The sequence below is a fragment of the Lucilia sericata genome, unplaced genomic scaffold (genome assembly GCF_015586225.1).
Source record: "Lucilia sericata isolate MDLA Ls3-8-SP2 unplaced genomic scaffold, ASM1558622v1 Contig000489F_arrow, whole genome shotgun sequence".
In the NCBI taxonomy this organism is placed as follows: domain Eukaryota; kingdom Metazoa; phylum Arthropoda; class Insecta; order Diptera; family Calliphoridae; genus Lucilia; species Lucilia sericata.
The window spans coordinates 23696-167874 of NW_023994503.1; the positions used below are offsets into that span (position 1 = coordinate 23696).

General features: G+C 30.4%; 13 protein-coding genes across 27 annotated transcripts; 6 read left to right on the forward strand and 7 right to left on the reverse strand.

The window, feature by feature from the left end:
• Positions 1-11603: 11603 nt before the first annotated feature.
• On the reverse strand, positions 11604-74328 carry LOC119605466 (probable aminopeptidase NPEPL1). Of its 4 annotated transcripts, none has more exons than XM_037958593.1 (7): positions 74053-74328; positions 73708-73867; positions 69242-70284; positions 68552-68708; positions 57543-57719; positions 12812-12922; positions 11604-11910 (listed from the first exon to the last, which is right to left on the reverse strand). In XM_037958593.1, the coding sequence occupies exons 3-7, from the start codon at positions 70282-70284 to the stop codon at positions 11779-11781; spliced, it is 1620 nt and encodes a 539-aa protein (XP_037814521.1). In that variant the 5' UTR covers positions 73708-73867; positions 74053-74328; the 3' UTR covers positions 11604-11778. The 4 variants fall into 4 exon arrangements, with proteins under 4 accessions (XP_037814521.1, XP_037814522.1, XP_037814519.1 ...); XM_037958594.1 differs by having other exon boundaries at positions 73708-73864; positions 74053-74323; XM_037958591.1 differs by having other exon boundaries at positions 73708-74001; positions 74094-74288.
• Positions 74329-78869: 4541 nt separating this feature from the next.
• On the forward strand, positions 78870-91579 carry LOC119605474 (glutamate dehydrogenase, mitochondrial). 2 transcript variants are annotated; one of them, XM_037958604.1, is made up of 6 exons: positions 78886-79562; positions 88379-88971; positions 89049-89210; positions 89278-89482; positions 89954-89992; positions 90878-91579. In XM_037958604.1, exons 1-6 carry the CDS (start codon positions 79154-79156, stop codon positions 91147-91149), a joined length of 1680 nt encoding a protein of 559 aa, XP_037814532.1. In that variant the 5' UTR covers positions 78886-79153; the 3' UTR covers positions 91150-91579. The 2 variants fall into 2 exon arrangements, with proteins under 2 accessions (XP_037814533.1, XP_037814532.1); XM_037958605.1 differs by lacking the exon at positions 89954-89992 and having other exon boundaries at positions 78870-79562.
• A 516-nt stretch (positions 91580-92095) lies between these two features.
• Positions 92096-94190, reverse strand: LOC119605473 (ATP-dependent DNA helicase 2 subunit 1). The gene has a single exon (XM_037958603.1). The coding sequence runs from the start codon at positions 94075-94077 to the stop codon at positions 92200-92202; it is 1878 nt and encodes a 625-aa protein (XP_037814531.1). The 5' UTR covers positions 94078-94190; the 3' UTR covers positions 92096-92199.
• A 468-nt stretch (positions 94191-94658) lies between these two features.
• LOC119605470 lies at positions 94659-97455 on the reverse strand. The gene is made up of 5 exons (XM_037958598.1): positions 97219-97455; positions 96722-96895; positions 96193-96561; positions 95533-95801; positions 94659-95471 (listed from the first exon to the last, which is right to left on the reverse strand). The coding sequence occupies exons 1-5, from the start codon at positions 97250-97252 to the stop codon at positions 95202-95204; spliced, it is 1116 nt and encodes a 371-aa protein (XP_037814526.1). The 5' UTR covers positions 97253-97455; the 3' UTR covers positions 94659-95201.
• Positions 97456-99500: 2045 nt separating this feature from the next.
• On the forward strand, positions 99501-100835 carry LOC119605459. Its single transcript, XM_037958575.1, has 3 exons — positions 99501-99968; positions 100037-100212; positions 100281-100835. Exons 1-3 carry the CDS (start codon positions 99687-99689, stop codon positions 100711-100713), a joined length of 891 nt encoding a protein of 296 aa, XP_037814503.1. The 5' UTR covers positions 99501-99686; the 3' UTR covers positions 100714-100835.
• A 92-nt stretch (positions 100836-100927) lies between these two features.
• On the reverse strand, positions 100928-101580 carry LOC119605461. Its single transcript, XM_037958576.1, has one exon. The coding sequence runs from the start codon at positions 101359-101361 to the stop codon at positions 100957-100959; it is 405 nt and encodes a 134-aa protein (XP_037814504.1). The 5' UTR covers positions 101362-101580; the 3' UTR covers positions 100928-100956.
• A 190-nt stretch (positions 101581-101770) lies between these two features.
• LOC119605458 (contactin) lies at positions 101771-110803 on the reverse strand. The gene is made up of 9 exons (XM_037958574.1): positions 110679-110803; positions 106496-107489; positions 105522-106399; positions 104653-105457; positions 104418-104584; positions 103312-104184; positions 103082-103250; positions 102696-103013; positions 101771-102479 (listed from the first exon to the last, which is right to left on the reverse strand). Exons 2-9 carry the CDS (start codon positions 107370-107372, stop codon positions 102373-102375), a joined length of 4194 nt encoding a protein of 1397 aa, XP_037814502.1. The 5' UTR covers positions 107373-107489; positions 110679-110803; the 3' UTR covers positions 101771-102372.
• A 783-nt stretch (positions 110804-111586) lies between these two features.
• LOC119605467 (protein Tube) lies at positions 111587-115871 on the forward strand. The gene is made up of 2 exons (XM_037958595.1): positions 111587-112299; positions 113591-115871. Exons 1-2 carry the CDS (start codon positions 111900-111902, stop codon positions 114898-114900), a joined length of 1710 nt encoding a protein of 569 aa, XP_037814523.1. The 5' UTR covers positions 111587-111899; the 3' UTR covers positions 114901-115871.
• Positions 115872-116552: 681 nt separating this feature from the next.
• Positions 116553-120672, reverse strand: LOC119605471 (probable E3 ubiquitin-protein ligase HERC3). 2 transcript variants are annotated; one of them, XM_037958600.1, is made up of 5 exons: positions 120557-120672; positions 120013-120346; positions 117226-117748; positions 117090-117165; positions 116555-117031 (listed from the first exon to the last, which is right to left on the reverse strand). In XM_037958600.1, exons 2-5 carry the CDS (start codon positions 120194-120196, stop codon positions 116597-116599), a joined length of 1218 nt encoding a protein of 405 aa, XP_037814528.1. In that variant the 5' UTR covers positions 120197-120346; positions 120557-120672; the 3' UTR covers positions 116555-116596. The 2 variants fall into 2 exon arrangements, with proteins under 2 accessions (XP_037814529.1, XP_037814528.1); XM_037958601.1 differs by lacking the exon at positions 120013-120346 and having other exon boundaries at positions 116553-117031; positions 120557-120601.
• LOC119605472 (ADP-ribosylation factor-like protein 3) lies at positions 120288-122756 on the forward strand. The gene is made up of 5 exons (XM_037958602.1): positions 120288-120466; positions 121779-121907; positions 121987-122118; positions 122280-122516; positions 122617-122756. Exons 1-5 carry the CDS (start codon positions 120464-120466, stop codon positions 122653-122655), a joined length of 540 nt encoding a protein of 179 aa, XP_037814530.1. The 5' UTR covers positions 120288-120463; the 3' UTR covers positions 122656-122756.
• A 2595-nt stretch (positions 122757-125351) lies between these two features.
• LOC119605463 lies at positions 125352-132624 on the reverse strand. Of its 8 annotated transcripts, none has more exons than XM_037958578.1 (5): positions 131270-132624; positions 130920-131068; positions 126798-127077; positions 125871-126125; positions 125352-125542 (listed from the first exon to the last, which is right to left on the reverse strand). In XM_037958578.1, exons 1-5 carry the CDS (start codon positions 132095-132097, stop codon positions 125462-125464), a joined length of 1593 nt encoding a protein of 530 aa, XP_037814506.1. In that variant the 5' UTR covers positions 132098-132624; the 3' UTR covers positions 125352-125461. The 8 variants fall into 8 exon arrangements, with proteins under 8 accessions (XP_037814506.1, XP_037814509.1, XP_037814510.1 ...); XM_037958581.1 differs by lacking the exons at positions 130920-131068; positions 131270-132624 and adding exons at positions 128022-128335; positions 128646-128825; XM_037958582.1 differs by lacking the exons at positions 130920-131068; positions 131270-132624 and adding exons at positions 128022-128335; positions 128474-128618.
• A 3615-nt stretch (positions 132625-136239) lies between these two features.
• Positions 136240-139516, forward strand: LOC119605464 (luciferin sulfotransferase). Of its 3 annotated transcripts, none has more exons than XM_037958587.1 (4): positions 136240-136380; positions 136585-137351; positions 138656-138770; positions 138839-139516. In XM_037958587.1, the coding sequence occupies exons 2-4, from the start codon at positions 137017-137019 to the stop codon at positions 139376-139378; spliced, it is 990 nt and encodes a 329-aa protein (XP_037814515.1). In that variant the 5' UTR covers positions 136240-136380; positions 136585-137016; the 3' UTR covers positions 139379-139516. The 3 variants fall into 3 exon arrangements, with proteins under 3 accessions (XP_037814515.1, XP_037814517.1, XP_037814516.1); XM_037958589.1 differs by having other exon boundaries at positions 136254-136328; XM_037958588.1 differs by having other exon boundaries at positions 136272-136418.
• A 2007-nt stretch (positions 139517-141523) lies between these two features.
• On the forward strand, positions 141524-143648 carry LOC119605468 (caspase). Its single transcript, XM_037958596.1, has 2 exons — positions 141524-142900; positions 142963-143648. The coding sequence occupies exon 1, from the start codon at positions 141722-141724 to the stop codon at positions 142733-142735; it is 1014 nt and encodes a 337-aa protein (XP_037814524.1). The 5' UTR covers positions 141524-141721; the 3' UTR covers positions 142736-142900; positions 142963-143648.
• The last annotated feature ends 531 nt before the right edge of the window (positions 143649-144179 follow it).

The window sequence follows — 144179 nt, forward strand, 5'->3', positions numbered from 1 at the left end:
CGGAGGGACGGATAGACGAACGGACATGACTAGATCGTAATAAGAATCTATATACATTTGTGGATCTTCGACCAATATGATTGTGAGTATGAAAATCGGTACAAAATTAAGTTCGATATTTTAAAAAAGTGCCCCAATCCAATTTTTATTAATAAAATTACATATCAATGGTGTCCTATTTGTACTCCCATAACTCCGCCCCTGAAGAATTTGTCCATTTTCAAAACATTTAATGGAATACTTCTTGATTTTGGATGCTTGGATGTTGTGGTCTCAAAAGTCTTGTTGTGGTTTTTCATTTTTACTTCTTGTTAATTGCGCATGAAAAATAAAGATCCTCTACTCATCTAAAATTATTTTAATCGGCCTAAACTAATTTCGATTAAGTCTTGTCCGTCCGTCTGTCTGTCAATATAAATATTGTAATCAAACCATTATTTCAAATAGTCTCCAAATAAATATACTATACTCTACAAAAATCGGCATAATCAGTTTGTCTTTATCAGTTTGTCTCAGTCTTTCTCTTAAATCTCTAAGCTGCTTTTTCCTACCAGGAACACCAACTTTAGCATCATCTTTTCAATCTTCTTGATCAAGTAAAAAAAAAGCCAAAAGATATAAATTAAATTTTGTTCTTTACCATATTATCCATTTTCTATGTATTACTGCAACTACTCACACATACATGCATACTTCTACTACAACATTATACTAAACTATAGTATAGGTAAGCTTACAAGGATTTCATGTTTCTTTCGTTTCCTAGTTTCTTGTTCATTTTACCTTTAACCTCATGTTGTAGGTATGTTTTTCACTTGTATGACGATGTATTGTTGAACACTGTGGTATTTTTTCAATATTTACATGTGTTTGTATAAGAAGACTCCCTAAAATCTTCTCTCCAAAAAAAAAAACCCTGGTTATTTTACATTAACATGATTTTAGCATTCTTGTGCATATTACTTTGAATTTACATTAAACCACCAGTGAAAATATATTAGGAATATAATTGGTTTATCATACAATTTGTTAATGTAAACATATAACAGTAATATTAAGTGCATGTAATACAATAAACAAATTTAAAATAACGAATTAGTAAAAGTACATTGAACTTACTGTTTCATATAAAGTAAACTGCATCAGTAGAAAATCTGTTTGTAATTTGGTATAACACAAACAAATTCAGTCTGTAAGCGGACTTATTGGCTTTACTATATGTTAAGTGGCAAATTCAATTCGCCTTAAATCTTCTTACATTATACTCAAAATATGTAAGTATTTTATTTATCACAATTTGTATATTTCTTATTATAGTATGTGAGCTGTCTTGGTTTATTTATCTTGTAAAATTTTTCATAGGAAAGTAATTTTTTATATTTTTACATACATGTACTTCGATATTTCTTAAAACGCATTTCAATTTGAAAACAAGTAATTTATGTATTTTATATGGAAATCCTTTTTATGGGGAAACGAAGTCATGAAGATTTTATGGAAATTTTTTAGAGCTTTTTAAATTAAATGCATTTAAATTTAAAACTGATCCGTAGATAACGTAATAGGGATTTTATTATTAATTTTGGAGGTATTTTATTACAAAGCTAAATACATTTTGAAAGATAGCAAACTTTTTATATGCACCATGTTAAATATCATAAGCTCTGCATCATATAGGTATCAGGCTACTCGAGAATAATCGACAATGAAAGAAGGGAAGGGATCTAAAGGCAGCTAATCTCAAATAACCCATTTCGAAAAAATTTCATATTTTTTCACAAATTATACTGAAGACAGGATTTTCAGGAAACAGGTAGGGAACTGACAAAAAATTTGTTCAGTACTTTAACGATTGAGAGATATATATACATGAGATTCTTAAAAAAACTGTTCCTCTGAACTCTATCGTATCTAATCACGTTCATTTATCTGTCTTTTGAAACTACGATAGGGTCCTAACTGAAAAAGGTAGGGGGCTGAAATATTACACTCTATTGATTTCGTAGTATTGATCCAAGATTTCACATTAGCCCGATACAAGTGACCACAGGAATAATATTCGCATTGATCTTATTTGTTCCTATTCCCTTATATAAGGTTAAATGTCCTTAAGAATATTTTATCAAATGATACTGTACCAAACTGAGGGTCAAATTTTATCATAGATCCCATATAAGCATTCATAACTAACTTAAAAATACTAGTGTAGCGATAAAATTCGACACAAACAATTTTTATAATTTATCTGTCTTCAAAATTTAAGGATGATAGGATTCTAAATCCTCTTCACAAAATTACTTTACCGTTTATAACTTATCTAAAATTCTTCATTAAAATCGTCAAATTGATTTGTAGAAAAACAGTCCACTTATAGAAGCGTAGATGCATAAAGTTTGCACTAATCTGCAGGGGACAGTTCTCTATCATCCCGCAGAAAATTTGATTCTAAAGCAATGTTTTGTAAATATTTTTCTGAGCACTTTAAATACATAAAAATCTTTTGCAGTTATATGCACGTTATCACCTAAAGTACATATGTATTTCAAATAAGATTAAGGATATTTGTTTCTCTGAGAGCATGTGTCAAATATTTACATTAATTATTTAACATGTGTAAGGGTGTATTTGTTTATTAAATTTAAGTGTAACACTCACTTAACATGTGTGTATATTTGTTTGTCAAAGTACACGTGTGCATACCCAGCTGTTCTGAATAACTAGTAAATTATGCACCGTTAAATGTATGTGGACCCTTAACAGATTATAATTGTATTATTTTACGCTTACAAATGAGCAATTAACTCTAACTCTGAATAGAATAACGACATTCGTATGTATAAAGGACTGTACCGTAATTACTAAAAAACACTTAGGTAACTTTTGATTACCTGGAATGAATGAGTTATCAATTAGCTTAACTTGGCATTACTATCTCGAGTCGGTAATGTTGAAGTTCACAAAGTAATTAGTGACTACTTTTCAAACTGCTAGGTATTTTACATTATTATTATTTATTTGTATTGATTATTTACAACATTTTGTGCAATTGTTATTGTATTTATAAATTAAAGTGTTTTGCATGCAAATTAATTCACTTATCATTCCTCTCCTATATACAAATGCAACATAATTTCATTATCGTTACATGTGCAAATAATTGTAATGACATATATTCCTACTTACAAATGCATGAATGGGTATGGTAATCAATCGTTAGTAACTAGTGCTCGTTAGTAACTTGTTGCTGTGGTATACATATATCCTAAGTCAATAAAACCATAAAACTGTAATAGGGATTTTTACGCTGAAAACGCAGAAACTAACTAACTAACTAACTAACTAACTAACTAACTAACTAACTAACTAACTAACTAACTAACTAACTAACTAACTAACTAACTAACTAACTAACTAACTAACTAACTACTAACTAACTAACTAACTAACTAACTAACTAACTAACTAACTAACTAACTAACTAACTAACTAACTAACTAACTAACTAACTACTAACTAACTAACTAACTAACTAACTAACTAACTAACTAACTAACTAACTAACTAACTAACTAACTAACTAACTAACTAACTAACTAACTAACTAACTAACTAACTAACTAACTAACTAACTAACTAACTAACTAACTAACTAACTAACTAACTAACTAACTAACTAACTAACTACTAACTAACTAACTAACTAACTAACTAACTAACTAACTAACTAACTAACTAACTAACTAACTAACTAACTAACTAACTAACTAACTAACTAACTAACTAACTAACTAACTAACTACTAACTAACTAACTAACTAACTAACTAACTAACTAACTAACTAACTAACTAACTAACTAACTAACTAACTAACTAACTAACTAACTAACTAACTAACTAACTAACTAACTAACTAACTAACTAACTAACTAACTAACTAACTAACTAACTAACTAACTAACTAACTAACTAACTAACTAACTAACTAACTAACTAACTAACTAACTAACTAACTAACTAACTAACTAACTAACTAACTACTAACTAACTAACTAACTACTAACTAACTACTAACTAACTAACTAACTAACTAACTAACTAACTAACTAACTAACTAACTACTAACTAACTAACTAACTAACTAACTAACTAACTAACTAACTAACTAACTAACTAACTAACTAACTAACTAACTAACTAACTAACTAACTAACTAACTAACTAACTAACTAACTAACTAACTAACTAACTAACTAACTAACTAACTAACTAACTACTAACTAACTAACTAACTAACTAACTAACTAACTAACTAACTAACTAACTAACTAACTAACTAACTAACTAACTAACTAACTAACTAACTAACTAACTAACTAACTAACTAACTAACTAACTAACTAACTAACTAACTAACTAACTAACTAACTAACTAACTACTAACTAACTAACTAACTAACTAACTAACTAACTAACTAACTAACTAACTACTAACTAACTACTAACTAACTAACTAACTAACTACTAACTACTAACTAACTAACTAACTAACTAACTAACTAACTAACTAACTAACTAACTAACTAACTAACTAACTAACTAACTAACTAACTAACTAACTAACTAACTAACTAACTAACTAACTAACTAACTAACTAACTAACTAACTAACTAACTAACTAACTAACTAACTAACTACTAACTAACTAACTAACTAACTAACTAACTAACTAACTAACTAACTAACTAACTAACTACTAACTAACTAACTAACTAACTAACTAACTAACTAACTAACTAACTAACTAACTAACTAACTAACTAACTAACTAACTAACTAACTAACTAACTAACTAACTAACTAACTAACTAACTAACTAACTAACTAACTAACTAACTAACTAACTAACTAACTAACTACACACTAACTAACTAACTAACTAACTAACTAACTAACTAACTAACTAACTAACTAACTACTAACTAACTAACTAACTAACTAACTAACTAACTAACTAACTAACTAACTAACTAACTAACTAACTAACTAACTAACTAACTACTAACTACTAACTAACTAACTAACTAACTAACTAACTAACTAACTACTAACTAACTAACTAACTAACTAACTACTACTAACTAACTAACAAACTAACTAACTAACTAACTAACTAACTAACTAACTAACTAACTGTACTGTACAAATTAAAGTTCAATTTAATAAATTTTTTAAAACTCCCATCTTGGATTTTGATGAATTACGCTGATGTGCTGCCTACCTTTAGGCTAGCATGAAATTAAACTTACAAACTTTGGTAAACTTGTGTCGTTGTTAAACAGATCTGTTCAATAAGGTTGGCAGCTCCATAAATTAATTTGCTCCTTAAGTTATACTTTTATTTATACGTTACTCAAATTAATATATTTTTTATAAAAAAACTGTTGCATATGAATAGTATATCGATCGATTTCTGTTTGTAACTAGTAGGGGTTAGTTTAATTATTTTATTTTTTAATACATATTTATATTTAAAATTTAAATATCGTTAATATTTTGGAAATTATAATGGAATTATAAACTAATTGCCCAGTTAAGAAAAGCTTTGTTTTTTTAAATTCGTCAACAACAAAAAACTTTAACCAGCCATTTTTATAATAAAGATTACAAAAAAACTCAATCCACAATGATTTGTAAATTTTAACAATAGAAAAAGTACAACAATGAAATGCATAAAAGCAAAAACAACAATAGCAATATAATTGAAATCATTAAACTTTGAAAAAAGAAATATTTAGTATAAAAACTATGATAAAAACTAAATAAATCCTGAAGTTTAGTACAAAAATCACCCTAAAACAAAAAATTAAAATAAACTACAGACGAAAAACACAAGAAAAAAACATAATTACAATTGTATCTACATTCTAACAAAAAGTAAATGCTTCAAATGCTACAACCAGAGATAGATAAGAAAGGACACTGTATCCAAAATTGCTCTCTGTATATTGCCACCATAACAGATTTTCTTTTATTAAAGAAATTACTACAATTCAAATTGAAATCAATGCACAAATTAAAAACGCAAAACATCAATTTATCGGGAGGAAAAAAAGAAAAATATTGAAAATTGAACAAAAACTCAAATAAGAGAAAAAAAAGATTACAATAAAGAAAAATATTAAAAAAAAACTTTAAATACAAATCAAAACAAAAATAATAATTTAATAATAGCACAAAAAATATCAATATTGTTTACTATCATTATGATTCCGCAAAAAAATGGGGGGAAATAATAAAAAAATATAAATACAATATTGGATTGGAAAAAATAAATACTAAATAGCTAACAAAAAAGATTATTTACTATACTAGGTCGAGTCGAATATTAAATACCCTTAATATTCAAATCTTTTTAATTGACAAACAGTCGAAACTGGTTTTCTAACTAAATATATTATTTATAAAATTGGGGACTATAGATCAGTCGATAGTCTTTTCTATAGATCAGTCTATAGAGCATAGTATGGTCTATTTATCTGTCCATAGTCTTGTCTATAGTCTTGGTCTACAGCCTGGCCTATAGATCAGTCTATAGTCTGGTCTATTGATTAGTCTATAGTGTGGTCTATAGATCAGTCTATAATCTGGCTATAGATCATTCTATTTTCTGGTCTATAGATCAGTCTACAGTCTGATCTTTATATCAGTCTATAGTCTGGTCTATTGATTAGTCTATAGTGTGGTCTATAGATCAGTTTATAGTCTGATCCATCAGTTTATAGTCTGATCCATCAGTTTTGTCTGAACTGATCTATAGTCCAGACTATAGACTGATGTATAATCAGTCAGATCAGTCTATAATCTGGCTATAGATTAGTCATCACCCATTCCCAGACGGACGTGGCCCTAATCCAAGAACCATGGCTAAATAACAATAGGGTTTGTGGATTAGCGATCACGGGATATACTTTGTTCGTCCCGTCCACTGAGGATAAGGTTAGAACTTGTATATTGGCAAAGAATGAACTTAATTTTCTAATATCTCATTCTTTTAGGAGCGGTGATCTAACCGTTATAAACAGAGAGGTCAAGGGTGAGCGGTTGCTCTCGGTGGCCTCAGTGTACATGCCGTATGAAGCTATAGAGCCGCCTGGTGTAGAGGTGCTGGAGCTGACGGCGTATGCAAAGCGGAAGGGCGCTATCCTGATACTAGGCTGTGATGCAAACGCACATCACAGTCAATGGGGCAGTGCTGACATTAATAAAAGAGGTGAGTTAGTGTTTAATTTCATTACTGCATGGAATCTTATTATCTGTAACAGGGGCAATATGCCAACGTTTAGGAATAAAGATAGGGAAACAGTTATTGATATTACCCTTACTAACCAAAATGAGGATCTTATTAGGGATTGGAAAGTACATACCGACTATTCGTTCTCTGACCATAGCCGGATTACCTTCACAGTGAATTTGAGTAAATCCAAGCAGGAACCCTTTAGGGACCGTAGGAAAACCGACTGGTTAAAATTCTACAACAGGGTCCGGTCAGGATTTTCGCAGATGGATATAAATGTTCTGCGGTCCCTCGAATTGGATAAGGTTGTAGACAAATTTACCAGTGTGTTAACGGAGAGCTATGAGCTATCCTGCCCGTTGAGATTTCCGGGTAGGCATAAGCAACCTAAGTGGTGGACCAGGGAACTACGTGATCAAAGGTCGACGGTTAGAAGGTTGTTTAATAAGGCAAAGCTTACTAGACTTCCAAAAGATTGGAACAACTACAAAGTGAGTTTCAATAAGTATAAGGGAGAGATCAAAAGAGCAAAACAGATATCATGGAGGAACTACTGTGAATCTGTTGGCAACGTAAATGAGATGTCTAGATTCCGTAGAATTTTAGCCAAAGACCCCAAGGCCTTAGGTTACATTCAGCGTGAAGACAACTCGTGGACGGAGTCCAGCTCAGAGACACTCTCTTTGCTTATGGAAACTCACTTCCCAGGTTGTGCTGATATAGATGATAGGGACTTAAGTCAGGGGGTCCAAGGACCTGGGGCTTCTAGTTATTCATCTGGTCATATTGATGAAATAGTCACTAGGGACAAATTGGGCTGGGCGGTGAACACTTTTGACCCATATAAATCACCGGGTCCGGATGGTGTTTTTCCGGCCATGCTCTGTAATATTCCTGAAGACGCATTGGCACTTCTAGCTGATATTTTCAAGAGGTGTCTCCTCACGGGATACCTTCCAAGAAGGTGGAGAGAGGTTAGGGTAATCTTTATTCCTAAGGCCGGTAGGGCATGCCACTCGAAACCTAAGGATTTCAGGCCTATCAGCCTATCGTCTTTTATACTGAAGACTTTAGAACGTCTGATAGATCTTTATCTCAGGAGCAATATAGATACCCGTCTTATTAGCAACGCTCAACATGCCTACCTAAAGGGTAAGTCGGTTGAGAGTGCGTTACATGAGGTGGTTGGTTGTATTGAGCACGGTTTAGAGCATAGGGAATATACTCTAGCCGCGTTTTTGGACATAGAGGGCGCCTTTAACAACATTAGAATAGAGGCCATCAGAGAGTCGTTAGTCGTACTCGGAGTTCAGGATTTCTTAGTGAGTTGGATAGTATCGATGCTTGATAGCAAAATTATCAACTCAACCTTAGGGGATTATAGGATTCGCAAACGAGTTACCAGGGGTACACCACAAGGAGGAGTGTTATCTCCCCTACTATGGTTACTGGCGGTCAACTCTATCCTAAGGATCTTTGAATCTAAAGGTAGGAAGATAGTCGCTTATGCGGATGACGTGGTGCTACTGGTCAAAGGTAAATTTCTCCCGACAATCAGTGAGGTCATGCAGTCAGCACTAAGTGATCTATCAACCTGGGCAAACAGGAATGGGTTGGGTGTGAATCCATCTAAGACGGAGCTAGTACTTTTCACTAGGAAATATAAAGTTGAGAGTTTTAGCTTGCCGAGATTAGACGGCGTTGAACTGAAATTATCGGAAGGAGCCAAGTATCTAGGGACCTTCCTCGACCAAAAATAGTCTTGGAAGAAGAATATACAGGAACGGCTTAAAAAGGGGCTCAATGCCTATTACACGTGCAGAAACTCTATTGGTAAGAATTGGGGTTTGCGACCAGACATGGTAAATTGGATTTACACGTCGGTAGTAAGGCCCATCATTACCTATGGTTGTACTGTGTGGTGGGTAGGAATGAGGAAATGCAGCTATAGATTAATACTCAGTAAGGCTCAAAGGTGTGCTTCTATCGGCATAACAGGTGCCAGGGGCAGTACACCGCAAGCAGCATTGGATATTATTCTGAATCTGCTCCCAATTGAGAAATATGTTGAGAGTGTAGCGGCTAGGAACTTATTCAGACTGTTTGAATCAGCTCTAGTAAGACCAAAGCGGGTAGGCCACACTAGAATACTGTACGAGGTAGGTCTAACAGGAATTGAGGGAAGTACGGAGGGTATTTCTGATCATTTGGTTACGACCCTGGACTTCGGAGTAACACCCTCAATAGTGATTCCTAGTAGGGATGAGTGGGAAGGATCCGAAGTACTGTTTGAGGGGTGTGCAGTTTTCACTGACGGATCCAAGATGGACTCTGGCACAGGTGCCGGGGTTTATTTGGTAGACAACAATATAAGAGTGTCCTACAGACTTCCGGACGAATGTAGCGTTTTTCAAGCGGAAATCCTGGCTATATGGAAATCCGTGGATATTATTAAGACACACATTACTAGGGGGTCGGAAGTGACGATTTATGTTGATAGTCAGGCAGCTCTTAAAGCTTTGCAGTGTAAAACGTTACATTCTAGCTTGGTAAACAGCTGCAAAAGAGACCTGGAAGGGTTAGTCAGGTTATACACACTCAGGCTGTGTTGGGTACCGGGACACTGTGACATACAGGGTAATGAGATTGCAGATGAATTGGCCCGACAGGGCTCGGATCTGGAGCTCGATAGAAGGGTCAGTTCGGTAAAACCCCCCATTTGTCATTACTATAGGCTAATTTCCGAATATTTCAGAAAAACCACCAACCAATCCTGGTACAGTAGACTGGATTGTAGGGTTTCTAGGACACTATGGCCGAAGTTAAATCCAAAAGCAACCAGAATGCTATTAGGATTGGACAGGAAGAGTACAAGGATTTTAGTAGGGGTAATAACCGGACACTGCTCAATTGGAGCCTTTAGGGGTAATGGGGTCGGTAACACACAGGATTTTTGCAGGTTGTGTGAGGACGAAGAAGAACTGGAGACAGTAGAGCATATTTTATGCCACTGTCCCAGATTACAGAGTCTGAGACTGAAATGGCTAGGTAAAGGATTCCACGATGAACTAGGAGATGTAGCAGGGTGTAACCTAGGCGACATTATGGGCTTCATTAGGGGAACTTTTTGGATTTTCAGTTAATAGACAATTAAGGATTTCCCTTCCATGACCACTTCTTTTTTTTTCTGTTCTCTTTTTGGAGGGAAAATCTCACTCTTCTCATCTCTCCTTTCTTCTGTTTTCTTCTGTTTTCTCCTTGTTCTTTATTAAAGGGATTCACAATGGACCATTGGGTCTCCGAGTGGATGTATACATTGATATACAACCCTTTTAAACTAAACTAAACTAAACTTAGTCTATATTCTGGTCCACAGATCAGCCTATAATTTGGACTATAGATCAGCCTATAGTTTGGACTATAGATCAGCAAATAATCTGGCTATAGATCAGTCTATATTTTGGTCTATAGATCAGTCTATATTCTGGTCTATAGATCCATAGTCTGCTCTATAGATCAGTCTATAGTCTATTCTATAGATCAGTCTACAGTCTGCTCTATAGATCTGCTCTATAAATCAGTCTTTAATCTGCTCTATATGTCAGTCTATAGTCTGCTCTATAGGTCAGTCTATAGTCTGCTCTATTGATTAGTCTATAGTCTGGTCTATAGATCAGTCTATAGTCTGCTTTATAGATCAGTCTATAGTCTGCTCTATAGATCAGTCTATAGTATGCTCTATAGATCAGTCTATATGCTCTATAGATCAATCTATAGATCTGTCTATAATCTGCTCTATAGATCAGTCTATAGTCTGTTCTATAGATCAGTCTATAGTCTGCTCTATAGATCTGTCTATAATCTGCTCTATAGATCAGTCCATAGTCTGTCCTATAGATCAGTTTATACTCTGGTATATAGATCAGTCTGTAGTCTGCTCTATGGATCAGTCTATAGTCTGCTCTATAGGTCAGTCTATAGTCTGGTCTATAGATCAGTCTATAGTCTGGTCTATAGATCTGTCTATAGTCTGATCTATATATCAGTCTATAGTCTGATCTATATATCAGTCTGTTCTTTAGATTACTCTAGAGTCTGTTCTATAGATCAGCCTATAGTTTGTTTTATAGAACAGTCTATAGACTGATATAAACTATAGTCTCGTCGATAATCTGGACTAAAGTCCAGTATATTTTTTGCTTAATTCTGCCCACGGAGTGAGCAACGTTACTACTCATGGTAATGAAGGGTATAAAAATCTGTATATAAACTAATTGAAAATCTAAAAGAAATAAAGCACAATGAAGTGTAGTAGTAGTAAAAAGTACAGTTTATTTTATATTGTTGTAATTATTGTTCAATATTTATTTTTAGTTTTATATATTGTTAAAGCTGTTCCACCATTCCTGCAAGCAGGAGATTGCAGTTGCTGCTCTTGACGGAGGATACTACTAAAGATTTGCTGCAGCATTCTTCTTCAACTCAATCACGACAAATGCGCTTCGTTGGTGGTTCTATATCATTGTTGGCCATCGATTGCAACATGTTACAGTTGGTATGGTTACCAAACAAGGTGAGCAATAATGCCACACCATAACCAGTAGCACGTTCGCCCTGTAAAGATAAATAAGCAAAGAAAGCAAATTGAAAATGTATATTGAAAAGAACATGAAAAATACTAGATGATACAAAATAAATTAGAATATAATACACGTAGGAAAAAGGGAAAAGAATGTATGGGGTTGCTGTTGCTCTATATCTACAGTTTTAATTTAGTCCATTAAATAAGCAAAACAATTATGGTGGATCGATTAATACAAGCTACATAGATGAAGCAAGTTGGTGTTTATTCAAATGAATATTGCTTTTTTAATTTGATTAATTCGGATACATTTTAAACTTTACTTCTATGCATTTAACATATTTCCTCTGATCTATACTTGACTTAGAAAGATTTTTCCCTTATCTTACAAAAATCAATATTTTTAAAAGAGGACGAGAAATTTATTTCAACTTTCAACGATGAAATCGCAAAATCATGTAAGTAACTCATCAGTTTCAAAATGTTTGCAACATTCAATTAATAGCGAAATTTTAAAATTTAAATAAAATTTCTAATTATGAAAATTTTTTACAAAATTTTACAGTTATATAGAATTTTCCATTAACAATATAAAATCTAAAAGAAATTTTGAAAATTGTTATCACGAATCCCTCAATTACCAAAAAAAGTTTGGAAAAATCCCCAATTGATTAACATTGTGATATTTTAAATGGGAATCATTTTGTAAACAAGAAATTTATTAGTCAATTTTAGATCATCCAAACTAGTCGAAATAGTGTCAGTTTGATCTTCCAAATGCTGACTGGGATAATAACAATTCCTTTAATTGATCGCAAAATAAATGTTTTTCCACCAAAGTGTAGCATAAATAGAAACACACAACAGTCCCGATAGGTCTCCGATCTGACCTAAAATATATAATAAAATATTTTTATTTTTTTTACTACTTACACAATGAACTGGTGTTGCCATATCGACATGCATCCAAACTCCGGGATAATCAAAGCCTAGATGAGCACCCACAAACAGACCAGCACAGGAAGACTGAGCGTTGCTGCGATCCTGAAATGAAATCAACGAAAATTTTACATTAAAAAATATATTTGAATTAGATTTAAATAAGATTTTATAAACTTAAATTATGTATGTGTGAACTGGAAGATGTGAATATGTTGTACAAAATTTCCACTTAATTACAAGCTTAAGTACTTCAAGTTAAATTTTTAAAAAACCTGTTAATATTCCGAATTGCTGAAATTTTTATATATTTCATGAATACGATGATTAAACAGGGTTATTACTAATTTAAAATACCAACAACATTTAAATAGTTTTATAATTATTGTAGGTATGAAACAAATGACTGCAAATTCTTGTCTCCAATAAATCCCCCTTTTTATACCCTACACCACTTTAGTGGGGAGGGTATATTGGGTTTGTGCTGATGTTTGTAAGGCACAATAATATTGGTCCTATACCCACCTTAAAGTATACCAATTGGCTCAGAATCATTTTCTGAGTCGATTTAGCTATGTCCGTCAGTCTGTCCGTCCGTCCATGTAAACCTTGTAATCAAACTACAGGTCGCAATTTTGAAGATAATTCAATGAAATTTGGTACATGATCTTCTATTGTCCCAGGGACGAAGCCTACTGAAAATGGTTAAGATCAGTCCATTATTTAACCTAGCCCCCATACAACTGAACCCCCCAATAGGGCTTGTAATCCTTGTAATCAAACTACAGGTCGCAATTTTGGAGATAATTCAATGAAATTTGGCACATGATCTTTTATGGTATCGTAGACGAAGCCTATTGAAAATGGTTAACATCGGTCCATTATTTCCCCTAGCCCCCATACAACAGAACCCGCCGAATAGGACTTTTAAGTTCATAATTATGTTTAATATACTCATATCTCGACAAAAAGCTGCAAAAACCAAGTTGTATACAAGACTTGATGACCCTCACGAATTCCATAATAATAGGTTCTCATATGACCCTAGCCCCTATGAAAAGCCTCCATCAAAATTTCACTTAAATGTCCACAATTTTATTCAACAATAAACGGCTTAAGTATGTATATCAAAGGCATGGTACAATTCAACTTAAATGCTTTATTATGGCAACTAAATCACATTATATTTTTGTCAAAGGTGTAGGGTATTATATGGTCGGCCTCGCCCGACTATAATTTCTTACTTGTTAGCAATTAAGTTAGTTTGTTTTACCGCATGTTGGTACGTTTGAACTTGTTATTATTCACATATGATGTTAATAATCAGCATTAACTATTCGTATACACATATTTTATCCAACATATGTATGTATTTGTGAGGTAGTTAAGAAATTATGGCGATATGTGCTTAAATTCTAATTAAAATTATCATATTTAGAGTTGAAAGTAGATAATTTAAGACCACAATTAATTAGTGTAACGAACAAATTGCGTGGGTATTTAATTATAGAATGTTTGCTAAAGTGTATATCATGTTTAAAAAGTAGATACACATTGGTATTTAACAGCGGGAAACCAACTTTTCCCGAGATATGTATCTTAACAACTATATCAGTGGGATAGTGGTAAAGGTTCTAGTCTGTTAGATCTAACTAACTAACTAACTAACTAACTAACTAACTAACTAACTAACTAACTAACTAACTAACTAACTAACTAACTAACTAACTAACTAACTAACTAACTAACTAACTAACTAACTAACTAACTAACTAACTAACTAACTAACTAACTAACTAACTAACTAACTAACTAACTAACTAACTAACTAACTAACTAACTAACTAACTAACTAACTAACTAACTAACTAACTAACTAACTAACTAACTAACTAACTAACTAACTAACTAACTAACTAACTAACTAACTAACTAACTAACTAACTAACTAACTAACTAACTAACTAACTAACTAACTAACTAACTAACTAACTAACTAATTAACTAACTAACTAACTAACTAACTAGCTAAGACAATTATTGCGGAAATTTGGGTATTTTCAAACTTTAGGATACATATCTCAAAAATCTGAGGTAAAGTTCAAATTAGGATTTAGCGTAGGATTTAAAAAGTTTAAAGTTATTTGGAACTGAATCCTTTTTTTTACATTTTACCTATTTCTTATTACTTGAGTTAAATTAAATGCTTTATTATTAAAAAATTTAGATTTTTAAGATAATGAATGATAAAGGGTATTAATATCGTCGGCCATGCCCGACTATATATTCTTACTTATTTAAATTTAAATACATTTTCATTTCATTACATTTATATAATCCTTTAAATTCTAATATTTTTTTTTAGATTAAATATTAAACGTAATTTTATTTAAAGCAAATCTAATTCATGCTTTAAAAAAATTTAACTTTCATTTATATTTTAAAATTCTTTTCTCAATTACAAAATTACATTAATGTTAATGTATTTATGACTATTTTTATAAATATAAACTTTTAACTCTTCTTAAATCGCATATTAATATAATAATAATGTTTACAATAATCTTATGCAAATTGAGTTTTTGTTGTTATTGCTCTGTTATCGTTATTGTTATTGTATTATCTCAGTTTGAGTACGACGAACAAAGTATGAGTGGCCGTATGTTTGACAATTAAGTTACAATATTGAATTGATTTTAGACACTCGAAGGCAAATGAAACATCGAATACACATTAAGTTAAAGTACTCTCAGACTCTGATGATGGGTTAGTTGTTTACAGTGCCACCCCTCAGCCCACGCACAATTGTCTATACTTTGGTCTGCCTGCCTATATACATATGTATGTATCTAGTCTATTTATCGTTGATGATGCTCTATGGTTTTCAAAATGCTATTGTTGTTGTTATTGTTTGTTTAGTTGTTATTGTTGTATGTGATGATATAAATGCTAATAAGCCAGATAGATAGATTTATTTACGAGACATCAAAACATTGTTTATTTGACAATCAATTTATGATTTTAATTGTCAATATGTCAACAAAAATTTAGCATTATTGATGAGTAGAAGGGAAAGAGAGAGGAAACAAAACGAAAAAACATATAAAAGTGTGTTTAAGCGAGAGTGCAAAATAGGCATACAGTCATAAGTGATAAAACAATAACAATTTAAATAAATGTCCAATTCTTAATCGATGAATCGTAGCGTTAGAACCGCGTAGATCGAAATACACGTTATTTAATCACTTTCTCTGTAAATCCATCCACAATTGACAAAATCTACCATTAAAAGTTCCTAAAATCACCTTCGTGTTTATATTAAGATCGGTTGTAAAAAAGGATCGAAGGGTTCCGTCCGCAAAGATCTAAGTCCATACATCAGATTCGACATAGCCAAATGTTGTACTCTTACTTGGTTTTTATAACATTTCCAAAATCATATTTATACGATGTAAGTTCATTCAAATCGTTGTGAATATACATTTCCGAACGAAAAATAAAGAGAGTAATTTAATGTTGCAATAGTAATATATAAATGAATGTTTAGGTGATACCAAACAATTTTTAAACAAAACACTACTAAAGCATCCAATTTATCCATAACTATTGAACAAAAAAAAAATGAAAATTGCAACAACTAAATATGAATCTCAAACTAACATTTGGTCATCAATTTATTTGCACAATAATTGAATGGATTTGATGAGCTTGACATACATACAAACAAACAAACAATCAAACACAAACACACACATTCATATAAAATTCAATTGCAATAAAATGTTTGCAATTTCATTGAAACTCTGTAGAAATGTCGTCTATAATGTGTATGAGTGTGTACAAGTATGGGTATTTATTAATGTAAGAGGAATGTTTATTTTATTATAGATATGCACACATACACATGGTTGCATGTGTATAAAAAGTCCTTGTTGAGTGTGAGTGCGTAAATGCAGAGATATTTTTAATAGGATTTATATGAAATATTCTATGATAGATATATGTATTTATATATATGTATGTAGTTAAGTTTATATGAAATGTATTGGACCGTATTGGAAGTATTTGTTTAAATAATGAAACCCAATAGTTCTTTTCCTTGTAAATAGATATAGAGAAAGGACTTAGACTCAGAGGATGTCGTAATACTTCTAAGGAAAAAGGATCCATATTACTTGTGTAGAAGAGATGTGTAGGCTCTCAATATGGCATTGAGCTGGGCTCAACCTAGACCCACAATGTTAAACTACAGGTAGTTCAGCGTACATGCAGTTTAGGTATAAGTGGTACCATGAGTACTACGTCAACCAAGGCTCTGGAAACGTTGCTAGATCTTCCACCCATTGAAACATATTTAAGATATGAAGCGGCACTTACAGCCATAACTTTAAAAGCGGTTATAGCGGTTAAAGGACACGTCATCAATGTACACTGGACAAATTTGAAAGGCTATACACAATCATCGGACGTGTCCGATCGCATACCAGACGCAGAGGTAGTAGAACCAGGTAGTAGAACCACCCTAAAGAAACCAGGAAGACTCCTCAAAATGATTACGGGCACAGCTATACAAGATTAGACGTGTGGATTCAGAAGAAAGTAGAGCAAATAACTAACTAACTAACTAACTAACTAACTAACTAACTAACTAACTAACTAACTAACTAACTAACTAACTAACTAACTAACTAACTAACTAACTAACTAACTAACTAACTAACTAACTAACTAACTAACTAACTAACTAACTAACTAACTAACTAACTAACTAACTAACTAACTAACTAACTAACTAACTAACTAACTAACTAACTAACTAACTAACTAACTAACTAACTAACTAACTAACTAACTAACTAACTAACTAACTAACTAACTAACTAACTAACTAACTAACTAACTAACTAACTAACTAACTAACTAACTACTAACTAACTAACTAACTAACTAACTAACTAACTAACTACTAACTAACTAACTAACTAACTACTAACTAACTAACTAACTAACTAACTAACTAACTAACTAACTAACTAACTAACTAACTACTAACTACTAACTAACTACTAACTAACTAACTAACTAACTAACTAACTAACTAACTAACTAACTAACTAACTAACTAACTAACTAACTAACTAACTAACTACTAACTAACTAACTACTAACTACTAACTAACTAACTAACTAACTAACTACTAACTAACTAACTAACTAACTACTAACTAACTAACTAACTAACTAACTAACTAACTAACTAACTAACTACTAACTAACTAACTAACTAACTAACTAACTAACTAACTAACTAACTAACTAACTAACTAACTAACTAACTAACTAACTACTAACTAACTAACTAACTAACTAACTAACTAACTAACTAACTAACTAACTAACTACTAACTAACTAACTAACTAATTAACTAACTAACTAACTAACTAACTAGCTAAGACAATTATTGCGGAAATTTGGGTATTTTCAAACTTTAGGATACATATCTCAAAAATCTGAGGTAAAGTTCAAATTAGGATTTAGCGTAGGATTTAAAAAGTTTAAAGTTATTTGGAACTGAATCCTTTTTTTTACATTTTACCTATTTCTTATTACTTGAGTTAAATTAAATGCTTTATTATTAAAAAATTTAGATTTTTAAGATAATGAATGATAAAGGGTATTAATATCGTCGGCCATGCCCGACTATATATTCTTACTTATTTAAATTTAAATACATTTTCATTTCATTACATTTATATAATCCTTTAAATTCTAATATTTTTTTTTAGATTAAATATTAAACGTAATTTTATTTAAAGCAAATCTAATTCATGCTTTAAAAAAATTTAACTTTCATTTATATTTTAAAATTCTTTTCTCAATTACAAAATTACATTAATGTTAATGTATTTATGACTATTTTTATAAATATAAACTTTTAACTCTTCTTAAATCGCATATTAATATAATAATAATGTTTACAATAATCTTATGCAAATTGAGTTTTTGTTGTTATTGCTCTGTTATCGTTATTGTTATTGTATTATCTCAGTTTGAGTACGACGAACAAAGTATGAGTGGCCGTATGTTTGACAATTAAGTTACAATATTGAATTGATTTTAGACACTCGAAGGCAAATGAAACATCGAATACACATTAAGTTAAAGTACTCTCAGACTCTGATGATGGGTTAGTTGTTTACAGTGCCACCCCTCAGCCCACGCACAATTGTCTATACTTTGGTCTGCCTGCCTATATACATATGTATGTATCTAGTCTATTTATCGTTGATGATGCTCTATGGTTTTCAAAATGCTATTGTTGTTGTTATTGTTTGTTTAGTTGTTATTGTTGTATGTGATGATATAAATGCTAATAAGCCAGATAGATAGATTTATTTACGAGACATCAAAACATTGTTTATTTGACAATCAATTTATGATTTTAATTGTCAATATGTCAACAAAAATTTAGCATTATTGATGAGTAGAAGGGAAAGAGAGAGGAAACAAAACGAAAAAACATATAAAAGTGTGTTTAAGCGAGAGTGCAAAATAGGCATACAGTCATAAGTGATAAAACAATAACAATTTAAATAAATGTCCAATTCTTAATCGATGAATCGTAGCGTTAGAACCGCGTAGATCGAAATACACGTTATTTAATCACTTTCTCTGTAAATCCATCCACAATTGACAAAATCTACCATTAAAAGTTCCTAAAATCACCTTCGTGTTTATATTAAGATCGGTTGTAAAAAAGGATCGAAGGGTTCCGTCCGCAAAGATCTAAGTCCATACATCAGATTCGACATAGCCAAATGTTGTACTCTTACTTGGTTTTTATAACATTTCCAAAATCATATTTATACGATGTAAGTTCATTCAAATCGTTGTGAATATACATTTCCGAACGAAAAATAAAGAGAGTAATTTAATGTTGCAATAGTAATATATAAATGAATGTTTAGGTGATACCAAACAATTTTTAAACAAAACACTACTAAAGCATCCAATTTATCCATAACTATTGAACAAAAAAAAAATGAAAATTGCAACAACTAAATATGAATCTCAAACTAACATTTGGTCATCAATTTATTTGCACAATAATTGAATGGATTTGATGAGCTTGACATACATACAAACAAACAATCAAACACAAACACACACATTCATATAAAATTCAATTGCAATAAAATGTTTGCAATTTCATTGAAACTCTGTAGAAATGTCGTCTATAATGTGTATGAGTGTGTACAAGTATGGGTATTTATTAATGTAAGAGGAATGTTTATTTTATTATAGATATGCACACATACACATGGTTGCATGTGTATAAAAAGTCCTTGTTGAGTGTGAGTGCGTAAATGCAGAGATATTTTTAATAGGATTTATATGAAATATTCTATGATAGATATATGTATTTATATATATGTATGTAGTTAAGTTTATATGAAATGTATTGGACCGTATTGGAAGTATTTGTTTAAATAATGAAACCCAATAGTTCTTTTCCTTGTAAATAGATATAGAGAAAGGACTTAGACTCAGAGGATGTCGTAATACTTCTAAGGAAAAAGGATCCATATTACTTGTGTAGAAGAGATGTGTAGGCTCTCAATATGGCATTGAGCTGGGCTCAACCTAGACCCACAATGTTAAACTACAGGTAGTTCAGCGTACATGCAGTTTAGGTATAAGTGGTACCATGAGTACTACGTCAACCAAGGCTCTGGAAACGTTGCTAGATCTTCCACCCATTGAAACATATTTAAGATATGAAGCGGCACTTACAGCCATAACTTTAAAAGCGGTTATAGCGGTTAAAGGACACGTCATCAATGTACACTGGACAAATTTGAAAGGCTATACACAATCATCGGACGTGTCCGATCGCATACCAGACGCAGAGGTAGTAGAACCAGGTAGTAGAACCACCCTAAAGAAACCAGGAAGACTCCTCAAAATGATTACGGGCACAGCTATACAAGATTAGACGTGTGGATTCAGAAGAAAGTAGAGCAAATAACTAACTAACTAACTAACTACTAACTAACTAACTAACTACTAACTAACTACTAACTAACTAACTAACTAACTAACTAACTAACTAACTAACTACTAACTAACTAACTAACTAACTAACTAACTAACTAACTACTAACTAACTAACTAACTAACTAACTAACTAACTAACTAACTAACTAACTAACTAACTAACTAACTAACTAACTAACTAACTAACTAACTAACTAACTAACTAACTAACTAACTAACTAACTAACTAACTAACTAACTAACTAACTAACTAACTAACTAACTAACTAACTAACTAACTAACTAACTAACTAACTAACTAACTAACTAACTAACTAACTAACTAACTAACTAACTAACTACTAACTAACTAACTAACTAACTAACTAACTAACTACTAACTAACTAACTACTAACTAACTAACTAACTAACTAACTAACTAACTAACTAACTAACTAACTAACTAACTAACTAACTAACTAACTAACTAACTAACTAACTAACTAACTAACTAACTAACTAACTACTAACTAACTAACTAACTAACTACTAACTAACTAACTAACTAACTAACTAACTAACTAACTAACTAACTAACTAACTAACTAACTAACTAACTAACTAACTAACTAACTAACTAACTAACTAACTAACTAACTAACTAACTAACTAACTAACTAACTAACTAACTAACTAACTAACTAACTAACTAACTAACTAACTAACTAACTAACTAACTAACTAACTAACTAACTAACTAACTACTAACTAACTAACTAACTAACTAACTAACTAACTAACTAACTAACTAACTAACTAACTAACTAACTAACTAACTAACTAACTAACTAACTAACTAACTAACTACTAACTAACTAACTAACTAACTAACTAACTAACTAACTAACTAACTAACTAACTAACTAACTAACTAACTAACTAACTAACTAACTAACTAACTAACTAACTAACTAACTAACTAACTAACTAACTAACTAACTAACTACTAACTAACTAACTAACTAACTAACTAACTAACTAACTAACTAACTAACTAACTAACTAACTAACTAACTAACTAACTAACTAACTAACTAACTAACTAACTAACTAACTAACTAACTAACTAACTACTAACTATAACTACTAACTAACTAACTAAGCTAACTAACTAACTAACAACTAACTAACTAACTAACTACTAACTAACTAACTAACTAACTAACTACCTAACTAACTAACTAACTAACTAACTAACTAATAACTAACTAACTAACTAACTAACTAACTAACAAACTAACTAACTAACTAACTAACTAGCTAACTACCTAACAATAGTGTCAACTTACAAATTTGGTATTGCAACATTGTCAGTAATGCCTTTTCTGACAATGTTCAAAAGAAAAACTGTAAGTGCTCACGATATTTCTATCTGCTCATTTTGACAACCGCTTAAAGTGATGTATCGATTTCAAAGATTTTGATCTGGAAAAAATGCAAATTGGGTTGCTAAAAAGGATATATTGTTACATTAAGTTTTTACCGTATGTCATTGAATTCATTACAATTGTAATTGTATGTCTATAATTTTATTTTTTTTTTTGTGATTGTGTTTATTTATTTGTATGGTCAATATGCTCAAAAGCATCCAAGTACACATAGACATAAAAACATGTGATCAAATATGAATGAAAGGACTGGAATGAGTCCGAAATTAAATCCAACAAGTAAGACTGTTATATTCGGCTGTGCCGAATCTCATATACCCACCATCAAACCGTATGCCGTAAAAGGAATGCTCCCCTATAAACATCAGCGTGATATTTGGAATATGGCTTAAGTCAATTAGGGCCCGAGCTCTTTTGAACTAACAAAATATTAATTTAAAAAAAAAACAAATATTTTATTTCAATTCTTCAACCGTGAGCGTCAATTATGAACCGATACTCATAAAATTTTGTACATAGATTATGTATAGAACTTGTTTATGCAAAATTTCAGCGCTATACTCGTATTTTAAATAAGGAACACTCGTAGTTATTAACCAAAACTCTCTTCTGAAGGGAACCTTTTGTGTATTACCAACACATTCCCAACACCATCAACACATTCATAACCGTATTTCATAACTCATATTTTTAAGCCAGTAATGATCGTTTAAGTAATTTTGTGAAGGGGACCTTATATAGGCGGTAGGGTAAATTATGGACCGATCATCCCTAAATTTGGTGGAGAGATTTTGGCACGCATTAAACTTATGTGCGTCAATTTTCGTCACATTCATATTTTTAAGGCAGTAATGAGCATTGTAGTTATTTGCAGAGGGGGACCTTATATGGGGGAAGGGTCATTTATGGGCCGATCCAAAAAAATTGGTACAGAGGTTTTGGCTCGTAAGAAACTTACGTGTGTAGCATTTCATCGCTTTACTCGTAATTTTAAGACAGTAATGAGCGTTTAAGCTATTTCCTGAAGTGGACCCAATAGGGGGAGTAGGGCCAATTATGGACCTATCCACATAAAAGTTATTAAAAAGATTTTGGCTCGCGAGGAACTTAATTGTGTAAAATTGTATTGAAATATTCATATTTTTTAGCCAGTAATGAGCGTTAAAGTCATTTTCAGAAGGGGACCTTATATGGGGGATAGGGTCATTTATGGGCCGATCTTAAAAAAAAATTCGTAGAGCGATTTTAGTTCATAAGAAACTTACTTATACCGAATTTCATCGCTATACTCGCATTTTTGGACCAGTAATGAGTGTTAAAGTAAGTTTCTAAAGGGGACCTTATTTGGGGGGTAGGGTCAATTATGGACCGATCCTCAAAAAATTTGGTAGAAAAATTTTGGCTCACATGGAACTTATTTATGTCGAATTTCATCGCTATACTTGCATTTTAGGGCCAGTAATGAGTGTTAAAGTCATTTTCAGGAGGGGACCTTATATGGGTGGTAAGGTCATTTATGGGCCGATCCTAAAAAAAATTGGTTAAAAGGTTTTGGTTCGTAAGAAACTTACTTATACTGAATTTCATCGCTATACTCGAATTTTTAGGCTAGTAATGAGTGTTAAAGTCATTTTCTAAAGGGGACCTTATATAGGGGGTAGGGTCATTTATCGGCCGATCCTAAAAAAATTGGTAGAGAGATTTTGCTTCGTAAGAAACATACTTATACCAAATTTCATCGCTATACTTGCATTTTGGGACCAGTAATGAGTGTTAAAGTAATTTTCAGAAGGGGAGCTTATATGGGGCGTAGGGTCTTTTATGGGCCGATCCTCAAAAAATTTGGTAGAAAGATTTTGGCTCACATTAAACTTATTTATGTCGAATTTCATCGCTATACTCCTACTTATAAAACAGTTATGCCCGTTAAAGCTGTTTTTTGGAGGTCCACTTGTATGGGGGCTATCCGAAAAAGTGGACCGATATTGCCCATTTTCAATACCAAACAAACCTTAACAATAGAGAATATTTGTGCAAAATTTCAACTGTCTAGCTCCTCTCGTGTGGTCCCTATCGTGATTTCAACAGACAGACGGACGGACGGACGGACGGACGGACGGACGGACGGACGGACAGACGGACAGTCGGACGGACATGGCTAGATCGTCTTAGAATTTAATAAGGACCCGGAATATATATACTTTTATGGGTCTATGACCAATATTTCGATGTGTTACAAACGGAATGACAAAATCAATATACCCCCCATCTTTTTTGATGGTGGGTATAAAAATCTGTTCAACATGAAAACTATGTTATCTAATAAATATTTCTTCATGATCAAATAAATAATTACAATAATCCCAATTAAATATTCTGTTAAAAGAGTATACTTGTTCTAATTGGTATTAAAACCCTTTTATGACTAATCTCAGTCCTTGCAATTCATCCATCAATTTACAACTATGCAATCATCCATATCGATTGTTTACTACAATTTTCTACTATTTACCGTACAATTCATGAACATTTGATTTAATTTTTTTTGTCTATCACATCTATCTATCTACGTAACTGCCAAACTATGAATGAGTTCTCATATATTGTACTCATGTGTATAAATTTTTATTGTTTTTACAACATTTAAGTTGGGCATTTATTTTTATTGCTAATTATCAATTTATATTTCAAAATTAAGTCAATGTTGCATCAGAAATAATAAAATATTATTGTTGTTGGTATATCATAATTTTGCCTTAATTCCATGGTGACTAGTTTGAGTTTGTGTTTAAATTTAGCATAAAAAATATTATATTTAAGCCTATTATTTATGCATTTCAGTTTTAAAATTTGTTGGTTTCAAATACTGGATTTATTGAATATTTTCTAAAATTAGAACATAGATCGTAATTTTTTTAAAAGATTTAAGAAGAAATTGTTTTCAATTTTTATTTATTTATTGAAGTTGGTTTGCAGTTGTTCTATTGAAAAAAAAAACTGATCGCAATTATTAACATTTTCTATATAAAAAAATTTATTTAAATTTTTCTTTAAATTTAAAAATTATTTAGAAATTTTCTTTTAATAAAAAATTTTAGTTTTATCATAAAACAATTTATCGATTTTCTATTAAAAGAATAGATAAGAGAAGAGTGTGTGCCAAATTCCATAAAATTATGTTGAAAATTGCGTTTACCAGTAGCGTGTGCACAAAGTTTACATGGACACGAGAACGGAAATAGCTTAATCGGCTCAGAAAGTGATTTTGAGCCGATTGGTTTACTTTAATGTGGGCGTATGAACAACTTTGACGTTCATATGACATCTTGGAGACAATGTGGGAGGCCTAGGTATAGTGGGCGTGGCACTCTCTCCCTTATAAAGAAAATGCGCCTATCTGAGAAAATATAACACCTAGAATTCTCTAATATGATATCCATATGAACATTTGGGGAAAATGGGCGGACTTTCAATTGTTGACGACTATCTGGAAAACTACTAGAGTTAAAATCCTCAAAAAGTGTAAAAACCCAGACAAAAGCACACTGGGTATAGCTATTTTTCTATAAATCCCAAATTTATCGAAGTATTGAGCATTATTGCCTTTTTGTGATCTTATTCCATCTTTCTATTTTTTTTTTCAGGCCATGATCGAATCAATCCATATTCTGGAAAGAAGCATGTCTCAGATATAGAGTTCTGTATCAATCGAAAAAATATAAGACATTCTAGTTAGGGTCTGGACCTAAAGGCATTCATGTCTGTCAGTATGTTCTGATCGTTTTTCGGCTAATGATCGCATTAAACGAATCAATTCGGTGCAGGTTCTCTGTGATGGTCTCAGCAGATTTAAGCAGCTCATAATTGAATTGCAATCCCGAGGTAAAGAGGCGCTACCAGTACCTCTAGTCTGCCGGGACTGTAAACTGGTGATGTAACTTCACTCCTCGGCTAGTCCTTGGTATAATTTGACATGGGGTCTAACCAGAGAATCACATAATCTGGTACTACGGGTGGGCAGTTGCCTGCAGGACTTGTCCTGGCTGGTCGGTTGGTTGAGGTTCCTTCGGGATCCACGTAGTGACTGTGGTTTAAACCTAAATTCGCGTGAAGAGCAAGCCGCCCATTAGTTTGCATCATGGAGTATAATGCCTACAATTCTTGGTCTTAAAGCACGTGTGGCTGACCCGAAATGAACTTTGTATTCCGTGTCAAAATCACCACTTCTTAAGGTATTTTCAGACTACAATACTGAGTATTAACACACTTCAAATTAAAAATATTATGAAAATAATTCGCATTTTCAAAAAATCAATCTGAAAAATACATTTTATGTTTACACTATAACATTTGTAATATTTTTTATCCAATTTTCAATTATTTATGCACTTTTCGTTATTATTTTTAATGTATTTTACACTTTTTGTTTGTTTTTTATTGTATTTATAAAATACATACCGAATACGTTTGAAAATAAAAAGTTTTTGAATTGTTTTAAAAAATTTATGAATACCGACCGTATGCCAAAAAAATCAGTAATATTTTTGAAAATCAAATTACAAATTATATTTAGACTAGTAAATTGTATTATGATACAAATATTTTTGACAAGTATTAATACTCAGTATTGTAGTCTGAAAATACCTTTAATCGCACAAACAAACCGCATTTTTAAGTTATATACCCAATAAAATTAAATAGAAAACATACAAATAATTTGCACTTTAAATCTAAACAAAATGTTTATGTTAAACATTTATATTTAATCAATAAAATTGATTATAATAATGTGAAATTAAATATTAAAAAAACGACGACAACAACTCAACATCCTGAAAAAAAAATTAACATGACGGGGTTTTGTTCAACGCCTCTTCTCTCAGCTTAGAGGAAGAAATATTAAATAACTGAGAAAGTACTTACAACAAAATACAAATTTTTATTAAATATTTATCCAAACAACTTACTGAAAAGTAACGGTAAGGTAACAATGCCGAACAATACAATTTCCGTTTCCCTTGTCATGTTATTTTTTTTTTTCATTCGTTTGCACTTTTTTTTAAATGTAGAAAAAAAGGGAAAAAGGTACTTGTTACATTTCCGTTTTTTATAAGAAAAATGGCATGTTCAGTTATAAAGAATTACTTCAATATATTACATACATACCCTGTAAAAAAAGATACATGTTTAGTTACATGTGTGGAAAGAAAATGTATTCAAACATACACTTAAATCGTTAAATAAAATGTAAATGTATGTGAATAAAGAAACAAGGTTTTGTTGCCATGAATGTAAATGTTTCTTCCTTCAGCTTATTTTATTATCAATTTATGTCGGAAGTAAAGGTAAAATTCTGTGGCAGAATATGATGTTGTTGTAAAGTAAAACTAAGGTGTGATTATGGTAATATCTCCCCATTCAGAGTATCCTTGTGTGTCTGAGAACGCAGTCTCCTGCAACAGTTACTTGCGATTCCTTGTTGGCAGTGCCTCTGTTTGTTTCTTTTTTTCTGCGGTTTTATTTTTATACGTATGTATTTGTATTTACACATACACGGATAATTGTGTATATGTTATGTTATTTGTTGCGTCTATAGCAAAATAGTATAGTGCAACATACCATTTAAAGAATATGAAAACAGCTACTTGTTTTTGTATTAAGACTAAGGACTGCGTTCAATTAATGTTTAAATTTTATGATTTTATCATTTGAAAGTTTGTATAACTTTTCTTTTAAATTTCTAGATTTTGTAAAAAAAATATATAAATTCAAACCTTATTTTAACTCCTCTTAGTCCTTAAAATACCTCTTATTGTTGTTGTGTTTGTCTGTTGCTTGAGCGTATAATATTTACAATAATTTATATAATGGCTTATAACGTTTCCGTTTCCTTTAACACGTAAGAGGAGTTTGTTTGTGTAAATACGAGTGTGTGTGATAAAGATAACAAAGGTATTTAATATCATGTTGTTCATTTAAAGGTAGCAACAATAACAACACAATTTTTTTATAAGAAATGAATCCTTACATTAGAAAATCGACATAAATGAAGAAAAGCAGATTAAAGTGAGAGGAAGTAAAGAAATATAAAGAGTTATTATAAAAAATATGTGTGATTAAATTATTTTTCATTAAAACTATACTGCAGACGATGTTTAAGGTGATATTGTTTAATATCATTTTTTCTCTGATCACCATAGTTTAGGTTGATATGTTAAAAAAGAACTGTATCAAGAAAAGCATATACTTTTATTAAGTTTAATAAAACTTAAACCGTTGAGTCCTGGGACACTTTTCCTGTGTTTAATTCTATTTTTAAAATTGAATCGGATACACTATGGGACAATTCATCACGGTATATTCAAACCAAGGCTCATTGAATGAACATTGAAAAAATTTCTGGAAAAACACTGGACATAATAAGCCTAAATATTTCCTTAAGAAAATTAAGAACGGCTCATAACTTTAGGCGAAGTATAGGACACGTCATCAATGTATACTGGACACATTGAAAGGCTATACACAATCATCGGAGGTGCCAGATCGCATACAAGAGACAAAATATGCCGGAAACTTTGATACGCTGATCCCAGATAGAATGTCTTGGTCAAGCGGAACATTAGAGCAAAAAACCAATAGGAATCCGTTGCTACACGGATGGCTCTAAATTAGGAGACAAAGTGGGCTTGGGTTTTCATATTGAAGACCCAGAAACAGAAATATACCACCGTTTACCAAAGCTTCCAGGCAGAAGTACGAGCAATAACGGTATGCGTAAATTGGATTAGAATAAATATGGCGCCCACAGCGCTTAATATATTTACCGATAGCTAGAAGGCAATTAGGGCGATATTAGGCGATAGAACTAAATCTAAGACCGTATTGGATTGTAAGAAAGCTTTAACTGAATACTCTTCCAGAGGTAAGGTTCACATCATATGGGTACCAGGCCACTCGGGAGTAGTCGGCAATGAAAGAGCGAATTAAACAGATTTAAAAGGAAGGGAACTCGAGGTAGTAAACCTGACGAACGCAAAACCATTTGACGCAACGCGGGCAGAATTAAAATGATGGTTCAGAGAAACCCATAAGGCCTCTTGGAATAATGAAACCGTGGGTAGAACCACAAAGATCCTATGGGGTGACCCTAACGAGAGCAGGACGAGAAGCCTCCTTAAAATGAACAAGTGTGAGGTTAGTATGATGGTACGCATTCTGAGTGGACACACAGGATAACGGGCACACCTATACAAAATTTAACGTGCGGATTCAGACGAATGTAGACCATGTAGAGAGGACAGTGAAACTCTGGAGCACTTTCTTTGCTATTGTCAGGCTTTCGCCGAAATAAGATCCAAATATCTTGAAAGTGATATTATTCCGGATATAATATCTCTCACGAACACTGATTGGAAAATTCTTAGGAATTACGTCCAGGAAACTAAGTTTTTGAATATCGGACGATAATACATTTAGTGACCCAGCAAAAAAAGACGTGCAAAAAAAGTAGTAAATGCATGGGTTGAACTGATAATGAACTGGTTCATATTTAGGGGAAACATGCATGATTTTAACATTAGCGTGTCATTGGAATGCATGTGTTCGTATTTGGAAAAATAGTTCGTCATTTAAATGAGTTCTTATAACCAATGAATATTCGATGATTCTCAAGCGAATTTTCATTGTTGCACTATATTTATTTAAAAATGCATTAATAATGGTATTTCGATTTAGTTATCAATATTTAAATATTTTTTTGCGTGATATTGATAAAAATAAAATAAGATAAAACATAACTAACTGATTTTTATTGGATTTAAATTCATGCAGAGGAAAAATACCCATTGTGTTTTTTTCCTTCTCTTATTAATGTTAAAATGGACTTAATATTACTAGGAAGGTAGGTACCTACAAAAACAAAAATCTAATAAAAAAATTAATGTCATTTTTAATATTTATTGTATGAAATGCACGTTTTCGTTAAATCTCCTAAGAGAATACCAAATTATAGTAAAATATTACAATTCCTATAGTGGAGTTACATGACTGAATTTGGGTGCATTTTTCATGCCTTCACTGATGACAAATTTATTAGAATTTAGGCATGTATTTAAAACGCATTAAATAGAATACGTACAAAAGAAATCATGAAAATATCCCTTCTTCTTTAACAACTTCAATTTTTTTTTGCTGGGGAATACTATATAAGGTTTTTGTTTTTACCAACAAACATTTTCCATGATAAGGAGCGCACAACAGGCCCGATAGTGACCTAGGTGTATTTCTTCGGATTTGATGTAGATACATCCTCCTATCAACCTAACCCAAACCTAACCTTCCGAACTTTATACGACTTCAACCCATCATTAGCTTTAGCTCTATGCATAAACGAATAAGAGCATTTACGTTACGATTGCTTTTCTCTTTCGGACCTATTTGGGAGTCGATTATGCCATGTCCGTCTGTCTATCCTTCTGTCTGTCCATCAATCTGCGTATCTTTATGTCTGTCTCTCTGTCTGCATATTTGTTGAAATCTATATTCCAGTTCCCACAATTTACCAAATAAGGCACAATCAATATTTAGATTTCCTACTCTTTTATTTTACTCTACTTTTCCTCTCATAATCAACTTTAAGACGATGCTTTAAGTAGTCAATTTCTTAAAGCACAACAGCAATGTAATATGATCAAAAACACACGCCTTATATCTTAATTCAAAATATGTACATTTACCACTTCGCTTCCATAGTTTATGCACGTTTTTAACACACCTACCACAATGCGTTACTACCATCATATTTACCACTATAACACAAACAACCAAGGATAAACGCAGTTATATTTACACACACACACACAGACAATGTTGTACCACAAACTTATGACGATGATTCCAAACAGCGGATATTGCATCATTTAAATGTCAGACATAAAGTACATTTTCTACACAAGAAAATATTATAATGTAACAGATTAAAATGAAAGGAGGATGTACAAGTAATAGCAACGGATTTAGCCTTGTAACTGAGATGCTTTAGTTACAATTCGGGTCTTAAATAATTCCTACAAGGATATAATAAGAAGCAACAACAAACGACTACTCCTCCCTCGTTTCTTTTAGGAAAAACATAGATGTTATTCCTTTTTTCCATTTTGCAATCATTATATTTTATGTTCAAAAAAAACAAAGAAAATGAAATTGAAATAATGGGAGGAGATCCATTGCTGTACCTTAATAACGAGGAGTTGGTTGATTGTATGTTATATTTATAAACATATAAATATTTTGTACGAAATACAATCAGGGAACATTAAAATATAAAGCGAGAAAAAAACGCATAATTGAAAATGAAAGTAAACAGTAGAACATAAAATGTTTGCAACAAGGTAGCCATACCATTATCGTTACATATAGCGTAGGAATTATTTTGTCTCCCACTGTCTATATGGTTTGCTTTGCAGCCCGTTTAATAGTAAACGGGCGCCAAAAGTTTTTAATACTGCAGTATTAAAGATAAAAATAAAATACAATAATTTATTTTTTTATAACGTACGTTGAAGTTTAAATATAGTCTAGCCTACTTTCAGGTTAATATACATACTATTTATTCAGTCAAACATTTCATTTTGGGGTCAGGTCATGTGGTACAAGGTATTGATTACAAGCTAATAAGAAAACAAGTAAGAAATTATAGTTTGACGATATAATACCCAACACCAGTTATAAAAATAAAATGTAATTAGTTTTCATAATAAAGCATTAAGTTGAATCGTACCTTGCCTCAGATATGGTTACGTTGATAGGAGGGTGTACATATCTACATCAATTCCTAAGAATTTTCCAATTGGTGTTCGTGAGGGATATTATATCCGGAATAATATTACTCCCAAGACATTTGGATCTAATTTCGGCGAAAGGCTGACAATGGCAAAGAAAGTCTGAATCCGTACGTCCAAATGCCCGTAATCCTGTGTGTCCAGTCACAATACGTACCATCATACTAACCTCAGACTTGTTCATTTTGAGGAGGCTTCTCGTCCTGCTCTCGTTAGGGTCACCCCATAGGATCTTTGTGGTTCTACCCACGGTTTTCTTATTCCAATAGGCCTTATGGGTTTCTCTCACCCATAATTTTACTTCCGCCCCCAATGCGTTTTGCGTTCATCAGGTTAACTACCTTGAGCTCCCTTCCCTTTAAAGCTATTACATTCGCTCTTTCATTGGCGACTACTCCCGAGTGGACTGGTACCCACGTGATGTTAACCTTACCCCTGGGAGAGTATTCGGTTAGAGCTTTTTTACAATCCAATACGGTTTTAGATTTAACTTAATCACCTGATATCGCCCTAATTGCTTTCTGGCTGTCGGTAAATATGTTAAGCCCTGTGGGCGCCATATTTATTCTAATCCAATTTACGCATTCCGTTATTGCTCGGACTTCTACCTGTTGTGATTAGGTAAACGGTGGTATATTGCCTCAGATATACTTAAGCCATAAATTTAAATAAATGTGTGGATATTTAAGTCATATTTTGAAGGGGGCTTTGTATAGGGGCTAGGGTCAAACGAGGCCCTATCATTATAAAATTCATTAGGGTCATCAAGGTCAGTATAGAACTTGGTATTGCAGCTTTTTCGTATCTCGAGTATATTAAACATAATTATTAACTTAAAGGCTCTATTCGGGCGGTTCAGTTGTATGGGGGCTATTTGAAATAATGGACCTTTATAACGTCGAAAAATTACAAACGCAATGAAAAACTTATATATACCTTTCTCTCGAAGGATTTACATTTTCAACGCTTTAATACAAACAAATACCTATAACTACAACTGTTAACAAATTGTGAGAGTATTGCATAAAGCACACAATTCATTGATATTTTTTTCTACTGGGCGCCAGTAACAGTTTGTTTTACACCGTTTATAATACTCCTCTACAATAAAGAGAAGAAAAAAAAGGAAACGCCACTAGAAGGGAATTGCACATAAAGTCAAGAACCGTCCAAGCATAAGACCGACCAACTAACCATCCATTGAACGTCGTCATCAATGATATTGCAAACCAATATTGTACGTGTTCATATACCGTTAATGTCTCCACCTCAACCAACTAACTACATGTAGTAAATGTACTCTCAATGTCAAAGAACTACAATATTTAAGGTTTATATTGAAAAGGGTATTGTGGGTGAATGGATGAATGACTGGAAGTAAAACTATTCTCAAGCTTTTCCATTTCTACCCGCACTACCTTCACACTAGTTACTTTTTTATTGAGCCATTTCTAGGAATCGTTGTTGCTTGGGTTTTGCTGAAACCAACCCAATCCTAGTAGAAGTTTTGGTTGAAGGATTTTTTTTCTACTTCAACAAACTTAAATACTGTGATTATTGCAACAATTTCATCCGGTCTAAAAGTGCGAACAATGATGCTGTTTTCATTTCATATTGCAACTGTTGCATATGCTTGGACCAACTTAATACGGTTTTATAAATTGTAGTTATAAATGAAAAATGTTCACTTTTAAATATTGATTATTTTTTATATGTTTCTACTTTGGTAGTTTAATGCGTATTTGCATTTCTTTTAACCGCCATATTTCACTTATGAATCGGAAATAAATACCAAACAGTGGATGAATATTGTGGGAGAAACTTAATGAAAATTTCTTAAAATTGAAATCACTGTTTCTTTTCGAATTTACCAAAGCCATATATCAACTTGATGGAAAATTTTCTATAAAAAGAAAATTGATGGAAATTTTTCTATAAATAGAAAATTGATAGCAATTTTCCTATTTAAAGAAATATGATCGTATTTTTCTATAAAGAGAATTTATCGAAAATTTTCGATAAATAGAAAATTTATCGCATATTTTTTATAAATAGAAAATTGATCACGAATATTCTATAAATAGAAAATTGATCGCAAATTTTATATAAAAATAAAATTAATTAAAAATTTTCTATAAAAAGAAAATTTATGAAAAATGTTATATAAAAAGAAAATTGACCGCAAATTTTCTATTAAAAGAAATATGATCGAAATTTTTCTATAGAGAATTTATAGAAATTTTTCGTTAAAAAGAAAATTGATCGCAATTGATTTTTGTATAAAAAGAAAATTTATCAAAATTTTTCTATAAAAAGAAAATTATCGAAAATTTTTTATAAAACGAAAATTTATCAAAAAATTTTCTATAAAAAGAAAATTGATGAACATTTTCTATAAAAAGAAAATTGATGAAAATTTTCTATAAAAAATAAAATTGATGAAAATTTTCTATAAAAAAAGTTCCTAAAAATTTTCTATAAAAATGAAATTGATCAAACATTTTCTATAAAAATAGAGAACAATTTTTCGAATTTTCTATAAAAATAAAATGAATCGAATTATAATAATCATTAGTTGAATACAAAAAAACAGTTTTTATACCCTCAATCAAAAAAGATGTCATTCCGTTTGATACACATCGAAATAATGGTGTAAGACCCATAAAAGTATATATATTCTGGGTTCTTATTAGATTCTAAGACGAGCTAACCATGTCTGTCCGCCTGTCTGTCTATTGAAAAGACGATAGAGACCAAACGGTACGATATAGGGAGCTGAAATTTTGTACAGATATTTTTAGTTCATGCAGGTTGTTTGGTATTGAAAATGGGCAATATCGGCTCCCGAATTCACCTGGCCCACACATAAGGTCCTCTTCAGAAAATGACTATAACGGTCATAACTTGCTTCAAAATTCCAGTTTAGAAACGAAACTCTATATAAACAAGTTTTTATAAGGATCGGTCTATAGTTGGCCCTACACCATTTTTTTGTGCGTTGCCTGTTTCATTCCCTACTGTTTAATCTTTAACCACTCATTTATTCCAAAAGTGTTCTAACTCAAAGTTTGTTTTTTTAGCTAAGTGCTGCAGAATAATTTCCTTAGTAAACAAACAAGTAAGAAACTATAGTCCTACACCAATTGCGAATATTAGATGCGATTCATTTTTAATAATAAAGCATTTGTGTTGTTGAATCTTACATAGGTTCCAAATAAAGCTTAATCGAATCAGAAAATGATTCTGAACCGACTGGTATACTTAAGGACAAATATTTTTGAGTGTTACAAATATTTGCACATTGTGCCGATTTTTGGATAGGGCCAAATCGGATGGTCCGGTTGGATGCGGGCTAAATCGTGATACTAGTGTTTGTAGGAGAATTTTGGACATTCAAGTCATTTTCTAAAGGGGACCTTGTTAGGGGCTATATCCCTAGCCCGATAATTACGAAAATCGACAGTGTTTTTTATAATTATCTCAGACTTAGTGGTATATTTGACGTAGTTATGAGCTAAAAGTCCCAAATTGGTAGGTCCGGTTGTATGGGGGCTAGAGCAAAAATTGATCCGATCCTTATAAAATTTAATGTCGGGATTTAAGTTTATATAAAACTTATTTGTGCCAACACATTCAACTCATTTTCTGAAGGGGACTTTGTATGGGGGCTAGGTTCAAATGAAGCCCGATCATGACGAAAATTAACAGTGTTATATTAAATTTAGTTGTGCCAATTTTTGGAAAGACTAATATACTACTAGTATATTACTTAGACGTAGTTATGAGGTAAAAGGCCCAAATCGGTAGGTCCTGTTGTATGGGGCAAGAGCAACAATTGAGCCGATCCTTAATGTCGGGATTTATGTTTATATAAAACTTATTTGTGCCAAATTTCATCGTGATACTGGTCATTCAACTCATTTTCTGAAGGGGACTTTGTATGGAGGCTATGTTCAAATATGCCCGATCATTATGAAAATCGACATTGTAATTTATAATTATATCAAATTTAGTTGTGGTGATTTTGGAAATATAGCAGTATATTTGCCATAATTATGAGCTTAAAGGCCTATATCGGAAGGTACGTTTATATGGGGGCTAGGGCAAAACTTGGTCCGATCCTTATAAAATTCACTGTTAGGATTAATGTTAATATAAAACTTGTTTGTGCCAAATTTTATCGTGATACTAGCGTTTATAAGTGAATTGTGGACATTCAAGCCATTTTCTGAAGGGGACTTTGTATGGGTCTAGGGTCAAATAATGCCCGATCTTTACGAAAATCGCTAGAATTGTAGAGATAGTAGATCATATAACATAATTATGAGGTCAAAAGCCCTATTCTTTAGGTCCGGTTGTATGGGGGCTAGGTGAAATAAGGGACCGATTTCAACCATTTTCAATAGCGTTCGTCCATGGACCAAAAGAAGCGCACGTTCCAAATTTCATCATTAATTATCTCAAAAATTGCGGCCTGTAGAGTGCGCACAAGGTTTACATTGACACACAGTTAGACGGACGGACATAGCTTAATCGACTCAGGAAGTGATTCTGATCCGATTGGTATACTTTAAGATGGGTATAGACCAATATTTTTGGGTGTTACAAACATCAGCACAAACCCATAATACCCTCCCCACTATAGTGGTGTAGGGTATAAATACTTATATGTAGTTGTTTTTCTCAAAATTATGCATTTTGCGTTAAAACACTTTTGGACTAAATGAACAAAATGTATTTGTAGAAATGGTAAAAAAAAAAGAATAAAAAGTTAAATGAGATTCAGATGGTATTATGTAAATACACTTTATTTAAATAATAATTTATACTTTTATTTAAATAATAACTTTCCAGTAATGCCAAGTTATGGTTATGATACTCGTATCAATATTGTGTGTAAGTGCAATGGAAATTGTCAATCAGCAAAAAAGTAGCGCGGAAAATAATAAGATTTGCAAATTGCACGTATTAAGTATAAAACAAAAAAGTATAAGCTAGTAAAATTATTTAAAAAAATGTGTTGAAAGTTATGAATATCACTTGTAAAGTAATTGTGGGCGTGGCGCCTCCCATTTCAATAAAATACTAAAATTGGTATATAAGAGTATCTATCTAAGTTAGATTACTTAAATTTTGTACGATTAAATGTACGACCAATAGAAATAAGTATGTAGGACAAAAGTGGTAGGTTGACCAATGAGTGGACTGGTACCGTCCTCATAAAGTAAATACTTAAAAACGTATATATAGGACGCGTCATCAACACAGGACATAATATATTAACATAAATACTAGTCGTGGAAAATAGATATTGTCGGGAACTGTGAGACATTGTTCTCAGGTAGGAGATCGTGGTCGATTGGGATTACGGCCTTCGATATCAGATGATAAGGTTAAATCTAGGAACGTATTGAACTAGAACCTTAATTGAATACTCTCCCAGAAGTAAACTCTGCTAGTGCACCAAAAAGATAGTATAGAAAAAAACTAAAAGATTTCAATTGGATTTAAATAAATTTTATTCTATTACAATTTCAATAAAATGTATTTCAAGTACACACTCACCCATTAAAGAGTGTTAAAGTGGAGTACAAGAGAAGTGCATCTACAATGGCCATGGTGATGATGATGATTTTTCTAAAACATTTATTTGCTACAAAAACTAAAAGGAACATAAGAAGGTGGAGTGAGCACGGTGTAGATAAAAATATACACTGCAAATGTGTCCATGAACTGGTATAATGATGACTGGAAAAACACTTTCTCCAAGCAGCACGAATAAAAATAGAACAAACAAAAAACACAAGAAGAGGGAGAGAAACAAACCAGAAAAATGGTTTTTAAATGAATGAATTTAAACGCCCTACAATAAAGACTGTTTTATAAGTTTTTCCTTAACTTTATAAAAAAAAATTATTTAATAAAAAATTTTAATTAAGGTATAATATAGGAAAATAAGACAGAAATTAAGACTTCAAATTAGAATTTTCCGTAGAATATTGACCAGATATACACAGATGAGTCAAAATCACGATAAAAGTTTTGGACTAGGAATGAAATTTATTAAAGATCAGTGCAACTTACAACTGATATAAACTTAAATTTGTTAACGAAACATGATTTTGTGGCATATTTGCTTTGGTGCCACATCAATGACAATTTTAAATTTATTTTGTTATTTCTTACATTTCTTTCTATTTTTCTTGTGTTACAGTTGTAACAAGTTAACAGAGAATTGAATTTTAAATGTGTTTAAGCATTATTTAGCACAACGAAAATAAATCTCTCTCTCCCTGACACAATGTTAAAAGAAATATGTTCTTAGATTTTACAAAAAAAAAAATACATATTAAATATTTAATAATGCAACCATTTGTAATAAAATTATTTAAAATTTCTCCCCACAACTAACATGACTTGCCATGACAACTAAGGGACCAAAAAAAATAGTGCAATTCAAATGAAAATTTTCTTACTCACCCAGGACCAGTGATGCCAGGAGATTTTTTTCAGAAATCCCTACGCTTATGAGAAAAAATCCCTTTTTTCCCTACACCCACTTTTTATTTTCCCTACATTTTTCCCTACACTACTTTTTTCCATTTTTTTCAAAGTTTATCTTAAAAAAATACAAAAATAACATCAAAAACTAAAATATTAGCTCCGTTTTATAATATACATATATGTATGTATTTTTTTTTAATTTTTAGGAATGAAATTTCTATAATTTATATTTTAAATTTTTTTTCTTTCAATTTTACATCATACAAATCTTCCAACCCTGACTCTTCAGTTAAGATTAAAAAAAAACAATTGAAAGATTTATGGCAGTATATCGAATCGTGATAAAAATTTATTTTATGTGACTCCAACAAAAAAATTTTCATAAAATAATTATTTAAAATAAGGTTTACTTTTGCGTTTACTTTTTGCGGTTTACTTTTATAAATTTTCAGAACATTAAATTAATTTTTTCAATCCTGAGTTACAGCATTAAGCCCCCGACTACTCTATCTATAAGGAGTCAGAATATATCGCCCTACAGGATTGGCATAATCCAAAAAGTCGTTTCAAGAAAAATGGATATGAATATTTAATGACATTTAACTATTTTTTTTAATAACTTTTAAACAAATTATATGTTAATATGTTTCTCATCTAAATTGAAATTAAATTTTTAGTTGTCTAATATTCACAAAAACGTGGGTTTTAGTTTTTACGTTTACAAAAAATCGATTTCACATCGAAAATAATAGACATATTTGAAATTTCATAAATCTATATGAAAGATTTTAGTATGTCGCAGGTTTTGAAGACCATAGTTCAAGAAAGGCGAATTTTGGATTATGCCAGTCTTGTAGCGATATGTAGGTACATATATTGTAGATATTACAAGCGGAATTTTTACTAACGATACACTTAAAACTGATTTCATTTTTAATTTAAAAGTTTAATACATGAAAGAGTATATTTTTAGTTGTTAAAAACTATGAAATTGAAAAATCCCTACAATTTGACAATAGTAAGAAATCTTTCCCTTTTTCCCTACACGTGAAATTTTTGAAAAAAATCCCTACAAAAAGGGAAAAATCCCTACACTTGGCATCACTGCCCAGGACTGATAAGAATATAAAATGAAATTTGTAGATAATTTAAATTTTTAATTCAAATATAAATTTGTTAAAATTTAATTTCACAAAAAAAAGAGAAAAAAATAAAACAAAAAAATGAAATTACCCTTGATAAAACGTCGTTAAAATTGCTTCTTTTTTTATTATTATCAGCCAAACAAGGAAAATGAAAGGAATTCCATATAAATGGCCATAGAATTACACAATTATTTGAATTTACTGCAAGAAAAAGAGTATTAAGAGCAGAACAACAATAACAGCAAATCTATATATATAAAATTCTAACGTTACTGACTGACTGACTGACTGACTGATTCATCATCGCACAGCCTAAACGGTTGAAGCTAAAGAGCTGAAATTTGGACAGGAGGTTGGTCTCCCGCCAAATAGATCCACTAAGACGGGATTTTTGGAAATTCGAATGTTTAGGGGGTAAAAAAGGGTAAAAACGGGTAAATTCGGTAACCTTATATCTCCTAAACTAGAAAAGATACAAAAACAGTTTAAAGCTTATCGCCGTTCATTTAAAAAATAAACGGACAGGTGTCTGGTACTTTTTTAAAATTCGGCCCCTTTAGGGAATAAACGGGTAAAAACTGTATTTTGGTACTTTTTTCGCACCCCATGTATCTTTTAAACCAGTGCACATTCAAAAAATATTTTTGACTCCTTCATAACTTAACGAAAAAATAAAAATATGAATTTAGTACTTTTTGGATATTCGGACGTTTAAGGGGTTAAAATTGTACCTATTTTTGGTACTTTTTTCATAAAACATTGTTTTTGGTTTATTAACTTATACATATGAATACATAATAACGGGCTCCCACTACGATGTTGCAACTTTTTGGAATAGAATTTTTATTTCGTTAATGGGGAGGAAAAAAGTACCAAAAGGGGTAAAAACGGGAAATTTGATGTTATTCAACCACAATGATCCAATTTAGATAAAATTTTTAAATTTAGAAACACTAAATATCCTAATGGGGTGTTATTTGGAACCCCGGTACCAAGTGATATTTTTTGGTACTTTTCATTCTCCAACTGGTCCTTTTTGAGTTTTCTATGATATTGAAATAGAAACATGAAATTAATAATAAAGGGACTTTTCGCTACTTTTTCGTTCTACACAGGTACTTTTTTGAGTTTTCTTTAAAATTAAACCTAGAAACATGAAATTAAACATGTAGAGACCGGAGTAAATGAGAATCTATAAAAGGGGACTTTTTGGTACTTTTTCGTTTTTCAAAAGGTACTTTTTGAATTTTCTATAATATTGAACCTAGAAACATGAAATTAAACATGTAGAGACCGGAGTAAATGAGAATCTATAAAAGGGGACTTTTTGGTACTTTTTCGTCCTTCGACTGGTACTTTTTGAGTTTTCTATAAAATTTAACCTAGAAACATGAAATTAAGCATGTAGAGCCCGGAGTAAATGAGAATCTATAAAAGGGGACTTTTTGGTACTTTTTCGTCCTTCCACTGGTACTTTTTGTGTTTTCTATAAAATTTAACCTAGAAACATAAAATTAAGCATGTAGAGCCCTTAGTAAATGAGAATCTATAAAAGGGGACTATTTGGTACTTTTTCGTCTTTCGACTGGTACCTTTTGAGTTTTCTATAAAATTTAACCTAGAAACATGAAATTAAGCATGTAGAGCCCTTAGTAAATGAGAATCTATAAAAGGGGACTTTTTGGTACTTTTTCGTCCTTCGACTGGTACTTTTTGAGTTTTCTATAAAATTTAACCTAGAAACATGAAATTAAGCATGTAGAGCCCTTAGTAAATGAGAATCTATAAAAGGGTACTTTTTCGTCTTTCGACTGATACTTTTTGAGTTTTCTATAAAATTTAACCTAGAAACATGAAATTAAGCATGTAGAGCCTGGAGTAAATGAGAATCTATAAAAGGGGACTTTTTGGAACTTTTTCGTCTTTCGACTGGTACTTTTTGAGTTTTCTATAAAATTTAACCTAGAAACATGAATTTAAGCATGTAGAGCCCAGAGTAAATGAGAATCTATAATAGGGGACTTTTTGGTACTTTTTCGTCCTTCGACTGGTACTTTTTGAGTTTTCTATAAAATTTAACCTAGAAACATGAAATTGAGCATGTAGAGCCCTTATTAAATGAGAATCTATAAAAGGGGACTTTTTGGTACTTTTTCGTCCTTCGACTGGTACTTTTTGAGTTTTCTATAAAATTTAACCTAGAAACATGAAATTAAGCATGTAGAGCCCGGAGTAAATGAGAATCTATGAAAGCGAACTTTTTGGTACTTTTTCGTTCTACAAAAGGTACTTTTTGAGTTTTCTATAAAATTTAACCTAGAAAAATGAAACTAAGCATGTAGAGCCCGTAGTAAATGAGAATCTATAAAAGCGGACTTTTTGGTACTTTTTCGTTCTACAAAAGGTACTTTTTGAGTTTTTTATAAAATTTAACATAGAAAAATGAAATTAAGCATGTAGAGTCCGGAGTAAATGAGAATCTATAAAAGGGCACTTTTTGGTACTTTTTCGTTCTTCAAAAGGTACTTTTTGAATTTCCTATAATATTGAACCTAGAAACATAAAATTAAGTATGTAGAGGATGGATTAAGTGAGAACCTATAAAAGGGGACTTTTGGTACTTTTTCGTTCTTCAAAAGGTACTTTTTGGATTTTTGTATAATATGGAAACTAGAAACGTGAAATTAAGCATGTAGAGCCCGGAGTAAATGAGAATCTATAAAAGGGGACTTTTTGGTACTTTTTCGTCCTTCGACTGGTACTTTTTGAGTTTTCTATAAAATTTAACCTAGCAACATGAAATTAAGCATGTGGAGCCCGGAGTAAATGAGAATCTATAAAAGGGGACTTTTCGTTCATCAAAAGGTACTTTTTGAATTTTTTATAATATTGAACCTAGAAACATGAAATTAAGTATGTAGAGCCTGGATTAAGTGAGAACATATAAAAGGGGACTTTTTGGAACTTTTTCGTTCTTCAAAAGGTACTTTTTGGATTTTTGTATAATATTGAACCTAGAAACATGAAATTAAGCATGTAGAGCCCGGATTAAGTGAGGACCTATAAAAGGGGACTTTTTGGTACTTTTTCGTTCTTTAAAAGGTACATTTTGAATTTTCTATAATATTGAACCTAGAAACATGAAATTAAGCGTTTAGAGCCTGGATTAAGTGAGAACGTATAAAAGGGCACTTTTTTGTATATTTTCGTTCTTCAAAAGGTACTTTTTGTGTTTTTTATAATATTGATCCTAGAAACATGAAATTAAGCATGTGGAGCCCGGAGTTAATTAGAATCTATAAAAGCAATCAGGGACTTGAGTGAATGAAAATTTAGACTGGAATATTTTCTGGTACTTTTTGAATTTTCTATAATGTTGAACTTGAAATTAAATAAAATAGGTTTTTTGGTACTTCACTGGTACTGGTACTTTTAGAGCTTTCTAAAATATTGAATATATAAACATAAAATTAAACACGCAATATCCCAATTGAACGAAAATTGAAAAAGAATACTCTGGTACTTTTTTGTTCTTTTACTAATACTTTTCGAATTTTCTATAATATTGAACCTAAAAACATAAAATTGGACATGTAGCTTCCTGATTGTATAAAAATCTTTATGCGATTTTTTTTGGTTTCTGGTTGAAAATTAAGCATGCGTCATCCTGATTTAATGAAAATATATAAAAAGGCACTGTCTGTTACTTTTTCGTTCTTCAACTGTTTTTTTTAATTTTCTGTAATATTGAGACTAGAATCATAAAATCAAACTTAAAGAGTTCTCTAAAAGAGGAATTTTTGATATTGCAGATATATATACATTTACAATAATGATATTTATTTTATTCCATTACGATGAGGGTAGCGAAGCACACTGGGTATAGCTAGTATGAAATAAAAATGTAGAAAAACAATTTCAAAAGTCATAAAAATTGTTATAATGCGTTTTTAAATTTCGCTTTCGTTTCGTTTTGTTGGTATTGTTTTTATTTTTTTGTTTGTTTTTTGATTTCTACCCAACAAACGACTTAAATGTTTAAGGAACATAAAACTGAAAGTTGAAATATCTTTTCCCCCCAACTTAAGTCATAAAATGAAGGAATAAATCTATTAATGTATGGTTATATCAGAAGTAAATAGCACACATTTTCTATTTATAGAAAATTTGTGATAAATTTCTTTTTATGGAATATTTTCGATAAATTTTCTTTTTATAGAAAATTTGCAATAAATTTTCTTTTTATGGAAAATATTCTATAAATTTACTTTTCATAGAAAATTTCCGATAAATATTCACTTTATTGAAAATTTTCGATAAATTTTCTTTTTATAGAAAATTTCCGATAAATTTTATTTTTATATACTATTTTAATTTTATTGTTATATAAAAATTTTCGATAGATTTTATTTTTATATAAAAATTTGCAATAAATTCTTTTTATATACAAATTTACGATAAATTTTCTTTTTATAGAAAATTTTCGATAAATTTTCTTTTTATAGAAAATTTTCGATAAATTTTCTTTTTATAGAATATTTACGAGAAATTTTCTTTTTATAGAATATTTACGAGAAATTTTATTTTCATAGAAAATTTGCGATAAATTTCTTTTTATAGAAAATTTTCGATAAATTTTCATTTTATAGAAAATTTTCGATAAATTTTCTTTTTATAGAAAATTTTCGATAAATTTTCTTTTTATAGAAAATTTTCGATAAATTTTCTTTTTATAGAAAATTTTCGATAAATTTTCTTTTTATAGAAAATTTTCGATAAATTTTCTTTTTATAGAAAATTTTCGATAAATTTTCTTTTTATAGAAAATTTTCGATAAATTTTCTTTTTATAGAAAATTTTCGATAAATTTTCTTTTTATAGAAAATTTTCGATAAATTTTCTTTTTATAGAAAATTTTCGATAAATTTTCTTTTTATAGAAAATTTACGATAAATTTTCTTTTTATAGAAAATTTACGATAAATTTTCTTTTTATAGAAAATGTTCGATAATTTTTTTTTATAGAAATTGTTCGATAAATTTTTTTTATAGAAATTGTTCGATAAATTTTTTATTTATAAAAAATGTTCGATAAATTTTCTATTTATAGAAAATGTTCGATAAATTTTCTATATATAGTAAATGTTCGATAAATTTTCTTTTTATAGAAAATTTACGATAAATTTTCTTTTTATAGAAAATTTACGATAAACTTTCCTTTTATAGAAAATTTACGATAAATTTCATTTTTATAGAAAATTTACGATAAATTTTATTTTTATAGAAAATTTACGATAAATTTTATTTTTATAGAAAATTTACGATAAATTTTCTTTTTATAGAAAATTTACGATAAATTTTCTTTTTATAGAAAATTTACGATAAATTTTCTTTTTATAGAAAATTTACGATAATTACAAAAAAATTTCTTTAAAAAGAAAATTTATATTTTATATTTAAAAAGAAAATTTTCTATAAATTTTCTTTTTATAGAAAATTTTCTATAAATTTTCTTTTTAAAAAATATTTTCTATAAATTTTCTTTTTGTGGAAAATTTTAATAAATTTCGTTTTTATAGAAAATTTTGATAAATTTCCTTTTTATAGAAAATTTTGATAAATTTCCTTTTAACAGAAAATTTGAAATTTCCTTTTTATAGAAAATTTTGATAAATTTCCTTTTTATACAAAATTTCCATTTTATATAAAATTTTAATAAATTTTCTTTTTATAGAAAATTTAATAAATTTTCTTTTTATAAAAAATTTTCTCTATAAATTTTTTTTATAGAAAATTTTCTCTATAAATTTTTTTATAAAAAAATTTCTCTATAAATTTTTTTATAGAAAATTTTCTCTATATAAAAATAGGAAATTTTCTAAATAAATTTTCTTTTGATAGAAAATTTTCTCTCTAAATTTTTTTTATAGAAAATTTTCTCTATAAAAATAGGAAATTTTCTAAATAAAGTTTCTTTTTATGGAAAATGTTCCATAAAGTTTGTTTATATTGAAAATTTACGACAAATTTTCTTTTTATAGAAAATATACGAGAAATGTTATTTTTATACAAAATGCGCATTATTATCCTATGAAATCATTAGTTCTCAACGAATTGTAACTATGTATTTTGGAATGTTGAAGAGATCTTATTGAGTACACTTAACAAAACTCAACATCATTTAAAATCATTTCTAATATGTTTCTTCATTTATAATTTTTCATTTTATAGATACACAATACCAATTCGATTTCCAACCTTACCCTGACGCCTATTAAATACACACAAATATGTAAAAATTATAAAAACAATATTTTTTTTAAAAAAAATTCTAGAGATTTTTATTAAGAAAAAAAAAACAAAGAAATACCCAAATAATGTTAACCTGCATAAGTCATATAAAATATGTTCAAAACTTAAATCAGTTTTATGATTTTTATACCATATAATGGTGCAGAAAAATCAAACAATCATTGAAGCCAACAGGAGAAAAAGGATAATATGAAATAGAAACCAGACAGTAAAATAATCTGAAAATGGAAAATGAATAGAAACTGCAAAAAAAGGAGAAGGATACTTAAATACGGACAATTAAGAACCAATTGAATTTTTTTAATAATGTGTAATGGGGGAATGTGGTACGCTACAATTGGCAATTAGTAATTGATTTGTGAATTAAGTAGGATAATAGGAATTGTCAAATTATGTTACTAGTGCTGAGAGATTTCAGGTATTTAGCTTGATCTAATTTTCTTTCTACAAGTAGTATTGTAGTAGTATTCTCACGAAATTAATAGCTCGATCAAATTCAGTAAGTTATCATTAAGTATAAGTTATTATATTGCAAAATGTTTAAGGATTTTATAAATCGGTCTAAATCAACTTTTATTTAGTTTTTTTTTTATTGTTTTTGAAAACTTGATTCTCATCTAATGCTATAAAAAAAAGAACAAACAAATGAAGTCAATAAAAGGAAATATTGAAGTGATTACAAAACCAAATAGTTAAGGTTTCAGTCTGCTAACAAAACAAAAACGTAAAAATACAAAAGTAGTAAATAAGTTTGGTAATTGGCACAATACGAAGAAATTTTTTACACATTTAAAAAATGGATAATTACACCAGGGTTATTGCTCTAAATTGCTCAATTCTATTATAATTTTTCATTTCAGACCACTGTAATTGGATTATAAATAAAAATGTCGGTTAATTTGAAGGCATTATTTTTTGCAGAAATAAAACCAAAAAAATTGCATTTAAATTAAAAGAGTTGCAATCAAATAAAACCACAAATAACAGACAGGCAACAACAATTTAACTTTTCTCTTATTTGTAATTAAAATGTTTTCTTCATTTTTACTTAATCTTTACATTCTTATGGAATAAAGAAACAAAAACGAAGCAAACAAAAAACGGAAACAAAATGAAGAAAAAAAAAACAATATTAACAACATATACGTAAATTAAGTCAAATACAATAATGAATAAAAAAAAATACACAAATGGAGACTCACCAAAAGAATGCATCATGTAGTAGGAAGAGAGCAAAAACAATGCAACCAAAATAAAAAATAACAATAAAGTAATAAAGTTGAAAAATGCTAAAGAACAATTGTCCATTGTTAACACTGACACATACTACAAAAATTCTCGGGGTAGACCTACAAATAAAGATGGATACTAGTCGGTTGGTAGCGCATACATGCCGATATTGTAATTTAACAGTAACAGCAGCAACAACAAAGAGATAATGGAGTCTGAGGTATTTGTGGCTATAAATTGCGTTAGTTCTGTATGTGTGTGTGTGTTTTTTTTTTCTTTTTTTGTATATGATCCCAGTAAATATTTTGGTATGAAATTATAAGAAACTGTTTCGACGAAGTAATGAATTAAATAATAACAACTAAATATGTTATAATCGGTTATGCCTAATCTTACCACCCGCCATCAAAGCATTATTCCATAATTTTTAAACGATTTATGGTCATTAAACTGATTTGTTTTAAGTGGAAGGTTTTTCTACGTTATATTAATTGATTTTGTTCTTGAAATCTATCTAATTACCGGTGTCATTGCATTAACGAAGAATTTTCATATATATAATGAAATAATTTCATTAATATAGAATTTATAAATAACGACACCATACGTTTTTACAATGTAAAATATAATTAAACCAGTTATACATTTTCATCAACATAATGAAAGAGATTTATTAAATTAATGAATATTTTTCAATAATATGAAAAAAATAATAAATTAAATATTTTGTATTAATAGTATAACGACATGTTTCGTTGAAGTTAAAAAACTTTATCGTATATTTAATTAATTTTGACATTGGTTTTATGACATTGCTTCACAAATATAATTATATCCTACATTAATGGAACGAAATTTTTACATTCCAACAATGAATTTTTTCGTTGATTTTCCTATATTGTTTCATAAATAGAATGTGATTCATCATTAATGACATGAAATATATCATAAATATGATTATAAGACATTATATTAACAATTATTCTAATAAAAGATTTCATTCTAAAAACGATTTTTTCATAATAATAATGAATAAAAATAATTTGATTATAATTACAATTTATTAATTACACAAAAACAATTAGGATTTGCCAATTAAACTTTTTTATACCAAAAAATTTGTTTGGGACCATTAGTTATTTAATTTATACATTCTCACGTTAAAGTTTTAGGTAATATTAACGTAACAAGTATCGTAGCATCAATGACACTACGAAATGCCAAAAAAAATGTTCAATTTGGCTGAATCATTATATTAACGTAATTTTTGTAAATACAACGTAAAATTTCGTATCATTAACGAACCTCTTCATTGTATTAACGTAAACAAGTTAATATTGTTACGAAGAGTTTTTCTTTCAGTGTAGGGTCAATTATGATCCGATCCTCGTGAAATTTGTTAGAGAGATTTAGGTTTTTCATAAATTTCATCGCTATTAAGTCTGCCCTATATTAGTCATACCTTATTTCCTCACTCTTTGTCAACAAACAGACAGTCACCAGACTGTCATGGTTAGATGGTATTATATCTAAGAAGGAACCAGATCTAGTTTTGTGTGTTACTAACAGAATAAATAAATTAATGCCTTAGTCATTTTTAAAGTTGGGTTTAAAAATTTAATAAATGGTCCTAAACCTCGATCCAACACTTCTTTTAGAAAAGATAAACGAGAAACGTCAATTGTAAAAATATAAGTCAAACAGTAGGCCAATTTTAATAAAACTTAGCATATATAAATGAAAGTGTTTCAATTTTATGATTTTCGGAACCAAAGCTCCCATATAGTTTCTGAAAAAAAAACTTTTTAAGAATGAGAGAAAAACGTTATATTTTCATGGACTGTTTCGAAATTTTGCTCATATCAATGTAGTATGTCTTATAGAATTATTGAAGATTTCGGGTCTGGGGTTTTCAGAAAATTAATTTCAACAAACATACAGAGAGACAGACGGGCATATCTTAATCGACTCCGCTATCTATAAAGATCGAGAATATATTGTACTTTGCAAAAGAAATTCAGCTTACACCTTAAAGCAAGAAGTCAAAATCTTTTTGAGGAATGTGGACTTTTCACTTAATGATAATGAAATCTGACTCTGAGACCTAGGTTTATATAGGAGATAAGTTACTAAACTTTGATACAGACGAAAACTTGTCATTTGTCAATAAAAGTTATTATCCATTTAAGATCGTTGATCTAGCTATTTTCGTTCAAAATCAAAATTGTTGGTTTCCTAATGAACCGATTTTATAAATAGTTTGAAATTCTACAAGAACAAAGTATTTAATTTCTGTAAAACGTGCAAAATCGTGTTTAATGGGTTAATAAATATACGTGAATGTATTTATGTACAGTGGCGAGCAAAATAGCATTCAAGTTAGCCAATTTTTTAATAAAATCTCAATAAAAATTTTTCTCGCTAAGATATTTTAACGAAAATGCACTTGTTTATTAGATTATATTACAGTGTATATCAACATATTAGCCAACAGTTTTGCTCGCCACTGCATATTGCATTTGTTTTGGAGAATTAAAACAAAAATTGTCTATAGTAATGTGAATGTGTTTTTTAGTTTGTCTGAAAATAAACCGCTAACCTCCACACTATTCTTCCCCTGCCTTTCTCCCTCTCTCTCTCTCTCTGACAGTGTTATAATTGCAGCAGTGGGAGTGCCAGCGGGTTAGTCTCAATATGAGACTAAATTTTTTGGTACGAAATTAAATTGGTTGGAAATTCTTAAAAAGATTAAAAACAAAAAATAATATTACAAACACCAAAACAGATACAAATACACACGCACAAACACACTCGCACAGGCAAATAACCAAAATGGGGGTTTTATGGTTTAAATGGGGTTTTCGAAAATAAAACATACAAATCTAAAAAAACAGAACATAATAAATAAAGAAATATTTTTGTGTAAATTGCCTTTAGTTAATTAATTTCCTAAGAAAATAAGATTTAATGTTTGGCAGTATAAATTTAAATATAAATTAAAAATGAAATATAATTACGCAATTATATAACATTTTATTCGTAAGAGGAAGGAAGTGAAACATAATACATATTATCTATATGTTTTATGGTATTATTTATTTAATTGAATGTTGTTGTATTAAACTGAGATACATATTTGACTTTAAAACTCCAAGTATAAAAATTTTGAACATTTTAGTCTAAAGATTCAATAAATTGTCTTTTTATAGAAAATTTTACTACAAATTTTCTAATGCATATAAGAAATTTTCAATAAATTATCTTTTTTATAAAAATTTTCGATAATTTTATTTTATAGCAAATTTCGATAAATTTTCTTTTTGTAGAAAATTTTCGAAAAATATTATTTTTATAGAACATTTTCTATAAATTTTCCTTTTATAGAAAATTCTTTAATAAATTTTCTTTTTACAGAAAATTTTCGATAAATTTTCTTTTTATAGAAACATTTCAATAAATTTCCTTTTTATAGAAAATGTTCAATAAATTTTCTTTTTATAGAAAATTTTCCATAAATTTTCTTTTTATAGACAATTTTCCATAAATTTTCTTTTTATAGAAAATTTTCCATAAATTTTCTTTTTATAAAAATTTTTCGATAAATTTTCTTTTTATAAAAAATTTTCAATAAATTTTCTTCTTATAGAAAGTTTTCGATAAATTTCTTTTTTATAGAAAAATTTCGATAAATTTCCTTTTTATAGAAAATTTTCAATAAATATTCTTTTATAGAAAATTTTCAAAAACTATCTTTCTATAAACAAATAAAACAAGTAAGAGTGTTATATTCGGCTATGCCGAAATTTTCTGAAGGGGACCATATAGGGGGGGTAGGGTCAATCATGGACCGATCCTCATAAAATTTTTTAGATATATTTTGACTCGTATGAAACTTACTTATGTCAAATTTCATCTATATACTAGTATTTTTAAGCCAGTAATGAGCGTTAAAGTCATTTTCTGAAGGGGACCTTATATGGGGGGTAGGGTCAATTATGAACCGATCCTCATAAAATGTTGCATATTGATTTTGGATCATAAGAAACTTACTTATGTCGAATTTCATCGCTATATTCGTATTTTTAAATAAGTTATGGCTGTTAAAGCTGCTTTTCGAGGGGCCACTTGTATGGGGCTATCCGAAAACGTGGACCGATATTGCCCATTTTCAATACCAAACAAACCTTACCTACAAAAAATATTTATGTGAAATTTCAACCCTCTAGCTCTTTCCATTCGGACTTTATCGTGCTTTCAACAGACAGACAGACGGACGGACAGACATGGCTAGATCGTCTTAGAATTTAATGAGGACCCAGAATATATATACTTTTGTGGGTCTATGACCAATATTTCTATGTGTTACAAACGGAATGACAAAATCAATATACCTGTTTATACTGTTTATACTAAATTGAAAAAACACATTCTTTTTATAGAAAATGTTCCAAATAAAAAAATTCCTTTTTATAGATAATTTTTAAAAAACATTCTCTTTATGGAAAATTTTCACAGATCCGTTTCCCCGATTTATTATTCACAATAAAATTACAACATAAACATTTTACCAGCTATATTTTATAAAGTACTAGTAGCTATACCCAGTCTGCTTTGCTACCCTAAACAATATAAATAAATAATCCAGTTTGCGATTTTTAAAGATTCTAACTGTTGTGGTTTCCCAGATATTCTGTGAAAATTTCAATAAAATCGGTCCAGCCGTTTAGGAGTCTATAGACTTTAAACACACCCACAACAAACAAATAAACATAAATTAATTTTTATATATATAGATTTTTTATACCCTCCACCACCATCAGTGGTGATAGAGGGTATATATAACTTTGTCATTCCGTGTGTAACACCAAGAAATATTCATCTGAGACCCAACAAAGTATATATATTCTGGGTCCTTATGAAATTCTGAGTCGATTTAGCTATGTCCGTCTGTCCGTCCGTCCGTCCGTCCGTCTGTCTGTCTGTCTGTCTGTCTGTCTGTGTAAAACACGCTCACGTTAAAACGAAGCAATATAATTTAACCAAATTCACCCAAAACATTCATTATTATCCGGTACAGTTTGGTATTGAAAATGAGGAAAATCGGTTCACATTAAGAAAAGTTATGAATCAAAATTTAAAACAACCTCGAAAAAAATAAGCATTTTTTACACATTCTGATGTAATTTTCTCGAAAACTATACAAGATAATTTCATGAAAGTCATCATACATTCGTTTCTACACAAGATATTTATTTCTGCTGAAAATTGCCAGCATCGGTCCATAATTTCATATACCTCCCATACAAAAGTGCATATTCCCGGAAAATGAGTTTTTTGTTAATAACTTCCGTCAGAATGTTGATATCTTCACAAAATTTCACAAATTAAAATCTTATGTTATTAGAATTCATTGAGGGAAAAAATTCTCTGGATCGGTCCATAATTGGACATAGCTCCCATACAAGGTCCCCTCCCGAAAATCACTTAAACGTGCATAACTCATTACTAATTTAAGGTATCCATGTAAAATTTGGTACAAGTATTGCTTATATGCATGGAAATATTACTGAGAAATTTTTTTCCGATCGGTCCATAACTGGTCATGGCTCTCATACAAGGTCCCCTCCCGAAAATTACTTAAACGCACATAACTCATTACTAAATTAAGATATCCCTATAAAGTTTGTCACAGGTATTGCTCATATATAGAGAAATATTACTGTGAAATTTTTCTCCGATCGGTCCATAATTGGTCATAGCTCCCATACAAGGTCCCCTCCCGAAAATCACTTAAACGAACATAACTCATTACTAAATTAAGATATCCATACAAAATTTGGTACAAATATTGCTCATAGGCACGGAAATATTACTGTGAAATTTTTTCCCGATCGGTCGATAATTGGTCATAGCTCCCATACAAGGTCCCCTCCCGAAAATCACTTAAACACACATAACTCATTACTAAATTAAAATATCCATATAAAGTTTGGTGCAAGTATTGCTCATATGCACAGAAATATAACTGTGATTTTTTTTCCGATCGGTCCGTAATTGGTCATAGCTCCCATACAAGGTCCCCTCCCGAAAATCACTTAAACACACATAACTCATTGCTTAATTAAAATATGCATATAAAGTTTGTCACATGTTTTGCTCTCACATATATAAATATTACTATGAAATTTTTTTCCGATCGGTCCATAATTGGTCATAGCTCCGTAGAAGGTCCAATCCCGAAAATCACTTAAACACACATAACTCATTACTAAATTAAAATATCCATATAAAGTTTGGTACAAGTATTGCTCTCACATAAGAAACATTTCTGTGGAATTTTTTTCCGATCGGTCCATAATTGGTCATAGCTCCCGTACAAGGTCCCCTTCCGAAAATCACTTAAACGCACATAACTCATTACTAAATTAAGATATTCATATAAAATTTGGTACAAGTATTGCTCACATATACAGAAATATTATTATGGAAGTTTTTTTCGGATCGGTCCGTAATTGGTCATAGCTCCCATACAAGGTCCCCTCCAGAAAATCACTTAAACGCACATAACTCATTACAAAATATTGATATATATGTATACATTTAGCACAAATATTGCTCTTATATACATCAATTACACTATAAAATTGTTTTGCAATCGGTCCATATTTGGTCATAGCTCTCATACTAGGTCCCCTCCAGAAAATCACTTAAATGCACAATATTCATTACCAAATAATTATATAGATACAGAATTTTGAAATTTTGTCTTTATATATGTACATAATTGGTCATAGCTCACATACAAGGTCCTTTATTGAAAATCTCTTAAACGCACATTACTCATTACCAAATTGATTGGTAATGATACAAAATTTGATACAAAATTTGGCACAAATATTAGTTTTGTGTACAAAAATTATATTTCAAGATTTTTTCACGATCGGTTCATAGCATGGGTGCGGTCGGTCCCATACATGTTTCCCTTCAGAAAATCACATAAATACTCATAACTTATTACAAAATTAAATAAATCTTGGGATTTTTTCTATTTAAGACATGAGAAAACTTATTTCTACAAATATTTGATCAATTAGAAAAGTATTAATATACAAGTAGCTGGTGGAGGGTATTTAAGATTCGGCTCAGCCGAATATAGCACTCTAACTTGTTGTATTACAAAATATCTAAATTACTCTCCTTTATCTGCAGGGGATTTTTTTTATAATTAAACCTGGCTCATACAGCAACTACAATCACACAACAAATTATAAAATAATGCCTCCATTAAATTAATCCCCGCTATCTAGTACTTGAACTGTCCGCTTATAGTTCTATTTGTACCACAAATTGTTGTTATTGTTTGTGTTATTGTATACTATTTAGCTGTAGTTATGATTTATATTGTAACCAACACAAGCCCACAAATATTATATATGGGATGTTCCATTATAGGGTCATATTTAAATTCTCCCTAATTCCTTTTTTAAAGAATATTATTTTCACAGATTCCGTATCTCTTTGCATACTCGTGTATTTTAAAAATGGATTTTGTTTCATGAAAACATTGTTCATAAAATATGAACGAATCTGTCAAATTATTGTCCATTGTGGAACGTATGTCCCCTATTAATCCTTATTAAGAAATTCAATATAGGTCTTAAACAATTTTAAACATAATTATGTTTATATGATTATAATCATTTAAATGTAGTTGTCGATATCACAGTAAAATTTGGCATAGAGATCGAGAATCTTGATCTCATTACAATATGTTAAAAAATGTTCTGCAATCTTTTCGAAATTGGTTTCAAAAATTGCGTAAGTTTGAGCCTCTCACGAGAAAAAATAATTAAATTTTTTGCAGAATGACTCATATATGTATAGAGTGCACTACATACAGGTAAATAGTCAAACATTTGACATTCGAATGTTAGTAGTGGTCATTGAAGCAATTTTACCAGAGATCAACTACAACAATATAGAAAAAAAATTCAAAAACTTGCTCTTCATTACTTGTAATTTAGCATGTTAGAGCACATGGAAACAAAATACCTAACATTAGTAAAAAATAACTCGACTCATACTTTTTAAATTTATTACCAGGAAATAATATGCTTAGGAGGATCATCTAAAAAGTCGGAAAGATAAATTCGTGGGTGATAACTAAACAAATGATAAGTTTGTGTTAAGAAAACAATTCGTAATATTTAACCAAAGCATTCTGCAGATTTCAAGTCGCAACCTGGGGATACAATTGAGAATACTTTTGACTTTAAAATTGAAATCACTAGACCCCCACCTTTAAACTAAGGCCTATTTTGACAATTAAGACATTGTTTTTTTTTTTAAATATATGTATGTAACATCCATCTATTTCCAAACTGCCTTTATTTTATTTGAAAGTTAATTTTAAGCCTTTACTCGTTTAACTGTTCAACGGCTACTGACACTTTCAAAAAGTTTAGACTTCAATAGTCGTTCATCATTGTCATGATAGTGATGCATTTGGGATATGGGTTAAGTGGCTGATAGAGTGAATGTATACGATGTTGTATATTGTTTTTTTTTTTTTTTTGTTCTGGAATCCACAACAGTGTATTTGATTTCTGTGCAGGAGTACAATAACGAAAATACACTTTATAACGTGAAGTTCATACAACGTAACCACCAATACATACTAAACATTTTTTGTTAAATGATGATACTTATACAACGACTAAACTACACTGATATTAAGCAAGTTATGGAAGTGGATCTTATATGGGAGCCATAGCAAATTAAGTACCGATCAGTGTGATTATCGAAAGTGGGACTTTTGTATAAAATTTCATACAGATAACTATATTTTTAAGACATTTATGAGAAAGTTTTTCGGAAGAGTGGTCTATATAAGAGCTATGTCCATTTATAGACCGTTCCATATAAATAAAAATATATTACAAAAACCTTCTTACAGATTCGACTAAGAAAGAGATTTTGATAAATGGATTAATAATATTAAAATTTATATTTGTTGCAAACATCAGCACAAGCATATAATGCTACCCTCGATGTAGTAGAGCAGGTTCTAAAAAAATGTAGTGACGTATGAACTACCAAAATGCCACAAGAGTTTATTTAGTATACAGGGGTGGATATTGAAGCAAAACAAAAAAAAAACCTACAAAATGTTGGAAAGTAATATATTGAAGTTGATTTTAGATTTTTTTTTCTTCTCGTGCAGACCCCACCACTGAAAATGATGTGCGTGTAAGGGGGGTATTGCATATTTGCATACATTACACATATGTCAAATATGCTGGCTTAGAGGCCTACATACACAAGCATGTATGTAGGTTATTCTGGCACTACTTCACAACATGTATGTATGTATGTTGTAATGAAGTGATCGTTGATGGTTTGATTAGTAGCAACAGCAACTAAAATGACTAGAGACCACTTTATCAGAAATGTATTTGATGAAGTGCGTTAAATGTCACATTTATTTAGGTTACACTCAAGTATTAAAGTGTTGTTAAAAATCTACTATTTGAAATTTTAATAAAATATTAAAGTGTACTGTGAAAAAAACTCCTTTCGCCAACTTGGTTTATTTATTTACGATTTTATATATTATCCCAATACTGATATATTCCAGCAATATATTGACAACGAACTTATTTTTGAATTAGAGTTTACAGGGGGGATAGATAGAACCTATCTTCCTAAAATTTGTTGAAAGTATTAAGTAGTATTAGTATGGGAGTTCCCCATGGGCGTGTGGCAGGTTAGTGGTTAGTGTTCTAGCCTGGCAGACCGCAGGTGGTGGGTTCGATTCCCACCTGAGGCACTGGCTAAGAAGCGCACAGAGGACTAGGTGTATTTCTTCGGATAAGACGTATATACATCCTCCTTCTAACCAAAGAATAATTACTGAAACGTAAATTAAAATTTCAATTATTCAACCTCCATATAATTGTCATTTACTGCTCCATTAGTTTCACTTTCAATTTTAGTATTGGAAAAAAAACATAATCAAACTATGTAACTTATTTTAAACCACCAAAAAACATCCCACATAAAAAAGAAATAATTCATATTTTACTACTTATTTTAGCAGCAATTCCAAAATGTTGAAAGAGGCACTCACTCACTCCCTACCACAATACAAATACAATCAATTCAGTGAGTGTCTCATGTGTGTTACGTTTTTGTATTTTGTCTACTTACCGCTACAGAATTCTTCATATCAGCAATTGCTGATGCAAATTCAGAAAAATGCAATTCTGGGCAATAAATAATGGGAGCCAATAAATCTCCAGATTTACGTCCAGCTTCCACTGACTTGACTTCCCATTCTTCGGAATTTGTCAATATGGCACCATGATATTTTCCCGTAGCAATACCCTGCAAAAAATAGAAGAGAGAACGAAAAAAAAAATGATAAAAATAAAGTCAAAGTCAAATATTGAATGAAGAGTGAAAAAGTCAATTTAATGCCGTTGTAAACTTACACATACATACAAACATTTCATAAGTACAACGAACATTTCTGTACACTCATGTGCAATTGGGGAATACTAGCAAGAGATGCAAAAAAAGCATCAGCATGAATTATTTGCATTTCATGTTTATAACATCGGGAACGAACGAAATAAAGTGGGGGTCACATGGAGCAATTGTGTGAAACCAACTTAAATCCTTAAAAGTTAAATGATGATGAGAATGTTGATGCCAATGGGGCCATAAAGCAAAATATAAACCAGAACACACAACAACAATGGCAGACGTCGTATTGTAACCAAGACAAGACAATATAAGCCAAACCAATAGGGAATGAATTTAGCATTTGCAATTGGGAAAATACGACTACTATTCGCATATTACTACTATTAATGCTGCACTAGATACCAATGAACATACAAATTCATAATATTTTGCTAAGGATTGCAAATAATTGTATGTACAATACTATATCGCTGGTGAATTGTATTTCTTTAATTTGTATTTAGTTAATTTTTTTTTTAATTAAAATATTAAATTAAATTTATAGAATTTAGTTTAGAATATTATAATCTTGATTTAGCCGATTAATCTATAGGCGAGTGGACCAAAGTCGGTTACAGTACTCGTCATCAATGTATTCTGCCAGATAGAAAATCGAAATTAGGCGAAACAAGAGAGCAAACGTCTTCGAGAATCTGCTGCTTCACTGACAGCTCAATGCTGAGAGATGGAAAGAACATGTACGTGTTATTATGAAAGGTTTAAAATGCTCTTGATTAAACGAATAAGCTTTTTAAGTTAAGGAAGTTAACCCGAATAATATAAAATCGTTTAAGATAAAGAAAGCAAATTAAAAAGTAAGGGCAAGATAATGCCACTCGATCCCATGAAATAACAAACATTTCATAGAGGTAGACCATACGAGAGGAGAACGATAAGTTTCCTCAGTGAGAGCAAGTTCGGGATTAGTTTGCGGGCAAAAGACGTCGAAGTGATTTACGTGAACACCTGTCGTGTTAGACTTATTTCACGGTGGTCTTTTTATCCACAGGGTGAGCTTCTTTGACGACTCACTGCAGGTTTTAAACTATAGCCACTACGTGGATCTCGAAGGAACCTCAACCTACTGACCAGCCAGTAGTACCAGATTATAATCTGCTCCGGTTCGACCCCTTTTTAAATCATTCTAAAAAAAGGCCGAGGATACATTTGATCATCACCAGTTTATAGTCCCGGCAGATTAGAGGTACCTACTGGTAGCACATCTTTACGCTGGGATTCACCAAGATGGAGTCTATCATCACGGAAACATGCCCCGGAGGGTTTGCGGGCACAATTATACCAATTTACGGCAGTACGGAATCTTAGGTTAGGTTATTGAGGCGGTCGGCCATTTGACCGACTCACTTGGGTCCTAATGGTCCCGTTGTGATACCCTATAGCGGATCCAGCAAAAAGAAAACCAACCTATGGGACATTGCAAGGCCGTGATTAACATGGTATTAAAGCAGCCAGAGGCTGCCTAGAAACTCATTCCTGATATTTGCTAGGGCAGTGCAGAGGCAGAGAAAGTGTTCTACAGTTTCCTCTTCGTCCTCACTTTGACAGCTCCTGCAATAGTCAATGTATGGAAGATTTAGTCTTCTTGCATGCGTACCTATAGTACAGTGCCCTGTTAGGATGGCTACCAGTATACGTAGTCTCATCCTTGAAAGCCCCATCAAACAGAAAGACCTTCGCTCATCATAGAGATGCCAGGTCATTCTTGACGTAGAGCAATAGAGTTCATGCTGAATAAAGGCCTTACAGCTTGAAAACGGAACACCAACTAGTGTGTTAGTATCCCCTGTGTGAACCAGTTGTTGCTAGTTCGTCCGCTTTTCTATTTCCGGGAATATTAGAATGACCCGGTACCCAGAGTAGTTCCAGGCACGAATGGTTGGCCATCTCGTCAAGAGACACCCGACATTCGCGAACCAGTCTGGCCATTAGCTTTACCCGACCTCGGTACCAGCCAGCATCATCACACTGAGGAGGGGACCTACGCACTATATCCCAGTTTGAGTGGGATATAGAGCAATCTGAATCTGCACGGTCGATGATAGCTCGTACAAGGTGACCCTTGGTTACCTCACTGAAGGGCCTATCAAACGACCTATGCTGCTTCAATTTTTTGGTATCGGGCTGTTGCGACTGACCTTGTGCCTTGGGGAAGAATTTGTTGGTCAGCCAATACGGACTTAGCCCAGTTTAGGGATGACAAGTCATCGGAAGATAGGGACTCGGCAGGATCTTATCTAACCGGTCAATAATTTTCTCGGCGGCACGACGTTAAATGAAAGCCATTCTAGCAGGTGTTACACACATCTTTTTATCGAACATTTGACATATAAAAGGTTTTGCATTTTTTACTTACCGCCAAATTTCAAGAGGCTGCCTCACCACATGGAGAAGGCAGACCACCAAGCCGCCCAATATGGGAAAAACAGACGCTAGTGGATTTGACGGACATTTAGATGGACAAGATCCAATAGGATCAAAAAGAACGCCCTCTCAGCCAAAGGGAAAAACACCCGGCAGATCCAAGGGATCTGGTAGCCGCCTCATAGGGGAAAAACAGACGCTACCAGATTTTGGGGGGGTGGGTTTATTTCTTAGTAAGTGCTCGGCATGAGCTCCTATGGTAGGGGTATCCCTATCCAGTACGGCCTGCATCGCGTCAAGATGACTACCCTTCGCGACGGAAACATACGAATATAGATATTGTGTGTGAGATAGTGAAATATTCGAACACTTTCTCTGCCATTGCCAAGGCTTTGACGAAATTAGATCCAATGAAACATGGGGTGTAGGATCACAAATATGTTATGAAGTCACCCAAACAAGAGAAGAACTAGAGATCTCCTCAGTGGGAGCAAGTCCAAAATTTGTCCAAAAAAATGTCCATGGTAAGAAGCTCACAACAGTGCCTAAGTGGTGTATATCTGCATGATACTATGATTTTTATAATGTTCTCTACATTATCTTATTTAAATACTGTCAAATCAGCTGATCCGTTCGGAAGTTATAAGATTATCTTTGGAACTAGCATCAGCTGATCCGTTCGGAAATTATAAGATCATCTTAGGAACAAGCATCAGAATATGAATATAAATATCCCTTGAAATACATCTCTTCAAAAATTAAATACTCACATCTACATATTAACTTCAATTTATTTCAACAACTTTATGCAAAATATGAATTTGGTAAATATTCAGCGCCACCAAACCACCTCACCCTCAAAATACTTTTTTTTTCAGAAAACTGTGTTATTTTATCAAACAACATATTTAACATTTATTTTATCTATTTAGTAACTTGCCGAAAAAAATGGAATTGGCGGAAAAGTGCGGAAAATTTGTTAAATTACGATAAATAATTGTAAATGTATTGAATCATTGAACTATTAAATGATTCTGAAGCACACACAAAAAAAGAACACAGTAACGATAAAAACCAGCGTGAAATATGGTATGCTAAACATAGAAAAACCCATACTCTATGGCCGGGAAAACAGTGAGGAGTAAAAATATGGAATTTGTAATAAAGTAATGCAAAGCATATTGTTAAATTTAAATTGTTATTAAATCGTTATGTTCGTGACTGTGTTCTCTCTCTCTATATATGTATATGCATAAATATTTGCTAAAGCACATTCAAATTTCCATAGTTGGCCAATAGACAATACATTGGAAAAATAATATTTTATTGTGTTTTTTTGCAATTACATTTCTATGCCCAGCAGTTCGACAGAGTCAATGAATACAAAAAAAGACAGTCCACTAACGTATTACCACTTGGTTGGCTCTAATTCGTCTTTCTAAACGAGAATGAAGACAGTTGCCACTTTACAGTCTTCAAGTAATCTAGAGAGTGCTTTGCATTGAATCCTTTGGACAAGCTTTCTGGCTATCTCTTTGTAATCTATGGGGTGACGATTGGCTTCCTTGTAGGACAAGCACATGTTAAAATAGCCAACTTAGTAGCCGGTGGCTGGGGGTAATCCTAAGTGATAGTTTTAATAGGTAGTTCGGGACTGACCGTTCGAACTGCTGGGTGCATACAAATACCTATATACGCACAAACGAGCCAGTTCCCTGCAGTTTATCAAGAAGTCAATGTTTTTTAATATTTAGTCGTTATTAAATACTTTTGTTTGACACTTGACAATCAATTGACATTTTGTAATGCAAATTTTACTCAATTGATTACTAAATAAATATCATACAGATATCAAAGCACTGCAGGGCTATTTCACTATAGTGTCCCTACGTAATCTTATAGAATTTTCCAGTAATCGCAATCTGTTTAGGTTGCGCTCATCAATAGTTCTCCGAATTACTGGGCATAAGAACCAAAGAAAAGGAAGCAACACACTTGTGCATGCAAAATATAATGCAATATTACTTTTAGACAATCACAATATTTTGAATTTAAAACCAAATATTTTACCATAAATAACAAAATTGTTAAAAGAAAACTTTTCTCAGATGAGCAAAAAACGAAAAAGAAAAACAAGTTGTATAAAATAAATGTTTAGCATAGATTTGTTATTGTTGTATTGTTACCCCAAGTGAATATTGAATAAAAATCACATACACACACACACAATATTTCAATATCCTTAGATATAAGATACAAAAATAAAAAACACACTCATTGTTCTTTCGTTTTTCAAATACCAAAAATTTGTTTAAGAATTTATTAGACATTTATGTTAAATAAATGCAAGGAATGAATGAGAGCAAAATACACAAACCAGTTTGGGTAATCGATAGGTGAATAGGAAGAACAAAAGGAATTATTTGTTCTATATTAATTTGGAATTATTTTTCGAAATTTAATTTTTAATTTAAATAAACAAAGTAGTTTAAAGATAACGGTATTTTCGTTTTTAAATTTAATTAATTTTTTTATAATTTTAGGTGCTGGTAAGAAAGGAAAGAATAGCTTAGGCAGTGTCATCAGAGCCCTTTAAACCTCCAGGGTCGGATATCAAATTCCCAGCTTTGATGCCTGGCTTCATTTCCATGGAATGGAGAGAGGTGCTATTCATTCCCCAGAGCTGGAAAAAGAAACGATAACATCGCAAGAGATTATATAGTCCATAAAGTCTGTCATTGCTTAATCTCCATGACAAAAAGTTCATTACTCCAACTAATTTCTATATGTATAACATGTATTCTTTAAAGGATAGTCAATGGTAACAGCTCATGCAGAGCACTCTCATGGAAACTTTATAAGAAGACATCAGTACAAAGTCATATATGTCGAATATGTAAAACATGAATCCTTTTTAATCTCAATAATATGGAGACACTAGATGCTTAGTTTATACAAGTGATTTTATGGAATCAGCTCTTCACTAATTATTATTAAAGGGCACGAAAAATGGTTTAACCAGATGATAAATGGTACAGTTCTGCAGGAAGGCTAATATCTAATATTAGACAAGACATCAAGACAACAAAATTGAGTCGAATAAAAAAGCTAAGAATGAAGGAGAAGAGGACAGGAATATCGACTGAGGCAGAGCATTGAAGTATGCTGCAGCTTTCTGGGACAATGTAGAAACCAAAAGGGAGGAAACGGACAGTACCATAGATGGGGGTTTTACCTTGACTGATTTTCATGCCAGGAACATAAAACATGTTAAGTTTATTGGTCTTCTCGGACTTAAAGATTTCGTTAGGAAAACCAGAGCCACTGTTTGGAGCTGGAGGATATATGTATGTGTATAAGCTTGTTCTAGTGTCCCCTCCACGATATACTCCTAAGGGTCCCCAGAAGCAGATCATTAAGAGAGCTAGATATATGACCAGCCCATCTCATCATCGAAGAATGTAGAGAAGTCTGTGGCCAGGATGGACACCTCCAGACTGATGTCATAGATCGGAATGATTCAAATGAAAATATCAATACCGACCTACGACAGCTAGTTGAAGGCAGGCTCTAAGATTAAAGCAGTAGTAATTCGGAGGATGTATCTTCCAAAGGTGCTGAACTAGGCTAAGTGCGCACAAGATTGTTAAATGTGGCAACAAAAACTCGTTCGAATTTTTTAATTTACATTTGGTCAATAATCTTAGTCCAACATCTAAACTGTTTCCGAAGTACGACAAAGATTAAAAGTGGCAATGAGGATTCCATAGTAAGACTGATGGAAACTATTCTAGCAGTAATGGCCAAACAGAATGGTAATCTTCTTATTTGAAACTTAAATCATGTCCCTGCTATATTCTTTTCATAATCGTTATACGGTCAAATCTAAACATTGATCGCAAAAAATCAATACAAAGAAATAGGTAAAGACTCTCAAATTCCATATTTATCAACGCACTAACGGTCCTTTTCTGTCTGCAGCATAAATTTATTAAAATTGTTGTTTTTTTTCTTCTATTTAACACATTTAAAGTATTTAAATTAGTTCAAAAATTCGCTTCTATTGTTATTGTTTATTCTAGTGTTAATCTATTTAACATGAATGAAGAAAATGCATTCAAACATTCATTCGTTCATTCATTCATTCATTCATTCATTCATTTATTTATTTATAAGCAGTGTAGTGTGGCTTGGCACACTAATTGTCTGATTTTCTATATAATGCAAAAACAACAGCAGCAGCGGGAGCATTAAAAAGTAGTATGCTGCTGCATTTTGAATAATTATTCAATTGTTTTTGTGTATTGCGGGTTAAAATGTAAACAACAATGCAACAGAAAAAAATATTCGCATTCAGCATATAATATGTATAATCCATAGCGGTTTTTATTACAAAATGCAAAATAAATAAAATCAAATAAAAGCCATTTTTATACCCTTCACCTTACAGAGAAGGGTTTATATAAGTTTGTCAGATCGTATGTAATTACTATAATATAATTTCTTGATCCTTATAGATAGCGAAGTCGATTAAGTTTCTGTAAAAACTAAAAACGTAATATTTTCATGGGTTGTTTCGTATTTATAATCCAATTTGGTGATTTTTAATAGGAAACTTCTCGAAATCATGTCTGATAGAATTATAGAAGTTACAGATCTCTCAGATATTTAAAATTAAGAACCTATAACAAAGGACTTTTTGCTACTTTTTAATTCTTCAAAAGGCATTTAAGTATATTAAAATATGTACATATTGACTAATAAACCTCTCTCGAGGAAGGGCATATAAAATTCATCACAACCGAATTTAAAACTCTTAGTTGTTATAATTATAAAAGTTAACAAGTAAGAGTGTTATATTCGGCTGTGCCGAATTTCATATACCCACCATCAAACCGTATACCATAAAAGGAATGCTCCCCTGTAAACATCATGGTGATATTAGGAATATGGCTAAAGTCAATTATGGACCGAGCTCTTTTGAACTAACAAAATATTGAGGACCTTTATATGCGTTAATTATGAATCGATACTCATAAAATTTGGTACATATCTTTCATTTGTATAGAACTTGTTTATGCAAAATTTCAGCGCTATACTCGTATTTTAAATAAGGAAAACTCGTATTTCAATAACCAAAACCTTGTATGGTCGGTAGGGTAAATTATGGACTGATCCTCCCTAAATTTGGTGGAGAGATTTTGGCACGCATTAAACTTATGTCCATCAATTTTCTTCACTACATTCATATTTTTAAGCCAGTAATGAGCATTATAGTTATTTGCAGAGGGGGTCCTTATATGCGGGAAGGGTCATTTATGGGCCGATCCAAAAAAATGGTACAGAGGTTTTGGCTCGTAAGAAACTTACGTGTGTAGCATTTATTCGCTTTACTCGTATTCGTGGACCCAATGGGGGGAGTAGGGCCAATTATGGAACTATCCACATAAAAGTTATTAAAAAGATTTTTGCTCGCGAGGAACTTAATTATGTAAAATTTTATTGCTATATTCGTATTTTTTAGCCAGTAATGAGCGTTAAAGTCATTTTCAGAAGGGGACCTTATATGGAGGATAGGGTCATTAATGGGCCGATCTTAAAACAAATTCGTAGAGCGATTTTGGTTCGTAAGAAACTTACTTATACCGAATTTCATCGCTTTACTCGCATTTTTGGACCAGTAATAAGTGTAAAAGTAATTTTCTAAAGGGGACCTTATATGGGGGTAGGGTCAATTATGGACCGATCCTCAAAAAATTTGGTAGAAAGATTTTGGATCACAAGAAACTTTTTTATGTCGAATTTCATCGCTATACTTGCATTTTTGGGTCAGTAATGAGTGTTAAAGTCATTTTCAGAAGGGGACCGTATATGGGGGTAGGGTCATTTATGGGCTGATCATAAAATAGAAATGTAGAGAGGTTTTAGTTCGTTAAAAACTTATTTATACCGAATTTCAACACTATACTCGCTTTTTAGGGCCAGTAATGAGTGTTAAAGTCATTTTCTGAAGGGGACCTTATATGGGGGGTAGGGTCATTTATAGGCCGATCCTAAAAAAAATTCATGGAGCGATTTTGGTTTATAAGAAACTTACTTATACCGAATTTCATCGCTATACTCGAATTTTTAGGCCAGTAATGAGTGTTAAAGTCATTTTCTGAAGGGGACCTTATATGAGGGGTAGGGCCATTTATGGGTCGATCCTCAAAAAATTTGGTAGAAAGATTTTGGCTCATATGAAACTTATTTATGTCGAATTTCATCGCTATACTCGTACTTCTAAAGCAGTTATGCCCGTTAAAGCTGTTTTTTGGAGGTCCACTTGTATGGGGGCTATCCGAAAAAGTGGACCGATATTGCCCATTTTCAATACCAAACAAACCTTAGCAATAGAGAATATTTATGCAAAATTTCAACTGTCTAGCTCCTCTCGTGTGGTCCCTAATGTGATTTCAACAGACAGACGGACAGACGGACGGACGGACGGACGGACAGACGGACATGGCTAGATCGTCTTAGAATTTAATAAGGACCCGGAATATATATACTTTTATGGGTCTATGGCCAATATTTCGATGTGTTACAAACGGAATGACAAAATCAATATACCCCCCATCTTTTTTGATGGTGGGTATAAAAAAGGAAAAAATGAGTTTTATTTTAATTTGAGCCTAAAAAAGTAAACAAAAAGAACGAGTTATTATAATACACATTTTATATTCATTCATTAAATAATGGCTTAAATAGTTTTTTCTTCTTTTTTAAGCAAATTTAGTATAAAAACTAATTTTTTATTAGAATAAATTTGTTTCTTTGCGCTTTAACAAAAAAAAAACAGATTTTATTTATTCAATGCTTTCCTTTCTTTCATTTCAAAACATTCAATTTCGCCTTTAACCGCCCTTATTGAGAGATTCGCGCAAAATGTTTATCCTTGAACTGATTTTTGAACATTTAATATCGTTGCTTTTTAACTCCCCCCAGTTAGTGCTGCAGTACAGACAGTATTGAGGCATACAATTATAATAAAGGTAATAGTATTATACCTACTAAAAATAAGGCAATCAGTGTCAAACGAACCGTGTTCTTTTCCAAAAAAAAATCATAACAAAGGAAATAATTAAAAACTCTAATATTGATTAAATAGTGGAGTGATACGAAATTTAGAAAAATTATGTTAAAGTTTGATTTCTAAAAAAAAACTTTGTGTGAACTTTACTTTTCATTTTCATTAGGTATAGTTCTTATGACTTAGCATAATACTGTACTTTATTGTATTGCAACTAATTTATTTGCATTACTTTCGAAAGTCATGAGGTTAATTGAAAAAAATAAATTGCAAAATTTTCAGATTTCATTTTCGTTAGCCTTTTTATTTCTATATTGTGTGTGTGTGCGTTAGAATAAAATCATTTTATTTATTGAGTTTCAAACACTTTATGTGTAAATGAAGGATGTTTTAATACGATATGACTACAAGTAGATACAATTCCGGAAATATCTTACAAAAACAAATTAGAGTGCTATACAACATATTTCTGTTAAATTTTATACCGATATTGTTATTTATTAATGAATTATGTTCGTTTGATTGATTTTCGTAAGTGGACCTTATATAGGGAGCTGTGGTCAATTATGGACCGATGCAGATTATAGTTGGTAAAACGTTTTATATTAATAATAGATTTTCACATGTAAAATTTTGTGGTTATGTCAATATTCTAGAGGTTGTTATTAACAATAAATTCATTTTCATGGAGTACATATATTTGTATAGGAACTACATATGTATATGAAATTTTGAACACATTCGAAGAATTTTCAACTGAGCTAATCCCTGGACGAAAGAAAAGACGTATCACAAAATATTTAGAAAAAACTGCTAGTTTCTTTAAAAACTCAAAATCGCAATATTTTCATGGGTTGTTTTGTATTTATAATACGATTTTACTGATTTTTAATAGGAAACTTCTCGAAATCATGTCTGATAGAATTATAGAAGATAAGGATCTCTCAGATATTTAAAATCTTCTGTAAACTAATTTCAATATACATAGGTACTGGCAAACGGAAATGGATACATTGACTCCGATATATATAAGGATTCGGACTTTATAGCGCCGGAAAAACATATAATACCAAAAGACATGATGCAAATGGAGCATCCTGATTTACATATCTAACAATATACAAACCTATACTCAGGATATTTAAGAAACATACTACATACATAAATGTATGTTTACGTTTATATGTTTTCATATGTATGTGTATCTATGAATATATTTTTTTATGTATATACATACCTGGGCACCTGTTAATGTTGCCATATCCAATATGATGTTTGCCTTTAAGTCTTTGTGGGCATAACAAACACCATCAGCCAATACTAGACGTCCCTCAGCATCTGTGTTATTAATTTCAACGGTACGTCCAGAATACAATGTATGAATATCATCGGGTCTATTCATATGTTATTTTGTTGTAGTTGCAGTGTTAATTGTTTGTTTTTGTCGGTTAGGTTGGGTTATTGTTTTTTTTTGTTGTTTTAGAGTTTATGGGAGTTTATTTGTATGACCAGGACATGGTTCAACAAAGAAGAATATTTATTATTGTTGTTCCACATTGTTGTTCATGGAGGGATGATTTTTTTGTTGATGTTTAAACATTTATGTTCGAGCAAATGTTAAGACCAAAAAGGATATGAAAAGAAACGAAATTAAAAAAAAATATATTTATACAACCGTGTGGAATATGTATTATTAAAGTTTTTAATTGGAAAATATTTATACACATGCAACAAGTCACTTGCACCATATTTAATTAAGATGTTTTAGAATTTTGTTTGTGAATAAACTAACCCCCTTATTCACAAACAAAATTTTTATTTTATAAACTGTTTATAAAATAAAAATTTTGTTTGTGGATAGGGGGGGGGGTAAATCTAGAAAACTATATATAAGATCTTTTGTTTTGTATTAAAAAGAATCACTTACCTTGTGGCATTGGGACCAACAGAATTCTCAGCCATACAGAAAATCGCATGTAGATTTTCCTTAAAGCCACACTTAACAGCAGCATAGAAAGCTCCCAAAATAGCAGCAGCTCCTCCACAATCTCTTTTCATGCCAGGCATGGCAGTCTTGCCCTTAATGCTAAGGCCGCCAGTATCGTAAACAATACCTTTGCCCACCAAAGCAATAGTTTCTTGAGCACCTTTTGGTTCATAAGACATAACAATCAAAGCTGGAGGCACAGCAGCTGCCTTACCCACACCATAAATACCACCGAAACCACGTTCACGCAATTCTTCGCCACGTATTACCAAGGGTTTAATATTCAGCTCGGCACCAATACGTTCGGCTTCCTCAACAAAATGACTAACATTCATTTCATTGCAAGGAGTATCTACAATACGGGCAGCTAAACGTATGCCCTTGGCAGCATCTTCTAAGCAACCAATTTCACTTTGATCCAATGGTGTTTGCGACACAGCACCATTCTTATCAATAATTATGAATTCCACATTAACAGTAGCTTGATTGCTATTATCAGCAGCGTTTTTCATAGGTGTATCTAGATCACCACCTGCTGCAGCATTGGCAGTCGAATTTCCCAAACTTCCAGAAGTTTTACGGGAATACAAAGGAAAAGCTCGCACCACAGCACAGGCACTGGCAAATAAATCCGAACGTTCGCATACTATAACAACACTCTCCTCGTTGACATTAAGAATGTTGTTCTTGACCAAACGTGTTATGGCATGAGCCCGGGAAGGGGTGTTATGACGTGAACACTTTAATGGTACAGCAGCCACTGTGGCCACATCTAAATAAAGAGAAATTTTATCCGTAGGTGATGGATGTAAACAGGCAATGGCCTTGTTAAAGGTATCCTCACTAACACGTGGCTCTAGTTTACATGATAAATCGGAAAATTTCAATAAATTTAAATGTTTCAATTGACCAATTATCAAAACTGGCTTAAAATGCGGATCACTTGAAGTCAGCGAAGCATTGAACTTCAAATCAATGGCCATCTGCAAAAACGAAAGAAATGGAAATTAGAATTTTATATCTGTGCAAAGAAACATAATTTAAGTTATTTTAAGTTATACATGTTCTTGTTTTTTTCTCCTCAACATGTTGTCGTCAATATTTTAAAAGAATAACTAAAGTTTATTTAAAATAAGTGAGAATAATCAGCCAGTTAGTTGCTATATGTATGTTTAATTTTAATCGTCTTAAAAAAGAAATCAGATTAAAAAAACATTTACTTAATAAATATGTACATACTATGTTTGTAGTTACTTTACGTGTGCACAATATCAGTTATATTTTCATAGTTGCATAGATATCGTTGCTACTTTTATCTTATCTTTCGAATTTAATGCTATAAATTCTGTTAAATTCGTTCGAAAAACATACCTTAGTGATTTCTTTTACTAATTGAATCTAATACGATTTATACAGATTTGTGGTGTTTAAATCTATATCTCTTGATAAGCTGATATGAAATGTAGGAGAGTTCACTCAATAAGAATTTGTATTATTATTTTAAATGGATTTTAATACATGTATGTAGTATATGCACAGTTTGGACATCCTTTTAACTGTCCCAAAAGGTCAACCTAACATATCAAATTTAACACCAATTTTATCACATTAAGGCCCATTATTACATCTTAAGGGAGGATTTTACAATGCCGATAATTTGTTTCTCGTCATTATATGTATACAGGAAGATAAGCTGGCGGAAAGATCTCCTTATGCTTTATCGATATCATTTAACTAAAGTACACTTATAATAACTAGAAACGGGTTATCTACATTATAAAATCCTACCTTTAGATATTGCGCACTTTATGTAAGTGTTCGATTCCACAGGGCAGAGTTTCGCACTTTGGGATAAGTTCGGTGCTGTAGCCGAAAAAGACAACAGATAATCCGCAGAGGAGAGACAGTGGAGCTAAGCCTTCCAAATGTGTAGGTGTCAAGTGTGTATGATACGGGACAGTTTAGATGTTGTGTGCACTACTTACACCTCCATTCGGAGACTAAATGTTCAAAATTCTGAGACTACGTCTATCCAACCCAATGTGTGTTTTGGTTGCCTTTGCATCTAGTTTTGGCCAAAAGGTTCTGGAGGTTTGGCAATCCGTTCTACTATTCAAGAGCTTGGTAAAGTTACGGAATTTTTTCAAAAAATCGCCTGCAGTAGTGAAAAATTGGAGGCATGACCTACCGGGACCTGATTCCAAGGTCCAGATTTGACCGCTGTCTGGCCAGTTTATCTGCTACTTCATTTCCCTGTATATTACAGTGCCCTAGTACCCACAATCTGATTGTTGTAAAGTATTAATAAAGGGATGGATGTAGAGGTAGGCCTCACCCACCCGTATAGCTAGAGTAAATATGTCGGATAAGTAAGAAATGTGCAGGTTTGAATGGTAATAGATGTTAGGAATCTCATACAAGTGATACCATTGAATGTTCCATCCTTGTTAAGGAATTTTCAGAGTTTGAACTGTTCACCAGATTTACCACAGTGTGTTCTCTGAGAGTAAGAATATGTCTTTGGCTTATTACGATTACGACTCTAGGTGTTGTTGCCGAACCAACAGAGAACATTCCATCCGCGTGATTGAAAAATTACTGAAAAGCTAACGATATGCATTTTAATTAAAAAGATTTGAAAATGTTGATGTTTTGCCAACATCATTATAAAGCATGGTTTGCCATTATTAAGAAAAGTTGTCCATTCCTTTTAATTTGTTAAAAATTTTATATATTTTTAAAAAGTAGACCCAATTACCTATCCACTGATATACAATACGGCCTTTGATCAAACTAGCATAGCAAGTTAAATAAATGCTTTTTAAAAACAAAATTCCCATTTTCTTCAAAATTATTTGACTCATCTCAGACCTTATGTTAAGAGACGCCAAATTAATGGTTTGATTTTTTTAAAGTGAAAATATTTGAACACATACATACATACAATTTTCTTATCACAAAATAAAAAATTGAAAACAAACAAAATTCAAGTATCCCACACGAATTTTTATTTATTTATGTTTTGTATACAATATACTAAACAAGTGCAAGATGATTAGATTTTTTATGACCTCTCTCCTCCAATCGTCTACATTTAAAACAAAAATAGTTCAAAGAACTCATAAAAGAAAAATATTTTATATAGTAGATACAGCTTTTTTGCAATTTAAATTATTTTCGAAAATATGTTTATAATATTTTTCAATATTAAAATGCATACAAAAAAGATTTGATTACTAAAGAAAAAAGCGAACATAAAGAAATTCTGCAATTAGCAACAAACAGCAATAAGTTTAATAAGAGAATAAACAAAAAGCTCTAAACGATAAGAAATAATAAATAAATATTTGCAAACTGTTTGTTATTTATAGATTAAAAAAAAAGAACATTAGCATTTTTTATTTTGCACAGTTTCAGAACTTTAAAAATTGTTTTCTTGTTATTATTATTATTATTATTATTAGTCAAATTAATAATAATCAATAGTCTCAGGGGAAATCAATCTGTTGAAATACAAAAATATAAAAATAAATTAGGAAATAGATAGCTTCTCTTGTCAGACTTTCTTATAATTTATAATTTTCTACTGCATATTTTGTTTAAATCTTTTTCAAATTAAGTTTAGGAATATTTGCTGAAAATCTTAAACGTATTACCTTACCTTATGGTGGATTATGGACCGATTATTGATCAAAAAGTTTTTGAAATAATGAAGCGATTCGGGAAAAATGTCGCTGAATAAATATACATATGTATATACAAAACATATTGATGTAAAATTTGAACCCAATTAAGTAATGAGTTATTTACGATTAAGTGATTTTAAGAAAGAGGCTTTATATGGGAGCTATTAACAGTTATGGGCCAATCCGGAAAAAAACTTTAACAGAATGATTTGTATATAAACAAACCACAAACAATTAAAACTAAATCCCAATATCATTATTAATTCATGTTATTTACGACCAAGTGATTTTCGGAAGTGGACATTATATAGGAGTTATGATCAATTATGGTCCAACCTGGGTCGTAACATATTAGTGTAATATTTTATCCCGATATCCTTATTAGGTAGTAAGTTATTTACGATTAAATGAAAAAAGAATTGATTCCTTAACTGCTCTCTTTTTTGAGTAAAATAAAAGGCGTCAACAATTAATACACATAAATATAAACAAAAAATAATGCAGAAGAAATCTATGTAGTGGAATCTACAAAAAATGCAAATATACAAAAGCAAGTTTTGCGTCATTTTGTGTTTTTGAAAAAGTTCTAAACTAATTCCAAATAGAAAACTGATTCTATTGTTTAATAAAAATGGATCATACTTTTATGTAACCTTACTTTTTTCATCTCATATTTCTAAACAATAAATATTTCTATGTTTAAAAAATATTACAACTAACCTTATAGTTGGCCCCAGATTTGGTTGCTGTTAATGTTGTTGGCGTGGAAGTTTTGGTAGAAAAATTTCGATGACTTGTTGAAAAGTTCCCAAAATCACGTTTATTAACTTCGAAAGCTGTTGAGGTTGCTGAAGTTGTTGTTGTTGTGGCCGTAGTCCTGCTAGTATGATGCCGTGCAAATATATTTGTTAATAATTTTAGTTTAACACTTTTATTAAAATTCAATAAATTATTATAACGCATTAAATTAAATAAATTGTTTGATAATAATGTTAAAAAGAGGAACAGTTCGCCCTAGAAGAAAAAAAGAACAACAAAATAAAACTTGTTTTAACCAACACACACCTTTTGTTTTTAATAATTTGCAACAAAAACAACAATTTTACTTCTTGTGTTCTTTTGTCTCTATTTTAGTCCAACTCCTATTGTGTGTTATTTTTAAGATCACACGCTGTAGGAAAAGTACCAAATTTTTTTTTAAATATATTCAGTATTTACTTTCAATTTTGCAATAATTATCAAATGACTTTTTGTTGTTTTTTGCTAAAATGAAAGAATGCACAACAAATGCCGGTATTTTTTATTTTCAATGACATTAATTCAGAATGACACGACTAAAACGTAAACGTCAAAATGTTAAATTTATGCGTTTGTTTTTGTTTGATAACAGATGGCACTAAGTAAAAGTTCAAAAAAGCTTTTTAATTTATTTTGCTTTAAATCAAAGTTTGAAAGCAGTAAAAAATATTTAATAAATCCGGATACGTTTTTATTGAAATTCAAAAGAAATAGCAAATGCCTACTACTAAGTTGAGTAACTTGGCCTCGGTGGCGAACAATGCTGAAGTGTACGACATGCCATTGGCATTGACGAAAAAAAAAAAAGGATGTACTCTGAGCCTTTAAATATTGTAGGTGAAGGAGGTGATCATAACTAAACTACCTAGAACCAAAAACGTTGAAGAAAATTCCTTAGGAAATAATAGTGAGTCAATACCAGGACACTCCGAGGGAAAAATCAGATAATCCCTCAATATCTAATACAAAGAGGATGAGAAATTCCGATGAGCTGACAACTAAGAACAAACTTAAAAAGAAATAGTACTCCCTGTCTTCTTATAAATAGTCGGAGCCAAGAAATACCTAACTCAAAGGAATCCCAAGGCTGACAAAGTCAATGATAATATTCTTAAGGCGGGATCGTCGGCGAAATCTGCCTCGAAATTCACAAAAGAAGCAACAATCATAGGAAGGAGGAACCAGAGGGCACAATATCGGAATGTGTAAATTGGATTAGAATTAATAAAATAGCAGCAACTTAGTTTTATAGCCTATTTTAGGTTAAAATTAATAGTTCTCGTGAGTTTAAAAATAAATCTAGTGAAAATGAGTTGTATAACGAGAGAAATAAATAAAATAGCACTACAAATATACAAATTTTAGTAGGCAATCCCGATTTTTAAAATATTTCCTTTCAAAAAATCCCACTTTTTAATCTCTCGAATTACGTTTTTAATTTAAAATTGTTGAAAATTTAAAAATAACTGAAAACTTACCTGACTTACAGTCGATTTTAAGCCGGCGCCGAAATTTTTGTGTTAGCCGCCGCCGTTAATATTTGCAGCACAGGGTTCTGCACCATTGTTCATTGTTATTACACTAGAAGTAGGGTTTTATAAATCGACTTTCGATTAATCGAACAATCGACTATTTGTCGAAAAAAGTCGAAAAGTCGAAGTCGACTATTTTGTTCCAAAAAAGTCGATAACTCGACTATCGTCTATGAAAAAAGTCGAAAAGTCGACTTTGTAAATAAAAGTCAAAAAAAAGTCGAAAAGTCAAAAAATCGGAAAGTCGAAAAAAGTTGAAAAGTCGAAAAAAGTCGAAAAAAGTCGATAAGTCGAAAAAAGTCGAAGAAAGTCGAAAAGTCGAAAAAAGTCGAAAAGTCGGAAAAAGTCGGAAAAAGTCGAGAAGTCGAAAAAAGTCGAAAAGAGTCGAAAATTTTAAAAAAGTGGAAAAGAGGTCAAAAACTCTAAAATAGTCGGAAAAACTCGAAAAAAGTAAAGAAATAGTCGAAAATAGTCGAAAAAAGTCGAAATAAATCGAAAATAGTCAAAAAGTCGGAAAAAGTCGAAAAGTCGGAAAATGTCGAAAAGTCGGAAAAAGTCGAAAAAAGTCGAAAAAAGTCGAAAAAAGTCAAAAAAAGTCGAAAAGTCGAAAAAAGTCGAAAAGTCGAAAAGTCGACCATTTATAAAATACTAAAAGTCGAAAAGTCTAAAAGTCGACTTTTAAATAAATGAAAAAGGTCGAAAAGTCGAAAAATCGACTTTTCATAAAATGGAAAAAGTCGAAAGGTCGACTTTTAACCAAATGCAAAAGGTCGAAAAGTCGACTTTTCGTTTCAACTATAGAACCCTAACTAGAAGTGCAACCCAGGGTTGCATTTTTTTGGAAATTTTTTGAATTTTTCTGAGGCTCAGCAAAATTTCCAATAACCGTTTTTATATGAACTGAGCATGCTACTTAGAGGCGGGGTATCTCAGCAAAATCGTCCCGGTAAGAAATGTAAGTGTTACGAGGAATTGTAAATGACGTTACGCTGGTGTGGAATTGATGCATTTTCTCATGCTCAAAGATTATATAAATTTGAAATATTATTATTATACAAATTGTTTATTTGCAACAAAAACTTTTTTTTTTTAAACAAATTAAGAATAATTTAACAAGTTATTAATATAATTTAAATAATTATTCTAGGGACATTTATAAATATGTATGTTATACTACTATTTACTAAATATTTATTGTTAGCTCTAGAGAAAGTGTAACACGTTGAAAATCTATAAGTTCTCGTGGTCATAATAGATGTACTAGGCCAACTAGAGGTACAGTCCTGGTACAATTTAATTAGCGATATTAATTTAAAAAATAGCTGAATTAAATAAATACAAATATTTATTTGTTCTTGGATAAAAAGTTTGAATCGAGTTGAGATATTTCTTTCAGGTTAATGTGCACAGGGAAGTGGTGACTGCTACCTATTGTTTTCTGAGCGACGAACCAGTTCATAGACAAATGAGAGTTTGTAAAAGATAGGTCCAAGTCAGCTCCATGACAAAGAGCTCTAGCTGACCAGAGATCTTTTGAAAGTAGTACTATTGTCATTCATAAAAGAGAAGGAGAGAATATTGGATTGAAGAGCTTTCCCACGATTGCAATCAATAGAGTCTCCGTAAGCTGTTAAACGGGAATTAAAATCGCCACATAAGAAGAATTCTCCCTCGGTTCCAGAAAGTCACCCTGCCAGCAATTTTGTAGTCGACTACGAGAAAAATTCACATCTAGTTTACTTTTACAGACTGACTATAAGCTAACTGCAATGTAATGCAGAGCTGTCCCGAAATTTTGTATTTGGCAACGTAAAGAACCGACTTTTAAATACTAACTACAAGCTAACTATAATGTAATGCAGAAGTGCCTCAAAATTATCTGGAGAGAATTAATTGTATTTCAACATGTTTTCTCTTGTTTCTCTATTATTATGATTTTATTTGTTAACTTTAGTAGACTGACTATAAACGAACAACAATGTAATGCAGAAATGTTCCAAAATTTGGTATTTATTAACGTAAACAACCGACTTTTAAAGACTAGCTACAAGCTAACTATCATATAATGCGGGAGTACCCCAAAATTATCTGGAGAGCATTTTGTTTCGACATGTTTTCTCATGTTTCTTTATTATTTGGAATTTTGTTTTACATTTTTGTCATTTTCTTGTATACGTTGTGAAATTAGAGTCAGTAAATTGGAAAAATTAATTATAAAAGGTTAAATATTTCAAAACTCGGTCCCTAAATTCTAAATTCTGCTGATTAATACTGTAAATATAATACATTAACAGTTAACATTACACATAACATTTTAAAATTTATTTTAGATTTGGATCAATGGGAATCATGGAAATAATGAACAAATCATTCATAATTTTATGAATACCGGTGTTATTATTAGTTCCCCTGCAGAAAACTGATGTCTATTTATTTTAACGAACTAATATCATAACTTGTATTAAAGCGAAATGTAATTTAGATAACTAGTAGTTAAATTTTAAATATATTTAATTAAAATGTAATTAATTAATACAGTAGGGAATACAAAAGAAAACTATTACTTGACTTTTCTGCAACTAACTTTAAGTTAGTTAATAAAGAGTTACCTTTAAGCTAATTTTTTAGTAACTAACTTTATGCTACCCAGCAAAAAATAATTGATGTCACACTTTACAAACGACATCTTAATCACATCTAAAAATGCGATTGCATATTTTTCGCTTCTATAAACCAAATATTTCCTTACAAATAAAAACCGAGTTAAAAGTGAGGAAAGAGATGTTGAAAAGTCACTACAAATAACATATTCGAAGTACATCAAATTTTGGTGAAAAACCAATGAAATTTACATAAGCGTGTCATTGAAAGAATGTGGTTTATTTTTGACATCCAAATATCGGATTTTTACTGCATCTATGAATAAGATTAGATGTAGTTCAAAGTTGTCAAAAATGAACAACATCCCTCCAATGACACGCTAATGTAAAATTCATAGGTTTTTCACCAAAATTGGAAGTACTTCAAGTATGTTATTTGTGGTGAAAATTCTTCTTCTTTTCCCCCACTTTTTTTTTGCTGGGTAGTTGAAAAGTCATGCAGAGTCGGACAATTGACTACTGCGTAGGACATCGCCATGTTAAAATAGTCAGTTGGCTCCATTAAAAATAATCCAAGAATCAACCATAACTAGTTGATGAAAAAGTCGGCTTTTAATACATTTAAAGTTAGTTGAGTTGCTGGCAGGGCAATTAGTCTGACCATGACATCCTTGAATTATCCATGAGTATATGAGATATATGAGTATACGAATTCGTAGACAGATTTGTGGTTTCATAAATAAAAATTTTAGAGGAACTTTGAAAAACTACATTTTTGACTTGATAGATTTCTTGAAAAATACATATTAACATTCATAATTTTTAATATTTTAGTTTAAAAACAGCAGAAAACTTAGCCGACTTATATCCGATTTTAAACCGCCGTCGAAATTTGTAGTGTCTGCGGCCGTCGTTAATGTTTGTCGACGCAGGTGCTTGATAACGACATCGTCGTTCATTGTTGTTGCACTTGATTAAATCGAAGAAGCAGCTAAAAAATCCAATTTAAACGATTTGAAAGGGAATTTCTATCAGTTAGTCGAGGTGTCGGTTTGCCAACAGTTGTGTGCAGCTCGAGCCAAATAGTTTTACTATACAGAAAAAACATTAAAGAATCAAATTCTTTTTTGTTTTAATTAAGAAACTAATAAACCAACTCAAAAGTGTTTTACTTTGTGTTGGGGAATTGTTTAGTGTGTGATTTGTGTGTGCATACAACAACAGTAAAAGTACAAAATGTACCATTTGAAAAGTTTAGCTCGTCAGGCTGCCGTCCGCCAGGAAGTTGCCACTTTGGTTAAGGCTATGCCCACCGCTGCTTTGCAAGCACGTGGCTATGCTGAATACCAAATTCCCGAACGCCTAAAGGATGTACCCACTGCCAAAGATCCCCGTTTCTTCGACATGGTAGAGTACTTCTTCCACCGTGGTTGTCAAATTGCCGAAGACCGTTTGTTGGACGACATGAAAGGCAAATTGTCTATGGAAGACAAGAAAAAGAAGGTTAAGGGTATCTTGATGCTTATGCAACCTTGTGACCATATCATTGAAATTGCCTTCCCATTGCGTCGTGATTCCGGTGATTTTGAATTGATTACCGGTTACCGTGCCCAGCACTCTACCCATCGTGTACCAACCAAGGGCGGTAAGTAAAAGAAATTCCAAATGAGATTTATTATTATATTCCCCCTTTTTATGGGAGAATTTAAGAAAAATTCACAAAATTCTTATAAATTTTGTATAAAAATACTAAAGATGTCTGGAATTCCCTACTCTACTTTTTTGTGTCAAATACTTTTCATTATTGCATTATGTAATAATTTTTCTTGTTTCCTTTTTCTATATACTTTTTCAACATTTTCTTGTTGACGCATTGTTGTACTTTATTTTTATTTTTCGTCTTTGGCGTGTGTCTGCCTTCTTTTTTGCAATGTTCTTGTTGCTGTTGTTGTTCATATGTGTGCAAACAAAAACAACAAGTACCGCAATGAACATGTTTACAAAACACAAACAATAATGATTATTTTGTTTGTGCTATTTTTATAAGCAAACGAAAATAAATGTTTATGTTCTATCTAAAAATTTTAGGTGGTTTTTTCGTTAAATTTCTCACAGGCTTTTAAAGATTGTAGGTGCACCTACATACATGCTGGTCTTTTGCATTGCATAAGTCTAGACGCATTAGGCTATTGATTTAGCCACCCCAAAGGGTGTCGGAACCTATTATGTTGTTACCATATAGTCTTTAATTTGTTAATGTTCAACGTCAATGGCCTTGCAATTGTATTAGGTTATTTTTTCAAATATTTAATTATAATTTAGAATTGAATATTTCATTATCATGGTGATTATGAAACTGGATTTTAGATTAATTTACAATTTTCATTGTAATTCTGAGATGACAAAGAATTTTAACTTAATATTTTTATTATTATTAAGTATATTTCGAGTTTTTAGAAGACCCAAGATATCTGCGACATCCGAACCTTAAATAATTGAAAATTAATAGAATCGGTTAAAATTTTCATATAGCTACCTTCAAATTAACATACTATTTAATTATTGTTATTAACTCCCTTTAGAATATACATATACAGGTAATACCTCAGATCGGTCCATAATTGATCATAGCTTCCAAATTTAACAAAGAATAAGTTCTCATAGCATTTTGAATATTGAAATTAACTAAATCGTTTTCGAGATGTCAAGCATTTTGTTTCAACTTTGTCGATATTTATAATTGCATTTAACAAATACAGGTAATTTTGTAACAAAACTGTATACCGAAGCTTTTTTAATAGTTTATATTCATTTATGAACCCAAAATCCGATTTTAAAAGCAAATTGTGTAAGAGGTAGCTTTTAAAATCGTATTTGTATAATACAAATTTAATAGTTTCGTTCCTATTTTGAAATTGAGAAATTTGGAATATCTTAAAAATTACTCGGAAAGTTAGTTTTGAAAAGTTATGTTAAATAAACATACAGTGTCTCACATAAATATTCGAAAATATTTTGCAAATGTTTCCTATTACCATTATTGTCATTAGGATTTTTCACTAAATCCCGTAATAAGATGAATACAATCAAAATTCCTTTTGATATACAAATACATATGAGTGAATTTGTATACAATTACATACTTTATTATCAGTATTTTTTTGTACGTATTTTGCTATTTTGTTTATTTACATGATAATTTTACTATTTTCATTATAATATTTGTTTGTTTATTTGTTTACATTTGGCATTAAAATTTTGCAAACAAAAACAAAGCAGTATTATAAAAACAATAAGAATTTTGTCATTGGCAAATGTGATAAATATAAAAATTAAATAATGAAACATTTTCTTTAACTGTATTGAAAAACCTTTAAATTGTTTAGTATTTGTAAACATTTTCATTAATAATTCATTATTATTAATTAATTGACTAATGTGTAAAACACGTTTACAAATAGAACCTCTTAAACTAAAGTTTATATAAAAATTATAAGCACTTTACTAAATTGTAAATAAACTTAATAAGTTTTTAAAGTTATTTATTACAAAGTCGGTTTTATTTGTATTTAAAATTAAGTTTTTTTTTGTTTAAATAAAAAATTAGATATTTCAATTTGTTTTAAACGATTTTCACACTTTTCATAATAATCAGTAAAACTATTGTAAGGTTTTTTTTAGCAAACAATTAGCAATAAAGTATATTTTTTTATTAAAATCATAAAAAAATATTAGTAAAACCTTAAAAATACCGGCATTTGTATGAATTCAAAACATGTTATCAAACAAATAACGAATAAAATTTAATAAGAAGCTTGGCAACAGTTAAAATTAATAAAACACATGCAATTATTGTTGAAAAAAAACCGCATGATCAAAAAGTATCAATCTCTTCTCTTTTTTAAACAAGCTCTTATAGTTAAGTATTAAATAAACAACCGAAAAAATAAAATGATTAATAAAATTATTTTTGTTGTTGGTTGATTTTTTGTTTGTTATACACATTTTAATCTTTTTTATATTATACCATGATGATTTTTGACACGTTTTTGAAGTATATATTATATACGAATATATTTTGTTTTTATTCTTGTTATTATTATTTGTATATGTATATATATTTTTTACGTAAACAACACCGATAAATTTCTATTAATATATTTTATACACCATTTCATTAGTTTCTAAATGTCCAAAATACTTTGTTGCTATTTTGTCTTTATTTTTCTTTATTTTTTTTCAAATGTATTAAATATTTTGCCTTTAAATTTCAAGGTTAAAATGTCGCATTGTTTTAAAGAATTTTATTAAATAAAATGTTATGGCTTTGCTATATAATAGTTTAATTTTGATAAGAAAAAAATTTTCCTATTAGAAAATTGTCACTTTTATTATGTATTTCTATAATCTACTTGTATTTTTTTTAAATTTTGCTTTAATTAAATAAACTGGATTAAACAAAAATTTATACAAACATTAAAAGTTCAATAGGTTTAGTTATTATTTGTTTATTTATAAAATTATAAAACAGATGTACTCATTTCACATCAATAACAACTTTTTAAAAAAAAATTATTACCCTGCAAATGGAATAGTTTTAAAAATAGAAGAAGAGATTTTATGATGGTAGTACCTTTCTGTTTCGATTCATTACTTCAGTCCTAATACAATCAAAGCCTTAATGCAAATAGGCTTTTTGAATACATGTTGGTGCTCGGAACTACTTCTAGGGAATTTAATTAAACAATTTACAAACCTTTTTTAGAACAGTTTTGAAATTTGTTCTTTTCTCAACGATTTTTGTTTGTAAGGTTAGGTTAAGAATAGTTATGCATCAACTAAAATTGCAACTTCACTTGGAGACCATAAGGTCTATTGTGATTCCCTTCGTATAAAGTAAAGATCCAAAGATAGAGAAACAAAAACACAACAAAAACCAAAAATAACATAAAGAAGAAAATGAATAGAGAAATGGAAACATTGAAACCTTCATAGAATTACTTTAGAATCACAACAATATTCCAGAGTAGGAGTTCTAAAAGTAATGGCAAAATCACCAGTCCATGAATTCTACTCATGAATATGAAGTGGTTCTGTATAAACTCGTTCTAGAAGTTGTTTTTAGAACAAATTCTAAATTCAATCCTGAGTTCTAATATAGTTGCTTTAACAAATACATAAAAAACTATTTTTTTATTTAGTTGTTGCTATAAAAAATTATAAAACTAAACTTGTTATTAAACATTTATATTAACAGTACTATAAATTTTATTGAATTCATCAATGTATCAATAAAATAAAAACAACAAAATCTAACCTTATCAGGGGGCAAGTCATCAAACCTACCTACTTACTACACTCACTCATTTAATTAACCGTTCTAATTGATGGCTGTTGGCAGGTTATTATTAAAGATTAAAATATTTTTTTACTTATATCTTTATTGGTTTTTCAAAAAAAAATATGTGTCATTTATGCTTTTATTCCTTATCTATATAAAGATACGATTATATTTTTCTAAAACTTTATCGTAAATGTTAATCTTACACTTTAAACATATCAACCAATATTTATAAGATGTCATAAATAAAATAGATTGAGTGGTTGTTTTCATTTTTTTTCATCTACTTAATCAAGTCTTGTGACAAATTACTAGGCGCGCTTATCAATTTACTACAACAATTGTGTACATACATTAATATAATATGAAATGTAAACTACTTATAGTTTGTACCAAATAGATTATCCAGTAAATTATTCAAATTTGTATGTACATATTGTATATTAAATATTGAGCTGTTAAACCTCACTAAGTAATGCCCCTTGTTCAATGTTGTAGTCTAATGCATTTTTATTTTTTTTACCCAAAACAAAGTAAAAGTGATTTTATTATCAATTGTAATGTAAACAAATAAATATGCAAATATTTTTGCACTATAAAATACATTTAATCAGTTTTACATTCAAACACAAGTTTGAAAATTTTATAAAAAAAAATATATTTAAAATTTTAATTGTTTTCCTGCCTGATCATGTGTTTTTTGTTTAATAATGTTTTTTTTTTATTAGTTTACGTTACATTGGCAGTTTAGTATACTGTTTGAGCAATTTATCAATGATGCAATATAAATATATTGTAAATATCATAAATCAAAGTGAAATTTATATACTAAATTTGTTTTTTTTTATTTGAAACAAAGTTTGTTTTTATTAATTTATAATATTTTATGTATTTTAAATAAATTATTTAAGCACGTGAATTGGTCTCCTACTTTTAATTATGAAAGTGTTATATTTTCTTTGTATTATTTGTGACACATAAGAAATGTGTATTATTTCAGAAATTACTTTAGCTTTAGATATATATAATTATTATCTAGATGTTTTTATTGTTTAGCAAAAGCATTTGGCGAAGATTCGAAAGGAAATATCGATCTTTCTTCTTATAAATACTTTTCCTAAAATCTCTAAAACGAAACTGCCAAATTCAGTAAAAAGCGATCTAGAAAAGGTCGCAAATCTGATATGATTACTAATTCAATTATTCAAAAACTTTGAGGTACTCTTCTTATAGCTGTCCTTATAAATAATAGCCTAGTCTATGAGTATAAAGTTACGTTCACAATCCTAGATTACTCCACTCTGAAGTGAATTAAAACGAAATATGAATTGTGTCCGAAAAATTAAAATTTTCAGTATTATAATTCAAAATATCATTACAATTTGGAACTCGAGCCTAAAGAAATATTCAATTAATAACCAAAGTTTTAAGAAATCAATATCCTTTGTTCTATAATGTTTGGTAGATAACTTCTACTGCACCAAGAACATTCAATTATATTAACTTGTCCCTTACAAAAACTGATGCGACAGATAGTAGCAAACTAGAAATTTATATGCCCAGATAGGTCATTCATCAGTTGAAAATTGCACTATCGCTGCAATATAGAGTTGATCTATATCCAAATTTTACCTCAGAATTTAACCATCACATCAGATTTTCCAGATATTTTAACAAAATGTTTGAATAAATCCCGTTTTCCGCTATATTCATAAAAATGTTATTATGAACGCAAACAAGTTAAAATTTATACATTTTACTTTTATTTTACAGCAAAATTATAAAAATCTTGTAGTCGTTATACTGTTTCGCATAAAAATGCTCTCTTTTATTCTGGAAGATATCATTTCTGACAATTAGATGATTCAAAAATATGATCTAAAGAAATTTTAAATTCATGAAGTTGTAACTTTTAACTCTCCCTAAAAAAGAATGAATTATTTAGATTCATAGCAAAAATATCAGGAATGAAACTAAACCCGATTTGTTCAAATTTTAGGTTCATATATCACAAAGATAAATCTGGCAAATACTGAGGTGGTCAGTAGGTCTTTAGAATGCGTACTCTTGTATGTTTTTTAATAATTTGATGATCCCTGTTATTCTAATTATTTGTAATTAAAGATACAAATACTACATACTAAGTATAAATTCCAAATACTTATTGTTTATTTAAAAAATGCTAAAAATCTCTTAATTTATTTAATAAAATAATTCATTTAAAATTTACATAATAAAAATTTCTCTTATAACCTCTAAAAAAGGCAAACTTTTAATTTAATTTTTCACTTAAAATAATAATCTTATTTAAAATAATTTTAATAAAACCTAAATGTTGTTTTTTGTTATACAAAGTTGTTATGTATATTTTTATTTTTCATAAATTTAAATTGTTTTTGTTTTTTTTTTTTCTAAATCACCTGACAACTAAATCTTGTTTTCACACTTTTTGCAAACAATTTCTTTAGGAAAACATTTATATGTCAAGCGGTATATATGTATTTTTATCTAAAGTTGCTATATATACATATATAAATAACCCACATGGGGGTATGTGTAGTACCTACATATAAACAAACGAGCCCCCATTTCATTGTTATAGCAGATACAAGTTTTTTTACAAATTCAATGTCATAGTATTGGTCAAATTGTTTCTAACGTTTCTAACTAATGGTTGTTAGTATTAGTAGTGGTAGCATTCAATTTAACAATCTTAAAAAAAAAACGAAATTTAAAATATTGAACGAAGCAGATATTTTAAATTTAAATATAGCACCTATACTGTTTAGCTTATTATGAGGTTTCTTTTTGTTTTCGTAGATTTTTTTGTTTGTCACGCGATTTTTGTTGACGATGTTGGCCGAAAATCAGCTAATGAAATAGAAATAAAAAATGAAATTGATTGCGTATATATTTGTATAATTTAGATTGTTTTTACAAAATTTCTATTCTATACATACAACAAGTTTTATATGTGGTTAATTTGGCGCCAATTAATTAAAGTTTTCAATGATTTTTTATTATTTTTAATAGATTTTATTAATATAAAATTGTTTTTATTTAAAGAAATTATATAATATTCTAAGTTTTCATAAAATTCTTTAATTTAATTCCGCAAATAAACTAATTTTTAATAAAATCATATCTTTTCTTTCCTCTATTAAAACTTTAAATATTTTTGTTGTTATTTTTTCTACATTTTTTAAGTACAAGTTTGAAATTTATATTTTGCGTCAGCAGTTTTTAATTTGTTGACACTAACTAATCTTTAATGATCTTTTTCTATAATATATGCATAATGTTAGATTTTCATTCAAAAATGTGTTAATTATATTTAGTATAAATTCTTATATATATTTTTTGTTAACTAAATTCGCATTTAATTTTTTTAAATATTTAAATTTTTTGTTGCTATTTGTCAGTTTTTTTTTTTTAAGAAAAAGATAACAAAAATGAAATGCTTTCATTTGTATTATAATGCGCAAATAAACTAATACCGAAGCAAACATTTACGCATACATTTGTTTTTTATGTATGACTGTATCATAAATAATTTCGTACATATTTACTTTTTTACGGTTATTTGTTTGTTTGTTTTTTTTTTTTTTTAATACAATTTTATTTTAGTACAATATTTAGTACAGTTTTTGTGCTAAAAACAAAATTTGTTTGTTTGTTTTTTTTTTTTTTGGTGATCTAATCAAATAACAAAAAAATACACACGTAGTAGGTTTTTTTTTGGGCAAAACAAAACGTACCTCTAGAGTAGTAAAAACTGGTTATACAATTGAGATTTTGCACATGACAACTAACCCATTGGTAGTGATCGAATTTTAATGAAAACCATTACATATTTGCAAATTTAAATGTATATGATATCCATATAACTATAGGTAAAGCATATCTTAGAAAGCTTTTACACTTACAATTTTGAGTGATGTATGTTTAAATCGTCTGTCCAGTACAATAAATATCCAGGTTGTCTTTGTATCAGCATAAGGCCATAAGTCCTTAGACACTTTTCAATCCATTTCACTATTGCAAGAATGATTGATAGTGTCTCTATATGGTTAATAGTGTCTCTATATGGTTGATAGTGTCTCTCTATATGGTTGATAGTGTCTCTATATCCCTCGTATAGTTTAATCGGATTAATGCCAATCGTCCCTATTTGGAAACTCTCTTGTAGGTGTTAGCCCGAAATAGACATTTTGTTTCAAAATACATACCATCGGTAATTTAAAAAGAAAATCTTAATTAAAACAAAACTTTAAACTGTTTATTTAATAACAATTTTATCATTTATCATAAACTAATAAAAACCTTATGGTTAACAAACACATTCAATTTTTTGGTCAAATATACCCAAAACTAAACCATAGTTAGCAACTAAATACAAAGTTGTTTTTAAAAGTAACATTAAATTTCTTCAAGATAACATTGTAGAAACAATTTATCTTATCAAATACTGCAAATAAACATACAAAAGAAATATATAAAAAACAATAATGTTATAAAAATATAAATTAACTTTATATTAAACTAAATGCGTGGTTTCCCAAATCGAAATTTTTCCTTACAACACACATTCTTAAACAATTAAAAGAACCTAAATTTAAACATAAGATTCAATTGAAAATTTGTGTCAACACGTTTTCAAAATAGCAACAAATCACATGTTTTCAAGAAATAACTGCACTGAAACGTGGTGTCTAAATGCAACCCATTTATTTGCCAAATAGCTCAGGTGTTTGTAACAATTAACAAATGGGATCGTTTAATTTAACAGACTCATCAGCGCCTAAAAATGTTGCATATTTTATATAAAGAAAACACTTGTTTTTTTTTTCTTATTTTACTTTCTTCGAAGAAAACTAAAAACAGACAATGCCTAAATTTAAATTTTAAAGACAAGCGAAAATGAAATTATTTTGGACTCTAGCCAACTGAACTACTAATTCTAGAGATATACAAATATGTATGTAGATAAAGACATATTTTTCTTTATGCAATTATGTTGAGTATTTGCTGTTTAAGACGAATATTTAAAATATATTTTGCCTTGATTTTTTTGTTTGTTTAGTAAATGACTAATGTTTTTTTGTTATGCTCTCTTTTAGGTATCCGTTTCTCTATGGATGTATCTCGTGATGAAGTCAAAGCCTTGTCCGCTTTGATGACATTCAAGTGTGCCTGTGTTGATGTACCATTCGGTGGTGCTAAGGCCGGTTTGAAGATCAACCCCAAGGAATACTCTGAACATGAATTGGAAAAGATCACTCGTCGTTTCACTCTTGAATTGGCCAAGAAGGGCTTCATTGGACCCGGTGTCGATGTACCTGCCCCTGATATGGGTACTGGTGAACGTGAAATGTCCTGGATTGCCGATACTTATGCCAAGACCATCGGTCACTTGGATATCAATGCTCACGCTTGTGTAACTGGTAAGCCCATTAACCAAGGTGGTATTCACGGTCGTGTTTCCGCTACCGGTCGTGGTGTTTTCCACGGTTTGGAAAACTTCATCAATGAAGCCAACTACATGAGCATGATTGGCACCACTCCCGGCTGGGGTGGCAAGACTTTCATCGTTCAAGGTTTCGGTAATGTCGGTCTCCACTCTACCCGCTACTTGACCCGTGCTGGTGCCACCTGCATTGGTGTCATTGAACACGACGGTTCCATCTTCAACCCAGAGGGTATTGATCCTAAGGTATGTTTATCAATTTATACCTCCGATCATTTACATCTTTACTTATACCTACTTCCAATTTTAAATTTTCATTTTAGGCTTTGGAAGACTACAAGAACGAACACGGCACCATTGTTGGTTACCCACACGCCAAACCCTACGAAGGTGAAAACTTGATGTTCGAACCTTGTGATATCTTCATCCCTGCTGCTGTTGAAAAGGTTATCAACAGTGAAAATGCCCATAAAATCAATGCTAAAGTAAGTTGTAATTATTAAAATAAAAATAATCCAATAAATTGTCATGGTATTTTTCGTTTACTTTTAGATCATTGCCGAAGCTGCCAACGGTCCAACCACCCCCGCTGCCGATAAAATCTTGATCGATCGTAACATCTTGGTTATTCCCGATTTGTACATTAACGCTGGTGGTGTAACCGTTTCCTTCTTCGAATGGTTGAAGAACTTGAACCATGTCTCATATGGTCGTCTTACCTTCAAATATGAACGTGAATCCAACTACCACTTGTTGGGTAAGTTCATTGCCAGTTTATTTCCTTTTTTGTTTAAATACAAACTTTATTTATTATTTTATTATATTAAAGGGTTTTTTGGCTTAGTTCTTAAACAAAAAAAGAAATTCGCTTAATATAATCATATGGCTTAAGCTGAAATTAAGCTAAAATTCCATTACAATGGTTTTACGTTATATATTATGCTATTATTTTAATTACACTTCATTTGGTTTGGCTTCTTTTTAATTTCATTTTATTATTTGTTTATTAAAACATTTTAAAAATCATTTAAGTTTTAACTTTATTAAGAAGACCTTTTTCTAAATTTCACTTTCATTGTCTACAACATATTTTTAGTTTAATATTCTATTAAAAGTCAAAATACCTTTCTTTACATTAGTTCTGTATTGTAGCTATTTGATTGTTGGCATTTTCGCAATAGTAATTTTGTTCTTTTTTCGTTTTCTATTTCTTCTTAAATCAATTTAGCCTCAGTACAACAGTCTATTGAAAGATTTGTTTTGGACGGTACAGTTTTTCATTTCTTTTTTTAATTTCATACTTTTTTATTATTATTTACGTCTTTATGTTTAGTCATAAATTATAATTTTCTTTATCATTTCTAAAAAACGAAACAACTTATCAATGCTATCATTAGTTTTTAGTTTTTCTCCCTATCCTTACATTTTGTACATATTTGGTCTGTTTGTGGTACTAAACAAATTTGTCGGATTTTGGTAAAAAAATTCATTTGAAAATCCTCAATAATGAAATAGTTAAACCTACAAATTGTTCAAGTACTGGGACAAAGCTATTGTATTTAAATGTTTTTTGTTTTGATTAATATTTATTGGAATTGCAGGTAAAATAACTTACTCCAACACCGTCCAAATAACTTATACATATAGTTTACGATTATGAAAATTAGAAAAAACATTATGGGTTTCAGAAAATTGGTGTTTAATGTAAAACTTTTAACAAACTATTTATTTAAAAGATATTGAAGTTATATGGACTACGGGTGGTATAAGTAATATTTTAAAGTCTATTTGCCACAAGCTAAAATATATCGGTCTGTGTTATGTGTAGTTTATAGAGGAGCACTGTAGTATTTAATGTATTATCCCTATTAAAAAAAAAAAAAGCTAAATGATTATTTAACACATTTTTACTTTTATTTATATATTTACAAACATAGCTGCATCCCTTTAAAACATTATTTCCACCCACTTTTGCTTTATTTTTCTTTTAATATTTTCTATTAACTTTTGTATTTTTATTAAAATTATTTTTTATGGAAATTTTATTTTGTATTTATGTTCACAATACTTATGTTTTATGTTTTCTTTCTATATATTAAAAAACACTAATCATAAATATTTTCCCTTTTAACTTTTATTCATATAAATATAGAATCTGTCCAAGAATCTTTGGAACGTCGTTTCGGTCGTGTTGGTGGTCGCATTCCTGTTACACCCTCCGAAGCTTTCCAAAAACGCATCTCTGGTGCCTCTGAAAAGGATATTGTCCACTCTGGTTTGGATTACACCATGGAACGTTCGGCTCGCGCTATCATGAAGACCGCCATGAAGTACAACTTGGGTCTTGACTTGAGAACCGCTGCCTATGTCAACTCTATTGAAAAGATCTTCACCACTTACCGTGATGCTGGTTTGGCTTTCTAAGGTGCTTAAATTGAAATTATACAAAAAGTCAATCCTCTATGATGGTGCATACTTACAAACATAACTTGCAACCTACGTCTATGTATTTTAATTAAGTTTTAAGCCTTAAAAGTAATAAACACACACATTAACAACTCTTAAGCTAAAAATTCACTCGAAACATGAAATGTTTATAAAAAATTAAAAAAAAAAAACAACCAGTAGTTAAAACATTCTTTTTAAGCAATATATAATTTTTGAAGAAAACAACATTAGTTAGTCCTGCCATTTGTCACAAACAAAAAACTAAAATAATTAAGTAATTGACTTTTAATTGCCATCTTTGAATTTATCAATCGAAAAGGAACAAAAACACGATCGATCTTACTATGCAGCGACTTTTTTTAAATTTTCTTGTATTTCAATGTATTAAATAGTTCTAAAATACAAATTATTTGTTTTCCTTTTCCCTAATTTATTTTTTAAACAATTTTCTTAATTATAATTATTGTTGCTGTTTAATATTTCTTTGAATTTAAGTTTTTTTCAATCCAATAAGCAAATGCATTTTAAATTAAAAACAAAAGATGAAAATATTCATTAATATTAAAACAAAAAATTAATTCAAAATAAAATAAAAAATAATATAAATATCAAAAAAAATATTAATTAATGTGGTTTTAATGGTTTATGTAATTTGAAATTTTAGAATTTTATTTAAATATATACAAAGTATTTTTACTATCACACGAAAAATAGTTTTTGGAACACATTTCCCCTTTTTCATGAATTTCGATATTTGTATATGTATTGAAATTGAGAAAACTGTTAAGGGCGTTCTTCTAGAGAGATTTGGATTTATATACATACATATGTCCAAAATTTTGTCGTCGGTCCTAAAAATAAATAACTCCAACTAGCATTAAAACCTTCCAACTCTATAAATTTAAAAAGAAATATGTTGATATTTATTTTTAAAATTTTAATTTTATTAAGAACCAGATTAGTAGTAGCTTTTAGCTTACTTGTATAGCAAAAATTTGAGATGTTATAATCAAATAACAAATACATTTATAAATTATAAATAATATCCATTAGATCTTGTTTTTTGATAGTTTTAGGAGCTTTCTTATTGTAATGTGTACTTAAAATTTCCATTAATTGATCCTTGGTGCAAGAATTTAGAGACTTATTTTTAATCATTTCCTTAATATAGGCTTCATTTTTAACATCAAAGACTGCTGATAATTTAGGTTTCTTAGCGGTGTTCGATGAACCAGAAGTTTTGTCCGCAGAACGTTTTGATACCTCTGGCATTTCTGGACCAAATACTTCTTCAAAGGTGGGTAATAGTTTTTGTATACGTTCCGTTTGAATGTCAGGATTGGGAAAATATTGACTGCCCAATGTTTCATAACTAACATTAAAAGCTAAACTCAATAGTTTCGATTGTAATTGATCCAAATCCGGATCACATAAGATATCGGGCTTATAATCTAAACGGAATTTTTTCATCAGCTTCTCACAGATCTGTAATCCTTCATCGTCGGCATCATTTTCTGGTGTATTCCAATCAGTTAAATTAAAACTGCGTATATAAGTAGCGCACGACAAATACACAATCTTAAAGCCATCATTGAGCATAATGGCTTCATGTGTTTCGGATTCAGCATTTTTCTCAACTGGCACCAAGGCCACATAACGAGGCATGGATTTTCTTCTACACATAAACAGGCAAATGGCAATTTTTTCTTTTTCTATGCATTTTTCCCAAAGGGCACGGAATAGACGTTTTGAACCCTCAATGTGTATATCATCTGGATACATAAAGTTGGCTGTTTTGCAATATATTGCGCTTTTCAAAGAAGAACGCGGCTTAAATCCCAATAGCGACATTCCAGGTGGGTGAAGGTTACGTACTCTATTCACCTGCTCATAGGATAAACGCATTCTTTCGGTTCCCAGATTTATTTCATACCAAGCATTTTTTATATTTACATCTTTTACTTCTTCTGCTGCATCCATTTCCTGATCCTGCTTACGTACCTGCGTAATACGATGTTTACGTACCACAGCACTATCAGTACGTTGCAATAGTACATTCTGTGGTTTCTTACCCTTTTGGTAATAATTGAAATATTGGGCAGAGAGAACCAAATTAGGACCCAAAGTAAATTTAAAATGACCCAAAGAGCGACGTACATAATGTTGCTTAAACTTACGATTGGCTAACATTTCGCGCAGCCTTTTTGGGTCAGTTGGCTCGAAACAATCTATATCGGTGTCCTGAATTAAACAAATAAACTCTTTATAAAATAAATCATAATTAAATATGTCTATCATGGGTATCAGATGGAATTCTACATCTCTTCCCTTTAAGTCGGCAGCTTTTTGTAGAACTTGTCTATAACATTCAGAATCGTGAGGATGCGGCAGCTCAATGTCGGTTAAGTAAACAATTGTGGTATTATCAACCAGATAATTACAATGCTGAACTAAATCCATGCAAAGCCTGAGCATATGAGAAAAGTTACAACCTTCATCTTCAGGCGCTACGCCATATATTTCATCAAATTGTGTTGGCGCCGTTTCGACGAATCTCAGAAACATTTGAACTATAGCAGTGTTTAGTTGGCGTGGCGGTAGAAATACTGCACATTTTTCTGGCATTATTATGTCCTCCAAACAGTTGGGCTCATGAGGTTCTGGCGAATGTTTTGTGTTTGCAAATATCAAACCTATTAAGTCCCTGTCATTTACCATGAGGCCTGATAAAAAGGCTCTGCGTAAAATCACCAAAGCATTGTCCAATAATTCCGATCTATTATACAAATTAGCATCGATAACAAATATAATAGCTTCTCGGCCGCTGAACTTTTTCTGCAATTGATCACCTTCATCTTCGGAATCTGAAATCGATATTTCAAATTCTGGATTCCAGGAACTCATCTTACTTGTTGGAATTCTGTAGTGTTTGGTGAATTATTCTTTGTTATTGAATTTCGTCATAATGACAAAAATTAAAGTGAAGTAAACAAAACAGAGATCTGCGCCGGCTAAAATTAACGTCGCAGGCGGCTGACATTAAACATTTCGGCGGTGACTTAAAATTGTGCATTCAAATTTGTCTAATATTTTAAAAGTTATCATTAACCCTTAAATGCCTGAATATGAATGAATGACCAGTCCAAACATTGACTTCAGGGCAAATAGTATGAGAAATGGAATGAACTAGATTTTCATTTTCTGCGGAAACATCAGCAATTTCGATTTTGTGGCCACCATAATGAATATACTCACCACAAAACTTTATTTATAGCCTAGTTTCAAATAAAATTTTTAGTATAATTAAACTTTTAATTGTCGTTTATTTTGGCACACAAATATGACAGTTTTTTTTTCTTTTTTTAAATTATAGAACCGTTTAATGTATAAATAATAACCACAGAAATATATATTTGTTGATTCTGTTCAGTATACTCTTCTTCTTTATGTGCAATGAAAGATAAAAAATATTACATATGATCTTCTTTAAATTTAATAATTTTTAATATCATTTATTTGAAATAAAGCGTTAATATCAAAATAATATTTTAAATATCAAATTACAGAGGCGCTTTTAATTCAATATTTTTGAAAATAATACATTCATGACAACAATAATACTATAAGTACACTTTAAGGGAGGGAAGAGGTTTGTTATAGAGTTGTAGTTTGGAAAAAGCCAAATAGGTACAATCATATAAAAATTTTTAATACATACAATTTTTTTAAAGAAAATATATTGAGTTAAGTCACAACTAATTGAACGTAAAGTTGTTATCCAAATAATATACTTTGTGGCAATTTTTCCGTTCAACTAGTTCTACTTTTAAGAGAAAAGTGTTTTTTTTCATAAATGTGTATACCTATCTATATATAATATTCAAATGTCTTTTTAAAAAAATATCTAATATAAAAAAATTAATTGTAACCCACAAAAACGAGGTGCAGTCTATCGATTCTAGCACAGCACTCCTATTAAATTCCTAACTAATATATCAGAGTATCGAGATGATGGTGTTGCCAACACTTTAGAAAATTAATGATTTAGGAAATAATTTCTGTTCAATATAATCATCTACCATGGCCTTGACAAGATCAGTAGTAACTTTGGGATGTTTTAATTGATAGCCAAATTCTTTTAGTTTCGTATTATCCAAATTCAAGTGCTTATGATATAACTGCTCTTCGTCCAAATATGGTGTGAGTGGTGTATTGGTTAAACCATTTTGTTGGCAAATTTCCGCCCATGGCGATAAATGTTTATCGTTAATTTCGCTTACGGTGTCGGAAAGACTTAGCTGTAAATAAATAGATAATTTGTTTAATACTAAATGATTTGTAAATAGGTATTTTAAATACCTTAGTAAGATTTGACATTACTATGCCAAAGTAGTCAATATTAATGGAGAATATTTCAGCTAATATATCACTAATCGTCCCCTGTGTAGATTCAGCGTCATCAACTATATTATACGTCTCACGTTTAGCCTTCGGACTTGTAGCCAAATCCCAAACGGCAGCACTAACATCATCAACATGTACTGTTGATATTCTCATAGCATCATTCCATAAGAGTTTCATAGTCTCATTTAAATGTTTGTAAATGGCGGCAATTATGATACGTGGCACTGTAATTATCATAATAAGGAATTTGGTTTGTTAATACATATTATCCTAATCGGGTTAAAAACAAGTAGGAGTTCTATATTCGGCTTTGCTAAATCTTAAATAAACTTCAATAAGTCAAATTGATTTTTTCCCAAAAACGTTTCTATAGAATAAATTGCCCCAAAAATTATTCTATAACAAACTTCTATAGAAAAACTTTCGTCTCAAAATCTGTTCTATATAAAATTATGTTATAAAAACAATTTGATAGAACATTTTGTTCAGATAAATAAAGCGTTTCGTACCTAATTTTTTTTTAAATCGCACCATATATAGAAAATATTCAGTTTTTGTTAAATGTTAAAGAAATCTTATCACGGCAAGTGTAACACAAAAATTATTTTAACTTACTCAAATAACGCTTATCACCAAAACCATATACAACCGGCAAACGTACAACAGTATAATCAAAGTTCTCCATTGCCTGTAATTCTTTTTCAACTTTTAGTTTATATTTTGCAACAGCTGTCCAGGGATCATGTTTGCAATCTTCTTTTAAGGCATACTTTTCAGAGCTGTTTACACATCCCGAGCTAAATTCAATGTAACGCTGAGCCTTAATATTTACGGCTTCATTGGCACAGTTAAGACTCAATTTTAGAATGCCCTCCTTGTAAACGGCATCTGTTTGATTGGGACGAGTTTCAGCGGCACAATTAAATATCAAATCCCACGAACGACCAGTTGTTGGGTGTGGTGCAAAAGCATTTTTACAGGAATCTAGAAAATACAGAGAAATAACAAAATATATGATAAGAAATTTTAAAAATAATAATATGTACAAATGCATAGATTATTTTATAAAACTGCCCACATTATGCATCAACAGAATGGAAGAATGAAAGAAAATAAGAACCAACAAAAATAGAAGCCTACTTACTTTGATTTATCAGATTGGCACTGCAAAATTCAACTTTTTCGTTGTCAAAGGCTTTCGATTGTTTTGTATTCAGCCAGGCCATCTGTGGAGGCGTTTTATCAACTACACGTATTTCCTGTGACAAATCATTCTCCACTAAATACGTTAATAAATTGCGTCCAATGAAACCGCAACCTAAAAATAACCAAAATGATTAATAAATATTATATTAAAAAGGCAGTCAATCATACATAAATCAGAATTCAAATTTTAAAAATATGAACTCCCTTAAAACCACCTATAAAAAGTATTAGAGCCAACTTTAAGCTGACCACTGGAGGGCACTTTAATATACATATTCATATGTATGTACATATGTATATATGTATGTAAAAAAAATATTTTTTACATACATTCGTATATAAATATGTACATAACAAGTGGTCGTTTCTTTTTTGTTTGTCCACCTATTACTCATTCGTAGTATTTGTCATATTACTCCAAATTGTTCATCTTACCTCCCAATAATAAAACTGTTGGTTTTTCCGACATTGCTGTTTTTCTTTACTTTTTTGATTTAGGAAACCTTAAACTTTTCTTTTTATTACTTATTTTTTTATTTATCAGACAACAATAATGTATTATGCAAATGTAAAACCGCTGGGAATATTATTGTAATCTTTTTTTTTTGAATTAACAATGCAAAGATCTGCGCAGACAAGAATTAAGAACGGCGTTGGCAAGCACTAATAATTTCGTCGACGACTTTTAAACGATTGTAAGCCGGCAAAATTTTCAGTTGTTTTTAGCGATATTTTGAAATATCGGAATTTTAAAATAGGGATCTAATTAAATTTAATATAAATAACAAGTAAGATGCAATATTCGCATCGTCGAACTTATATTCTCTTCAAAATAATACAAATCAGCTAAGATATGGGTAAAATTATATAATTATAAATTTTGCCATTTTTAAGATAAATATTCGATCGGCTTTAAGTCAAATCGACGCAGAGATCTTCAAAGAAAAAATGCGAATCAAACACAAGAGAGGAAAATTACAGAATTGTTTTAATAAGTACTAAAGAAAAATAGTAATGTTTAAGTCATGCATGATTGAAACAAACTATTGTACATTATTTAAAAAAATCAAGTAGATTTTTATTTTACAATTTATGAAAATCCACATTGAAATTGAAAAATATAACATTTTGCCCTCAATAAAATATAAATCATATTTTTATTGAATCCTCATGATAAGGAAATTTTTTAAGAGTTTTGAATTTTTTTTGAAGAATCGTCGTAATCTGCTTAGAAGCTTTAAAAAGTCGAAAATTAAAAAAAAAAATGTCGATATAAAATAATATGTAATTAAAATATTTTTTTTGCTACAGTCTGACATAGTTATTGTTACAATTTCTAATTCTGTGTCTGTAATTAATAACAAGTAAGAAATTATAGTCGGGCGTGGCCGACCATATGATACCCTACACCAGTTATGAATATTAAATGTGATTTATTTTTCATAATAAAGCATTTATCTTCAATATTCCCTTGTTCCGATACATTTAAGCAATTTATGGATGAAAAACAAATTTTCTGAAATAGGCTTTATATGGGGGCTAGGGGCAAATATGGACCAAGCCCGCTAAAATTTTGTGAATATATTTATATTGACATAATATTTTATTGTGCTGAATTTCATCGCGATATTTGTGTTTATAAGCTAATTTGGGACATCCAAGTAATTTTCTGAAGGGGACTTTGTATGGGAGCTAGGGTCAAATGTGGCCCGATCTTTATGAAATTTGGCAGGGTCATCAAGGCTTCTATAAAACTTAGTTGTGCCGTATTTTATCGATATATCTGTATATTTAACATAATTATGAGCTCAGAAGCCCTTTTCGGGGGGATCTGTTCTATGGGGGCTAGGTGAAATAATGGACCGATCTTAACCATTTTCAATAGGCTTCGTCCTTAGGTCAAATAAAACGTGCGTGCCAAATTTCATCCAATTATCTTGAAAATTGCGACCTGTACCTTGCGCACAAGGTTTACATGGACAGCCAGCCAGACGGACGGACATAGCTTAATCGACTCAGAAAACGATTCTAAGCCGATTGGTATACTTTAAGGTGGGTCTAGGACGAATATTTTTGTATGTTACAAACATCAGCACAAATCCAATATACCCTCCCCACTAAAGTGGTGTAGGGTATAAAAAGAAATCTCTTATATTTGAATGTTTTTTTTTCTCGATTAAGAACATATGCACTGGAATAATTATGTTTTTAACATAAGTATTAAAAAAGAAGTCAAAAAGTGACAGTGTCAAAAATTGGATTTTTAAAAAAATTAGAAAAGTCGAAAATTTCAAAATTATAAAGCGACACTGCCACACATCAAATTTTTGATTGTGTTAGTGAAAAACTCACATGTATATATGCGGTGTGAGTTTTTTTACTAACACAATCAAAAAACTTACCGTTTGAGTCAAACAATTTGATGTGTCGCCAAGGCGCTTAAAAGGTCGAGTTTTCATAAATTACATATGTCGAATTACATTGATATCATCGCTGTCATGCATAACTGAAGCTTCATACTTAATTATACAACTCTGCATGAATATATTAAATAAATATTGCCAGTCCCTTTTAAGATTGTTAATTGCGGGGAAAGTTTTTTGTATAAAACATAATTTCATTATTTATAGATCACTATTTACAGGGAATTTGTATTTTTAATATTTTTATAATTATTTAAGAAAATATATTTTCTCGTTCTTAAAAATGATATGTTATATAATTTGGAGAATTTCCATTAATTTTGTAAACAACAACTTTTAAAAACTTGGCAACCCTATTGTTATCAAAGATTTAAAACAAATTTGTTTTAAAAATATTTAGCGCTTCTCATACTAATTTCTTACTTATTTTATCGCAAACTGTAATTTGATTTAACCCTAGTATTTAAAAATTACAAAAGTATGTCTTTAAAGAAACAACTTGATTTATATATAGAAGTTGATGTCCTAACAGCGGGGACAACGGCGGAAGTTGTCAATGCAATCTTGGAATCATTATTGTATCAAAGGAACCAGATACCATTTGTTTATAAAACCTATCGATATTATGTCAACAAATGGTTAGAACAGGAACAGAAGCAATCAAAACTTGACAACGAAATCTGTGGAGTGCAAAGTTTTCAGGTGCAACGAAAGAAACAACAAGCTACCGCCACCAAGGAAGCTATAAGCGCCATGAGAGAGGTTTGTTTATAAAGTAATTTAAAATTAACTTGGTAAATAGAAATTAATATTACAATTTATGTAAACAGACTATTAAAAAGGCCTTTGAAAAGAAACCTATAAAATCTTTAAGATTTTTGTTTGGCTCCACCATATTTACCGCCAAGGAATGTTATACGTTACACATACCTACTGAAAATATTGCAATGAACCATTTTCATGACCATCATAGTATATCACCGGCCAAACTAAATCAAACCTTATTGTAAGTTTTAAGTTATGGAAATAAGCAATTCAATGAAAAAACTAAAATATTTTTTATATTTTTCTTAGATCTCTATTAACGAGTGAAGATCTTTATGGCATATTTTCTCATAATTTAAATCCTACTAACATGTATTTGGAATTAGAAATAATGGAAAATGAAAATCCCAACTTAATATCTAGTAAGGAAGCCCTCAACAAATCACAAATATTTCCCAAAGATTTTTCATCATTACCGGCCAGCTGTAAGGACATTCATATACATTTAATGCATAAACCCGTCGCCACTATTGATTATAAACAACTTAAATGTTGTAAAGATCTACAAGTGTTCGAGGATCTAATAAGTTTAAATTTGGACGATGCCAGCGAACGACAGGACAATGTTAATAATAAACTGTTTAAATCATATCCAAATTCAACACCTGCTTGGTGGGAAGCTGAAATTGTTATACGCGGTTTTAAGGATCAACCTACTAAGGGGTTTAATATTTGGTCATAATTTTTTTTTAAGAATATTGGGATAGTTTTCAACCGCTATGGACTTTTTAATTAGATTACTTTTTTTAATAAATAGATGACGTATTTTGAATAAAGTTTTTAGATTTAATAAAAAAGAACTTACACCATGAATTTAACAATAATTTAGAAATAAGGTCTATGGAATAATCTTCCATAACAAAATTATTAAAACTGTATTCACTGAATGTGCGGCTACCTATACAATTTTAAATCTATTTATTCATCAAACTATTTTCCAATGATCTCTTGCCTCTAACAACTTCTTACAAGCACAATGATTGGTTAATGTTTTCGGATCCCTTAAATGTTGTTGCAACAAATCTTTGGCCACTTTTTGTAACGCTGAAGTTTGGCATATATTTAGATCACATTTTTGTAGAAAGAGTATTTTATATCCTGGTAACCATCCATATGTTTGATTTGTATACCGCGGTACTTTTGAATGACAACGCGCATCATGTTTACGAACCTTTTCAAGTTTTTGCTCATAATATAAAATTTTCGAACTTTCCGTTGTTTTCGCCCGTTTATCAGGCGGAGACCAAAATTTCTCCGTTATTGGTTTCTGGCGATAATTTGCATTGAATTTATGGTAATCTGACGTAGGTTTTGGAACACAACAACTCATAATAACTGATTAAATTAGAAAGGAAAATTTTAAATGTAATGTAAATTTATTTTTTTAAATTATTTTAGAAATTGCCAGCCCTATTATGAATAACAATTTCCAGGGATTTTTTCTGAGTGATTACTCTTTATAGCGATTAAAAAGGAGATACTCTGGAACCGATTATCAAAACAACTCTTTTGCAACAAACCAAATTTAAAGCACAATAAATATATATGTATGGGTATGCAAAGGTATGCAAAGGTAATATGCATGCCAAAAGAAAGATATTTGAAAAACCTTTTATTTGATATGCATTAAGCGTAGATGTTGCTCGAAAAATTGGGTGAAAATATGGGTTTTTTGTGGATGTTACTCACTGCTGAAAATGCTTAATTATGAAAAAAAATTTTAGAAAAAGACAAAAATATAAAATTTTAAAAAAGATATGATTTTTTTATTAATAATTACGAAAGAACAAATAAATGGACGAAATACTTAAGAACATTAATAAGGGCAAAACAAAAAAGATGTTTTTATATTAAAACATATAGATAGAACTATATAAAAGAGAAATATAAAATAACATACGCAATACTATATAATCGAATATAAACTTATAAATATGTATGTTATGTATTTTTTGTATATAATAAAATATCTTAATTTGTATATAAATCTTAATTATATAATAAGGGCACTTTAAGAGCGTTATATTTAGTTATAAATAACTAAACTATATATAACATACAAATAGTTTTGTTTGCTTTATGTTTTTTTTTTTTAAAAAATGGAATTAATAATTGTTTTGCTTAAAATCTACTTTGTGGGATATTCTTTTGGATATATTCGAATTGTTTGTATTTGTTTTTTCTTCTTTATAAGTTTATAATGACTGCATTTAATGGACGGAATGTTTGCAGTTACATGTTTTTCACATTTGAGATTTTTTGTTAAAAAATTTTGTTTCTTATCGCTTTGCTAATTTAACTGTGCGTTATTTGCTTTAAAAACGAATAAATTAATAATCAACTAATTGTTAAATAATGAGGCAGATATGAATGTTAAAATGGTTACGATTAATAAAGTATTGACATTAAAATTATAGCGACGATCGGCATGATTTCGTGTTGTTTTACCTAAAATACAAGAGAAAGATGTGTTAACAGTTATAAAAATAAGTGGATAAGTGAATTTAGTGGTTTCATTATGTTATTTTGGCAAATTACCATATATGTATGTACTTTACATAACTCTGTTAACTTAACGGTCTTTGCATAACATACATGTTAAGTTGCCGATATAACTTCCGTAGCCAATTTCACACAATTTTATAAAACCAAAAAATGTCTTACCCATTTGGAAATGAACCGTAGGACTAGACATGCGTCCATCACCGCCGTTGCTGAAGGCCAATATACGCATGTTATACATTTTACCCGGCGTTAGATTTGTTATATAGGCTTCGAGTTTTTGTCCCACTGGTATTATTGTATCATTTGCCGTTATCATATTTTGATCAGACTCCCAGACACGCACCTTATAGCCCTCTATAGGTTCTTCATCTTGTGCCGGTGATACATAACGCCACACTGCTCGTACAGTTGAAGGATTAACACCGAACACATGCACCGAAGAAGGTGGTTTTTGTGGTGCCTTTCGATAAGTACGTTCTGAAATATTTTAGAAAATTTTAGTTAAAAATATTTTTAAGATTCACAATTTTTAATCTTCAAAATACCTTCGAAACGTTCACTTTCTGGTCCTTCGCCGGCAGCATTGTAAGCCATTACTTTAACAAAATAATAAGTATCGGGCTGTAGACCTACAATTAAAGCCCAATTGCGTACGGTACGTGATAAATAGTAAACAGCATCTTCTTCCTGATGTGTAGTCTTCCAGTATTTGATCTAAATATAACATTATTGATTAGCATATTTAAAAGTTTTTTTTTTTAAATAAATAACTCACTCTGTGACCAATAAGTTTTCCTCTTATATTTTCGCGTGTTAAATCAATGGGCTGCCAAGTGACATTGAAAGCTGTTGAATTGTATGCTAAAGCTATGGGTTTTTGTGGTGCCACTTGTGGCATATCTTCGGCAGAATATATTACTACAGGTTCACTTTCAGGGCCTTTTCCAATATTATTTATGGCTTGTACTTTGACTTCATATTCTGTGTAGTAGTTATTTATGGGCACATTCACCACAGCCATTCCAATATGATCTGCTCTCTTCACAATATCCGTAGCCCATTCAAATTTACCTTTAAGTCTATAGAATATCTTATAATGTATACCATGACTATGTTGTTCTTCAGGCAATAGAGGATCCCAGGTTATGGTAAGATCTCCTATCTTACCACCACCACCTCCAACATTACGTGGCGCTATGTAGGGTTTATCCTCATGTGTACTATAGATAGGTGAGGGAGCTGAGGGTATACCAATGCCTAAATCGTTAACGGCCGCTACACTAAACTCATATGAAGACCAGGGTGTTAAGTTGGTTACTTCTGCTTGCTGTCTACCAGTGTAGCGATCAACTTCCCGCGCCTGGACATGTGTAGATACATTGACCCAGGTACGATTCCAATTGGTACGACCCAATATATTATAATAACGTATAGGACGACCATTTGTAGCGCCATCAATCCATTCAATAATTGCTCTAGTCTTTCCAACATCAATAACCTGCACGCCACCCGGTGCCCCGGGAGATCCTTCAATAACTACATTTGTTTTGGCCGAAATTTCATTGACAGAAGATTTAACAACACATTCGTAATCTCCGCCATCCAACATTGTTACATTGTGAACAGTTAAGCGGTTATAGTCGATAATCTAAAGTATGTATGAGTATGAGTGAAAAAAATGTCTTTAATTCGATCAACAAAATTATCTAAGTAAATATCTGCGGCCTCATATGTGATAGAATAAGCGTACATTTCAAAAATACATTTCGATAACGAAATTAATCTAAAATGTACTAGATTTAGTCTACTTAAAGTTATTACATAACAATGTTATACGTGATATACTTATACTTATTTCAACTATTATTGTCTCCTACTTACAATTCGTTCTGTGCCATCATGATTATTACGCAAAACTTCACCATTATGTTTCCAAACGTAGGCAACATCCAACAGTTCATCATAACTAGCTTCACATTGTAAATATATTAAATCATGGACTTGAGTTGTTATACGCAAAGGTGGCGTTTGTATAAAACGTAATTCCTCTACATGGAAAGATATTAAAAACATTAAAAAGTGTTTACAATTATATAAATAACCCACAAAAACTTACGCAACACAATTAGACGTGAACGAGATTCATCTGAACCGGCAGAATTGGAGGCCACACAAGTGTACACGCCTTCGTCATCTCTAGAAGTGGGTGATATAATTAGAGTACCACTTGGCAATATACGTCTATGACCACCCGCACCAATAACTTGACCATCTTTCTTCCATTGAAACTTGGGACGTGGTGCTGCTTCCGGATCACATACTATTGTTGTATTGCCATTGTGTACAGCATATATTTCAGATTCTAAAGGATGTTTCTTGAAAGAAGGCTTCATGGACAACACCCTCAATTGAGCTGAGGAGAAGGCCGTTTTCAATTGATTCGAAGCACCACACTGATACATGCCATCATCACGATCAGCATCAAGATATTTTATGGTTAAAACATTATCTTGTATTATAAAACGATCCTTATCGATATTTTCGGGATCTAAACGTTCGGCATTCTTATACCAGGTGTAATTAACATCAGGTATGGCAAAGGATTCACAGATGAAGGTAACATCACTATTATAGTCTTTTATTTGATCCTTTAAAGGTATTGTAAATTGTGGTTTCATTTGTATATTGATGAAAATCGATTTTTCTATAGTTTTGCGTGGATTTGAGATGGTACAAGTATATTCGCCATTATCATTGGTGGTGGCATTTTGTATGATTAAAACTCGATTATAGTTTATGGTATAGGCATTACGTTGTAAAGGCTGGCCACGTCTAGTCCAATTATATGAAGGTATTGGATAACCAAAAGCCATACATTCTAAGCGTATCTCATCACCAGCTATAGGAGCTTCTGGGAAAACCTTTAGGAATTGTAATAACAATAAGTAAAAATATTAAAATCTAAAATATTTCAGTATAACTAACCTTTGGGAAAGAGTTGGAGAATATTAAAGCTTGGTAATTACTATTGGGCTTAACACGTAAAGGAAAGAAGGGGCCATTTCTTCCTGTATCGGATACCAAAGTTTGAACAGTACAAGAATAATTGGCCCTATCGACTGTTTCAATGAATGAGAAGTACAAAGCACCATCATGCGACACAAAAACACGCTGATCTTCTTCAACAAAATTGGGAAAATAATCCCTGGACCAATAGTATTTAACCTCAGGATAATGTTGTGGAGGATCACAGAATATCGATTTACCCCAGTTCATTTCACCCGTTTCTGCTGAACGTTTTAAATTGAATTCCATTATGAAACCAAAATTCAAATGAGCACTTTCCGAACGTATACGACCAAATTTATTTTCAGCTACACAATGGTAGGCACCCTGATCTAATGCCTGTTTGGGATCGTAAATAATTAGGTTACCTCCGGATACCGTATAACGATCATCTTTTAATGGATCAATAGCTTTATATTCCAAGGTATCATTCTCATAAACCTCACGATACCAACGATATGTGGGTGTGGGATAACCGCCAGCTAAACAACTTAGGGATACATCATTAATTAGACGATTTTTACTTGTATCGAATGTGGTATCATTTGGCTGTTTCACAAAGTAAGGACCTCGTGGTATTTTCTCATAGTCACGTATATCGAAACCATAATGGAAAGGACGTTTACTTTCCAGTTTAATATTGATATTATCAGGATTGTATAGTTGCTTTGATTCGCAAATAAACAAATTCAATTCCATATCATATGCTGGCATAAACATCCAACGATCATTTTTCTTTGAGAAGGCATAGACTAAACGATCACGTACATATCCATTGTCATTAAATTGACCAGGACCTTAAAAAATTTTATTTGTTTGTTAAAATTTTTAATTATGCAACATTTTAGAAAATAACTCGGTATAATAATACTTAGCATTACGTTTTAACTTACCTATAAAGCCACGTAAATTATTTTGATTTCTGTTCGCGGAACCACCAATTGTATTATAATATTGATTGGGATTATTACGATTGTTATAATCATTGAAACTATTTTGTACCAGAAAACGATTATCATGTAAATCTTCATTTTCAATGGCCTGATCTTCATCAAATGAAAAGGAATCTTCGATCATTAGGAAAGGCGTGCCATCATCATTGCCCCAGCTATTGACACCCGTCTGGCGAGCGGATGTCCAGAAACGATTTTGCCGATGGTTTTGTAATATTAAATGCTTTAGAATAAATGAATGTTTCTCAACATTATCGACATTTAACAATTCTGCGTTATAAGCTTTACAAATCTTTTTCGCATCAATCCAATTACGTTTTGGTGAACGTATGAAACGATAACATTCTTGTCTAAACGATATCCAATGTTCGGGACAATAATTCAGATCATCACTATAGTTATCTAAATAACTACTACCGACAGATGAGTATGTATTGGTATTTGTATTTAAATTACGATTAAATGGATCGTAAGCAGGACTTTGACCACCCAATAATGTATTACCAGTGCCTCCCGTAAGCTGACGATTTATATTTGATTGTGAATCATAATAGGTATTGTAATTCTGTTGTCCTAGAACAGTACCACTGTTAAGCGTATTTGTATTTCCTGTCAGCTGTTGCTGATCCTGTATTGAGGTTAAGAGAGGATTATCGTATTGCGTAGAACCGATCTGTTGATTTGATTGGGTGTTCGTATATTGGGGATTATAACGTGGTTGATATGTTTGTGGATCATTAGATAATTGTGCTTTAACTACATTTATTACTAATATAAATGCCAATAGTTGGTGGCAGTTTATTTTTGGTTGAAACATGTTGGTTATTAAAACTTTTTTGTAAATCGTTATTTAAAGGCACATTTTTTGTAGTTAAATTCGTTTATGTTTTAAAATAAGTACTATAAAAGAAGTACTTTAAAATAAGTAGATGTACTAAAATTAAAAAAAATGTTTTGTTGTTAAATATAAATTAAAACGATAGACTTAAACTATACTGAGGAGAATATGCGTTTGTGCTGATGCTTCCAAAGTGTTAAAAATCACATAATGGTACTAAACAGGACAACTTTCAAAACTTTTCTAATCCTTTGATTCTAATCAAATTTTAATGGGAATAACAGAAAAAAATAATATATAACTGGAATGAATTTTGTAATTAATTGTATGAATCGAACATGACTTTTTCCCAAACCATTTTTATTCAAAATATTAAAAGTTCATAGAATGTATTAATTTGCACATGATGGAATTTTTTGAATTTTTACTTTTTTTCTGCAATATTCATGAAAAAAATTGCTAACAAAGTCTATTATTTTTTTTTTTATTTTTTTATTTATTTTCATTTTATTTAATCGAGGCCTAAAGGGCCATATATGATTAATATATTATAATTGGTAATGTTTGTACAACTATGTATAATCTAATTATATACATTTATATATATATGAGTTTACAATTTTATAAATTCGTTATGCTGGAAATTAGCTACATAAAATTCTCCAATTGAAGCATGGATGCGAATAAGGGCGTAAAGACCACCTTTTCAAAATCGCGTTTTTTCGCATAATTATATTAAACTAACCTTTTTACATCTATTCATAAAAAAATAAATTGAAAAATATAAATTTTTCGCTAAAATAGATAGTTTTAAAAGCACGATTTTTAAATACTATTTATTTTTTTGGGTAAAAAATATTAGCAATTTAATGTATTTTCTGTAAAAAATCGTATAAATTTTAATTCTAATTGCAGCAAATTTGCAGAATGGTTGGAAAACATTTCAAATTTATTAATTTTTTAATTATATTGCAAAAAAAAAATATTATTGAATGAATTATTTAAGTATGAAAGTGTGGACAAGAAGAAGGGCGTATATCCATAACTATAGTTATATTTTAAAAAATTATTATATCTTGTTATTTTCGGATTATTTTAGTTAAAGAGGTCCTATCCAATTTGATAATGAACTAAGATAATAATGTGGTTCGCTGATTTTGACAATAACGCAATAAGGTGCGATTTTTTTGGTATAGTAGGCGTTTTTAATATAAATCTAGTAGAGAAATATCTAATTTGGTGTTCCTGTTTAATAAATTAAAAATACATATAAGTATGTATGTATAAAAATACTAAAAAATATATTTTTTTTTGGTTTTTATTTTAATTATTTATAAGGATAATGAAGGATGTCCTTGAAACTTTAGCAAATGATGCTCTAGACTGTTATGTTGAGGCTGTCCAAGTTTTATATAATAAAATAATTAAGAAGTATATAAAAATAACATTTATTTATATATACTTTCAACTAAAATATATGGATATATGCCCTTATTCCATTTTAGAAAAATTTCAAGTATTAATTTTGGCAAGTTGTGACTCGAATTTTTTACTGAGTTTTAGCACAGGGATAGATGTGAGTTATATTTATGCATATATGTGAAAAAAGTAGGAAAAAATGCCGATTTTAAAGTTTTATGATGTTTTTATCGTCTCCTGTAAAATTTCCCAAATGGTTTATACGCCCTTATTGGGCTCCATGCTTCAATTATTTCTTTTTAATAACTGGAATGGAAATATTGAAGTTCCTTAATTCAATGGGAAGCGAATTCCATAACCTTGATGTTCTTATTAAAAATGATCTCTCAAATGAGGAATTTGATATTCGGGCATTAATATATGAGGATTTCGCGTAGACTGCGATAAATTAAAGCATCTAAAATGAGCCTCTGGTGATTTATCTTTCATTATGCGATACATTATTATCAAATTATGAACATTAATAAAATTTCTAAATTTCTAAAAATCGCGTTGCATAACTGGATTCATGATCTCTTATATTAAGCCTAAATACATATCTTATTATTCGATTAAATACATGCTGCAGTCTCCTAATTTGACTTCCAGTTGTTCCACTATATGTATATCTCTAAACAATACCGAATGTGTGTCATTAGAAGTGATTGGGCTAGATTGACAATCTAAATTATATAAAGTACGCAATACACAACAGACTTTAGCAGAAACGTCCGATATATGGTGCCCAAAATTTAAGCCACTGTCTAATGTTACATTAATGTCATTATAAAGGCCTCAGCTTCTTCTTCTAAATCCGTTCAGAAACTTAAAATCGGTTGAGATTCGATGAAGTTAGAGCTTAAAGATATGAAAAACCGATTTTTACCCGTACCTCAAGATTTTGGAGGTGTTTGCGAAATTTCAAAAACAGGTTCATCTTCTACTCGGATCCGTCTTTCAGAAAAATGGTATCACTTCCCAGGTATTTATTTTTGTCGCATAGTGTAATAACTTATTTAATAGATACAAATTTATCGTTTGCAATAAAGATGAAACAAATATGAAAGTAATTAAAAAGCACATACACAAAATCAATACTTTCAAGTACACAATTTGTTTACGTTTTCAATCCATATCAAATGGTGGTTGATTAATACAGTAGGTGAGGGAGGTTTTTTATGCGTAGTATATAATTCATTAATGGAATTTAAATGTACATCTTCTTTAATTGTATGAAACAAATAAACAAATCTTTAGTAATTACCCAAACAAGATAATAAAAATCGGAATGATTCCTAAACAAATAAATATAGCAAATTAAAAAAGGCTATTCACATAAACAAATTAAAATGGAATCTATTTAAAATCAAAAATAAAAGCTTAGCAAATTAAACACTTTCATACTGTTTTAACAATGAGTAGATGAATGTAGGTGTGGTCGGTCAATTCATAATTAATTTAATTAGTAAAACTATCACAAGATTACCACTTTTCATTTACAATTTTAAGAATACAAGTATTATTCTAATTACAATTGTTTTTTCTTTGGCCACCTTTATTTTCTACAATTGTTTTGACACCTGACGCTGTGACAGAGCAACGTAAACAAAAAAATACTCTGCTCTGCCTCTGTTGCTTCACTGCCAACGTTTCTACACTTTATTACAACAACAAGGTTTATTAGTAAGCTTGTCTTAAACCACACCTTAATTAAAATGTTTAACACTATTAGATTTTTATTTTAATCCATAAAATGACACTTTTTGTTAAATATTTTGGACATAATTTTTAAAATGATATTTAACTATAAGAATTTATTAAAATTACCGTTTTACTATATGTTTTTTTTAAGAAATAAACGTTTTTAAAATATATTTTCGAGGAGCACAACAAAACAGTTGAACCAAACACGTCTAATCGGAAAGAATGAATGAAATACAAACTAACGAGTAACGAGTAATTACACATTTCTGGCTTTGTTGTAGTGCTGCCAGATAGCGGATTTAGTAAGCAATAGCTTCACATTCTTTTTTTAAAATAATTATAAAATATTGACATACACTGTTTACATTTTTGATTATTACTACTTTCACATACAGCCCTGTGTTTTTAATTAATCAGCTGTACATTAAAAACAACAAAGCAACAAGAAATAGAAATAAGGAAAAAAAGAACCGAAAAGAAAGAAGGAGATAAAAAAAGAGAGAAAGTGAAAAAGTGAAAAAGAAAAATAATAAAATTGAATGAAAATATCTATTTACACCAAACACTTTAGTAAAGACTACAATAAAAACATATGTTTCGGTGGTCTTTTCCAATGATTGACAAGTTACTGAGAGTAACAACAACGGAAGAAATAGCAAATGTAGAGAAAAAATTCGAGTTTTTGGGAATTAGTGGCAACACCACGGGGGAAAAATAAATTACATAGCATATAAAAAGAACAGGGTGCACTTATAAGGTGAAGTCAATTCAACAGCTGATTGTTATTAATGAAAATTGTTTTTAATGAAAACTGTTTAAATTGTAGTAATAACAAACAAAATTTCCACACAATGAAACAAGAGTATTTTTCATTTAATTTTGAAATAAAATCTCTGCAAGAATATAATATGTATTTGGAATTTCTATATTTACGGTATTTATTAAAAAGACCACTCTGGCAACATATACAATTTTTGACATAAGTATACTCTTTTTTTGTTGTTTTTGTAGAATTGACTTCACCTTATTATTCCATCATGCAAAAGAAGAAGAAATACGAAAGTGCCATCGCGAAAAGTAGCCGCTCGCTTCTTGGGTGTAGTAATATTGTACAAAAAACTTGTTGATTTTTCTTTATTATAACAAAATAATTGGCAAATAACACAAACTCACACATACAATTAATAATAATGTTTTATTCTTATCAGTGCTAAATTTGTTTTTAAACAAACGACTACAGTGATTTTGTGTAAAAAATATCTAAACAAACGATAAGAATCGGTCGGCATTTCTTTTATGCAAAATTTGTGCAGATTGTAGGACAAGAAAAATATCGTGAAAATAATGTCCTCCTCCTATAACCGCAATACAGAATTGCGAAATGTCCACACTAAAGATTTATACAATTTGGCTGTTATACTCGACGATGACAATTATTGGCAGACTTTAATGGAAATAATACCAAAAGAATTGAACAATCAAACATTTGGTAATACTGCACAAGATTTGGAGAAAATTGCCTCAGGCTCAGCGTATGAACGTAAATATAATAATGATCATATACGCCTAATAGAGAATGCAATACGTCGACCTGGCGAATCACGTCTATATTCACAAATTCTCTTCGACGAGTGGGGTTCGTCGGGACGTAAACATGAACGACCCACATTGGGTGTACTCTTGCATTTGTTGGTACAATCAAAACTCTATCGAGCGGCGGATTTTGTTGCAGAGCTTTTGAATGGTAAGTTTGGATGTTATTCCCTTTTAGTACTTGGATCTGATTTACTTCCGGAATGGAGTTATCATTTTTACATTATAAATGACAATTTATAATAAATGAATCACCATAAACTTCTGGGTATTTCCTATTTATACCTATAAGAAAATTATAATAGTAGAATATTGAATTTAATTAGCTTTATAACAAACAAAAAATAATGTTTCTACTACTATCTTAATACAATGTCTTTCCTGATGTAGGGTATAGGTTAGGTTAAGAAGGGTTATACACCGCAAAAACGGTGTATATCCACTCGGAGACCATAAGGTCCATTGTGATTCCCTTCAAGAAGTGAAGATTCTAAACAGAGAAGCCAAAACATCACCACAACACAAGAATGAAAGAAAATAGAAAATAGATGTAGGGTATAGTAAGGTCGAGACTTGTTTTTTATTAAAATAATGTTTTTTTAAAAATTATTTTTGATAACTATTATCATTTACTGATTTAATTAAACAGTCTTAAAATATCACTAAGATTAGTTAATAAATAGATACCAATAACTAAATGAAAACCAAAAATGGAAAAATACCTTAAAATTTCTAAAAATATACATATACTATTTATGTAAATTGTGCATATATTGGAAAAAAATCATTGTAATGTGTTGCCAAAATATTCGATTGATTTTTGTTTACACAATTCAATAAAGATAACTTTAACAAAATTTATATTTGTAAATATGCATTCTTTTTTGTTTACACAATTCAAAAACTCAAACAAAATTATAATTTGTAAATATGTGTTCATACATATAAAACAAAATTATGCATCTATAATTAAAATGCATTAATATAAATTACGAAATTATGATGCCCTACACTACTCTACCTGTTTAATTATAAGTTTATAGTTTCAATATTAGGGAAAACTCAAAAAGTACCAGTTGTAGAACGAAAAAGAATAAAAAATATAGATTCTCATTTACTCAGGACTCTGCTTGTTTAATTTCATGGTTCAAGATTCAATATTATTGAAAATTAAGTAATAAAAAGGAAACAATGTAAAAGTAACTAAATTTTTCACCCCTTAAACGTCCATATATCCAAAAGTACTAAATCCGTATTTTTACTTTTTTGATAAGTTACGAATTATTGAATCAGTAACGTTAAAATTTAATATAGATTACAGGGATTCTGTAAGTGGTTCTCATATAAAACCTAAAACCTATTACAGACCAGCAAACACATTCATAATATTCATGCCAGCAAAATAGCTAATACAAATAACGATAAATAACTATTTTTTCTAGAACCCAAACCACAACGACCTTCAAATGGTCCTGCTGCAGAATTTGAATTTGAAATAGATGTTTTTAATGATATTCAAGAGACAGTAAATGATACACGCTTTTATCCCAATACAGAAGATTTAGAAGAAAATGTAAATATTGATATTAATAAAGACTATTATACGAAATATCATAAAATTGTTGATAAAAAAATACCAACTATAAATGATAATACTGAAGAGCCAATAATGACAGTGGCTCCAAAACCCCCACCAAGGTTATTAAAATCAGCGAGATTATTAAAACAGCAGCAGCTGCAGCAACAACAACAGCAGCAGCTATCAAATCAATTACTACAACAAACTGCCAATAAAAATGATATAAACAACAAGAGCCCAAATAATATACAAGAACAAGTACAACAACAAATCCAACAATTGAATACACATTCGAATAATGAAAGTGTGTCAGTTTTGTCTTCAGCCTCCACAAATAATATGCCCAAACTGTCGGCACTAATGAATTCAACAAATAGTATAATTACTACAACTACAACAACAATGACAACAACGAACTACTCATCGGAAGTGAGTGAAACCGTATTGCCAAAATTATCTGCACTGAATAATAGTTCCGAAAGAATATCTCAACATTATGGCGAGGAGGACGAAGATGATAGTTTAAATAGTACACCTTCACTAATTTATACCAAACCAAATATTGTACAAGACCATGACCATGAACATTCAGATATGAATAGCATACCAATAGTAGTATTAAGTAAACCTTTAAATATTGACACTAAAAAAGAACAAGCACACAGCGAGAATGATGTTGAAATAAACGATGATTTGCCAGCGATAAGCGCTTTAAATCTAAATGGCGAAAGGGATGAAGTTATAATACAACAAAATCAGCTTCAACAGAGTAATAATTTCGAAAATGTACCCTCAGTTGCTTTAAATTATACGGGTCATCGTAGGGCCAGTTTTGAGGAGTGTGCCGTCCATGATGAAGATTTAAATATACCTTGTTTGGTGGCCAATATGAACTTTAACGAAAATCCCTCCAGACATCAACTAGAGTCGATAGAAGAAGACTACAATGGCATTGAACATGAACATGACAACGAAGGCGTCGTAGGAGAACTGGACGAAGATGAAGATTCCATACCGAATTTAAGTTTCTTAGAGAATCGTAGCTCCAACAATGAGTCCAGTTTAACTAGTGTCACGAATACCAGTGGTGACAATAGTTTCGAGCAAAGTGTCAACGATTGTAGTTCAACTTCCACTGACAATGTTCCATTTTTAAGTGTATTTAATCAGTAATTTATTACAGCTATATACATACGTAAAATTTTACTACTATACATACATACGATTATTTTATTATATGTATTTATTTTTTTAAGTACAAAATTTTAAAACATTTTAAATGTTTTAAGTTAATTTATTATTTAAAATTCATCTTTAAGATTTACTGACCTTCAAACATAAAATTTTTAGTTATATTTCTTTTTGTAATTCATTCCATGACATTTACTATATTTAAAATTATTTGTCAAACTCAACTTTATCTATTTTCCGTATTTGTCAGATTTGTAGGTTATAGCTTGAAGCTTACGGTAAACAGTGTTATTTGTAAAAATTGTTATTTCAAAATTATTTTAGATACAATGATCATTATTCTCGAAACTATAGCTCAACGTTTAGTTTAACAAATAAAACTTTTAACAACAGAACTATAATTTGCATATCTGACAAACATTTTAATTACATAACTATATGAAATTGTTAAAAAAAAAAAATAAAAATCTACGTTTAATTACAATTTAAAATCCTTGTAAACATTTTTAAAAATTCTTAAAAAGTCCATTTTTTACTGAAGAAATGCTCAAAATCTAAACTATACTCTAGAAAATTTTTTGGACATACTTATTTGACACTACATATTTCATTTATGCTTTGTATATAAAGTGACTGGATGTAAAAAAACCTAATTTCTTCCATAAAAGTTTTACTTTGAAATAGGTTATTAACAAAAATGTATGCCAAAAGCGCAAAATATACCTTTTATACCCTTTACCTTGTCATTCCTTTGTACAATCCGCAATATAATTTTGCAATCATATAAAGTATAAATATATTCTGAATCCTTATAGTTAGCAAAGTCAATTTAGCGATGTCTGTTTTTCTGTCTGCCTTTTCAGAAGTTAGCTATTGAAAAATCAGCAAAATCGGTACATAAGTAGCAAAGATATGAGCAAGATTCCGGAAAACCCCATGATTTTTTTTTTTTTTTCAAAATAATATATTTATATACCAATTATTATGCACAGAATTAGAATTTTTTTAAAACTAAAAAAAACAAATAAATTTTATGTTGTTACTTGTTTGGTTTCAAATTTATACCACACATGGGGAATACGTTAAGAAAATTTTTCTTTCCATAACTAAATTTGAGTTGTCACTTTTTGAATATAAATACATATATTTTTCTTATCTATTTTTAGTATCATTTTGAGCAATACTTATTCGAAAAATTTCCATTTTTGTGTGCTTCATTTAATTTATAACAATATAATTTATTATTCCTTTTTTTTTTATTTAAATTGTAAACAACAACAATTACTCATTTATTTTCAAGAGATTTTTATTATTAGTTTTTATTAAGATTCAATTAAAGTTTTTCATTTAATAACAAAACATATCGAAAAATATAATTTAGAATTATAAATTTATGTATCTTGTATGTAGTGTTAGTTATATAAAATATGTATATTTATGTCAGTCTGCATGTCCATCTACAATTTATACAATTTGTATTTATCTCTTGTATAAATTAATAGCATATACATATACATAATAAAAACTAAAATTATTGTTGACTTTGAAATTCTTTATATTTAAAATCTACAAGAACAGAATTTTTTAAGTAAATAGAACATAGAACACATTAAAGGTAAATATTTATATAAAGAAAACTATTATTTATTTGTTTAATGTATTTATTTATTTAACATATTCATTTGTTTATTATTGTACACCAATTACCACATATAATTTGTTTATCGTTGACATCTTCTAATTTAAGTACAAATTTGAAATTATCACAATATTCTTCAGATATCTTTAAGCCCAATTGACCATAGGCATTCCAACCACTGACATATAGGGAACCACAACTCATTAGCAGTATTGTATGTCTTGCACCGGCTACAACTTTTAGCGCATAACAATTGGACTCCATATCTTCTTCATCATTTGTAGTTTTACAACTCTGGCATGTTAGTTCGATTATTTGAGGCAGAGGATATACTTTTGGTTCTTTAAGGCATTTCTCATTTGTTTTATAAAGACGCAAACCTAACTGACCATTTGAATTGAATCCCCAAGTGTATAGGTCACCAAAAGCCGAAATGGCTGCACTATGCCAACCTCCGGCAGCTATAGAAGTTATCTAAACGTAAGAAATACTTTTTATTAGTCACATATTTATGTAAGTATTATTGCTTTACTTTTATTCCAGCTAAAGCTTCCAACAAACTTGGAGTTTCCTCTACTCGTAACACTTCCAAACCCAATTGTCCTCTCCTATAAGGAAAATAATAAAGGTTTGGAATCTTAAATTAAAAAACTTTGAACCTAACATACAAACCATTGCCCCAAGTATAAATATCACCATTTGTTGTTAGTAGTAGAGCATGTTCAAAGCCGCATTTTAATTGTTTGGTACGTTGATGTTTAGGAAATTGATAAATTTGTGTTGTACCACTAAAAACAGCATTTGTGGTACTAACAGCTATGGTTATATTATCGCCACAAGCTATATGAGCCATTTCCAAAATTGTTTTAGTCGTTTTACATTCTCCAAATATACTACGTTTTTGTGGATTTATTACCTTTAAACTAGTTTGAAATGTTATTTCTTTAAGTTTTTCTTCATTTTCAGGTAGTAGTTTATAAACTTTTCCATTTTGCAGTAAAACTAAGCAATATTTATCACATATATCTATGGATTTGATAGGGACATCTGTCTTTATAGATTTTATAGTTTTGGGGTTATTTGATATGAAGCCTTGCAGGTGAAGAGAGCAGTCATTAGCAACAGCTAAACAATTCCAAGAAGAGGCTACTAATAGATTAGTATTGGTTTCTTCCAAAGGCATTTGAAATTCTGAAAAAAAGATTTCGAGAGCATTTCAGTGGTATGTTCTATATACACAATCCCTCAAATTTAAAATAAGAGTGAAATCTCTAAACACCCATTTTCGATCATTTTTTTCGGATAAATCTTAAACATACAAATTTTTCCGCATTTCGTTACTCAACGATCGGAATTGTAAGAAAAAAGAGAAGCAGTACATTTTCGTACCAATACTTCGATTTTAATAAAATACCGAATATACCCTGCCAGCAACTCAACTAACTTTAAATGCATTAAAAGCCGACTTTTTTACCAACTAGTTATGGTTGATTCTTCGATTATTCTTAATGGAGCCAACTGACTATTTTAACATGGCGATGTCCTACGCAGTAGTCAATTGTCCGACTCTGCATGACTTTTCAACTATCTTAAAGTAACAAATTAGCTTAAAGGTAACTCTTTATTAACTAACTTAAAGTTAGTTTCAGAAAAGTCAAGTAATAGTTTTCTTTTGTATTCCCTACTGTATTAATTAATAACATTTTATTTAATATATTTAAAATTTAACTACTAGTTATCTAAATTATATTTCGCTTTAATACAAGTTATGATACTAGTTCGTTAAAATTAATAGACATCAGTTTTCTGCAGGGGAACTAATAATAACACCGGTATCCATAAAATTATGAATGATTTGTTCATTATTTCCATGATTTCCATTGACCCAAATCTAAAATAAATTTTAAAATGTTATGTGTAATGTTAACTGTTGATGTATTATATTTACAGTATTAATCAGCAGAATTTAGGGACCGAGTTTTGAAATATTTAACCTTTTATACTTAATTTTTCCAATTTACTGACTCTAATTTCACAATGTATACAAGAAAATGACAAAAATGTAAAACAAAATTCCAAATAATAAAGAAACATGAGAAAACATGTCGAAACAAAATGCTCTCCAGATAATTTTGGGGTACTCCCGCATTATATGATAGTTAGCTTGTAGCTAGTCTTTAAAAGTCGGTTGTTTACGTTAATAAATACCAAATTTTGGAACATTTCTGCATTACATTGTTGTTCGTTTATAGTCAGTCTACTAAAGTTAACAAATAAAAATAATAGAGAAACAAGAGAAAACATGTTGAAATACAATTAATTCTCTCCAGATAATTTTGAAGCACTTCTTCATTACAGCTTGTAGTTAGTATTTAAAAGTCGGTTCTTTACGTTGCCAAATACAAAATTTCGGGACAGCTCTGCATTACATTGTAGTTAGCTTATAGTCAGTCTGTAAAAGTAAACTAGAAGTGAATTTTTCTCGTAGTCGACTACAAAATTGCTGGCAGGGTAGTGAATACATACATATACCCAGCAAAAACTCGGTAATGGGTTGTACTTCCATAACCACTTACTTTTCAATGACTATTACTTACCGTCTGCATTACATAGAAGTACTCTAGTAATGACTTTCTTATAATCTGATATAGAAGTACTTTATTTTCGGCTTTGTCATTTTGTTTGCACATTTTATTTAATTGCGTTTTAAGAATTGTGTTTTAAAAAAATAAAAAAAAAATTAGTTTTGTTTGTGAAAACCATTATTTGACGCGCAATAAAATAGCTAAGCAGTGGTGCAGTGTGTAGAACATTTGACTAACAAACCGAAGCCCCTGGTTCGTATTCTAGCTGGCTCTTTTTATTATTAAAAAACAAAACAACTTACTCAACAACTGTTTTGTAAGGGAAATTGCAAGTACTTCTTTAAGTCCCTATTTGTAAGCGTGCGTAGAAGTACTTGCCTCCAATGACATCACCGTGTTAAAATAATGACTTAAAATGCTAATGAAGAAGTAGTGAAAAGAGGTTTTATTAGCTATTTAACTCATTACTTTTCAATGTAAGTTTTTCCTGGGTACATATATATTTTAAAAGGTCGCAAAAATATATTGTGAGCATTTTTCACGGAATGAAAAACTTATAGAAATACAGCATAAAATCCCGGAATTTTTGAAAAGCCCGTCTGATTCACATCTCTATATTTAACAGTGTTCGGCTCTGCTTTAAGCACATCGGTTGTAAATAAATTTCTTGCTTATGGAAAAAAATCGATAAATATTCTTAATAAAAAATTAAAAAATTATCGAAAACTCAACTGTTCTGCATTAACGATTATCCAATTTTTCGATACTTATGATTTATATTAAATACACACCCATCTGTATGTAATCTCAAAATCTTACTAGATATTTTCTGTAACAACTAAAATTGCGATGGTGTACAAACCTACATACCTTCAAAATTTAGCAATTTCCGTTTAGTTTTTTCAAATTTGAATTGTCCAAAACCATTGAAACCACAAACAAGCCATTGTTTGTTATACTCTCTTGTTGAACCTTTAACGGTTGCTAAGTGATCTTTATTATTACTTGCATTGTAATTGTAACATGGTCCTATTCCACCACCACCCTCTTCCATAGTATATTAACCCACTAACAACAATGTTAGCTTAAGCAGAACAATACCTATTAACGTTTAAATACTAAGGCATCAACAACTCTCAGTGCGTATTAAACTTTACAAGTGTACTGTTGTTATTTGTTAGAATTTTTGTTTAAATTGTTTTATCTAGAACATAAAAAAAAGAAAACAAAAGATTTACATACTATATCATTTAAATTAATACAAAGTTGTGTGTAATCCTCAAAAAAGGTGATAAAAATTAAAGCATAAACATTTGCAATTATGGTAAGTAATATTTATTTATTTATAATATAATTATTATTATTTAATATGTTAAATTTTCACAATTTCTTTGTTTATTTTATAAATAATTACCATGGCAACCGGGAATTCAGTAATTAGTAGTTTTTTTGAATGAAGTGTTTAATGCATTACAGTGGAATCCGATTATAACGAACAAGAAGTTCTGCGCCTTGATTTTGTTATTTTTTAATATAGATTCGAATTAGTTAGAACATGCGTATTTTAAGGAAAAGCTGCTGTAGACTAAAACCCAATAAGGCTTAAAGATGTGCTTCCATCGGTACAACTAGTGCTAGGGACAACACAATGCAAGCGGCATTGGATATTATTCCCTATTGCGAAATAAGTTGGTGGCACTAGGAATTAATGTAGACCATGTAGACTAGAATACTGTACGATGTATATTAGTTCTAGCAGGGATTAACGAAAGTACTGAGGATATTTCTGATCATTTGGTTATGAGCTTGGACTTTGGAGTTAGACCTTTAATAATGCTTCCTTGTAGAGACAAGTGGAGCAGGTCTATTGTTTGAAGGGTGTGTATTCTTTAGTGGTGCCGGAGTTTATCTGATTGATAGCGACATAAAATTGTCATAGACTTTCGGACAAATGAAGTGAAATCCTGAACCGATATTGTTTAGGTGAAATCCTGAACCGATATTGTCGATTTTTTATTCCTAACAAACTTATCAATATGTATAGAATATTTAATCTTCACAGGTCCATATTGAGAAGTGTTGTTGAATAAAACAAATATGTGGATTATTAAAAAAAGAATTATGATTACTTTATGGCAAAATCGTTTTAATAGATTTATTTCCTACATTGTTCGTTATAATCGAATTGTACTGTTGTTTGAAAAATGACAACACATAGTTGCAAATTTTCGTATTAAATTACACTCACAATTTTTTGAAGGTAATTGACACAACTACCACACAAAAATATCATAACTTTTTTGAATATTTTTCCAAAACTAGAATTTATCAATCAAAAGTACACAGTATTAAAAATAGAAATTTAGCAAAACTTAAGTTCCAATGAAGATCCTCTTGACATTGATCCAAAAATAGGTCATTATAAGTTTTTAATGTGTTTATCGTTTTAAATTGTGATAAAAATTAATACATATGTACCATAATATACAACTCTGTTTTAGTTAATTTGCTTCGCAATACAGCAAAGACATAAACCAAATGAGTAAAGCCGATGCTACATAAATAATGTCAATTATTAACTTTTTCAAATTAAGTTTTAACCGTTACTTTCTACATATAATTGTACTCTTCAACAGGGGTTATTATCTTTATTACGTAAATTAAGGCCAAATCCAGAAAAGGAAGCCAGAATTTTATTACTTGGCTTAGATAATGCCGGAAAAACTACAATCTTAAAACAATTGGCCAATGAAGAAATAACAACGGTAAAATAAAACATTACACATAGTATATACACATTATTTGATTGTCAGCAATTAACCAGAAACAATAATTTATTTGCAGGTAACACCGACAGCAGGTTTTAACATTAAGTCGGTTGCAGCTGATGGCTTTAAATTAAATGTTTGGGATATTGGTGGCCAATGGAAAATTCGACCATACTGGAAAAACTACTTTGCAAATACGGATGTTTTGGTAAAAATAATGAAAACAAAACAAAATAGAAATTATAGTATTAATTTCATGTTGTTACTTTGGTTGCCATTGTTGCATGACAAATAACAATGCTACATTTGTTTATGTTTTAGAGATTTTCATTAGATTAAATGTGTGGTTTGCATGTATGTATCTTGCAGATTTACGTAATTGATTGTACGGATCGTGAACGTTTAGCTGAAACTGGCAATGAACTTTTTGAAATGTTGATGGATAATCGTCTTAAACAAGTTCCTCTTTTAATATTTGCCAATAAACAGGATTTACCAAATGCAATGTCATCATCTGAAGTCGCCGAAGCAATTGGCCTGGTGCGTCTTGAAGAGCGTACTTGGCAAATAAAGGCCTGCTCTGCTGTTGAGGGTACCGGTATTAAAGTAAGAATAAAACAACATAAATTCCATTATTAATTAATTGTCTATTCAGTTATAACATTAATGACATTTTTTTAATACATATTTCTTTTTACAATTGCAGGAGGGTATGGATTGGGTATGCAAGAATATGAAAAAATGATTCCAGTATTTTGAATAGATTTAATTCTTGTGATTATTTTGCGGTTGTTTTTAATGTGCACAATTTATTATTTATTGGAAATAAAAATATTGATTCCTAGTTAAAAAAGGATTTTTTTAAAATTAATTTTAATCGGTGAAATCAGTTTTAGTTACAGCATTTAAATATTTTGGCCATTACACAAACACTTCGATAATTTGATATCTGTAACCCTTTCGATTTCTTATTGCTAAATGCGGGATATATGACGTATAAATTGGCCTATGGCGTATGAAATAGGCCTCTAAAATTAGACATGTTGAGAACCGTTATTGAAGTTTCATAAAACCAAGCTTGACGTCCTGGTAGAACGATCATAACATGGAAAATGCCCTTCATCAGCGCCAAAATTACTGTTCATTTTTTGAGGCCAAGAACGAATCAAGCCAATTTCGGATACTTTGTTCTGAATTAAAGCATTTCCCAGAGGGTGCGTTCTGCACCGATCGAAATAAATAATAGACTTACAGGACAAGGTCTGAACTATATAGACTATTTCTAAATAGTTACAAATATTGCAAAGGCCAACAAAATTTGAAAAATGTCAAAACCCAGTGGTCATAGTATACACTTTTAAGCTCCACTAAATACGAATTTGGCCTCAGAATTTCTTCATAATATCAGGTTTTCAAGATATCGAGTGTTAAACTCAGAATTTCTTCATAATATCAGGTTTTCAAGATATCGAGTGTTAAACTATACCTTAACTAGATCGGAACTATAACTGAATTAGAACTGAACTGGAACTGAACTATATCGGAAATATCACAGAGTGAGCAAATAACAGATTGAAGGGACATGGTATGATATATTAAGATTCTTTCTAAATAATTTTTAACAGATATTGCATCATGTGGCCCATAGTAACTTTGATTACACAGGCCAACAACATTTGACCATTGACCACAACATTTGACCATAGTACACACTACTAAGGGATTGAGCTCCACTGAATCAGAATCTGGCCTCAGAATTTCTTCATAATACCAGGTTTTCGAGATATCGTGTTGTAAACTGGAGCTGAGCTAGATCGGGTTTATAACTGAACTAGAATGGAACAAGAACTGAACTAAAACTGAACTAGAACTGAACATCCGATTCTGTTGACTTAAAATAAATGTTTAACTTCTCTTATATCTTCTCCCTTCTTCGAAATACAGTGGTGGAAAAAATAATAGAAACGACTTTATTTTGGGGTGAAAACTAAATTTTCTCAAAAGGTACCCGTTAGAATTTGATGATTTGTATCTTAAATAAAAGGTATTTAGGTCTACATTCCTATGATAAATGGAGTTTGTAAGTTTTTTTTGCTCCATCGTTTTTTATTGGAAAAAATAATAGAAACGATTCACAGTATTACAATGGGGACATAAGCTGAGATTTCTTAAACTTCGTTTAGTACTTATTTTTAAAAATTTTGATTATAAATGAAATTCTTAATATAAAAGTATACTTTTTACTTTAATTTTTATGTTAACATTTGATTTTTCGAAGCTTGATTGACCATATGGAACCTGAAAGCTGAATCAGAGACCCGACTTTAAATTTTTCTTAAATAAGAATTTCAGATAGTGAAAAAAATGTCTTCTAATGGTTAAATTATCTAAAAAAATAGTTTTTGAGAAGATTTCGTGAAGAAAAAGTTTTGAACCCACTTATAGATAAGGACAATCCACCGATTTTTGGGCCAAATTTCGAGCAATATTTCGCTATTTTGCAATTCAACCTGTTCTTGGTCAAAGTATATTGATGGACTTGTGAAATAATGCTAAATTAAGTTAAATTTAACACAAAAAGTTCACAAAACCTAAACAATTTTAAAATTCGTTTCTATTATTTTTTCCACCACTGTATCTTAATATAAAATTTTAATCCTTCAGAAATGTATGCTTTGTTTTCTGTGTTTTTTTCTTCAAGCAGCATGAAAGTGTATAGATTTTCGATCTCTATTAGATTTATAAACGATTTTGCCATGTCCCTCCCTCTGTCTTTTAAAAAAGTGTAGGATCTACACGGGAGAATTTCACATAAATAATCCAAATCTCCACCAAACTTCATGAGAAGTTTGGACTATAATAGAACCAAGTCCCCAAAAATTGCCTTTTTCCGAAAATCACCCTGTTGTCTGGGGCTTACATGATAATACAATTTAGCATAACACTAATAAATCAGTAAATCGTGGAATCAGTAAATCGCATAAAAAAGAAATTTGTTAAAAAAGTTAAAAACTTTAGGAAATATTTGATTTTATATTTAACAGATACCAAATGTGCTAACCTCATGGCCGCCACTGTATATATATAATGCTACATGTTGGGTATATAATATTAGGCAAAGACGAATATAACACTCCTCCTAGAATATAAATGAAAACAAATATAAAATTTTACTTAAATATATATTTATTTTATTAAAATCTTTTTAAGTTATATAATAGAACTAAATACATTTTTATATACATCTCATTAAACAGAATAAAAGTTCACAATTAAAAAAAGAAAACGTAAAATTAAAATAAAATTTTTTAAAACTTAAAAATACATTTATCTCTCTGTAGAACGTAAAAAATATATAAACTAAATTGTTTAACACCTACAAGTCTGTGATAATTTCATTATAATTAAACCACAAAAAGAAATCTTATATAAATAAAGAAATTGCTACTAAGATCATTTATTAATGTTAAAAATTAAAATATAAACTGGGAATATAGTACCATGAAAAATTACATTAAAAAAAAATGCTCGAATCACACATTTTCAGGCAATTACAATTCATTGTGTATATATTCAGTGGTCACTTTAGCTTCGCCTTCATGGAATCCAGTGCAATCAACAGGATATTTAACCTAGAAAAAATTAAAAAAATAAATAAAATAAATTACAAGTTAAATAAAATGTATAGAAACGAATACGAGTAAAACATGTATGTAGAATGTATCGTTTGAATTCATTTGAAATGTTTAAATGTGCATACGAATTGGATCAGAACACAAATCTAAATCTAGCAACTAAATAATAAAAAAAATTCTAGACAACAACCACAATAACTTGTATTGGAATAGAAAACTTGTTAATTTGCTCTAATTTAACGAATACACAATCGTGTGAGTGTTTTTTTTTCCACAAACCAATCGATTTTGATATTTAATGTACAGTTAGTCATTTATTACTCACCTCACAATTTGATGCTGTTGTGATGACACTAAACAATGTCCAGAATGGTGTTCCAGTTTCAGTGCTAATGAAGAAAGCAGCACCCATACTGCCAACTTTAACAATTTTTGGACTGACACCTGAAATTAGACCACGAGATTCTTCGGCTGAATACTGTTCGGCATCATTAAGTTGACACAATACATAACGATCACAGTGTGGCTGTTTCATTACATATCTGTAGGCACGATGAACTTTTAAAACTGGTTCAATAACCTGAATTAAATAAGATTTTTAACAAAAATTAAAATACATAAATATCTGGGATACTTAGGGCCAGTCTTTAGGTGACAGATTAGTGATTAAATTAAAATTAATCCTCGAAAGATGTTTTTGAGTACTCAATTAGTTAATTTTGTTTGCAAGTTTAAGCGCCCAATGGAGGTGTTTTAATCTTAAGCACGAAATGCAAAAGTGTAAACAGCTGATGCAAAAAAATTAATAAAATTTTTATAAATATAAACATTAAAATGTTCTATTTATTGATTAGTATAAATTATGGTCACTTCAAAATACATTTTTTTTTGTTTTTAATTTAAGTTTTCATTAATTTTCATATTAAATTTACAATTGTCTTCTTCTTTTTTATAAAATATGCATTGTTTTGATAACAAACAGTGACATTTTCTGTTGTTTTGTATGGCAACACTGCGAAGTTTAATCTTGTACTCAAAAACATCAAAGGGGATTAACATAAGATTAAATTTATTTTTAGATTAACTAATCTGATTATTAATTGGCATTTGATTACCATCTCAAAAACCCGCTCTTAATGATCATAGCGTAACTTGGAATATAATGCTTTATAACTTAATAAAGTTTAGCTCTCTATAACATTCTAATATAAAATTTTTATTCCACTTCAACTGAGTTATTATAACTACTTACCTCTAAATTTAATGTGTCTGTTAGTTTATCACTAATATCAGTGGCATTAAATTGCAAGACACCACGTGCTTGACCCAATTTCATTAGATCCCTTGCATAGCCTACGGCTGGTTTTACATATTGGCGAGAATCTATTTTAACATTGAGATGATGTTTAGCAACGTGATCCAATAGATTAGAAATGGTTTCACTGGGACGGCTGGGATCGAAGAAGGTAGTCTTAGGATAGCCTTGAGACTTAAGGAAACCATTAAACATTAATTGTGCTGTTTGGAAGTATCTGAAAAGAGTAAAAAATCGTTGTAGTTTAAGGATTATTAAAATATGTATGTGACACAGATGTGAGCTTGTTTTGCTGAATATTTTTTGTCATCAAAAACTTATTTTCATTTAAATCTAAGATGAGAGTTGTGATATCCTGAATACCTGCTTCCTAGAATTTTTAATTTGAAACCGTAAAAAGGCTGTATGTACGAGTATACATGTATGTATGTAACTTTGTCAATCCGTTTGTAATTTCCACAATATAACTTTCCGATTCTATAAAGTAAAGCATATGTATTCTGAATACTTATAGATAGCGAAGTAGATTTGGCGATGTCCTGTGTCTGTATGTGAGTTGAAATCAGATTTCTAAAGACCGCAGACATCTTCGGAATCTAAATCTTTTATAATTCTATGAGACATGATTATTATTATGTCTGGGATAAACTAAGACTTTTTTTGGGGATTTTACTCATATCTGAACAATTTATGCATAGAATTTGGGTTTTTTGTAAAAGTTAAATGAAAAAAATTTAACAAGATCGGCTATGCCGATCCGCTACACTGATATAATGAAGCCATTAATGAGCGTTAAGGTAATTTTCTAAAGGGGACCTTATATGGGTGTCAATTATCGAAGAATGTTTCGATGTCCACCATACATTATAATATAATTTTCGGTTACTTAAAACTAACTTGTGAAAAATTGTATTACGATTGCCGTTTTACTAACTTATTTATGTCTGTATTCCATTGACTAGTGAATGGACTAAACAACTGATTAGTCTATGGACTAGTCTATTGATTAGTTAAGTACCTTATCTATCGATCAGTTTATGCAATACTTAGAAAAGGTTAACAACATAAACTGCGAAAGTCGTTTAAAGCAGACCAACGGAAACTGTGCTAATAGTTTAGAAGTTAATTTAAAGTGGCACAGTTGACCAGCGATATACTTACATATGTATGATATTTCGAAATATTCTATGTGCTCTATTTCCGATTACTAAATTTTATCACACATCTACATTCCAACTGTATTTGTAATTGCATTACAGAAATTTCCAATTATATTTCAAAAATTTCTAATTGTCGCTCAGAAATTTCCGTTTGTATTTCAGAATTTTCAGCTTGTCCATTGGAATAGGTCGCTATTTTAAAGATCTTTGAGAGGGCTAACAAAAACACGATTCTGCTTTCCTTTCGGAATGAGTCGGTCTGATTGTTATATTGATAAATTGAGTTTGATGTAAGTATGTAAATTTTGCCTATACCTAATTTAAATCAAAACTATTAATAAATAATCTCAAATCTAAACTCAAATTTCATGGAAATAATGAACTAAAAGTGAAATTTTTTAAAAGTGAAATTATAAAATCTAATATCAAAGAACGTCACAAAAATCCACTCACAAAATAGCAATTAATTAAATTCTAATCACAACACAAAAATAGCATCAAAAAACGTTTGTGCTTTACTAAAACAAAAAAACTAAAGAGACGGGAATCACAAAATGTTTAAGAAAATTTAACAAAAATTATTAAGCTTAAAAAAGTAAAAAAAACATGTTAATTTATGATTGACCTAAAATTTCACTTTATATTTATTTATGGTGTTAATAACTTATACGGGACTTTCAAATTGAATATTTAAAAAAATATATATGTATATGTCTGTCTGTATTCTCCTAAACTAAGAATGTTAATTTAAATTTATTATGGTGTTTTTTTTGTTGTTATTGCTGCTGATAAACTGTAGTCTACTGATACATTCTGAGTCAAGTTAATAATAATAAAAAAAATCATTTTAACACTTTACCTACATTCTCAAACCAATAACAACAAAATGTATAAAGAAAGATGAAGAGAAAGAAATTGTTAACACGCACGAATTGCACGAATAATAAAAAAACAAAACAAATATGTAAGAATAGTCGGTCAAGAGCGATTGGTTGGTACTTTAAGACAATATGAACGAAATTCCGAAATTCAAACTTATTTTGTTTCGCAAAAGGATATTTATATTTCCCTGATCCACTATTATCACTTGCAGAATATTCAAAATGCTTTGACTCTGTCATTCACGGCAAATGATCTTGACTCTCTGGGTCCTTCGGAGGGCATAACAATAAGAATACTGCCTTTGTTAGGAAGGAATAATTATAAGGGTATAAATGGACTCCGAATCTCTAAATCTCATCCAACATAACCTACATAATTATTACAATCGACTCAAAAATTCCATTCGTAGGACCAATATTTCTATATGTTACAAACCTCAGGCGTTATAATATCATCAATATAGTGGTATAGGGTACAATTCTATATGTAAACAATAAAGACAACAGCAACAAAATAGAATAACTGTAACATTTAGTATTCCAATACGTATTAAACTACGACCGACTAACCGTAAGCAGTTTATAAGTCAACCGGCTAAAATTTAAGCAGTTCCAACACCCGGTTACAAACAACTTGTCAATAATTACTTGATGTCCAAACATACTACGAACGAACAGACAACCAGTAAAACAAAAAAATTTCAGTTGAAGTAAAAAGTGTGTCACGAAAGTTCCTTCTACGACACTATACCGTTCGTTCGTTCGTTCTTCTCTCTATCTTTTTTGTTTATTTTCTTTGTTAGACTGATACCGGTTTTAAAGTACATACCCAGCCATGCAACTCCGACAAAAGAAAGTTTTTTTTTTCTTTCGGACTGTCTCGTTCACTCTACCTCTCTTTTTCAGAGTCTTGATTAGAGCTTTAGTTAGATAAAATGTTATTAGAAATTTAATGATTTTAATTCAAGACTAATTACAATAAAACACTGTTTAAAATTAAATTTCTATTTTTAAATGTGGGTTGATTATACAATTTTGTGGCATGATAATAAATTGAATAAAAATTTAAAATATTTAGAGATTAATGATCTTGAATACACATTAATTTCAGAAACCACACCCGTTTGGAATTTGGAAAAATTTAAATATAATTAAATTTATAATCGAGTTGAATTTCAGAAAAATTATGATTAAAAAGAATCAGTTCTCTCAGGAGTGATTTTAATTTAATGAAATTATAATGGAACTACGAATAACAATTAATAAACTTTATCAGGAAGGTCTTGATCACAAAGAGAATATGCGTATCTAAGTATGTACTTGAAATACCTAAAAGTTGAATGTTTAAGTTTTTCATCAAGTTCTAATATATTGAGACTAATCCCAAAAGATCCCAAAAGTTGGTATTATACACATGCAAAACCAGAACGTAATCTTAGCAATCATCGAAGTAGCATGAAAGTGTCAGGATAGTAAAGGATTGTAGAAATTTCGCAGTTAGATGTGATATGTTTTGGTGGGACATTGCAATATAAAGCATAACGAAATTATGGATGAATTAGCAAAGCATGACTCTACGACTTGAGATCGATATTAAACGGTGGTAAAACCGCCGTTAAGGTTATTTTCGAAAGGTTATGAGATATAAATGTCTTAATATAATACTTTTCAGAACATTTGAGGTTCTTAGATATGTAGTGGATATAACAAAATATTAGAAAATAGAGCTAATTATATACCATTGTTCTAAAATGGTTCCAGGATGAAGTATGTATAAAAAACTATCCAATTTGTTTATTTAGATAAGAATTCGGAAAGAGATCTCGATTTCAAAAGACCCTCTAATAATATTGAGATCATAAAATTCTAAGGCTGATGTCAGAGTGCGCGCTACAAGCGATGCGAAGCTTTGCGCGATAAACTTTTGCTTGGAAAGGAAATTGATATCCATCTTCTTCTAATTCAGTTAAAATCAAGAATAGTAAGTTCCACAAATTTAAAAATAGATTTTCACTTACTTCAAATAAACATCTGGGTTGGCCAAATAACTAGCCCAATCGGCCAAATAAAGAGTAGCAGATTTAATCCAACGTCTACGGAATGATTGATTATTTAAGGATTCAAATAATTTGTCATAATCCAATTTGCCATCACGACCCTTGAAACCCTGTTAGATAGAATATATTTTTAAGTTAAATATATTAAAATATTGTAAGTGTACTACGAATATAAATCAAAATTGTATTAGAATTTAAAGAAAAATTTCGATCGATATCGAATGCCTAAAGTCTATAAATTTATTTTATGGGAACGAGTTCTTGATATATGTAGAACTTTTGTATTATTTTAACAAACAAATTATACATACCTTCATAATCTTATTAACACCCGACTTTTCGTAAAGAGCATCCGCCAACTCCGAATTCGAGAAATGATCCCACAAAACATGCAAGTGTTCCAAGAAAGGAGGCAAGACCCAAGCATGATCTCTGTGTTTCTCTTGAGTATGTTGTCCTTCAGGTCCAGCAAATGAACTGACAGCTTGCATAACCAAAGGCAAAAGACTCATTAGACCATTATCTTCCTGAGGTTGTGGGGTGGCTGAATTTGTGTTGACTGAACGTTTTTGCTGATGATGATGAGAGGGTGCTTCATTATTTTGTCCCATAAAAGCAGATGCGATTTGTAGTATAGAACCCAAATCAATGCCAGAATCAGATTCACGCTTTTGATGGTGATGTTGACCATCAGCGGTATCGTCCTCACTGTCATCGCCTTGAGTGAACATTTCAATAACATTGCCAATAATGGAAGGATCAAAACCACCACCACCGCCTCCATTGCGAGCTCCATTATTGTTGCCAGCACTAGCCAAGAGACTACCAATACCGGAAAGGATTTGCATGGCACCCGAACCGCCAGCACTTTTACCTTGACCACCACTATTGGCCTGCATAAAGGAACCAACCATAGATGCTATACCAGCTAGACCAGCAGCTCCCCCACCACCACCTCCACGGCCACCATTATTATTTTGATTATTTAAAGCTTCTTGTATAAACATAGAAGCCATGTCCAATAAAGGATTCGCATCTTCATCACCTCCCGCCGAGCGTGAGGGGCGTTGTGTAGTGTGACCGAAGGATATGTTGACGCATAATAAGGCCAACAGAAATACTGCTTTTTTTACTAACATTATTATTTATTTTCTTTTAAGATAATTTAACCAATTTATATTATGACTCTTAAGGAACTTTCACAATCACTTATTTTTTTTTGTACGTTTAAAAAAATTAAAATTTTACGGTTTATGATTTTTTTTATTTCCACTATTTGCGGAACCTCAAATTTGTTTGTCTCACTGTAGCTGTATCCGTTAATATTAAAGTTACTTTACTTGTTACTAATTTAAAATTTGCTCTAGATTTTTCTTATTTGTTTTTTCTTTTGCTGTTGAAATAACTCAAATATTAAAGACGCACTGCACCGTTCAGTACGTCTAGCTTAAGTGAAAACTTTCTTTCGTCTGTTTGGCTTAAAATTATTGTAACTCTTCTTAAGCTTAGATCCAACTACACAATTTTTACATTTATTTCTTTTTCCTATTCTATTGCTGATCTCAAACCAAGTTGTTTCAATTTAAATATTTTACCTGTAAAATGTTCGAACGTAAGTTGTTTTCGTTACTACCACAATCCAACATGTTGCAAGAATCTTCTTTGGCTTAAATAAAATCAAGGTAAAAAAACAGCTGTTGCGCGCAATCTTCTTCAAGTCTGTTCTCTTGAAGTCTCTCGCTCCATAGTAGAAAAAAATATTTTCTTTATACCATGTCTCGCTCTCTACCTCTCATTAAATGTACACGTCAATAAAGTTTTAGTTGGCTTTTGTTTTTGATATCGTCGTAATTTACCTACTTTCTTTTTTCAGAATTCTTCATTAAAAAAAAGAGTATAAAATATAAACAAATCACTTTTAGTAAATAAATTGTTTTTTGTTTCGGTTATCAAGCCAAACATTCATTACACAGGGAAATAATCAATCATTTTCCATAACAATAACGAACACTACTAACAAAACGAACGTAACGAAACTAACGAACAACTAACCGAAACGAACTAACGAACGAACGAAACGAACGAACGAATAACTAACAAAACGAAGAACGCCGAAACTAGAACGAACTAACGAACGAAACTAACGAACGAAACGAACACGAACTACGAACGAACAACGAACTAACTAACTAACGAACTAACACTAACGAACGAACGACGAACTAAACGAACTAACGAACGAACGAAACAACGAACAACAACGAACTAACTAACAACGACGAAACGAACGAACGAACTAACTAACTAACTAACTAACTACTAACTAACTAACTAACTAACTAACTAACTAACTAACTAACTAACTAACTAACTAACTAACTAACTAACTAACTAACTAACTACTAACTAACTAACTAACTACTAACTAACTAACTAACTAACTAACTAACTACTAACTAACTACTAACTAACTAACTAACTACTAACTAACTAACTAACTAACTAACTAACTAACTAACTAACTAACTAACTAACTACTAACTAACTAACTAACTACTAACTAACTAACTAACTAACTAACTAACTAACTAACTAACTAACTACTAACTAACTAACTAACTACTAACTAACTAACTAACTAACTAACTACTACTAACTAACTAACTAACTACTAACTAACTAACTACTAACTAACTAACTAACTAACTAACTACTAACTAACTACTCCTAACTAACTAACTAACTAACTAACTAACTAACTACTACTAACTAACTAACTAACTACTAACTAACTAACTAACTAACTAACTAACTAACTAACTACTAACTAACTAACTAACTAACTAACTAACTAACTAACTAACTAACTAACTAACTAACTAACTAACTAACTAACTAACTAACTAACTAACTAACTAACTAACTAACTAACTAACTAACTAACTAACTAACTAACTAACTAACTAACTAACTAACTAACTAACTAACTAACTAACTAACTAACTACTAACTACTAACTAACTAACTAACTAACTAACTAACTAACTAACTAACTAACTACTAACTAACTAACTAACTAACTAACTAACTAACTAACTAACTAACTAACTAACTAACTAACTAACTAACTAACTAACTAACTAACTAACTAACTAACTAACTAACTAACTAACTACTAACTAACTAACTAACTAACTAACTAACTAACTAACTAACTAACTAACTAACTAACTAACTAACTAACTAACTAACTAACTAACTAACTAACTAACTAACTAACTAACTAACTAACTAACTAACTAACTAACTAACTAAACTAACTAACTACTAACTAACTAACTAACTAACTAACTAACTAACTAACTAACTAACTAACTAACTAACTAACTAACTAACTAACTAACTAACTAACTAACTAACTAACTAACTAACTAACTAACTAACTAACTAACTAACTAACTAACTAACTAACTAACTAACTAACTACTAACTAACTAACTAACTAACTAACTAACTAACTAACTAACTAACTAACTAACTAACTAACTAACTAACTAACTAACTGACTGACTAACTGACTAACTGACTAACTGACTAACTAACTAACTAACTAACTAACTAACTAACTAACTAACTAACTACTAACTAACTAACTAACTAACTAACTAACTAACTAACTAACTAACTAACTAACTAACTAACTAACTAACTAACTAACTAACTAACTAACTAACATTTTTCTTGTATTGAATATATTCAATAATTTCTCTGAGTGTATTCCGCTACTCAATAGAAATTCAAAAGTGTATTTCGATATTTCGAGTTTTCTCATTGATTTTCCGTTTTATTACATAGTTGTAGCATTTCAAACATGTAAACCTTTCATCATTCTCATTTGATTTCTTTGAGAAACTTATGTAAACCTTCCAATGGTATTTAATCATAAGTTAAGAATTTATGCAAATTTTGACACCAAATTTTACTTTTGTTCAATATGTAGGTATATATGTATATTGAATAAATACTAAATATATTTATGTCGTAGAGTTTTAAAATTTATGAGATTTCATGCAATTTATAATCGAGCAGTTTTTATTCTCTGTCTAATGCCAGTCTATAAAATTTAAATATTTTTTTTGGGAAAGTTAGAGATGATTGTTATGGGTTTTAATTTATGTTTTTGATTTAGTATAGTATTTATAAAATTGTAAATCAAAATTTTTACAAAAATAGGGCTTTAAGAGATTAACCCAGATTAACTAGTTCTTAAACAGATGCATACGGAATAATGGTTATGATTTTAAAATATAATCAAGGTAATTTGAAGCCGTTCTTTGGCCTTAGTTATATGTTGGTGCTACACCAACAATGGAATCTATACTAGCTCCGAAAATGAAAAATCAACGCTTCTCAAAAATGATCCTAAACTTAACAATCTCGAATAAAAATCACTGGAAAAAGGAGCTATTTATTTTTTAAAGCTTCTCTAGAACTAGTTCCTAGGTGCGAGAACTGTTACATAGAATGAGTGTTGATTCTCTAAAGATTTCACATAATTTATTCCAAAGGCAATTATTTTTTTGATAAAATTGATAAATTGCTCTCAGTGCAAAAAGTAGAACGTGTACAGGCCATTTGTAACTTACATATAAAATCATAAATAAATGATTTATCAAGGGGTTACAAGATTCATATTGATTTAAAAACTAAATCCATAGAATATTTTGCGACTTTAAAAAAACCAATACCACTTTTTTAACGAATTATTAAGAGCGGGTTTTTTAGATGGTAATCAAAAGCCAATTAATAATCAGATTAGTTAATCTAAAAATAAATTTAATCTTATGTTAATCCCCTTTGATGTTTTTGAGTACAAGATTAAACTTCGCAGTGTTGCCATACAAAACAACAGAAAATGTCACTGTTTGTTATCAAAACAATGCATATTTTATAAAAAAGAAGAAGACAATTGTAAATTTAATATGAAAATTAATGAAAACTTAAATTAAAAACAAAAAAATGTATTTTGAAGTGACCATAATTTATACTAATCAATAAATAGAACATTTTAATGTTTATATTTATAAAAATTTTATTAATTTTTTTGCATCAGCTGTTTACACTTTTGCATTTCGTGCTTAAGATTAAACCACCTCCATTGGGCGCTTAAACTTGCAAACAAAATTAACTAATTGAGTACTCAAAAACATCTTTCGAGGATTAATTTTAATTTAATCGCTAATCTTTCACTTAAAGATTGGCCCTAAGAGGTATAGAAAATAAAACTTTAAATTTAGTTTTGTATGTTAAATATTTGAGGGAAACTTTTTTAAGAATTGATCTGTTACATTTCAAGTTTTACATACATAAGTATGATTTCGTTCCTAAGGATGAACTATAAAACCAGACCATAACTATTACTGTGAGCATTTAAATTCAGAGAGAAACGATAAAAAAAATGTATGAATGTATGATTGAATGCTTTAATTCATTCAATACTATCCATTACCTACTTCAAACTTGTTTGGTTTTTTTTTGCTACGAATATAAACCGTAGTAGATCATCAATAAGAAATTTATAGCCAATTTATTAATTGTTTTTATTTATTTTTTTGTATGTATGTAGATGTTGTAGATAAGTATGATTGTAAATACAAGTTTTCTTTGTTCGCCAATAACGGAAAAACACTTTTACTTTCACTGAAATTAAGCAGCATTTCCATACACTTAACTAAGACCACAGGCTGGAGGAAAAATGTGGTGTATGGTGGTACAAACCAAAATACAAAAAATAATTTGCGTTGAACTTGTACTTTTTCATCAAAATTGAAAACAATATTCATGCAGTCTTTCAGCAAACGTTCAGCCAAACGGATGTTTTTGCTTTGTAAAATTTTTATTTTTAATTGAACTTTTCCAAAACAATAATACAAAACTCGTACGAGAGATCGTTAATTTTCTTCATAATACTAAAATTGTGTGAATTGGAGCGAGTTATATTTAAGCTTAAAGTAAATCAATTACAAAAAAAAAAAAAAAAATAACTGCAACTTAAATTATGGAGTTGACGTTTAAAGAGTTGGATAAGGAGATTGCAGAAAGAATCGATGCCTTGTTTCCTAAAAAGGATTGTTTCATAGAGGTTTTACCGGGTAATGTTATATTACCACGTAAGTTTATGGAAATTGGTGAATCTATTAAAAACTTCCAAACATATGTGGATGATGTGTGGTTGGTATCATATCCAAGAACTGGTTCAACATGGGCCCAGGAAATGATTTGGCTTTTGGGTAATAATTTGGATTTTGAAGGTGCCAAACAAATGCAACAATTGAGATCCCCCTTAATTGAGCTGTCCGCTTTGTTTAGTGAAGATCATCATGAGTGGGTATCGTAAGTGTTTTGTTTATACATAATATATGCATTTTAAGAATGACATTTGGATACAACGTTTAAAAATGTAAATCCAAATTTCTCAAGTGTATGCAGGAAACACCCTTAGATCTGATTTTGATAATTTTCGGTAATATTTAAAAATTTGGACTCCTTACAATGTGAAACAGCAACAAATTACTTAAAATTTGACCAAGTGCTCTGGAATTATCGGATTTTTAATTGTTGTCGGAACTAAAATGTTGTATCTCAAAACCCTTAAATCCGGAGAAAGAAAAACTTTTCTATTAAAAGTATACACACTTCTATATTTTGCATAAGCATAAGTCAGTTATTAGGAACTGAATGTAATTTTTTATTTTTTTAATTTTTTTGACCGACACTTTATTAAGGAATGTAACTTTAACCTATTTTTTTTTTCTGTTGGTAAATTTTCTTCTTGGACGTAGTTCCTTAAAATTTTCCAATCAGAGTTCGTAAAGGATTTCAGATCTGGATTAAAATCGCTTTCAAATGTCTGGAACTAATTTCGATGAAAGCAAAGAAAACGTTGCAGAGTTTCACTGTTCTAACTATATTTGTCTAAGCCCCCTCGACCAACCCTGCACAATTGTGCCTATACTCCCGTGCGTCCACTCAGAATATGTATTATCATTCTAACTTAAAAAGGCTTCTTGTTATCTTCTCGTTAGAGTTATCCCACAGAATCTTTCTGGTTCCACCAAACATTTTCATTACCCCAAGAAACGTATAGGAGAAAATATGTTAACATCTGTTGACGTCATATTTATTCTAATCCGGTTTAAACATTACGCTATTACACAGACCTACATACTTCTGTATGTAGGTCTGTATTTGCAATAATGTCCCTCTTAACCATGATATAACCCATCAGTTCACCTAGCAACCAAACTATGCAGGGCTCTCGTCAACTCTCTAGATTACTTGGGGAATGTAAAATTATATCTTTCTCAACTATCGCTTATCAAAAGTTGGGTAATACTTATTTTATTTAATTCAAAATGGTACCTAAAACCTGGGCTTTCTTAAAAATTTGGTAAAATTCCTACATTTAAGTGCAGATTCCATTACAATGCGCGCTTAATTAATTCGCCTAGAGAGCCTTTGTTTTTTGCATTACATAGAAAGCATAATCACGGAACTTTTTCTTTATCGAGGGACTACATTATAAAATACCTATTTATGTATGTACATTTGGGAGGTCCCAAAATGAAAGTTGTTGATGTTCGTACATTTATATTAAAAAAATTAATAATCCAATAAAATAACTTTAATTATTGTAGCAATTCATTGGGCAATACAGTGGAAACTGTTAAGAATATGCCACGTCCACGTTTTTCACGTTCCCATTTACCATGGCATTTATTACCCAAGGATCTGGAAACCTCTAAGGCCAAGGTAAACATATGCATATACTACTCACCTCAATACTAAACTCAAATCTGAATAATTTATTTTAATTACAGATAATCTACACCGCGCGTAATCCCAAAGATCTATGTGTTTCTTTCTATCACTACTGCAAACTGATGCACGGCCTACAAGGTCCATTCGATGAATTTCTAGATTTATTTATCAATGAACAAACACCGATCGGATCATATTGGAAGCATGTTTTACCCTTTTGGAAACATTCAACAGATCCGAATGTATTATTTTTGAAATATGAAGATATGAAAAGAGATTTACCAGCGGTGGTGCGTAAATGTGCGCATTTCTTAAAACTCAATTATCAGATCAACGATGAAGATATGAAACGTATATGTGATCATTTAAAATTTGATAAAATGCAATCGAACCCGGCAGTTAATTTAGAGCCTATTCTTAGTCAAATCGATGCCAATGGCAATAGGGATGATGTAGCGGGCAATGCTGAAAGTAAATTTATACGTAAAGGTCAGATAGGAGATTGGAAAAATTATATATCGGCTGAAATGTCGGAACGTTTCGATGAATGGATTGTCAAGAATTCCAGGGGCAGTGGTTTAGCCTTTGATTATGAATAGTTAATTAAGTGTAAATTTAGTGGTTTTAATTGTTAATATTTAGAATATTCTTAGGATATAAATATATCGAGAGACTATAATGATAAGGTTTGACAAAATAACAAAAAGTAAATATACTCTCCACGTGGGAAAAAAGTTACAAAATTTTGGTCACAGTCTTAATAACTCATTTATGTTTGAACAGAATATGGAAGTGTGTATAAATTCGGGTGAAAAAAATTTGAAATAAAAAATGTTCAGTCCTACATAAAAAAACTATGAAAAATAGTTTTGTATGAATAAAAATAGTCTATCTTTTTCAAAATATTTTTATTCCATTTTTTATAATTTTCTGTTGCAAAATAAGTTTTCCTAGCAATTTGGACATGCTAATCATAAAACCGTTGAATATTTGAAATCGTCTGAATTTTTTTTGAAATATGAGCCACTTTTTTAAATTTATATACGTATTTTATCAAGATAGAGAGTTTTCAACATGTGTGGTCTCTCGATATTTTTGTTAATTGTTTTTATATTAAATTTAATTTGATAAGGTTTTCTATAATTTACATAAGTTTTTACTAATAAAAAATACTGTAATAATAATGGAACGATGCGGAAAAAGTGTAGCAGAATAATTTGTATATGTACATTAGGCTTCACGCAATACTTTTGAAATTGTGATATCATACCTTTTATGACAGTTTTTGGAACAGCGCTAATATTGGCGTAATTATTTTGTTAAAATCTGCATATCTGCGGCCAAAATACCGATTTTGGGCGACATTTTTATAGTCCGAAAACTGCTGTACATATTTGAAATCTGACTTTAGTATACTATTCTGCAGGAAAATTTAAGATATATAAACTTAATTTGACAGAATTTAGATGCACTATAAATGCATATGAGCAAAAGAAAAAATGCAATTAAAAAAAAAAAAAAATCAAAAACCTGATTTTATCATTCGTAAATATAATATTCAATGCCCTTAAAAAAATAGTGTTAAAATTTTTAATTTATTGTAATCCCTTTAGGAGTTATGATAGTTATAATGTTGGCTTGTAGTTTAATAATTTCCAATCAAACAATGGTGTTTTTCATCATCATCTCCGAATTTAATAAAACTCCATCGAATTTATGTTCCATATATAACTTGTATAATGACAAATCTTGGGCCTTATAACTTTCGTGGTTTTCGAAATATAGCGTTGTAAAGTTTAAAATCTGAAAATTTAAAATCTCATCACATCTAAAGGGTTAATGATAAAATTTTTGTTTTTGCACCATTTGTCTCAGCATTTTTTGAATAATACTAAATGCACTTTTGAAGCATTATAAAAGTGCGAAATTAAGCTCATTCTTATTGATTTTTTCTATAAAATCAATTATTTGAACATGATTTCCTATAAATTCTACAGTTTCTGCTCTGTAAAAAATGTCGCTCAAAATCAGTGGTTTCCGCCTCAGATATGCAGAGGAAGGAGTTGGAATTTTGAAAAAATTATTACAGCATAGTAATCACTGATACAAAAACCTTCTAAAAAGTTGTAATATCACAAAAACGGGAAACATTTTATTTTTTGAAACGAAGCCTAATGTACATACATACATATATACACAAATTCGTGTAGGATTTAAATTAAGTAATGAGTTATTTGCGATTAAGTGATTTTCGGAAGAGGGCTTTATATGGATACTATGTCCAATTATGAGCCGATCCGGAAAAAATTTCGCTGAATAATTTGTGTATTGAAATTTTGAAAGGATTCTAATAATTTTCAACTATGTTAATGTCTGGACGAAAGAAAAGAATTTGTTGAAATAGCTGGAAAGTTTCTGAAAGAAAAACGCATTGTTGTGTTGTTTCAAACATTTGCTCATTATTTATGGGCCGATTTTACTAATTGAACTTCTCGAAAGCATGTCTGATATAAACTATTGTAGGGTATTCTGAAAACTGATTTCAACACATTTTGGATTATACTCATCATATACATATACTTATCTCACAAAGGTGAAGGGTATAAATATGCAATAATACTAAAACTTCCATCCCTGCCTTAGTATATTTTTATAAGTGATTTTCATGCTTTAAAAATTTGACAACACTGAAAAAAAGAAACAAAGAAAAGGAAAATAAAACAATATACAAAACAAAAAACATAACAAAGCATAATCAAAAACAACAAGTAATTTTATAAAAAAACAGACGCGCTTCATCAATCGAACAAAAGCATCTCAAAAGATAGCTACACAAACCGCATAAAGTGAAAAATAAAACAAAAAGAACTTAAAGTGCATTAATTTAATAAACAAAGACACATATTTATATTATTAAAGTAAAAAAGTGTTTAATTAAAAAAATGGCTGCAGCATCTGAAGATCAGGTGGGAGCATTTGTAGAACGCTCTACTAATACTGATGATATCACTGATGCATTTGGTTCACTGGGCTCCGCAAATAATGCCTCCACCACCTATTATGCCAGTGGCGGTTCATCGAATCATCACCAACAACAAGGAGCAATAGCCCAGCTGGCAAACAAATCGTATAATACATCGTCGAGCAATTACACTGCAGTAATGCCTACCGATCGTCATGCTGTCGAATACAATATGCGTCATAAGAATCGTGGTCTGGCATTGATTTTTAATCATGAACATTTTATGGTGCCAACACTGAAATCACGTTCAGGCACCAATGTTGACTGTGATAATTTAGCACGTTGCCTCAAACAGCTAGAATTCGATGTTAAAATACATAAGGATTATACCTATGGTGAAATTAAACGGCAAATCGAATGGGCTGCTAATCAAGATCACAGCAATAGTGATTGTATATTGGTAGCCATTTTGTCGCATGGTGAAATGGGTTTCATTTATGCCAAAGATACGCAATACAAACTGGACAGTATATGGAATTATTTCACCGCTCAACATTGCCGCTCTTTGGCCGGTAAACCCAAGCTATTCTTTATTCAAGCTTGCCAAGGTGATCGTTTGGATCCTGGTGTAACCATGAAACGAGCTGTTACCCAAACTGATGGTGACTCATCGATGAGCTATAAAATACCAGTGCATGCCGATTTTCTCATTGCCTATTCTACCATACCAGGATTTTATTCCTGGCGCAATACTACCCGTGGTTCCTGGTTTATGCAATCATTGTGTGCTGAATTGGCAGCCAATGGCAAACGTTATGATATATTGACCTTATTGACTTTTGTCTGCCAGCGTGTTGCCGTCGATTTCGAATCCTGTACTCCTGATACGCCAGAGATGCATCAGCAGAAACAAATACCTTGCATTACCACCATGTTAACGCGTATTTTACGTTTTCATGATAAAAACTCTATAGCTCCAGCTGGCCGAGTGTAATTACATTAACAAAAGGTCGTGCTAATTTTTCTTTTGTTTATTTCGGGGGTGAGTTTTAAGTATAAGGGAGCAATAAGAGAGAATGTGATAACTTAGTAATGGAAGAAACAACGAAAATCTATGAATCAAAATAAAAAAAGGGAAATTACCCTTATAAATAAAAAGGTAAATTTTAGTTTTTATTTTTACAAAATTAAGTTAGTTGTATTATTTATCTAATCTTACAGATGAGTCATTGATAAAAACAGGAAAACGAATTGTGAAATTCGTTTTTTTTTTGGTTCTATGCAATTTTTTTATTTGCATCTTTTACTGCATTATCAGTAAAAGTACAGGCAGTATATCACAAGCTTATAATACTGCAAATTACATATTAATTTTTGAATTAATAACACTTTTTTAAGAAAAAACTGTTAAATATCTTGAAACGTTTTAGACAAACTTATGAATTTATTTTAACATTCAAAAATTATTTAAAATTCTATGGGATGTTTAACAGATTGAATTCAAACAAATTTTAACTATTCGAATAGAATTTAACTTTCTATAGAAATCAATTCATTAAGGAATTACTTAAATTGTCTGGGAATTGAATCTTTGATGAATTAAAAATACATACAAATGTTTAAACCAGAGACAACATTATACATAGTTGCAAAAGGATTAAGAAACTGCCCTTAAAATTCCTCCGTCACACCAGGATTTCTTAATAGGTTTAATTTCAGTTATATTATATTCTTACTTCTTGAAACAACTATTGATTGAAAAAACACTACTAAATAGTTTAAAAATTTCTTGCTGAGGTATCATCCATTGAAGTACATATTAAGCCTTTAAATACACAAATATGTAATTTTTTGAAATTTATAATTTACCCAAATATGGCCAAAGGTTTAGTTCTAGTTCAGTTCTAGTTCAGTTCTAGTTCAGTTCTAGTTCTAGTTCAGTTCTAGTTCAGTTCTAGTTCAGTTCTAGTTCAGTTCTAGTTCAGTTCTAGTTCAGTTCTAGTTCAGTTCTAGTTCAGTTCTAGTTCAGTTCTAGTTCAGTTCTAGTTCAGTTCTAGTTCAGTTCTAGTTCAGTTCTAGTTCAGTTCTAGTTCAGTTCTAGTTCAGTTCTAGTTCAGTTCTAGTTCTAGTTCTAGTTCAGTTCTAGTTCTAGTTCAGTTCTAGTTCAGTTCTAGTTCAGTTCTAGTTCAGTTCTAGTTCAGTTCTAGTTCAGTTCTAGTTCAGTTCTAGTTCAGTTTTAGTTCAGTTCTAGTTCAGTTCTAGTTCAGTTCTAGTTCAGTTCTAGTTTAGTTCTAGTTCAGTTCTAGTTCAGTTCTAGTTCAGTTCTAGTTCAGTTCTAGTTCAGTTCTAGTTCATTTCTAGTTCAGTTCTAGTTCAGTTCTAGTTCAGTTCTAGTTCAGTTTAGTGTCCCCGCGCTATAATAACCTCTCAAATATGAC

Excerpts from the sequence above, each read along its gene's own strand:
- LOC119605474 (XM_037958604.1), top strand. The coding sequence starts at position 79,154 with ATGTACCATTTGAAAAGTTTAGCTCGTCAGGCTGCCGTCCGCCAGGAA. Across the intron at positions 79,563-88,378 it reads TCGTGTACCAACCAAGGGCG|GTATCCGTTTCTCTATGGAT; the intron begins GTAAGTAAAAGA and ends GCTCTCTTTTAG. Across the intron at positions 89,483-89,953 it reads ATCCAACTACCACTTGTTGG|CCTCAGTACAACAGTCTATT; the intron begins GTAAGTTCATTG and ends AAATCAATTTAG.
- LOC119605466 (XM_037958591.1), bottom strand. The coding sequence starts at position 73,950 with ATGCGTTATAATAATTTATTGAATTTTAATAAAAGTGTTAAACTAAAA. Across the intron at positions 68,709-69,241 it reads GTTGGTCCCAATGCCACAAG|ACCCGATGATATTCATACAT; the intron begins GTAAGTGATTCT and ends ACATATGAATAG. Across the intron at positions 12,923-57,542 it reads ATATGAAGAATTCTGTAGCG|GATCGCAGCAACGCTCAGTC; the intron begins GTAAGTAGACAA and ends ATTTCATTTCAG.
- LOC119605461 (XM_037958576.1), bottom strand. The coding sequence starts at position 101,361 with ATGAGTTGTTGTGTTCCAAAACCTACGTCAGATTACCATAAATTCAAT.
- LOC119605464 (XM_037958587.1), top strand. The coding sequence starts at position 137,017 with ATGGAGTTGACGTTTAAAGAGTTGGATAAGGAGATTGCAGAAAGAATC. Across the intron at positions 137,352-138,655 it reads GATCATCATGAGTGGGTATC|CAATTCATTGGGCAATACAG; the intron begins GTAAGTGTTTTG and ends TAATTATTGTAG. Across the intron at positions 138,771-138,838 it reads TGGAAACCTCTAAGGCCAAG|ATAATCTACACCGCGCGTAA; the intron begins GTAAACATATGC and ends TTTTAATTACAG.
- LOC119605459 (XM_037958575.1), top strand. The coding sequence starts at position 99,687 with ATGTCTTTAAAGAAACAACTTGATTTATATATAGAAGTTGATGTCCTA. Across the intron at positions 99,969-100,036 it reads CTATAAGCGCCATGAGAGAG|ACTATTAAAAAGGCCTTTGA; the intron begins GTTTGTTTATAA and ends TTATGTAAACAG. Across the intron at positions 100,213-100,280 it reads AAACTAAATCAAACCTTATT|ATCTCTATTAACGAGTGAAG; the intron begins GTAAGTTTTAAG and ends TATTTTTCTTAG.
- LOC119605468 (XM_037958596.1), top strand. The coding sequence starts at position 141,722 with ATGGCTGCAGCATCTGAAGATCAGGTGGGAGCATTTGTAGAACGCTCT.
- LOC119605472 (XM_037958602.1), top strand. Across the intron at positions 122,119-122,279 it reads TTGCAAATACGGATGTTTTG|ATTTACGTAATTGATTGTAC; the intron begins GTAAAAATAATG and ends TGTATCTTGCAG. Across the intron at positions 122,517-122,616 it reads TTGAGGGTACCGGTATTAAA|GAGGGTATGGATTGGGTATG; the intron begins GTAAGAATAAAA and ends TTACAATTGCAG.
- LOC119605458 (XM_037958574.1), bottom strand. The coding sequence starts at position 107,372 with ATGTTTCAACCAAAAATAAACTGCCACCAACTATTGGCATTTATATTA. Across the intron at positions 105,458-105,521 it reads TCTCCAACTCTTTCCCAAAG|GTTTTCCCAGAAGCTCCTAT; the intron begins GTTAGTTATACT and ends CAATTCCTAAAG. Across the intron at positions 102,480-102,695 it reads TACGGTTCATTTCCAAATGG|GTAAAACAACACGAAATCAT; the intron begins GTAAGACATTTT and ends CTTGTATTTTAG.
- LOC119605471 (XM_037958600.1), bottom strand. The coding sequence starts at position 120,196 with ATGGAAGAGGGTGGTGGTGGAATAGGACCATGTTACAATTACAATGCA. Across the intron at positions 117,166-117,225 it reads TATACTTGGGGCAATGGTTT|GAGAGGACAATTGGGTTTGG; the intron begins GTATGTTAGGTT and ends TTTTCCTTATAG. Across the intron at positions 117,032-117,089 it reads AAGCTTTAGCTGGAATAAAA|ATAACTTCTATAGCTGCCGG; the intron begins GTAAAGCAATAA and ends TCTTACGTTTAG.
- LOC119605473 (XM_037958603.1), bottom strand. The coding sequence starts at position 94,077 with ATGAGTTCCTGGAATCCAGAATTTGAAATATCGATTTCAGATTCCGAA.
- LOC119605467 (XM_037958595.1), top strand. The coding sequence starts at position 111,900 with ATGTCCTCCTCCTATAACCGCAATACAGAATTGCGAAATGTCCACACT. Across the intron at positions 112,300-113,590 it reads TGTTGCAGAGCTTTTGAATG|AACCCAAACCACAACGACCT; the intron begins GTAAGTTTGGAT and ends TATTTTTTCTAG.
- LOC119605463 (XM_037958578.1), bottom strand. The coding sequence starts at position 132,097 with ATGTTAGTAAAAAAAGCAGTATTTCTGTTGGCCTTATTATGCGTCAAC. Across the intron at positions 127,078-130,919 it reads AACCCAGATGTTTATTTGAA|ATACTTCCAAACAGCACAAT; the intron begins GTAAGTGAAAAT and ends TACTCTTTTCAG. Across the intron at positions 125,543-125,870 it reads CAACAGCATCAAATTGTGAG|GTTAAATATCCTGTTGATTG; the intron begins GTGAGTAATAAA and ends AATTTTTTCTAG.
- LOC119605470 (XM_037958598.1), bottom strand. The coding sequence starts at position 97,252 with ATGTCGGAAAAACCAACAGTTTTATTATTGGGAG. Across the intron at positions 96,896-97,218 it reads AACAGTTTTATTATTGGGAG|GTTGCGGTTTCATTGGACGC; the intron begins GTAAGATGAACA and ends GGTTATTTTTAG. Across the intron at positions 95,472-95,532 it reads TAATGTCAAATCTTACTAAG|CTAAGTCTTTCCGACACCGT; the intron begins GTATTTAAAATA and ends ATTTATTTACAG.